Source organism: Oenanthe melanoleuca, chromosome 17, assembly GCF_029582105.1.
Source record: "Oenanthe melanoleuca isolate GR-GAL-2019-014 chromosome 17, OMel1.0, whole genome shotgun sequence".
Classification (NCBI taxonomy): Eukaryota; Metazoa; Chordata; class Aves; order Passeriformes; family Muscicapidae; genus Oenanthe; species Oenanthe melanoleuca.
This window is the reverse complement of record NC_079350.1, coordinates 3,848,124-3,969,455: the sequence shown is the minus strand read 5'-3', so window position 1 is coordinate 3,969,455 and position 121,332 is coordinate 3,848,124. Positions and strand designations below refer to the sequence as shown.

The 121,332-nt window shown below is 49.7% G+C and overlaps 1 protein-coding gene across 2 annotated transcripts; it reads right to left on the bottom strand.

Annotated features, from left to right (window-relative positions):
- Positions 1 to 2,338: 2,338 nt before the first annotated feature.
- On the bottom strand, positions 2,339 to 119,394 carry VAV2 (vav guanine nucleotide exchange factor 2). Of its 2 annotated transcripts, XM_056505496.1 has the most exons (28): positions 118,744 to 119,394; positions 90,704 to 90,820; positions 44,809 to 44,867; positions 34,287 to 34,355; positions 26,613 to 26,715; positions 24,582 to 24,680; positions 23,277 to 23,345; positions 22,563 to 22,663; positions 19,723 to 19,822; positions 18,513 to 18,608; positions 17,935 to 18,003; positions 15,872 to 15,958; positions 14,985 to 15,070; positions 14,628 to 14,760; positions 13,502 to 13,611; positions 12,605 to 12,706; positions 12,389 to 12,477; positions 11,651 to 11,667; positions 11,315 to 11,336; positions 10,238 to 10,365; positions 9,973 to 10,047; positions 9,353 to 9,405; positions 8,586 to 8,702; positions 8,383 to 8,470; positions 8,166 to 8,289; positions 7,245 to 7,331; positions 5,259 to 5,413; positions 2,339 to 4,705 (listed from the first exon to the last, which is right to left on the bottom strand). In XM_056505496.1, exons 1-28 carry the CDS (start codon positions 118,945 to 118,947, stop codon positions 4,658 to 4,660), a joined length of 2,607 nt encoding a protein of 868 aa, XP_056361471.1. In that variant the 5' UTR covers positions 118,948 to 119,394; the 3' UTR covers positions 2,339 to 4,657. The 2 variants fall into 2 exon arrangements, with proteins under 2 accessions (XP_056361471.1, XP_056361470.1); XM_056505495.1 differs by lacking the exon at positions 7,245 to 7,331.
- Between the last annotated feature and the right edge of the window lie 1,938 nt (positions 119,395 to 121,332).

Genomic DNA, 121,332 nt, shown 5'->3' with positions numbered 1-121,332 from the left:
CAGCCCAGGGATGGTTTTGGGGGGGTTTTAAGCATCCAGCTGAAGTGGAAGTGCCCCTTTTCTGCTCCTCAGTACCCCATCCCTCTGCTCTTGCCTGCTGGACACCCAGTGTGCCTCCAAGCTGCCCCATTTTGGGAAGGGTTTGAACAGGAGCCGAGGGGTTCACTTATTCCAGCTTTATCCCCTGTCTCCAGCAGCATTTCCCCTCCTTCCCCCAAAGACAAAACCGGTTTCTCAGTTTTACAGAGAGCCCCAGCTCCTGCAGGCTTCTCCACGGACTAAAGTGCTCAGAATAACCACAGAGCTGCAAACAAGTCTAAACTCCTGTTTGCAGTGGGGTGTTTCTGTTTGACAGGCCAGAACCATTTCATCAGCGTGTCCAAATGATAAATATGACCTTTGGGTTAGACCAGACCTAGAACAGTGCAAGCCCAAGTCCACTTCAGCAGCCTGAGCCCTTCACCAAGCTCAGGATGGACAGTGGGGAAAGTGGCAGCTCTGAGCCCTGGTGTGACTCCAGAGCAGGAGTGAGGGGGGGATTTTTGGGGTGCTCAGTCCAGTGTGGAGGGATCCTACACAGTTCAATCTCTAATTTTGAGGTTCATTCTAACACAGAGCAGCGCAGGGGTGCAGGCGCCAGCTGGGCTTTTCTAGGTCACAGCCAGCCTGGTTAGTGCAGGGCTGAGGCAGCCAGGCATGCTGCAGGCTGCCAGCATTCCTCTGCCACCCCAACCCTCATCCCCATCCTCAGCTCTGCCCCAAACCCTCCCTTGGGCTTGGCAAGCACCAGCAGCAGCTGACCCTGAGCCAAAAGCACCCAGATCCCACAGGGTGCTGCTGTCAGAGCTGTCTGAGCTCTCCCCCTGCCTGGTTCCCCACCCTGATGGCACAGCCTGGTTTTGGGATGCCCTGGGCTGGGTGAGCTCACCCCCAGAGTGGCCAAGGGAGGTGGCCACGCTCTGCTGGTGGCCACAGGGCTCGAGGGGCAGCCCCAGGGCCAGGCAGGTGGCTGTCACACTGTGACAGGAGCTGCTGCTGGCAGAGGGCAGCCAGCAAACACAGCCACCCCCACACTGTGTTAGCTCAGGGCCTGGCTCATGGGGGAATTGTGGCAGCAGCTGCTCTTGCTGGGGAAAAATCAGAGTAATAAATATAACAGCGTGCCTGGTGTGTCCTCCCCACTCCTGGGACAGGCCAGGGGCTGTGCAGGGCTGGAGCCAGCTGTGCTGGGATTTATGCTCCTGTTAATGCCCCTGGAATGCTGCTCCTGCTCTGGTTACTGCACCTGGCTGTGGCTGGGCACGCTGGATCAATGCCCCATTCATTCCTGAGCTGGCAGACCCTGCACTGGAGCAACCCCCAGGAGAAGATTTTGGCAGGAAGCTGAGTGCAGGCACCCACCTGCCAGCTGCAGTGTCCCCACCCTGGGCTGGCAGGGATGTCCCCAGAGGCAGGACAGATCTTTGCACTGCCCAGCTCTTGGTTCCAGGTCCAGTGCTGCACTTGGCAGCCCAGCTGTGCCGTGGCCATTCCACCCACCCAGGGCCAGGCTGAGGCTCAGCACCAGCAGGGGATGGCCCAGGCACCAAAATCTGCTATTTCATACATGGTGAATGCTGGAGAGATTCCTTTAGATCAAACAGCCACGGGGAAGGAGTTTATCCCAAGCAGGGTCAGCACAAAGGTTTAATACCCAGCACCCAAAATTGAGTGCCCAGCTCACATCCTGATTCTCTGAGTAAAACCCCTCTGCTCATTGCTACATCCCCTTCCATGTACCCTGGGAAAAGTCAAGCACTGGGGAACTCCAAGGGTGGAAAAAATTAATGTTCTTAGTGAAATGACACAGCAGCTCACAGGGACATCCCATCCCTGCTCAAGGTGAGCACCTCAGGTTTTTATAACTGTGCAACTTATTTATGGCTCTGGAACACACTGCTGCCTGCAGGGCCAGGTGGGATTCTGGAATGTGACAGTCAGGAGTGACTAAAAGCCATGGAAAATCAGCCTCTATTTCACCCTGCAGGGGTTCAGCTTGGAAAAGGAGTCACAGGAAAGCTCCTGGATGGGACAACTGCAGTGACAGCTGCTCCAGGAATGAGAATGAACCCGACAGGCACCACAGGAGGGATCTGCTCCCAATTTTGGAGGGGTAAAACCACTTACTGTTCATGCCAGGAATCAGGAAGGATCCATCCCTGGGAGCACCCATCTTCCCTGGATGGACCAGGCCACCCCTGAGCCCCAGTGCAGCCAAGGGGGTTTTAGTGACAACAACCCTGACACCATCCTGACCCCCTGGCACATCAAAAACCATGGCTGGGAAAAAAAAAACCTATCAGCAAAATTACACTTTATTTTGTTGGGTTTTTTTCCGTTGGGGAATTTACTTTGATGGATTGTAACTTAAAAAGGCCTGGAAAAACCACATGCAAAAGAGTTTCTAAGTAGCAGCTAAAGTTTCTATTCCAGCATTACAAGCTACTCCAAATGATTTCCAAATTCCCAGCTATAAACTATTCCATTAAACAAACAGTTTGATCTTTAAACCCCCTCCACCCTACCCCAGTTAGTGCAGTGCAAAGGAAAAACCCAAGGAATTTACATATTATTTTCCAACGTATCCCATTGCGATTCCAAATGACCTGGACGAACTAAAATAATACATACAATTTTCTCACCATCATAAAAAAACATTTCCCTTTCTTATTCACAGATATATTTGTGGCAAATGGCTGAATAATTACTTACAAACAGAACAATCTCTCTTTTTTTTTTTTTTTTTTTTTTTTTAACAAGTTTCTTACACCAGTAAACACAAGAGGGAGAGCTCTCTGGGGAGGGGGTTTGGCAGGGCAGGCAGAGGGTGGGGGTCCCTTTGGGGTGTAAGGGACAGAGGTGCCCTGGTCCCTGTGGCAGGGCTGTGCCCTCCCTTGCCACCTTTCCAGATTGGCCACGTTGAACAGGAGGGGCTGTAAGGCTTTAGGATGTGAGGCAGAGCAGGAGCCACCAGGGGTTTGTGTGTCCCACCCACCCAAATTCCCCCTCAGCTCCAGCACGGCCTCTGGAATGGGAATGGCACCCTCTGCTCTGCACAGGAGCAGGGAATCCTCATCTCCCTGCTGGCTGCTCCCCTCAAACTGAGCATGGGAGGGGTTAGCACCAAACAGTACCTTGGGAACGCCCTGAGCCCCCCCGTGTCCCTGTCACCTCCTGCCTGCCCCAGCCAGCTCCTGCTGCACCAGTGGGGCACCCCCAGAGCTCCAGAGGAGCAGGGAGCAAGGCAGGGTGGCTCTGGGCTTGTCACTGAGCAGCAGCATGTAATTCCCAAATTACAGCATCCCCTTGTCCTTGAGAGATCCAAACTCTTCCATTCCTTATCCCTGTTTGCAGACCCCCATGCCAGGGACTGGGGGCATCAGCACTGCTCACCCACCCAGCACTGGCCTTTCCCAGGATCCCACAGCAGGAACACGATGCTGCACAGCAGGACCACCACAAATCCCAGAGGAAAAAAACATCAGGGCATGGAAGCACCAGCTGAAAATGCCACATATTGAGAGAAGCAGCTCCTGGGGCTCAGATAGAGGGAAGTTGTTCCCTGTCACGCTGCCACACGTGTATTTTGTTTGTGTTTGCACTTTGGGAAGGGCAGACTGGGACAGAGGGTGCTCAGGACACAGTGGGAATGTCACAACACAAGGACCTTCACTGGGCAGCAGCAGGAACAGCCTGTGGGAGGAAGAGTGGGGGGCAGCCCCCAAAAGTGCACACAGCTGGGCAGAGGAGGTGCTTTCACAGCTCAGGGACAGCGCTCAGGACTTCATCCCATAGCCCTCATTCAGGTGGGTTTGCCCTGAGCTCATGAGGTGGGATTTGTCACAGCTGCAAGGAAAAATCAGCCTGGCCTGGGGTGGGTCCTGCTGCCAGCAAGGGGAGGGACACATCCTCTGCTTTGGTGGCCTCTGACACCCTTGTGTGGAGCACATCTCCAGCCCTGCAGTGCACAGAGACCTCCTGCTCACCACTGGGACCAGTCTGCTCCCTGGGCACCCCCCTGCCTGCAGCAAGGCTGGTGGGACTGAGGTGACGGAAAGAAAATGGGTCTGGGGGTGCCAAAAAGGCTCTTTCCCCTCCTGAAGGTCCACTTCCAGCTACATCTGAGGCTCAAAACAGTCACAAGCCCTCTCCTCCTCCCAGGCCAGGTGTCCCCAGCCTGCTCCTCGCCCATGGCTGCCAGGGCACTGCCAAAATCCTGGCCTGGGGACCACCTGGGTGCTGTGGCAGGGGGTCTGCACTGCCTCTCTGGGGCTCCCTCCCCTGGAAACCCCCAGACTCTCACCAGGCACAAAACCTTCAGCCTCACCCTCGCACCACCATCCCCAGGGTGGCTTTTAAAGCCCCTTGAGACAGAGGAGGGGTGCAGCACCCACAGCCTGCGGGGCACCCCAGAGTCTCTGAGCTCTGTCCATGCGGGGCTGCACCAACGCCATCCATCCCACAGCCCTTCAATCTTCTGTACACGGAGCAGGGGCAGCCTGGAGGCAGGGGGGGTGGTGAGGGGCAGTCCTGGGAGGTGTCCAGCACGGGGACAGTGTGCTCGGGCTGCAGCTGCCGGCTCCGGGCGCTCGACGACTTCCAGCGGCCACGGCCGCCCTCACTGCACCCCCTCCTCCTCCACGTAGGTCGAGGGGAACCAGCCCACCTGTGGGGGACAGCAGAGGTCAGGAAAGCTCAAGGGGCACAGCACAAAGCCTGCTGGAGTTCAAGGATTTGGACAACTTGAGGGATTGTTGGGGTGTGCTGTGCGTGGACACCACGGTGCTTGTGGCACTGGGATTGTTGCCCTGGCTGTTCCCAGTCCTGGATGTGCCAGATCCAGCTGGTGTGAGCCATCACCCTGATTTGGGATGGAGCTAACTCCAGTACATCACCATGGATGTGCTGCCTGCAAGGGATCAGGGGAGGAACAATCTGTCCCCAGTGCCACAAAATCTGTGGGACACCAGGTCAAGCCACCAGGCTGCTGGTTTTCCAAGGATGCTGAGCCTGACATCCCCCAGGGGCAGGTTTAGGGAAGATCAGACATGCTGCCATCCAGCTGTGTGCACTGCCACTGTCACAAATGGCCACACAGAGGTGACATCCCACCCAGAGCCCAGGAGAATGAGGGACACACACCCTTCCCTCTCCATCCTGACAGCAGGGAGCACCTCCCACGGCAGGAGTGGGGCAGCAGTCTCTCTGGAAGCACTCACCCTTCCGTTGGTTTCCCCTTTCCACCATCCCTGGTCCCCTCCAATCCTGCTGTAGATCTTCACCACGTCCCCCTCCCGCAGCGACAGCTCCCGCATGTCCCGCGCCGCGAAGTTGTACCGAGCCACGGCCGTGCCCACCACCCGGGGGGTGAACACTGCAGGGACAAAGCACAGCCTCAGCACCAGCCCCACGCTGGCTGAAGCCTGGGGAAAGCTTGGACAGGTTCAACCTGGGTTTTTCCAGCACGGCGCTGAGAGCTGGAGCAGCTGGGATGGAGGGGTGGCATCGCCTGAGCTGCGCAGCCCCGCACGGGTCAGGGTTAAACTGGGCTCCTGCTGGGCTTTGAAGGGCTCTGTGGGCTTGGGAAGGCACTTTGCTGGTCAGGGGATCACTGGGGTGAGGTGGTAAAAGAAAGGGTTCCATAGGAATACACAACCATTAGCAAGGAAATGATGGAAAAATCCTGCTCAGCTCTCGGTCTCAGGTCTGGGAGGTTTCCTTGTGGAGCTGCCACCCAGCTCCCAGCACCTGATGGAACCCCCTGCTCAAATGACTTTGTCAATCAGCTTGGATTTAAGCTAGTTCAAAACCAGAGTTGCTGGGAATGGATTCTCCTAGAGGTGTTGAGCAAATCCTGTGTGCTCTGCTCCTAACCTGGGACCTCCCTGCTCCTGTCCCTGCCAGGGAGCAACCTTGGGAACTTGGTCCCATTAGAGACCAAAGGGTGTCAGTCCCTAACCTTGGGATGAGGGGATGACCCCAGGAGCCATCCCAGACCTCCCCCAGCCCCAGGGATCTCCATCACTTCAGGCAGGGGATGCTCAGGGGAAGCACAAGGAGGAGGAAGGCGGGGGCAGCACTCAGCATTCCTGCCCCAAGGTCTGGGCACAGGGAAAAAGGCTGGAGAACAACAGTGGGGGAACAGGATGGGCAGAGGAGGAGAAAAAGTTGGCAAAAAAATAAAAACACTCTGCAGGGATGTTGTGTTTCACTCCCCTCTTTCTCCCAGGATTTCCAAGGGTTAATTTCATCTATAAAAGTGTGCAAACCAAGGTTGAACAAAGTTTGAGGGAAAGCTTTGCCCAGGTTTTCAGCTCTTGGGGTGGGAGGAGATGAGGATGGAGATGGAGATGGTTTGGACACACAGTGTGCAACCACTGGAGGGTTCATCCACCCTGGCCAGGCAGCCAGGCTGGAGAATGCACAGAAATCATGGCAGCTTTGAGCTCTTCCATCAGGAGCTTGCTCAGAGCCCCTTGCTACACACATCACTGCCTGCAATACCTTCTATGCAGTCAGAGAATCTCAAAATCCCAGATTTATGCTTGGAAAGTTAAATGTTCTTCCCAAACATGGCACCAAGGAAGGCACATGTGGCTTTGCTGGGGGTTTTCTCTACCCAGCCTAAAGGAGAGACTGAAAGATATAAACTTCAATGGGAAGAAAATCTGTCAGGATTTTGCTCTGACCCCATCAGGAGAGAGGATGACACCAGCTTGGAAAGGCTGGGGCACCACAGCACTCTGTGCAGGGACAGCCCAGGTGTGTCCCTGTCCCCTCAGCAAGGGGCTCCTGAGCAGCCTCAGACAGCAGAGCTCAAACCCTGCAGGACACTGGGATGTTCTCCTGGAGGACAGGGAGGATCAGACTGGGACAGGAGCAATGCTGGTGACACACATGGGATAAGCAGGTCGAGCTTGAAGTACATCATGAGATCCCAAAGTGCTACATCCACTTTTTTTGTTAATTTTAGCCCCTTTTCTCAAACAGCAACAAGTCCATCTCCTCCCTGCCTTGATTTTGGGGAGAGGGGGGCATTGCATTTTGCTGCCAACCAAGCCATGTTTAATTAACTTAATTATTTCCCAGGGAGCCCCTGAACTGCCTGTGGGATGGAGGGACAGGGGGACCCAGAGGTCCCACTGGTGATGGCTTTCAAGCTGGGGATGGTGGCAGGTCTCTCCAGCAGGGAGAGGCACTGGTACCTGACCAGAAGGGACTGGAGGAGCTCTGAGAAGAAAAGTTGAGGCCCTGAGGACTGAGAAAAGAAAAGTTGTAGGAAGCGCAGGAGGCTGCAAAGAGGTTAGAGAGAAACAGAAAGAGGCAGAACACGCATTAAAAAGGAAATTAAAATAAAATATTATAAGGCACAATGCTTTAAAAGCTGATGGAAGGATACAGGGCAGAGCATGCAGGGGGTCCTGTGCTGGAGCTGGGACAGCTGAGAAAAGGTCTGGCCACAGCCCCACAGTCACTGGGGGCTCAAAATCCATCCTAGGGTTGTATTTAACGCAAAAAGATATTTAACCAACTTTTAAAACCTATCTTCTTTTGGTATTCTTTTCTAAATATACCATGGAGAAAAATATTTAAAGGTGATTTTTCCCCACAAAGCAGTCAGTTCTGCATTCAGGCTTTTGGACAAAACAACATCTTGCATTACTGCACTTTTTTCTTCCCATTTGTTTTGATTTTTTCCTTTCTTTTTCTTCCAGACACACACTTACCCTTTCACCCATCACCTCTACTAAAGGAGCCCCACTGGGATTCAAACACCACAAGTCACACTGGAACCGGATCCATTAAAACACAAAAATCTCACGTGGGTGGGAAGGACAGGATCAATCCCTCAAAGTGAAACATCACATCCCTGCTCCCAGCCAGAGGGTGGGCAAACCACAGGGTGAAAAACCACAGAGGAGGGGAACCAGCCTGTCCCAGCAGAAAGTGTCCCTTCAGAGAGCAGCAGTGATCCCTGACCCCAGCACCCCAGACCCATCCCAAAAAAGCCACCAGCCCATCTGCAGACTGAGCAACTCGAGCCCTGCAGGGGAGCAGTGAATCCCTTCACCCACTGCTCCCCCAGCTGGAAGGGGCAGGTTCCCAGCTCTCCTGGGCTGCTGTACCTGGGGAGCGGGTGAAGCTCCTGGAGGTAGAGCGCTCCCGGGATTTGTAGGGGTATTTCAGGGTTGTGTCCAGCTGCTTGAAGCTCTCCTTCAGAGAGTGGCTCTGGTAGTACTCAACCAGCTCCTGGGAAGGGAAGGAAAGAGAGGCACCTGGCTGTCTCTGCCATGCCCTGCATGACCTGCAGAGACCGTGCTATAAAGGGGAACAAAGTCCCACCAGCAAACTTTCGAACTTCTTGGCTTCCGTGATGTGAATCCAGTTGTCCTTCTCCACCACCTTGATGTGCTTCACCTCCTCGTTGAACCTGCCAACAACAGCAAAGACACTCAGAAAAAAACCACAGCCACCTGCTCCAGCCCTGCCTCCTCCTCTGAGTGAGAAATAGAGAATGGTTGAATCCCTGGGTGGGAATCACTCACTTGATGCTGATGGCGAAGCGCTCGGCCTCGGCCGGCCGCTCCCGGATCAGGTACGTGCCACTCACGTGGGACTTGAGCAGGTTGTCTGTCTGATGCCTCTCCATGTTCCCTGCAAACCTGAGCCCACAGGTTAATTAGCTCATTTAATTTATTAAAATGGGCTTGTATCTTTAAACAGGCACGTTTTGGATAGAAAAGAGACATGCCTTTTTTAAAGGTGTGAAGGTTGGAAGGCAAGTGGAGAAACACCCAAAATATCCTGAGCAGGAAGAAAAGTGCCCTGAGATACACAAGAAGCTGCTGAGCCACTGAACCACACAGAGAGTGGCCTCTTCCCTTTGAAGTACCTGCCACCTGGAAAAACCCACTAATTGGGAATCAGTCTCCAGGTTAATGAGGCCTCAGCAAGAGCTGGAGAGCAGGGATGATTTATATCCATGAATTCATAAACCTGGCTGGAGTTGGAGAGAAGGACCAGCAGGCAAGCAGGAGTTGCCTCCTTCCTCCCACAATCATTTTTTGGGCACAGAAAACAGGAAGAGAAACCAGCATCTCTCTTTTTGCCCCTGACCCTTTCCACCAGTGAAGAAATCCCCAGAGCTGCTGCTTTCAACACCCAACCACCACCGTGGCAGCTGCTCCATGGCCACAGAGAAAGCAGGAGGCAGAGCACTGCTGGTCTGCACTGGGAATTCCCTCCTGGGGTGGATTTCTGAGCAAGTACAGCCATGAGGCAAGGCAGGAGTGTGCTGGTGTGTGGCACTCACCACGGGTACGCCGTGTAGTCGATCTCCCGCGAGGGTGGCCGGCTGTTGGGGGGCTGCAAGGGAGAGTTGCTCATTAGTGAAGAGCCTGCAGCTCCTCAGGCTGTGCCTCACGTCTGGGATGCTCCTCTCCACTGAAAGCTTCCCTCTGCCAAGCCATCCCTGGATTCTGGGCTCGGGCAGAGGAGGGCAGTGTTGTAGCTGAGCATTGCTCCCAGCTGGGATGAGCAGGCTGTGTTTGCTCATTTACCTGAGTGGTTTTTAATTGGGAAGCAGCTGACAACATTACAGCAAGCAGCTAAGAGCAATTAAAACAAACCAAATGCAGTTTTCCTGCACTGGGTCTAATCTCCAGCACTCTGCTCCTGTCTCAGCCCTGCAGAGGGGGAACAGAGCTGGATCTGCTCATGCCAACCCCAGCATGGGGAACAGGGCTGGGACTGCCCTGCCCTCACACCTGCAGCCATGGGATGAGGGATCCACCTTCCCTGGGAGCCAGAGGCTTCACTGAAGGTCCAGGGCAGGACTGAGGTCTCGAGGAGAAGGCTGAGAAAAGTGACAGGGACAAGCCCAGCACCTGCACCCCCTGGCACTCCCAGCTCCATCTCCTGTCTGGCACTTACCCTGGCATCCACAGGGCAGGGTTTCACTGAGGAGCTGGGGAAATAACCCGACTTCTTCGTCTGCAGCAGCCTCCCCTGCAAGGCCAAGCTGGCATCAGGCTGGGGCGGGCACTGGGAGCACTGGGGGCACTGGGCAGGGGGGGGACAGGCCCCAAACTGCCTCCCCACCCCTCACCCCTGCACCAGCACAGCCCACAGGTAAAGGGGACAAGGCAGGGTCACTGGTTTGGAAGCTTGCAGGGCTCCCCAGAGGAATCACTCTCACCTCCCACCAGGGAGAGTCGGGGTCCCCCCTGAGCAGCTCGATCACATCCCCAAGCTGAAAGGTCAGCACTGGCTTCCCAGGAGGGGCTGGGGTTCCATGGTAATTCTGCACTGCCACCATCTTAGGACCTGGCAGAGAAGCAGAACAGTTTCACAACTTTGTCCCTGCTGGAAAAAACCCCAAACAAAACCACCCCTCCTGAAGCCTGCTCCTCCTTATCCCTGACACGGCACAGCAGGCAGGGCTTAGGGGCAGGAAACATGAAAGCAGAAAGGAATGGTGTCCACAGTGAGTGCTCTTGGCTCCTGCACTTACATGCATGACTGAGCTCCCTGAGCAAAAATAAACCCAGGAAGGACCCAAAGCTCCCAGCACCTGGGTTTGACCTCACTGGGGCACAGGAGCAATGCCTGGCCAGCACCAAGCCCTGCCAGGCTCAGAAGTGGCAGCACAATTGCAGAAGGGCCCAGGGGGCACTCAGCTGCACCAAACAGCAGCTGGAGCTGGGACTCCAATGCCCCTGAAGCTCCCAGTCAAAGTCCACTTGTCTGGCCAACAACTGCACATTAAATAAACTTCCCCCAGTGCACCAAACCCACAGTGTTTGTCCTCAGAATGCCTCCCCACCTCGGCCTCTCCCCTCCCAGCAAGAGCACTCTGTGCTTGTTTTGTTGATTTTTGTTTTAGTTTTTTTTTTTAACCACAAATTTGATTCAGGTTTCTTTTTTGCCAGGCTTGGCTTTCCTTCCATCAGAAACAGCACAAAAACAAATTGTTCTTCTGCTTGGAGCCAGAGCAGGGGCAGAGCAGGCCCAGAGCTCTGTCCAGGCAAGATTTAAGCACAGGGAGATAAAAGTGATTGCAGTAACCTTTGGGCAGCCAAAGAAATGATGTGGCAGCAAGGACAGGACAGAGCCCAGGGCCCCATCCCTGGCCAGGAGGGTGCACAGGACCCTTCTGCAGCTGCTAAAGCTCTGTCCTGGTTTTGGGGGAGCCTCCCCCTCCCACACACTCAGTTTTGGGGATTCCTGCAGCCACAGCCCTCCCTGCCCTCCTGTCACACAGCAATGCCCTTACCAGGTCCTGCACCCAGGGAATCCTGCAGAGAAAGAGGAAAAAGGCTCAGTGAGGACACATCAGCCCCAGTTCTCCCTACCAGCCCCATCTGATGCCACTGGGATGAGGAAACCTCTCCCCTGATCTCCCTGGTACCCCCAGCCCACGGAGCTCACCCCAGCTGGGTGCTGGCAGCTCCTGGGGGCTCTGCTGCTGCCTAAACTGGGCCAGTTTTGGGCTGGAGAGGAGGCCACTGGTCCCAGCCCTGCCCCAGAGGCCAGTGCTGGCTCCTGCCATGAGCTGCCCACACCCAGACTGGCAAGGACAGGGGGTGAGGGAAAGGGCCAAACCACGTACCTGCTCTGCTGAAGAACCTGCAAGAGCAAAGGGGGGATAAGGGGTTAATTCAACAGGCAACAAACCCCACTTGCTGCTTCTCTCGATGCTCTGAGTACCAACAAGGCAGCAGCAGGGTGTGGAGCTGATGCAGGAAGCCCAGAGCAGAGCTGGGGTCACTTGGGTCACCCCTCTGCTCCAGGAGGGCAAGACCTGGGCAGGGACTGCAGCCACACAGGGGCATCTCCTCACTGCCACAAAGTTCTGCAATTTTATTTCTTCCCCCCTCCACTCCTCACCCAAAACCTCTCCAAAGCCACCCTGTGTCACCCTGGGCTGAGCATCACCAGGGCTGAGCTCAGCTGAGTCCCAGCTCTGCCCAGCTCAGACCAAGGACACAAATTCTTGCTGTACTTTGGGACATCTGGGGTCCAGAGAGGAGCTCTCTCCTCATCAGAAACGTTCTCCCTGCTGCAGACCATCCTGATTTCACTGGTAAGTGATGAAGAATTGATAATCTCTCTGAAATGCTCACCCACTGCACAGGGCTGCTGTGATTCTCTGCCATCCATGGGATGCAGCTCTTTGTTTTGGGGAATTTTGGCTGCTTTGTTTGTATTTTCAACCACCAGCCAACATGAATTACAGCCCTGGCAGGTGGGTGAGAGCTCACTTGTATTTTTTAATACATTAACAAACATCAGTGCTTTATAGAGTGAATTTCTCAGATCATTCACGTGCATATATATAATAACTCACCCATCTTGCAGGGAGGAATAATCTCCAAGCACTCCTTGTGAGCACCTGCTCCACACTTGGGACAAAGATAGCCCTGGTAGAAGGTTCCTCTGTGCCAAAAATTATTAATTAATTAATTAATTAAATAAATAAATAAATAGGTCAGAAAATCCTAATCCAGCCTCAGCTTTGAGATTTTTTCTTTCCATGTTTTAGTGCAGCTCAGCTGTTGCTCACCTCAGGAACATCCTGCAGGCTTTGCAGTTGGTTGTCTTCTCAAATGTGTACATCTGGAAGTTGTGGTGATTTGCATTGGCTTTCTCTGGCTTTATGTTGGACCTGGGGGAAAGGACCTGGGGGTTATCAGCCTGTCCATGCTGGCATTTCAGTCTGAGCTAGGACAGCACATGAAAGCAGTGTGAAAGGAGATCAGGGCTGGGCTGGGGAGAGGGGATGTTTCCCATTTCTTCCCCTGGGACAAGAGTCATGGATTTGTCCTGAGCCAATCATCAGCCCAAGCCCTGCCCTGCTCAGGGCCAGGTCCTGCAGCACCACCCTCCCTCCTCACCCTCCTGCTCCAGCCTGGTGCTTCCCCATGGGCCAGCACCAGGTGAGGTGTCCCTTCCGAGACTCACAGAAAGGTTTGGGTTGGAAAGGACATTTTAAAATGTCCCATCCCATCCCATCCCATCCCATCCCATCCCATCCCATCCCATCCCTGCCATAAGCAGGGACACCTCCCTCTATCCCAGGCTGCTCCAAGCCCTGTCCAGCCTGGCCTTGGGCACTTCCAGGGATCCAGGAGCAGCCACAGCTTCTCTGGGCAGCCTGTGCCAGGACCTCACCACCCTCCCAGGGAAGAATTCTTTCCAAATATCCCATCTCAGTTTCAGAGACAAAATCCATTTTCAGAGATAAAATCCATTTTCAGAGATAAAATCCATTTTCAGAGATGGGATGTGGGGATGCTCAGAGAACAGTTCCAAGCTCCCTTTGCACAGGGACTCATCCAGCCAGCCACAGGAGCTCCCCCAGCCCAGGTTTTGCCACCAGAGCTGCTCTGCAGTGACCTGCTGGCCCAGGACACTTTTCCCCCCTGCCTGGCAAGTGGCTAGAGCAGCCACTCATGCTCACATGGCCATTTCAAACTGCTCCATCCACTTCCTCTTCATCTCCTCTGTCTTGCAGAAGAACTGGAAGCCCTGCTTGCCCTGCAGGTGGATCAGGTAGAAGCCGTAGGACCACTGCAGGAGAGAAGAGAGCTGGTCTCACAGAGAACACCCACACTGCCACTGCCACACCTCAGCCCCTGCTCTGAGTGCTGTCCCTGCCCCTTCTGCTGGGCCATGGCCAGGGGGAGCAGGGGAGGAGGAAGGGGAGCTCCTGTTTCCCTGGCACCTCCCAGCTAACCCTGCCTGAACCAGCTGGCACTGTGCACTTGGATTTATGGTGGCACATGGGAGAACCCAGATCCTCCTGCTCCACTGGGTGCTCCCCAGCCATGCAGCCTGTGGCTGGCAGCAAGGACAGCCCAGGAGGAGAGTGTGACCTGCCCCCTGCACTCAGCCTGTGTCCCACACACTGCACACACACACCACAGCCAGAGGGAAGCTCTGCTTACCATTTTTCCGTGGGACTAGGAAGCATAGGAGAGCAAAGGGGAAATAGATTTCATTAAAACACAAAGCCAGCAGCATTCCCAAGTGGCAAAATTGGCTGTTCTTACCCCAGTGTCCCTTATCCCATCTGCACATGGGGTGAGTTAAGCTAATGGGGCTCTGCTGAAGCAGGGACTGGGAGGTTTTCCCTCCATGGCTGCAGTCAGCATCAAACCACAGGAAAATGATGTTCCTTCAGTGCTTCCAGTGCCAATTCTGGCAGCCTGGTGTGCAAAGCTGCCTTTCCAGGCTCCTCCACCCCGCAGCTTGTGGGAGAAAGAACATCCTGCACTTCCCTCCCTCCCTGCCCTCCTCTCCTGCCCATCTGATGTTTGCTCCCTGACACTGGGCCAGAAAGCAGAGAGCAGCTTCCTCCCTCCTAACTGCAGCCACCCCAGGCTCCTCAGGGCTGTTCTGCCAGGACACAGGTCAAGGATCCAGCCCAGCCCCACATTAATAAACATTTCCCAATGCTATTTAAGGCTGCCCTGAAAGTTGAGCGTTTATTTTCCAGCTTTTTCCTATTTTAAAAGGCTAATGAGAACATACTACCCTGAAACAACTCCAAAATGCTCTCCAGAGCTAATCCTTGGTCCACCTACCTTCTTAATGTCCTTGTTATTCATGGGGTCATCAGTCATCTTGTGGAAGAGCAGCTCAATAATCTCCTTCAGCTCATAATTGTATCCTTTCCTCTTGCAGACTATCACCACTTTATCAAATAAAAATAAATACCTGCCCAAAGCAAGCAAACAAACAAACAAACAAACACACCATTAAAAACTCCAAGGGGAGGGATTTGGGAAGCTCTGAGGAGCTCCCCAGCCAGCTCTGCTCAGTGCTGGTGCCCTGCTGTGATTTCACACTGGTGCTGGGCTCTGCCAGTGAAGCTGCAGGCAGTAATTAAACAAATGAGCTGCAGGGGGATGGTCAGTGAGCCTGGGGCCCCGTGCACTCACCTGTCCTGCTTGGTGTGGTTCACTATGGAGCGCACCTTGAGCTCCCCGTCGATCTTGGGCCGCCCGAACTCCTCCAGCTTCACCTGCTGCAGGGAGCAGAGCAGGGCTCAGCCCCACAGCCAGCCTGCAGGGCTCTGTGGGCAGCTGGGAGCCCAGAGCCGTGTGGGGTGCACCCCCAGCCCTGCCAAGGCTCCAGGGAGCAGCAGCACCCTCTCCAAGGGGATGGAGGATGCTCCAAGGAAACCCCTGGAGCTCCAGCACTGCCACCCCAGGGCAAGGCTCAGCACTCAAAGCATTTTTGCAAACCCTTCCCCACCTCCAATAAGCTTTTCTTTCAGAGGTATCCACAGTAATTAAGGATTTTGTCTCTGTTGAATAACCATCAATTAGAAGTTCATAATTTCCCAATGAAATCAAGGCTTCAAACCCCCAAACCCTCCAGGGCTGCTGATGCCCAGCAATGGGGCTGAGTGACACCTCTGGAGCTTTCTCCTTAAACACCTGGTTGAAATTTTGGGGATTTGATGCCTTTTTACATGAGCCCTTCTCCTCCTCTTTCAGTTAACCTCTCTACTCTCAACAGCAGAAGAAACTCACTTTTTAAATAAAAGCCAGAAGCTTGGGGAATTTTGGGTTCTCCCTACACTAATAATATGAGAAAAAGCTGAAGAAACGTTTTTAGGATAACACCAACAAGAGAAGCCACCCTCCATCCCAGCCAAAGCAGTTTTGTGATGGAGCATCCACCTCAGGACCATCAGCAAAACACAAGAGTCTGAACAGCTGGGGATCTTTCAGCATGTCAGAATAAGTATTAATCACCCAAAAAAGCAAATGTGTTAATAATAATCAAATTAAACTGGGTTCAAGACGATTTTCCAACTTACCAGGTTTTCTATAGAGCTCTGAAATTCACTTATTTTCTTCAAAGTCTCTTTGTCCCTCTTGACCTCATTGATGTACATGGCCAAGTCCTTAAAAAAAAGAATGAAGAGTGGTTTTTACTTTACAATTACCTCACCCAGGAGGACAAACATGATCCTGGCTCCTGAATCCCTCAGGAATCTGAGCAGGACTCCACAGCCTGGGCCAGGTGAGGCTGGTGGTGCTGCCAGTGCTGAGGGGCTGCAATGTTTTCCATGTCCCAGAAGATGGCAATGCATGAACCCATGGCAATGCATGAATCCAGTGCAGCACAGAGACCCCAAACCCCAAATTTTTATCCATCAAAGAGGAGGATCCATCCCTTCCACTGGAACAACTTCTTGCACCTTTCAGAGAGGATTTGCTGTGCCTGTTTGCTTCTTATCTGCTCCCTCCTTGACCTCAGCAACAGCTCTTGTCAACTTGGATTAAATCTGAGCAGGGGATTTTTTAAGATATCCCGCCCTGGGTCAGATCTTGCTCATCTCCCCAGCACAAGAAGGGTTAATCACAGCCCATGATCACAGATCTATGTGACAATGCTTGTAACGTCACCCAGCCAGGGATGAGAAAAGACACAACCAAAAGCCTTGTGAAGCAGGGACACACAATTCCAAGGAAACACAATTCCAGGGAAACACAGTCCCAGGGAAACACAGTCCCAGGATTTGAAATAACAACGTGCAGATGTTGGCTGTGGAATTTCACTGGGAACTCAGTTCTGCATTCTCAGGCAGAGGGTTGGTACCTGCACCAAAAAAAACCCACCAAATTTTTATTTTTTTCCCCCTGCCCTTGCCTTGCAAAACCAGCTATTAAAACAAAATAAAAGGGAGCTGAATCCCTTTGGGAATGTCACTCCTTCCACCCCCCTGCACAGCAATGTCTGCTGCCTGCCAGCACAGCAGACAGAAAGGCTGGACTTGTGATGAAAGACATCACTTGGAAGTTAAGCCTTGGTTTACAGATCAATTAAAACCATAGTGAATGGCTCCCAAAGCCCCCCGAGCCCAGCGTGGTCAGAACTGCTCCCACACTCTCCTGGTGATGGGGAGGAGCAGAAAGAAACCTCCCTGATGGTTATCAACATCTTCCTGCACCAAATGCTGAGTCTGCAGCACAGGCAGAGCAAATAGACATTTATTTTCCAGCAGTGGTGCTGGTGATGAGGCCACGAGCAGGGTTTAGCTGCTGTCACCAGGTCCAGCGTTCATCTGAGGCCACAGCACAGGGCTGGGAGTGCAGTGTCCTTCAAACACCCCCTCAGAGCCACACAGCTGCCCTGGATGCCTGGGCTGGCAGGGTAATGGCTGGAAAGGTCACCCAGCTTATGTAAGCACCAGGAAATGCAAAACGTTACAAAAGCTGCAGCTCTGAGGTGGAAAACAAAGTGAGCACAGGGATGGATCCTCCAGGAAAAAACCTGGAGTTAATGAGCATCCTCCAGGCAGCCCCTCCTGACAATGGGTGTGCTGTGGATGTGTGTGTGGGGAGACATATCCCAGTCACAAAACATTTGGGTGATTCTACAATTTGGTTTTTTTGCTGCTGGTGGTTTTGCTGAGATTCTGGGGGCTCCAGCTAAAAGCTGACATAAAAATAAACTTCAAGCAAAGCAAACTGTTGATGCCAAAAGTCATCAATTGTTGAAAACACATCTTCCCTTTAACAAAATAAAATAAAAAAGTGTGGATTAAAGGATTTCCACCCAGCACCTGGCTAACAGCAGCCAGGGGAGGCTCCCCACACACATCCCATCACTGCCACACTCCCTGACTTGCTGATACCCCTGGAGCTCCTCCAAATCCCTCCCAGCAAAACCAAAAGCTGGATCTGGCACAGGCTGTGCTCACACAGCAGCAATCAGGGAGAAGCCCTAACCTGTCAGCAGAGCCTCAGAGGGGACAGGGCTCTGCAAATGGCCAAAAGGAGCACACCTTGCTGTTCTTCCACCCAAATTTTGGTCTCACACAGCAGAGGGATCCTGAGCTCTGCTGCACCCCAAACCCAGCCCAGCCCCCTGTACCTGCATTGCCTCCAGAGCCTCCTTCAGCTGCTGCTTCTCTGGCCGCTCTGAGGAATGGCTGAGCAGCTCCTGAGCAAGCAGAAACGGATAAAAACAGTTTGGGTGTGCTGGGGAAGATGCCCAGACCCTGCTTGCACTGGACAGGGTCTGCCTGAGTGCTGGCAGGGGGTGCCAGGGATGGCAGGGAGGTGCCAGGGAGGTGCCAGGGATGCCAGGGAAGTGCCAGGGATACAGGGATGCCCAAGCAGGCAGCTGTGGCTGCAGGACAAACACACCAAGGGCTGGTGCTTGAGAGATCTGTTCCATGAAGTTGGAGGAATTTCACACATAATCAGATTATATGCAAGCTTATTTTATATTCATTAAGTGCCTCTCGTGGCTAGCAAGTGCAGAATTACCCTGTACTTTAGGAGACAGCACAAGTACTATGTTGTGTTAAGCAGCTCTAGTAATTATTTTATTTGAAGAGGAATTAAAAATCCCAACCCTTGCTCTGCATTTGGCAGTGATTCACCCTCCACTGACAGAGGTGAAAGATGCTACAGCAGAGAGGGAAAGGCCAGTGCTGAAAAACTTACTTTTAACAGGAGATGATACTTCAAAACTCTCTGCATTGGAACCACCAGCAGATCTTGCAATTTGAATTTCCCATCCTGGACCTTTAGTGTGCATTCCTAGAAAGGAGGTCAATGAATCAGCAGTGAATAAACAGCAGCTTTCCACCTAACAGAAGTCTCCAAAGTCTTGAGAATGTTTGTTTGGCTTCTGTAAACTCAGTTCTGATGGCCACAGACCAGCCAGGGCTGGGCTCCCACCACAGTTTATCCAGGAATTAATTTCTGAATTACAACCATTGCCAGGCAAGGGAGCTACTCCAGCCTAATGAGATGCTGCTCATCCCCAGACCTGGGAAAATGTCAAATGAAACCCATTTTCCTCAGCCAGCTCCTTGCTGGGCCAGGCTAATGCAGCTGATTTGTGAGGGGCTGGCACTGAGCATGCAGCCTGTGGCTCTGGAGTGGCTGATGAGCAGTAAGTCATTAAGATGAGCTAATTGTGGTCGCAGGAAGTTTTGCCACCTCTCCCAGACTCATTTCTGCTGGCTGAGCCCCTCTGTGTGACCTGGCAGAGCTGCCACCAGGCAGGGAGAGCAACTGGGTGCTCCAGCCTTGATGTGAGACACAGAGAGCACATTTTACACAATCCCTAAATGCAGCTTTATCCCTGAATGGGGCTTACACAGGGAATCAAAGCAATTTGTGGAGGGTGAGGTAACGTGTACAGACAGCCAGGCAAATTCCAATTAGCATCAAGAGCAAAGCAGGAATCAGAGCTGGGTAAAACAGCAGCTCAAACAATGCATCCCTTCTGGGGCTCCTTTGATTCCTAATATCTGCATCAGCCCCTATTCACACTAAAGAGGTTGGGGCAGGAATTCTGGTGTTTGCCTGGGGATTTGGATTTGCCTCTGCTGCTGGTGGCTTTGGAAAACCACGTGGATCCTGGTTTGGGGATGCTCAAGGCCTGCAAAACTCAACTTGTCCCAGCCAGTCCCACTCAAATAAAATCTGGTTTGTTTTAATTTGGATAAACATGGGGAGGAAGGACAGAGGGCGGGTCTGGTGAAGAGATAAGGGGAAAGTGAGGGATCAGGACAGAACCCCCAGATCAGCACAGACACTCTGCCACTCCTCTTGTGGCAAACCCAGCTCTCCCCAGGGCCCACAGAGCTGCACAGAGTCCTGCCCAGGCTGTGGAAGGGGCTGGGGCAGCACCAGCCCTGCTCACCTCCACCTTCTGCCGCACGTCCTCCCGGCTGGCCAGGAGCTGGTTCAGGGTGTTCTGGGCATACTCCATGTGGCTGCAGTACCTGCCATAAATCAGCAGCCTGCAAGGGAAAATCACAGCTGAGACTGGCAATGCTGGCAGCTCTAAGCTGTTATAAAAGAGAGATAAATGTGTGCACAGCCAAAGGATGAGGCAAACAGCTATTCCCCTGTTTAACTGCTTAGCAAAGTATCAACACTCCTTTATTGTGTGGCTTCTTGACATTTAGATCTTCAGCATTTGAACATTTAGAAGTTTCCATGCCCATGGAGGTGATTCAGCTCATGATGAGCAGAAGGGGCTGAGTGGCCAGAGCAGAGGAGCTTGGTTTTGGAAAATTAAATGAGACAGTGGGATGAAATTCTTCCTCATGAGGGTGGTGAGGAACTGTCCAAAGTGGCCCAGAGAATTTGTGGCTGACCCTGGAAGTATCCAAGGCCAGGTTGGATGGGGCTTGGAGCAACCTGGGATAGTGGAAGGTGTCCCTGCCCATAGCAGGGGGTGAAATGAGATAAATTTTAAGGTTCCTTCCAACCCAAACCACTCAGGGATTCTAGGATGATCCTATGTCACATTTTTGAATCATTCCTTCTTGAAAGAGCCACAGGGACCTAGAGATCAAGAGCCTGGGTAATTGGGAAAAGAATGTTGTCACAGCCTTTGGAAACACAGTGAAGCTCTGTATGGACACCCTGGGCTATAAATTTAAACACTGACAAAAGAGCAGTTTTGTCTTGGATTCCCCCTTTTCCCTCACTGCCCTCATTAATCCTGCCTGACAGGTTTGGGTTTTCTCCCCCTTCCTGGCTGTGAGCTGCTCTGCTGCTGCTCAGACACATCTTCCATCACAAACTGCAGCTCATCCATTATTTGGGGGCCTCATCTCTCGATGGAGATGACCTGGGAACCACTGACCCAGTGCTGCTCCATAAACAGGGGACATTCACACCCTGCAGGGAAGTGAATAAAGAGATTTATGGAGCCACAGCCACAGCCAGCAGAGATTATTCTTCTACCTTTTCCCCCTGACAACTTGTGCACAGGCACAATAATATCTACCTTGCCAGCACGGGGAGAGCTTCAAAGAGGCTTCAGGAGCATAAATTCAAACCTCTGGCTTCCAGAGAACGAGATTTACAAACTATTTCCTTAAAAAAGGCCCCTGCAAAGCCAAGGAGCAATGCATCATTTTTCCAGAACGTCTCCAAGGATGTGGAGGGAAGCAGGAGTGATTTGTCATGGATATGGTCTCACATCCAGGGACCAACTGGGGACTCTGGAGCTCTGTGCTCCTTTCTGCTGGGGCAACACTCTCTCCCCAGTGAGTTCACCTTCTCCTCCTCCTGCACTGAAATTCCCTTGCTGTAGAATTTGCAATTCCTGACTTTCCTGATGCAGGAAAGGACTCTGCCTATTTCCATCAGGCTGCTCCAAACCCTTCATCCCCAACAATCTGATTTTAGGGACTTCTCCAAGGCAAAACCCCCCTTGAGCAGCAGTTTCCCACAGCACTGATGTCCCCAAAATCTCCAGGGACTGAAGAGAGCTTCATGCATGGAGCTGAGCCAGAAATTGGGAGATCAAAATCACCTAAGGGAGTTCTACGAGTATTTTGAAATTTTTTGCATTCTTCTTTGGAATGTTTGTAAAATTTAATCCAGAAAGAAATGTCCTTTGTAACAAGGAACCCCATGAATGATGGAAGATGTGACCTCACGGTGTGTTATTAATGCAGATGGTATTTCTGGAGTTATTGACTTCTGAGTGGCATTTCTGTGTCTAGACACTGGTTTAATCACAGTGAAATAACAGCCTGGCACCATTCCACAGTGAATCACCCTTTGATCAGTATTAAGGATATTAAAGGCTTTTATCAACCTTATCTCTGTGTGCTGGGGTGCTCCTGCCTGCAGCTGCCAAAACTCAGGATTGATTCTGTTTGTGAAAGAAACCTTTACATTTATTCATTGTGCAAGAGGAGCAGGATGAGCTCTGTGCCAAAAATGAGATTCTTTGAGAGTGAGGAGCCCCTTTGATGTGAGCAGAGCCTCCCCTGCACAGGATCCACCCCACCACATCCCAGCCCTGTGCTGCAGGGGAGCAACACAAACCCCCTGAAGGCCAGAGAGGTTTTGCTCCATTCCAGCTCACCACAAGCCAAACATTCCCATCTTTATCCCCTCAGATGTGTCCCCACAAACAAATTGGATATTCAGTCTCCTACAGGATGCTGAGGTCAAGAAAAATCCAGGTGCAAAGGATCCAAGGGAGCCACAGGACTGAGAATGGCCAGGGGAGGTGTCCCAGCCTCTGCCCTGGATGTCCTGACAGCTCTGGCTGGGTTTGGCTGCTTTAATGGCAGCACTGGGAGATATTTCAGCATTTCCCTGGGCTGCTGGGAAAGGCATTTCTGGAATCACAGAATCATCTGAGTCCAACCATCACCCCAGCACTGCCACTAAACCACGTCCCTAAGCACCACAGCCACACAATTTTGGGACACTTTCAGGGACTGTGACCCCACCACTTCCCTGGGCAGCCTGTTCCAGTGTTTGACAACCATTCCAGCAAAGAAATTTTCACTAATATCCATTCTAAACCTCCCCTGGTGGAACTTGAGGCTGTTTCCTCCTGTCCTGCTGTTACTGGGGAGAAAAGACAGATCCTCACCTGGCTCCAACCTCCTTTCAGGCAGTAGTAGAGAGTGAGAAGGCAGAGAGCAACAACTCTGTTTAAATCTCAGAAAATATCAACCCAAATCTGTTAAAACTGGAGCTGCCTGAAGCTCTGAATTCCTTTACCTCTCCTTGAATTCCAGGAACACTTTTGCCAGGCTGCTTCCTCCAGACATCATCGAGACATCAATGGCTCTCAGGAAACTGAAGTGCACTTTAATTAGGTCCTAAAAGCAAACAACAGTCAATACTTTAAACACAGTCAAAGCAGGTGGGCAAACAGAGCCTAAAGAAATGCACATTCCCTCCTTCTTCAGGCAGGGTTTCCCCCCTTTCAGGTGTTTGTAAAGAAAGTTGTTTTAGTGGGATGCAGCCCTGGCTGGCCTGGAGGACAGGGTGTAATTCCACAGTGTAATTCCACCTGAGGTTACACACTGAGAGATGCCCCAGGATGGGGAGGGAGGAGGAGATGGGATGGAAGGAGTGGAGGAGATGGCAGGTTCTGACCTAGACCCTGCACAAACCAGAGCAGAAATCAATCCCTTCATCACCCTGTGCCCAAATCACCTAAACCAGCTAAAATCCAGAGCCCCAGCCCTGAAACATCCACTGGATAGAATTGTTTTCCTACCTAGAGTTCATAAATTCCCCACCTCTAAAATGGGAGTGTTAAAGAATGTCTCCTAAACCAATTTAAGCTCCACAGCACACAAAAGGCTGAAGCTCTCCAAGTGAATGCACAAATCTAACAGGAAATCAGAAAACCTCCTCCTAAGCAGGGAGAGGGCTGAGCTGCTGTGAAAAGAACAAAGATTAAAGGCACAATGCCCACAGTGTTACCTCCAAATTGATAAAAATAGCTTCCATGTCTTGGGGAGTCAGTACCAGCCTCAGGGGGTTCATATAGTTCTGCAAGAGGGAAATGGAAAAGGGATTGAGGGACTGAGAGAACGAGGCTGTGCCAAGCATTTCTATTTTCTGCTTCCCCAGCTGAGTTTACCTGGGCAGGTTTCAATGAGTTTAAGCACTTGCAAAGGCAGAGGATGACCAGGGAGAGAAGTGGGAGGCAGGAATCACCCCTGAGCTCCCACTGCTCTCCCAGGGGCGGGGAGGTGCAGGACCCCCACCCATGGGTGCCCCCTAAAGCAGCAGCCCTTGGCTGCACTGGTGCATCTCCCCAGCTCTTTATCTCCCTGGAATTCTGCCCTTGAGAAGGCAGAGATGATGTGATTACATGGGCAATGCCTTCCTGAACAAATACATATTCATAGGAACATCTACGTGACTTGGGACTCCAAAAAACCCCAAATGCAACACAGCCAAGAGGGGAACTTCCACCCCAGGACCTGCAAAGCCCTTGTAAACTTTAATTGATATGAAAGCAATAATTTAACTCTTCCTTCTTACTGAACCAGAGGGCTGTGGCTGTTTCCAAGGAACTGTTCCTTGGAAACATAAATGACAAATATATTGGGACATTTTCCTGGAAAATGGGAAACGTGCTTCCATTTTTCCAGCCTTGCTTCACAGCTTCTTCAGGGAAATTCCAGCAGACAGAGGGAAAGAATGGCAAAAGGGGAGGAAACAAAAGCATCAGGGTGATTAGAAATGGCAGCTTGATTTTCATTATTGCTCTTCCTTCCTGGGAGCAGGAACCACCTCCAGGCTCCATCCACGACTCCACAGCCTGGCTTTTATTTGGTTTTTTTTTTAAAAAGGCACCACAATAATTCATCAGAACCAATTAGAGCCCCACAAATTTAGGCAGCAGCACGTTCCTTTTAATCCAATTAGCTTCAATGGCAAGTCAGCACAGCTTCAGCACTCAGAATAAAGGAATTATTCCGTGGCAATCAGAGTGATAAGAGATATCTGCAAGCAGGGCTCTTATCAGCAAACCCAGCCAGGAGTGGGAGATTCTCACCCCAGGGTAGGGGGGACACAGCAGGAGGGTTTTCAGCCTAATCTGCAGCAATCAGAAAAAAAAAAAAAAAAAAAAGCTGATTTTGGCTCCTGCACATTGGTGCTTGTCAGCCTGGGTTTTGTGGATCCTCTCCCATTTTCCTCCATCCTGCCCCTGCCAGCTCCAGGAGCAAGAGCCAGCCCAGCACAATTCCTGCTGGGAAAAGAGGGCTCAGCTCTCACCTTCTCTATGTCCTCAAGTGTTTTGTAGTATTTGGCCTCAGTTTCTTGGATTTCCAGCAAACAGCAATTCCTTTTGTCATCTTCTGTCATTCCCATTTTCTAGGGAGAGGAAAATAAAGGCAGAGTCAGATGGTCCTAAGGGGATCCAGCAACCTGCTGGGGCTCCAGCTCAGTCTCCAGTTACAGCAACCAAGCACAGGTTTGGGAAGTCAGGAATCACTCCTGGTTTATGCTAAAGGGAACTGCTTTTATCCAAAAAATATAAGGAGAAACAGGGAAAACACTGCATTTTTTCTGTTTATTACAGCCACACCACCAAAGACTATTAGCTAAAGAAGAATAATGAGAGATAAAGGCTGATTTTTCCCTTTTATTTTTTTTTTTTTTTGTTGTTGTTTAAGATGAAACTTGCAACAGATACTAAACGGGTCACAAATAAAATGTTAGTTTTAACTTTAACAGGGTTGCCAGTTCTTATTATTTTAGGTCAAATCTGATGAAATGTGCTTTTCCCCAAGTCCTGCAGTCACTTCTGCTCTGTAAAGTTGGGAGCTGCTGCACTTGGCAGGGCAGAACCTGAATTTGGGAGGGAGCTCAGTGATGGGGTTTGATGGGTCATGCACAGGAACAGAGCCCCTCTGTCCACCCCTCAGAACCCACAGCTGGATGAATCCCCAGATTTTAACCAGTTCATCTTACCTGCATGTATCTAATCTGAAGCATGCAGAAATACAAGAAGCCATTAGCATCACACACTCGCTGGTAACACAACAAATGTTACCCAAAATGTTTCATTTTTTTTTGGCAGATATTTTAAAAATAAACTCTTTTGCTCAGGGAGGGGAAAGGGAGTCACAGCTCTCAACTCCAACACTGCTCAGCAGAAAACATGAAATAATGTGGAGGGGACAGTGAAAAATTGCCAATTCTATTCATTTTAATCCTGTATTACCTGGCTGCTGGAACTTTCACCCATTTTTTCCACTTATGCAAGAAATTCCTCCCAAAACCTTCCCAGGGCAGTTCCCTTTTGCAACTGGTGGCAAAAACCACTGGGGGCCAACGAGCTGTGCTGGCCTCAGATCCAAGCACTGGGGCAGGACCAGGGAATATTTTGGGCTCAACTCCTTGTCCAGAGGGGGTTTTGGTGTGCAGGGAGCTCCTCCAGCTGCAGACCAGGTGTGCAGGGATGGAATTAGGGTGTTGTTATCTTTGTCCCACTCCCAGGTGAGCTGGGAGAGGGGAGGGATCAGAGCACCCATGGATGCAGCCCCTGGGTTCCCTGGGAGGGAACTGATCACTGAACTTGTCCACTGATGCTGCTGTGTTCCAGGGAGGTGTGCACTGTGTGAACCAGGGACAGAAATGATCTGAACAAAGCCTGAGGGTGGCAGATGTTGGAGGGGGGGAGAAAACTGGCAAGGTCACAGTCTGGAGAAGGTCCCTGCAGCAGAGCTGGGGGCACTTTTGGGGGTGCAAGGGCCACCAACACCTCCTTGGCTCATCCATGGAGTGTGAGATTTGCTCCACAGAGATACCACAGGTCCCCCCATGGTGCTGTCCCTGCCTCACACTCAGCAAAAGTGTTTTAGAGGTGACAGCTGCTGGTCCCTAATGCCACACTGAAAACATCTGCCTGCTCTGAGCCATCCAGGTAGGCACATGCAGCTGCTGGATCCCTCACACACAGATCTGTCACCTGGATCTAAAAATACCAAAATTCTGGCAGCACCTCTGGCTGATGGAGCCTGCCTGCAAAGGCTGGAGTGACACAGCCTCAGCAGCCAAGCACTATTTTTAGCTTATCTTTTAGGGCTTATTAGGTCTCCCTTGCCCTTCCTCCTCCCCAAACTCTGCAGATGACAGGCTGGGCTGGCAAACCCCTGGCAGAGGGGGTCGGTGCCATCCCAGCTGTGCTCAGATGTGGGTGATTCCCTTCCCTGCAGCACCACCTGCCAGTGATGGAGTTATTTCCCTGCTGGAGCCCCTCCCTGCCCCCGAGGTGAGGCTGTAAGGCACACTGGGCTTTACCATGGGCTGCTGCACCTCCACCCTGATGATGTCCTCGTAGATGTCGTCGCCCTCATCCTCGCAGGGCACGCAGTCGTAGATGTCCTCCCCCAGGTCGTGCTCGCTGCAGGGAGAAGGGGAAGGAGTCAGGGATAACAACCAGGGCTGCTCACTGAGAGAAGCACAACAAGGAAATCCTGTGAAAACCCACGTGCTGTCTGCTTTCCCCACATCAGTGCCTGCACAGTTCTTCCTGCCCGCCGAGCTGGGACGGGCAGAGCGCTGACACGAGGGGGATCCCAGCCAAGAAACGCTGTGTGCCCTGTGCCAGGCCTGCCCAGGCTGCCAGCTCTGCCCCTGCAGAGCTTTTGCTCAGCACTAATGGGCCCAGCTGAGATGGAGCTGCCAGCCAAGAGCCCAGTGGGACCACCTGGGCCACCAGAGCCACCAGCTCCAGCTGCTCTGCAGGACCAGCTCTGGCACCAGTGACTCCACCATGCTCACACAATTCACTCTAAGGGCTGGATTTTGGTCTGCTTAAGGCTCTGTGTTTGCTCTTGATGTGATTTTGCAGTTCCTCACTGAAAGGTTTCCTTAGTGCCAAAAAAAAAAATCCTCTTACTCCAGCCAGGGCTGCAAACTGCTGCAGGAGTAGATCACTCCAAGCAGGAGCAGAAATTGATGTCTCTGAGCAGGAGAAGCATCCCAGTCCTGATGGACCAAACCCCTGGGCTGTGCAGCACCCAGAGCAAAGCCTGGACCCAGCCCTGGATTCCAGCCAGGTTTAAATTCTCTGTGTGATGCACCAGCTCCCTGCCCTGATGGGCAACTGGGTGATTTTTGATCCAGCATTTCCCAGAGGAAAGTAGGAGCCTCTCCTGGCCACCAAATGGCAAACTCAGCTCGTGGGCAGAGGCCAACAACAATATTTACAGCAGAGAGAAATGAAGCAGCAAAATGTCACATTTTGAGTGAATCCCAGGCATCAAAGGCATCCCAGAGCTGCAGTGCCCAGGCTGTGCTAAAGGTGATGGTGCTCAGTAATTAATTATCATCTGAGCCTTCACACCTCTCCCAGGGGCTCCTCAGCCTTGGAATACTTTTGAAAATTCAGCCCATATTAAATAGCAATTAACAGTAATAATTCCAGTGCTTAGATCTACAGGTGCTGGCTGCTAATGGCTCCCACTGAAGTCAATCCCACAGGACCAGGACAGTGGGAAATGCTGGAATATCAAACAGCACTCACATATTTTACAAGCTGTGTCTTTCAACAGGGGTATTAATTACACACAAATAAATTTAGGTGTAAAGCTGTGCTCCAAGTGTGACACTCAACATCTCCCTGCCACATATCAGGGAGCAGCAGAGCACATCTGCTTGAAAAACCAGCTTTATTTCTCTGCTTAAATACAGCCCTTTCTATTTATACAAACAGATTTATTTAATAAAAGTTGGGGGATTTTAAATAAATACACTGGCATGATGTATCCATCCCATTTTTCCTGGGTGATGCATTGCAGCTGCTGCAATAATGCCCACTAATAGCTGGTGATCCATCTTTTCCCTCCCAGGCATTGCTGTTATTATCTGCACCAATATTTATATTCTCAGCTCTGCTCCTCATCCAGAGCCAGGCACTCCCAGCTCCTGATGGATCTCCCTGCCCACACCTCTCTGCAAACATCATTTCCCTGGCTGGAGGGTTCTTGGGAAGGGTTCTCTTCATTAATGTAGTAGTTTAGATTTCTTGGTTTTAATATATTTATTTTTTTGTTGTTGTTGTGGGATAGAATTAGGAGTAAAAGTAAGGTAGGTTTAAAATTTAAAGGGTGTAAAGGAGAATTTTATTAATAACATAAAGGAATAATACATGTAGAATAATACAACTTTTAGATTTTTTTAAATAATAACATATAGAAATATTTTAGTTAGTCGTTAATTTAAATATTCTTTTTTGGTTCACTTTAGGGAGAGGAGTCTCTTCTTGTTTGGTTATAGGGATTTTTTCTACAAGAGAAAAAAAAACAGTTTTTTGTGGCTTTATTTTCCACTAACTTTTCCCATTTTCACAGCTTTTCTAAACTGTGTTTATGGGCTATGTTAAACTCATGGAGTGTTTACTTTTAAGAATGAACTGTTTAAAAGTAAAAGTTGTTTTTTTTCCTCTCTCTGTGGTTGGGTTAATGCCACAACAGGAGCCCAGCTGGGTGTGACACGATCAGGAGATGGTCCCTCTCTACTCCAATTTCTGCTTTTGGGGGAAAAAAAAAATTTAAAAATAATTTAAAAAAAATAAAATAGGAACTATTCCCACATGCTGGGGACACCCAGACACACACCTCCACTGCAGAGCTTTGGGGGGATGCACCAGAGCTCCTCAAACCCAACAGCCCTGGCAGCATTACAACACCACCACTGTCTGTTATTTATTAAAACTCACCCTCAGTGCATCTCTGAGGAACACCAGGGCTGCCAGTTTTTGTGAGAGCAGTAAAACCTCCAGGCTCAGCCTGTCCTGGAGCAGCCCAGCTCCTGAGGTGCTGTACAGGTGTTGACATCTTTGCTTTGCACTTATTGATCCTCACCTGTCCCCACCTGCTGAAAACTCACTCCTTCCCTGTCCTTAAAACAGGGATTGGGATGATTTTAGCTCAGGCAATAAATTCAGCATCCCAAGCTTGGCAAGGAAAACCAGATCACCTGGTTCCTCACAAAGAAAAGCAATTTACTCCTTCAATGGAAGCAGCAGAGTCTGTGAGCTACCCGTGGGTATCAGAGCCTGTGATCTACTGCCTGGATTAGGAGATTCATTGACAGCTCTGGGCTTAGCAAAGGGATTTCAGCTGCCCCTCAGAGGGAGCACCAGCATCTGCAATTGCTGCTGTTGGGTTGGATGTAACCAGCTTTGGCTGGCAGAGCCAGAAAAGCTGATAATGAATAAAGCTTTTCATATCTAAGGCAATTTCAGGCAAAAAAAACCCCAATGTTTTTGGCTGAGCTCTGGCTCACTGGCAGTGCCTGCTCTGCACTAACACCCACCCAGGCACAAGGAGCAGCTCCCAGAACACAGGGGCCAGGATGGGAGGGAAAAGGAAGGAGAAAATCCACAGAATCACAGAATTATTGGGCTGGAAGGGACCATGAGCACAGACATGACGCCCCAATAAATGACACACAGCATGAAGGAGCCCTGCACCTCATCTTTGCAAGAACATTGGGGAGGCTCTGATGGATTTCAGGGCCACTAAAGAGCCTCCCCACCCATAAAAGCTCCTGTGGGAAGTTGATGAGTTTTGTGCCAGCCTCAAGAATTCAAGGACAAACCCAGCACACCAAAACTCCATCCAAACCATGCTGAGGAAAGAGCCAGAACCACCAAGAACAGCAAAAGAAAGAGCAGAAGGGACAGAAGGAGATAAAATAAGACAACCCCAAATTTCCAGTCCTGGGTTAAGAGCCAGGAGATCTCAGAGCCAGCCCAGGCCCAGGCTGGGAGAGCACTTGCAGGGAGGCTCCATCCACCCAGTAACCCCAGTAACCCCAGTCTGTCATTCTCTGTGAACACACAGCTCCTCCAACCACCCCCTCACTCAGGGGTTCCTCCAACCAACCCCCTCACCCTGCCAGAGGGGACAAGCAGACCCTAAATCTCAGCACATCTGGCAGGCTGAGGTTTCAGGGTGAGCAGCTGCTGGGCTGGAGATCTCACAGGGTTTTAATGGCTCAGGTTGGATTTGGATGGAGACACTTGTCTGGAAATAGCAGAAGACTTTTCCCATCTATTCCCCATCCCAAGTGGAATGCTCTGATCCCAAGAAAAAGCCTCACACAGTTACAGGGACCAGTGTGATCCTAGAAATGCACGAGCAGGACGTGCAAAAATCAATCTGAGTGACACAGAAGGACAGACACGTTCACAAGTGCTCTGGCTCAAGTGTCCTGCACCACAGAACCATTTATCTGAGGGGCTGTTGTGCCTGGCTTGTCCAACACAGCAAAAATAATGAGAAAAGTGGCAGCTAACTTATCATCTCACCTTGGCTCCCGTGCTTGTTACTTCTCTCAATGGGTTTCAGAAATTCTGCTGATCTCAGCAATATTTTGGAAGGTGTGAGGGGGGCAGTGCTGGTGACAGCAAGAAGCTGAGCCCAGAGGAGGCATCACTTGAGGAACTGTGATCCCCCTTCTCTAGGATGGAAAGTTTGGGAATACACTTTAATCCCCATGAATTTGTCAGGGATAAATTCCCAGTGAGCTGCAGCTCAAAACAAGAGCTGGGGACACCAACACCAACCTGTGGGACAAAGCTCTCCAGGAGCGGGCACCTGCTTAGCCTAAAACATTCATTTGGTCCTCTATGCAACACTACAACTCCTCAAAACAAACTGTCTTCAGAAGAGAAAATAAAGATAAAATTATGCAAATTGAATGTTTCATGTCAAACAGAACTTCTGCCTGACCCTGGATTCTTCAAGCAGCCAGCAAATAACCCAAAATCTGCCCTGTGCAATCTACCTGATTGTGCCACTGCAGATGGACAGTGCCATGAAATTGAGAAGGTTCATCATAAAAAAGGCTCTGGGGCTGTACAGAGAGCCAGGATTAATCAGTCTCATAAATTTAATGAGCCAAAGTAACTGGAGAGAGCTCAAGTGGCAGCGGAGGAAATTTAGGTGAAATGTTAAGTACAACTCTGAGGTACCAGGATGGTTTGGGGCAGCTGAAAGGGCCATAAAGGGGATGGAGAAGCAGTTGGCAGGGCAGTAAGGTGGATAATTTGGATAATTGCCTCCTGACAGCAGCTCCCAGCAGCCACAGCCATGTGGGAAGCAGCAGCTCCCATCCCTGGGGACCTGCAGGAGCATCCCTGGGACAAAGGTCACTGCAGCACCCCTGGTGTGGGGCACAGGCTGCAGGGGATGAGCCACACCCTGCTGCTGCAAACCCAGCTCATTCCCTGGACAAACTGCCCCCAGAGCTGCCCCAGGGGCAGGCTGGAATAAATCAGGCAGCAGAGGCCAATTGTCCCTTTCCTGCCCCCAGCATCCATCAGGCACTTGCAGTGCAGGCAGCCCCTGCCATCTGCCCAGGCTGCTGCAAGCTGCCATCTGGCCCAGGGCACAGAAACAGGGAATTTGAGAACCTCCCAGCTCCCCTGATAGCCTTTTAGCTTCCCTTCCCCTCTCCATCACCAATTGTTGGGTTTTTTTTTTAACTAAATAGCTCTTTCCAGGCAATTGTGTGCCTTGATCTGCTGGCTGGGATCTGTCTGGAGCTGGATTAATCCCTGCAACACCCCAGAGGTGAGAACACAATGGGGTTAAACGTCCTTTAAACACACCAATATCCTGTGGCTTGTTCCTGCACCCCCTGGCCAGCCCTGGCACTGGTTTTTGGGTTTGTGTCCCACAGCTCCCTGTGCTGGGAGAGTTGTCAGGATAAAGGTTCTCAACCTTATCATGGGGACAACAGGGACAAAGCCTGGTTCCTTCTGCTGCCCAAATCAGCCCCTCCAGCACAAATATGTTTGTATTTTAAAGGCTCTGCAGCACAGCAATTCAAAATCTCAACCTGGGGACACCAAACTGCTCCATTTCAGTACAGTTGAAACGAAACATTCTGACATTCTCCAAAAAAACCCCCCAAAAAAATCCCAAAAAAACCAAAACTCATTTACCAGCCCACAAAATGTCTAGTTAGAACCAACTCAGTGTTTATCCTGAGTTTTTTGTGCAACAGCACAACACCCTGAGAGCTCCCTTTGGGGGTTCCTCTCTCCCAGGGTGGCACAGAGCCACCAGGGCTGTCCCTCCTCACCCCCCCTTGTCCCTCTGGGGACAGCAGAGTGGCACCTTGAGGTGACAAATCCCTGCAGGTTCCACAGGCAGAGCTCCCTCCACACCTGGGATCATTCCTGCCTGCTGTGGAAATCACTTCCTCACCTCCAAATAAAAAAAGGATTTTGGCTGCAGCCACACCTTCCCAAGGCTGCAGGGATGCTGGAGGGACTGGATCACTGCCAGCAGGGACTGCTGCCCTTGGGGAGCTGTTTGAGCTCAGAGGGGCTTTCCACACCACTGGGACTGGCACATCTCCTGCTCCAAGGGAGAAAGGGCAGCAGGAGCAGCAGCACTCCTGCTAAGGGGCTCTCCAGGGTTTTTTTGGGGGTTTTTGCAGCTATGGGGGAGTTCTGACACTGTTTTGTAGGCTCTGTTTCCATGCACTGGGAGGGCAGACCTTCATGAAGGAATCTGTGCAGTGCCTTTCCCCCAGCAGTGCTAAGTAAGATGTAAAAAAGAGGATTTTGCAGAGAATGGGAAAAGAAAAATGGAATGGGAAAGTTAAAAGTTGGAGATCTGGGACAGAACAGGGAAATCAGCTGAAATAAATTTCCAAGTTATCTGATGGGCATCACAGCCCCTCTGAGCAAGAAACAAGGAACAGTTTGGGAAGATTCCACCTGGACACCTTGTCCTCAGCAGATTTAAATCTGGGAACTCATTTCCAGCACCAAACAACCAAGTGCAGCCTCCCAAACTCACCCTTTCCAGCCCAGCACTGCCATCCCCACCAGCAGTGACAGTCCCCACACAAACCTCTCTCCAATTAAAAGCACATCTGTGTGTGAGAAACAGGAATTTTAAGCCCTGATATTAAAGGGATTTTGAGCACTTTTGGAGAGGGGGCACAAAAAATGCAATTCTTGAAAGGATTCCTTTCTTAGTTAAAATTTTATTAAACTGCAGCTGCTGGGAGCCAACAGCAAGCAGGGAATTCCAGGGTACTCCATTCCCTCTGCTGGTAATTTATGATTTACTTCTGTAATAACTGAAGCCATAAGGAACTCATTGGATTAAGGAGTCTTATTATTTATGCTGTGGAACAATAATATTTAACTGCATAAAGCCACATATCCACCCAGCCCATCCCTCTGTTTGCAGCAGACTGCACTCCATAAGCAAAACCCTGGCTTGATGGGAATGCTGCCATTGAATTCCAATAGTGCCTGCACTTCACTGTGTGTGCTGCAGCTCAAGGTTGAATTTAAAAGCCTGTTACATCATCAGCACAGGCAGAAAAACCAGATAAACACAGACAGGACAGCAGCAGCATCACCCCATGTCCCAGCAAGGACAAGCAGGATGGGTGTCATGCCAAAATCCTGGAAGGGTCCAAAGCCAGCTTGGATGCAATTGGGATAGTGAAGAGTGTCCCTGCCCATTGCAAAGGGTGGAATGAAATTATCTTGAAGGTTCTTTTCAACCCAAATTATTCTCTGATTGCCCCAGGGCCAGCTGGTGTGGTCCAAAATCACACATGGGGGATGCAGCTCCCAAAAAACACCGTGGGGGGAACCAGCACTGTTAACAGTGGGTATCCCACTCCCAGAGCAGGCTTGGATCACCTCAGAGGATGAATTATACCTCAGGGTTTTGGGATTTAGGAGGAGCAGGAGCTCCCCTGGGCTTGGCCCTTTCACCCCCACCAAGCCACTCATCAGCTCAACATGATTAAAAGTGACATCTCCCAGGGCTGTACACGAGAAAAAGATGGACTTTTGTCAGAGCACAAGAATCTCCTGGCAGCAGGATCAAAGCAGCCATCCAGGCTCTCCCAGCCCTGCTGTCAAGCCTTCCCTGCCCCTGCTGGAAGGCCAGAGCTGCCCTCCCAGGAGAAGGTGAGCTCACTCACTCTGCCAGCTCCTCCAGGCTCCGGTACACGTCATCCTCGTTCTCCGTGGTCTCCTCCGAAGGGAAGGGCCTGGGAAGGAAAGGAATGGCAGGGTTATAGCAGAGCCTCAGCCCTCAGAGAGCCCCTGGGCTCAGCCCAGCCCTGAGCACCCTGTGAGCAGCACAGAGCACCCACTGCCAGCCCATCTGTGCCAGAGAGCCACCTCTGTGCTCCCCAGGGCACAGCTGGCAGGGCAGGGTGACAATCCTCCTCCCAGGGCTGAGCACACAGGGCTCCAAAGTGAGGAGCTGCATGGTCTGACAGCCTGGCTGAGCCCTTCCTGCTGAGCTGCTGCTGCACAAACAGCTCAGGAATCTAAATTCCAGCCTTTTGCTGGATTTGTTGGGATGCAGAAGCATCTCCTCCAGCAGTGGAGCTTTTCTGCCCGTGAGCTCCCTCCCTGCTCAGGGCTGGGCACTCTGAGCTGCTTCCCAGTGCCACCTCCCTGCAATCCCACTGGGATGAACCCCAGGCTTCCTCACCTTACCGACTTTGTGACAGCTGAAAAAAGTTAAACCCCTGGAGATGAGGGAAAGGACACAGAAAGGGCAGAAAGAAAGGAGGGGAGAAAAGCAGATTAAAGCAGTGAGGGAGGGAGTGGGGGGAACACAAGAATTCCTTGGCTCATTCTGAAGCAATAACCAAATAATGTATGAGGCAGATGAAAAATGCTGTTTTAATTAAACCCCACGTGTTGTTGGTGGCTCAGGGCCAGGCTGGGCTGGGGCTGGATGCACCTTGTGGCACCCCCACGGGCACAGGGACAGGGAGGGTGGCAGCAGGACAGCTCTGGGCACCTGGATAAGGCAGGGGGGGCTCCTAAATCCTACCTCTAAAAGAAATTAAATATATTAAACTTGGCAAACCCAAATCAAACCAAGACAGCTGGTCACACGCTTTTAAAGCTCAAGACCATGGTGCTTTCCTTTCATTTGCACATCATTTTCTACCAATGAAAAGACAGTAATAACATCAGATTTGTACCTTAAGCACAAATGAACAGCAGAAGATAAATTATCCTGAAATATTTTTGGGAACTCAGGGCTGTGAACCATGGGGATGGGACAGTGGTGCTGTGGAGGAACAAGGCTGGCTCCATGTGAGCCCCCAGCCCCCCTAAGAGACATCTCCTCCTCTTGCCCATGACAGATTGCCTCTCCTGAAAGATTTAATACATGGCCTGGTTAGCCCCTGAATTTGCTATTTTTGGATCTTTTCACTGGCATTAATTTGCTTTCTGTCCCCTGCTACACCTCAGTGAGCAGCCCCAGCACTCTGGAGCAGTGCTGAGACCTGCAGTGAGCTCAGCCTAAACCTGCCCAGGTGGGGATTCCAGCAGGGGAGAGAGCTGCTCCAGCCACTTTTAGCCAAATTCCAGCCACCACTGCTGCCCTGCCTCTGCAGCAAGGAGCACCCAAGGTCCAAGTGCCAACACAGGAGGGAGGAAGGCAAGGGATGCAAAGCTCTGGCAGAACTCAGGGGTGACCTCTGTTCAAACACCTGTAAAAAGAAACCCACCACAAGGAACAACCTCCTTTCTTTTACATGCATCTTCTGCTCTTAATCTCTGACTATTTCCTTGCTTGCCACACCACAGAGAAAGGAATAAAAGAGCCACAAAGAATATTGAAATCAAATGGACACATCTCCAGCCATAAATCTGGGCTCCAGGTGTAATTGGCTCCTGTGATACAACCCCCCCAGTAAGACAAGGAGGCAGAAAAGGGAGAAAAATATTTTCTAATCAGAGTTTCATGGGGCTGCAGCTCCCCTGGCCCTCCCAGCTTCACCTTGACCACCAGTGGAGGCCCAGAGTGAAAGTCAGGGCAGGGGAGGAATTAATAACCTGTGTCCCTGCAGAGGCAGCTAATGGCTAAATAAGGACTCACAGAATGCAATTAGAGAGAAAAGTCACACCAGGGTGAGGATTGCTAAATGGACCATCCAAAACCTGGAGCTGAAGGGCAGATTTTTGGACAAAGCCTTGGGTTATTCCTTTGCTCATCCCTTGCTCTTCCCCAGGAGTTCTAAGAGCAGCAACACAATTTAATTTAGTTCTACTATTTAGCTCCACTATTCGAAATATCTCCCTACTTTTAACTTAAGCTCACTTACACATCCACTTAGGTTATTTTTTTTTTGTCACTGAACACACCTGAGCTGGCTGCAGGAATGGGTTTGATGTGGTGGGGACAGACTGGAGGAGGAGAGCTCTGCTCTCACTCCCACCCACCAGATCCCTACAGCAGCACAAAGAAAATCCACCTGGGAGATCTTTTAACCCAGTAATTCTCACAAGCACAGGGTTTTCACTGAGAACCTTCCCACAGATCCCTTCCCTTGGCCCCAGCCATGCAGGCAGCAGCATTTCCATCCAGGTGCTGCCCCTTCCCCAGCCATGAGCTCCCCAACAGCAAACACCTGGTTTGGGAATAACCTGAGTCATTTTTTTTCTTTGTAAAATGAGTAAAAATGTTGTCAGTCTAAAGATCTAAAAGCTGTGGATCCCCCTGGGAAATTCTCAAAGACCTCCAGGCACATTGCAACTTCTTAGGAGCACACTCTAGTTGGGAATACCCAAAGAAATGAGCATTTAGAGTCCACTGAAACCCAACAGGTCTGCAGAGATCCCAGTTTATTAAAATTCACTTGAAATTGTCTCTTATTTCATATCTTCAGCTTTTTTCACTCCCCCACCATGCAGAACCACCTGCTGAGCCATTCATCCTCCCAGCCCGTGCTGCAAACCCCTCCCTGCTCAGAGGAAAAGCAGAAGCCCCCAGTGCCATCAAACAGGATCTTCAGAGATAATAAAGCTCCATCCCAGCCCAACCCCCCAGCACCACTGCCAGGGATCAAAGCAGGGAAGTGGGATCGATCTGGTGGGTTTGTTTTAGAGCTGAAAAGAAAAGACCAAGAGATTTGTTCTGGAGTTCAGAGTGAGTTCTTGACGTGTGATGCAAAGCACCCCCTTGATCTTACAAAACATTTTGGCCACTTTCTGTTTCTCACAGAGCTCCCTGCAAGTGGAACACAGAGCCACAGCCACAGCACATCACCCACAGGGACAATCAATTCATAGTTCACCAGGCACCTCCTGCAAAAAAACAAACCCTCCCTTGCTCAGAGGTTGCCCCATGATCCCCCCACCCCACATCCTCCCCATCCATCCCTGCACAGGGAATCTCTCAGCACTGCCTGGCTGCTCCTGCCTCTGAATTATTTAATGGGAAGAGCCAGGTAGGCTGCAATTCTAACAGCAATAAACAGGGAGGTTTCTTTATTTATTTATGAGCATATTTCAGCCTTGTCCTAGCAGCTGAGGGCAGCTCTTCACCTCTGCAGAGAGCAGAGGGTCAGGCATGAGGCAGCTTCAGGCTGATCCTTTTCTGCAGTGGCACAGAGCAAGGAGGACCCAGCATGGTTTATTTACCAATTTTTCCAGTCTCCACTCTGATTTCTTGGGGTCAAACACCAGCCCTGGGAGCAGAGAGTGGGAAATGTCCCACTCAGGACACTCCATCCCAAGGAGCTGCTCCCACTCCAGCTGCTCTCAGTGGAGATGGTTTCTCAGGCAGATCTGCCAGGAAGTTTTCCTGCCTTGTGCAAACACCCTCAGGAGTCTAAAGGAGGTGATTTATCCCTTTCTGCTGGGATTCCACCCTCCCAGCACCAGCAGGACAATCTCCCCCTGTTTTCCTAAGTCCAGGGATAACACTTGAGTGTTTTAAAAAGCAGGTGGAGTGTGTGACACCAGGGAACCTGAGCTGCTCCATCTGCTGCCCCTTCTGTGAGGGATTTCTCCAGCAATGGGAAGGAGCAGAGCCTCAAGCTGGGGCAAAGGAGCTTCTGCTGGGATGGATGGGGCTGTGCTGAATCCCCCTGGCACAAAAACATTCCTGCACATCATTTTGGTATCTCCAACCTTCCCCTTTTCTTTTTTCCTCCCTTTTTCCTCCAGGAGGGTGAGTCCTTTGGGATCACCCCATTCCTGACTGTCAGCCATCAGCTCTGGAACCCTGAGCCCACCACCCTGAGCACCCCTGGAGCTGCCCAAAGAAAATCACCAACATTTCCAAAACTTTTACACACCACTGGAAATGCTTCCCTCACTGGCTTTGTGGAATGAGGCAGATTAAAGCAGCATTAATTTATCAAGCTGTGAGCTGACCAGGGACCAGCAAAAAGGGGACCTGGAGCTGCTTTTCCAGCCCTGCCCTCGACCCAGGCAGCACCTCCAAAATTTGATTTCCACCTGTGAAACAGCAGCAGCACCAGGCAATGATCTTGGTTTATCTGTGAGATAAACCCACACTATTAATGCCCCCAAAATCCATTTATATGAAGCAGAATAGAATCAATTCTCCTTGTGCAGAACAAGACACATCAGAGCATAGCAAAAGCTGCTGAATTTAATTAGAATCACACTTTTCTGTTGCATTACTCATCTCTGGAAAGAAGCACCTCATGAGGCGCCAAATTTCAGACACCTCCTCTGAAAAATTACAGTTTGCTCTTATTTGTGGTCTGGAACTTGCAGAAATTCTCACAAGATTAATTCTGGTGGCAATTCAGCAGGGAGAGAGCGAGTTACATCAGCAGCAGCACAAAGATGATGATGATGATGATGATGATTTTGCAGAAGAGCACTCAGTGCACTGTCAGCACCCAAGGGTCTGCAGGCCCTGCTTTATCCTCAGCTCCAACCTGAACTGAGCATTTCTGGAGAGGAGAAGACAAGGAAATAACAGCTTGTACAATTTCATGTTTCAGTGCATTGTTGGGTTTTTAGAAACCCCTCGTGTAGCAGCTCGAGCAGGAGGGATGATTTTCCCCTCCCTTCAGCTCCACATTGATGAGAACAGATGGATAAAATCAAAAGGGGAATCCAGAAATGTCTTTCTTGAAAAGAAAGGGGAAAAAACCCTGTGTGGCAACAGCACAGCCAAGCACTAGGGAATGACTGCCCCAGCAAAGAGGGGATGTGTCCCATCCAACACCCAGGTTGGGAAACACCTGCTGAGGACACAAATCCTGAAATGCCCAGTTCTAACTGCAAAGCAGCACGAGGAGATCTTTCAGCACTCAGAGTGTTTCTGCTGCCATCCTATGAAACACGTGCCAGTACAAATGAATAATCACCAAAATGGATCTTTCTGTGCTGCTGTCTCAGGGAGAGCATCACCAGCACATCCCAGCCAAGAGGGGCCCAACTGTGCAGCATAAACCAGCTGCAAACAGCACATTGGGCCAAAAAGAATCCCTCCCTCAGTGGGTGCAGAGAGACTGGGCTGTCCCAGAGCATCCAGCACAGCCCATGGCACTGCCCATCCCCAGATCCCCTGTTTTGGACCAGCTGAGCCTGGAGCTCTTCTCCATCCTTGGAGCATCCTTGTGGCAAGAGCTGCATTTTGGGAAGGCAAGCAGAGGTGCTGGAAAGGTCCCACAGGAGGAGCCTGAGGGGAGCACCAGGTGGGCAAAGCTGATGGACAGGTGAGCCCAAAGCCCCCCTGAGCCCAGCCCAGCAGAGCCCAGCCCAGCAGAGCCCAGCCCAGCAGAGCCCAGCCCAGCTGGGGAGGGGGACAGGGAACTGCCTGTGCTTGGTGAGCAGATGCTCACAGGGTGACCTCAGCATCCCCCCAGCCTGCAGAGCAGCCTGCAGCAAAACACGTCAGGGATATTTTTCAGGATGCAAACTTGCCAACATAAATGTGTTAAGAACGTTTTTGCTGGCTTTTTTTTTTTTTTTTTTTTTTTAAGTGGGAAAAGAGATGCTTTTCAGCTTATCAACAAATGAGGAGTTTTATGGTGACTCCTGAAGGTTTGGTGGTGTCACAAGAAACAATCTCCACCCAACCTCCTGCTTGCTGAGCTCCTCTGAGTTTGTGCTGGTGGCCCAGGCTGGTCCCAGCTCCAGGAGAGCTCAGCACAGCAGCTGTACCTATTTCCAGACACAGATCCTCCCACTGCCTTCTCCATCCATTTTATAGCAACACTTGAAGTGTGTACAAGGAAAACACAACGGCAGTAAAGGAATAATGGGCAGAGTGCAATTGCAGAGAGCCCTTGGCAGGGAATAAAACAGTGCTTGTAAAACCAGCCTTCAGGAGAAGAGCTGCCCTAACAACCTCCCCACCAGAAGACACCCGAGGATTTAATTGTTAGCACCTTTAATTGCTTGCTATTTTCACACCCAGATCTGCCTCCCATCCCCAGGGGTGGGGGGAGCAGAGACAAACCTGATCTGCAGGAAGCTTCCAGCACTGGAGAATCCTTGTAAAGGCCATAAAAGATCTTCCCCCATCTCCCTTCTGTCCTTCAGGAACACCCTGGTCAGCTCCAGCTTGTGCCACCACATCTTCTGCAAGAAGTGGGGTTTGCTGGTGGGGTCAAAGCTCTTTTTACAGGGTCACCACAGTGGGGCTCAGTCACATGGGGAAATTAATTAAAGTCGTGAAACCTGCACAAAACTCCAAGGTTAACTCCAAACTGGAGGTGAACCACTGAGGAGTTTCCTGGTCAGCCAGTGGCACTGGAGTTTTGCAGGGCAGGGGCTGCAGCTCCAGCTCCCTGAGCCCCCTGCCCCTATCCTGGGGGCAGCTCCTGCCAGGAATGCTGCTCTGCCTCCCCTTCCATCCTCCTCCCTCTCCCCACACACATCCTGACATTCCTGGCACGCTGCTGAGTACAGGAGCTGCAGGGCTGGCAGTGCTGCAATCCTCACTGTGAGCCCTTCCAAGCTTTACCTGGGCACAGGGAGCAGGGGTGAGCCCTGAGGGATCTGCCCTGCACCCATCCCTGCAGGCAGGATGCTGCCACTCACCTGCCTGAGCTGGGCTAATCCCAGTATTGAGCTTTTCTCCCATCCCTGTCTGCACTGTGGAGATGGGAAAAAAAAAAAAAAATCACACAATCCTGGAATGGTTTGGAAGGGACCATCAGGATCATTTAATTCCGATTTTTTTAATCCAGCTTCCACTAAACCAGGGTGCTCAGAGCCCCAGCCAGGGTTGGAGCATCCACAGCTTCTCTGGGGAACCTGTTCCAAATTAACACAATGGCTTTTCCACAGGGTGTGGGCAGCCCTCAGCCACTCCCACTGGTCACTTTTCCTTCCAACTGACCCAAAGGGCTCCTGCCTTGGCCCCAAAAGGGGCAAAACTCATCCCTGTGCCCCTCCCTCCATGGCCCAGGCACAGCATCACCAGGATTCACCCTCCTGCCCATCTGCAAACGTTTGTAACTCTCCTTCATTAACTGTGGTGCCTTCTGAGCAGAGGTTCAGTTCACACAGGAAGGATTTACTCAGATTTAGGGCCTCCATAAAGGCCTCTGAACATGCAAACCCCCTTCTCAGCTGTGCACACATTAAAAATGCATGCAGGCAGCACGAGCCAATATTCCTGAACCTCCTGCTCTGCTTGCAGAACTCTGCTTCCAGGAAAAACACAGATCTCAGGGAGATGAATAAACACATGCCCCCTCCTCTGCTCAGAGCTCACTTTCAGCCCCCAGAGCACAAGGTGGGTGATGGAGCCCAGCAGGGAAAAGTCATGGCTGTGGCAGGAAAATCTTCAGGGAAAACAGAAAAAAAAACCCCTTTAATAAAATAATTATAATCCTGGTTTATTGGGACCTGCAACAAGAAGCCTTGCTGTCCTCCAGAGAGCTGAGTTTGCTCATGAAAACTTGGAATGAAAACTGGGAAAGGGAATGAAAATTCTTGCTCCAGAGCACAGGAGAAGCTTTGCAGGACATTCCTGAGCAAAGACCACGCTGCTGCAGATCCCCCAGGCTGTGCCAGCCTGGGAATGGGGTAATGGAATCAGGGCTGCAGTGGAAAATCCTGCCTGGGTAATAAAGGCTCGTTGTTCAGGGATGGAGCACACTGGAACTTCTCCCTGGAAGTGCTGAGAGCCCTCCAAAGAGATGGAGGGAAGGATGAGAACCAGGAACAACTCAACAAAACTCTCCTGAGCAATGAGGATCTGCTCCTTGTCCCTGTGTGGAACCCTTTGGGATCAAAATCCCAGCAAAAAGCTCCCATCCCATCAGCACAGAGCCCGATTCCTGCAGGATTTGTGGAACAGCCCTGGGATGGGGACAGGCAGAGGATGGTCACAGCAGGGCTGTAGCTACAGCTGCTGCACATTAGGCACATTGCAAATGAAACACTGCATTCAGGATGGAGTTTTTGCCCTGTTTTTGCTGCTTGTTTCTTGGAAGAAACACTCTGTCATCTCCACAGAGCTCTCCTGATAGCTATCTGCACTCTGGGAAACAGGGCTCCTCTGCCAAGCCTCCTGTAGCCAGAAATTATTAAGACAGAAAGACTGATTTTATTTTTTTTTTTCCTCACTGAACAGCACACAAGATTGATTTTTATTCTTCTCCACGCCATGAAACTTATTTAAGGACAAGTAACAGGCTTTGGGATTTATTTCACTCTTAATTTGCGTGGTCCTGATCCTCAGACCCTAAAACAGGGATTGGAGCAGAGCCACATTCATGCTGTGGGGCTGAAGACCAAACAATCCACCCAGCATCTGAATTTCCCTGTGTTTACCATGGTTTTAAGCACTGTGCCTAAGCCAACAAGATTTTTCCCACTTCCAATGGAAGCATCTTCACTGGGAGAGGGAAGAGGATGGATCCCAACGAGCTGAGGGGCAGGGGTGGCTGATGTGAGCAGTCCCAGAGCTGCTGCTGGCTCCCACAAGATCAGATTAGTTCAGTTTAATTCGCTTGAGATTAGTTTCTGTCGTTGAGGGGTTTGTGATGGTGCAGCAAGAAATCACCTAATTTAAAGGAAAGAAGATGCAGCCATGGACAAAACCTCTGTGGCTGCAGGGGACAGCAAGGTGGGAGGGAACACTCCCAGGGGGAAATTTCCCTGGAATTATAGAATTCATTTCTAGTCTGTTCTATTTTCCAGCTGAAGCAGTGACAGCATTTTCTGTGCCTGAAGAGCTGGAGGAGAAACAGGGTTAAAACACAGGAAAACAGGGTTAGAAGCAAAGGCTCACTAAGCTCTCTGCTATTCTTGTGTAATTATGGTGCCAAAGGCTTCCAAGATAAAGGATTTTAGTGGGAACTGTAAATGCCAGCTGTAAAATGAATGAGAAAAAGCCACATACCCACAAGAATAGCAAAGCTCCCTTGTCTCTGGATCCCAGCTCAACAGGGGCTCAGCCAAACCTTCCCAGGGGATGCAGCTCCTTCATCCTCTGAGCTGGACCCAGGACCTCCCTCCCTGCTTTGGGAAGGGCTTTGCCAGAGCTGACCCCTGCAACCTGCCCAGTGATGCCCCAAAATTTAAACCCAGCCCTTGCTGAGGCACTGCAGTGAATCCCCCACTGCTCTCCCAACTCCTTGGAGGTTCTTTTCCTTTGAAACAGAAATCACTGCAGGCTCCTGCTATCAGTCCTTAACTTCCAGCACATCTCCCCTCCTCAATTCTTCGCCCCCTGCATCCCCCCAGCCCTGCTGGATCTGTGGGGTCTGTGTTTAACAGATGGGAAGGCTCCAAGCTGCTTTTACACGTGGAAAGCTCTTCCCCTCCAGCAATCTCAGGGCAGACAAGGCAGGGAAAATATGTCCCAGCAGTGGGAATTGTGGCAGGGGGTGCTGGGGTGGGTGGCAGGGCTGGGAGAGGGGCAGGGACCCCACCCAGCCTGAATCCCTTCATCCTGGCTCGGGATGCACCACAGATCCCCACCCAAAACAGCAGCAGGACACGTGCTGTGGAGAAAATCAAATGTATTCTGTAGCTCATGGGTGAAAACACACACACACTCCCCCAAAAAAAGCCCAAGGAAAGGTAATTTAGGCTGCAAACTCATCCCTGTTATAGCCATGGTCCTAATGAGATGTTCCCAGATTAATAATACAAATGCACTCTAACAAGGAAAGCAATTGCAAAGCAATTTTGCAGGGAGCTGAACAAAGAGCAGGATAACAGCTCTGCTTAATAGGAGCTGTCTGCTGCTTTTAATTCCTTCTGCACTGCTCCCTCAGCAGGCAGCACACCCTGGCTGCCAGGGCACCCCTGCACCCCACCAAGGACGTGGATTTGACAAAGCCAGGGGGCAATTATTGAATTTATTGGAGCTGTTAAGGGCAGAAAGGTCCCTGGGCTCTGCTGCACAGGGACAGTGGGGACAGTGGGGGTGATGCCACAGCTCCTGGGCACTGCTGGCTCTCCTGGGATCCCTTTTGAAGCTGAGCAAAACCTCCAGCTAGAGACACCAAAACTCACCCTGCAGGAGCAGTGCACACAATTCCTCCTATTTTCACTTATTTCACCTAAAACTACTCCCAAGCAGCTCTAAGGATCCTACCTACATCCCAGAGGCACCCTTGGTGTGTTTAACTCCATTATGTGCAGCTTCTAAAGAGTCTGATGTGATTAAATGCAAGAAATATGGAAAAGGAGAGAGAGAGAGAGATGTTATTCCAAAGCATCACATTGAAAGGATCTTACCTAATTCCTTTGGTTTGAGCAATACTGTGGAAGGAGAGCCTGGATACTGCAGAGATCACCTGGAAATGAGAGAAAAAGATGCTGCTGTGCTTACTGAGGACACAGGAAGGTTTGGTGGGAGCCCAAGGACCCCTTGGTGCTTGGAGCTAAAGCCCCACTGGAACGGATGTGCCCCAGTCCCCCCTTGGTGTCACAGTGTCACCACCAGGGCTGGCAGGGCAAACCCTGCTTGAGGTTCCACCACTGAGCACTAAAGACATTTAAAAACATTATTGAACAGCTTCATCCAAGGAACCTCCATCCCCACACTCCTTCAATGAGCCCAGACCTGCCCTGACAGGTTTTATGCAACACTAAGAAGCATTGAGAAAACCCTCTCACTTTGTGTTTCATTACAAAAGGATCACAGCTCCTTTCCTGCCTCTCCTCACACAAAATGATCTTATTGAGGCAAACTTGCCAAGGCTGAGCAGCTCCTTGCAATTCAATAGAGATGCATCATCAGTTTGTCAGAGGTGAGTGCAGACCATCGCCCTTTTCTGGCAGAAAACAGCCAGGAATGAGTCAACACCAAACTATTCTCATCAGCACTGCAATCAGAAGCAATAAAACCACCAGGATTTCCAGAAAAACTCCCATTTTTGATGGAAGTTTTAATTGCCATGGGGAATTTTCAGTGATGAGGAACAAAGAATGGGTTTGAGTTCCTTGTAGATTTAAACTGTGTTTTACTCTTGTTCACATTCACCATTTCAGAGCTGGAGTGATAAAGACAAATCTTGTTTTTTTGGACTGGTTTCCATTCTGCTGGGATGGGACATGGATAAAGGGCAACTTGAGTGGGCTCCAGGTGTACAAACCCAACCCTGGGGGCTGCTGCTGCTGCCCTGAATCCAACCCAGCCACAGGGACCCCTCAGGTCCCTTTATTTAGGAATTTTACTTTGGGATGCTCCCCTGAGCCACCTCCACACCACCCACCCAGGGACCACATCCCTGGATTTTCTGCTGGGATGAACTCAGAGCCTCTCTGCCTCCCACATTTTTATCCCAGGACATCCCAGCAAGCAAAGAACTGCCACAGTTTGGTGTTTAGTGGGTGATTTCCACATGGAAAACAGGGAACAGAGCATCCCTGAAAGGCTCCAGGGCTCATCAGGGCTCAAAACACCACGAGTGTGGTGGAACATCAATCCCAGACAGAGCAGAGAGACTGGAGACTCCACTGGCACCCCCAGCCCTGCTCCAGGGGGCTTAAAATAGTGCCAGGGAAGTCCTAGACTGACTGAATGAGTCTCTTCTGTGCTCTATTTTTAGCCTTCTGAAGTAAAAAATCCAGTTTATGAATCAGACAGTTCCACCGCGGGGTTTGACTTCCAGGGACGTTTAAGAGAAAAGCTCCCTGTTCTCCTCACCAACAAATTTCCCTTTGTTCTCTGCTGAACAGCCCCAAGCTCTGCACATCCTGGCACATCAAAAGCTGGGCACTGCTTCCAGGGAGAGCCAGCACAGCCCAGATCAGCAAAGATCCCAAATCCACACTCAGGTAAAAAAGTGAGGAACCAGCACAGCCCAGATCAGCAAAGATCCCAAATCCACACTCAGGGGAGAAAGTGAGGAACCAGCACAACCCAGATCAGCAAAGATCCCAAATCCACACTCAGGTAAAAAAGTGAGGAACCAGCACAGCCCAGATCAGCAAAGATCCCAAATCCAGGTAGAAAGGTGAGGATTTAGTACAGCCCAGTGAGGATCCCAAATCCACACTCAGGTAAAAAAAGTGAGGATTTAGCACAGCCCAGATCAGCAAAGAACCCAAATCCACATTCAGGGGAGAAAGTGAGGAACCAGCACAACCCAGATCAGCAAAGATCCCAAATCCACACTCAGGTAGAAAAGTGAGGATCCCAAATCCACACTCAGATAAAAAATTGATGATCCAGCACAGCCCAGATCAGCAAAGATCCCAAATCCACACTCAGGTAAAAAAAGTGAGGATTTAGCACTGTCCAGTGAGGATCCCAAATCCACACTCAGGTAATAAAGAGAGGAGCCCGAACAGCCCAAATCAGCAAAGATCCCAAATCCACACCCAGGGGAGAAAGTGAGGATTTAGCACTGTTCAGTGGGGATTCCAAATCCACACTCAGGTAACAAAGTGAGGATTTAGCACAGCCCAGTGAGGATCCCAAATCCACACTCAGGTGGGAAAGTGAGGAGCCAGAACAGCCCAAATCAGCAAAGATCCCAAATCCATGCTCAGGGGATAAAGTGAGGATCCAGCACAGCCCAGCAAAGATCCAAAATCCACACCCAGGTAAAAAAATTGATGATCCAGCACAGCCCAGATCAGCAAAGAATGAAATCCACACTCAGGTGACAAAGAGAGGAGCCAGACCAACCCAAGCAGAATCCCAAATCCACACTCAGGTAAAAAAATTGATGATCCAGCCCAGCCCAGGTCAGCAAAGATCCCAAATCCAAACTCAGGAAACAAAGTGAGGAGCCAGCCCAGCCCAAGGAGAATCCCAAATCCACACTCAGGTGATAAAGCCAAGCCACCCAGTGTGAGGGATCAGGCACAAAAAATCCCTTTAAAGCATCTCCAGAGGGCTGAACAGTGACTGCCCCAATATCTGGGAATATTTTCCCAAACAACAACTCCTGCTAAGAGCAAGACAAAACAAGTGCAAGGCCAGCTCCTCACAGGCCCCAGCCAGGGAATGCTCAAGCATGCATTTAAGGAGAAGTAATCCTCTCAATTTCAACATGATTAAACAACATTCTTAAGGGTAAGTCAGCCCTTAAGTGTTTGCTAAACTGTGTCTCATCTTCCCCTGTAAAGCTGCTTCTTCTTTGCAGGTCTGACTTGTGGCTCTGTGTGTGCCCAGGATCTGTTCCACCTCCAGGGTCCTTGATCCCAGCTGAGGCTTTTCCTGCTTCTGGAATATCAGCACAGACCAAAAAAACAAAACCAGATATTCCAACCTGCCCCTGAACACTTCAGGGATGGGGCAGCCACAGCTTCTCTGGGCACCCTGTGCCAGGGTCTCCCCACCCTCCCAGACAAAAATTCCTTCCCAAAATCCACCTAACCCAAATCTCTGTCAGTTTAAAGCCATTTCTCCTTGTCCAGCCACTCCATCCCTTACCAAAAGTCACCCTCTAAGTCATCAGAAAATGTTGTTTGGAAAACTCTTCTCTTATCTATGCATTTTTCTTCCAGGAGATGTAGGGCTGTGGGTTTTACCAACGGGGGCTTATGCAGATTATTGCTATTATTATTACTTCTTCACCCATTTCTCAGTGCAATTTCTTCCCTGGAAACTGCATTCAGCACACAAAATTACCATAAAAGCTATATATAACATCCCACTGACAATAAGATGGCAGGAATATAAATAGGAATATAAAGATACCAAACGCAGGTGATGCACAGACACTTTCCTTGAAAAGGGTTTGTGGGGAAATTTCTGGTGGTTCTGCCATGACAAGTGAGGGATGCCCTTCACATTCCTGAAATTCCAGTGTGTGAATACAATAATTCTTGTATTTATGGGCATGAGTTAAATCCACCCACCCAGCTGATCATTTACTGGCCAGAGAGATCATTACTGCAAAACAAAGAAGGCCCTGCATAGGATTTGAGGTTTAAAAAGGCACTTCATGGGAAAAAGGAATAAAATAAAATAAAATAAAATAAAATAAAATAAAATAAAATAAAATAAAATAAAATAAAATAAAATAAAATAAAATAAAATAAAATAAAATAAAATAAAATAAAATAAAATAAAATAAAATAAAATAAAATAAAATAAAATAATCAAGGCTCAAAGTGGGTTCCTCACACTCACTGGTCACTTTGGAAAAAAAACCAAAGTGAATAAAGAAATGGGATTTTTGAAAAGAATAAGCCACATCACTTCAATAAAAAATTCACCACTTTTCTTCCTTGCTTCCAACACTTTCTTTTAGGAATTATGGATTTTTTAAAATAAACCAAAGCCTGATAGAAAATAAATTATTGTGTTCTCTGCTCTTCTACTTCCTACAGCATTGTTTATGGCTGATGGTATCTGTGAGCATCTAGAAAACTCTAAAATAAACTTTTATTTATTTGAAAAAACAAACTGACCCAGCTGGGCTGGAGAACTCTTTGCACAGGAGGAACTTTCCAGCTCTGGGCACTGCAGGAGTGACCCTGGGGGTGGGAATGAGCTGAGGGCTCACAGCCAGCACTGAGCATTTCAGAATAAACAGATTTGCTTCTCAGCAAATCAGGAGCTCTGCCCAGCACTGATAACTCTGGCAGAGACCTCTCTGTGCCACCTCTGCCCAGGGAGAGGGAGTTTCACAGCCTGGAATTACAGGGAGGCATTTTCTGCTTTGTCCCTAAACTTATAAAGGACAAAACAAATCCTCAGGCCAAGCATCCCCAGCCTCAGGCAGAAACTTGACCCAAAATCAGAGACCAACTGATGGTATCTCTGAGCAACCAGGAAAAAAAAACCAAAAAAAAAAATAAAAAAAAACCTCTCAAATAAACTCAGGTTTGAAAAAACAAACCAGCTGGGCTGGGGAGCACTGGGAGGAAGGCAGAGATCCATTTCTGAGCATCCCACAATCAAACACTGATGGGAGCAGTCCAGGGCAGGAATGCTGGAGGAGAAGCGATGCCCAGAGCAAGCAGGATTTGATCCAGCTGCCTCCTGCCTGTCCTGGCACTGCTCAGCTCCTGTGTGCTCTGCTCCTGCACCCCTGGGCACTTCCCAGCCCCTCCAGGCACTGCACCCCCCTGGGCTGGGCACACAAAGTCTCAGCAGCAGCTCCCAGGCTCCCATCTCTCTGTTTGCAAATCCCTGGAAAAGCAGAAGAGCCCAGAGTGGGAGGGGAGCACAAACCCCACCCTGCCTGCTCTGGGTCACTCACTGTGCTCTTGCCTGGGCCATAAACCTGCAAGGACCCCATGCCAGCCCTTTCCCTGGACACAGAGCAGCCAGGACTGCTGCTGCTGCTTCAGCATCCCAGGAATTCACTGAGGAATTCCTTAAACCACCATCTCTGGTACAGCTGAGAGGAGCCCTGTTGGGCAGGAGGAAACCAGCCATGGTGAGATGTTTTCCTGGGATCCAACCAGGTGGGTTTTCCTCCACCCATCCTCTCAAGCTGCACCACATCCCCCAGCTGCCTGCTGGGGCTGAGGCTGTTCAACAATAACTGCTTTGGACAACTGGTTTGAGCCTTTCCAGCTCCTGCCTGGATGATTTCCTTCCCCTTCCAGGGATGCCAAGGTTCTCCTCCCATTCCCAGCCACTCCAGGCGTGGTGTTTGCTGCATCCAGCTTCTGCAGAGCTGCAGATTTGGGCTGATACACATTTGATAAGGATTTCAAATCAAAGTTTTCCTGTGATGGTGTGTCCAGCCTCTGTCCCTGTGTTTCACTGCAAGGCCCATGCAAGTCTGGGCATGGTGAAACCTCTTCCCTCCTCCAACAAATCCCAGGAATCCTTCACTTGCATTTGCTTTATTGCTGGTCCCAGAGCTCTGGCAGCCCCACAGGGTGGTGAAGCCCATTTGCTGTAAAGTCCTGATTGAAGCCACACTGTGTGTTTGAATGGGTTTTTTAAAACAATGTTATTAAATGTCACTATTTTACATTAAACTCATTGTTTGGTCACTTTACGTGCTGGGGACACAAATATTAAATCACTGGGCAAAGCCATTGCTGATTTCCAGTGGGAACAGGACTCTTGTAGGATATAACATGTTTATTTTGGGCTCTTTGGGGCTGGCATCATGTCTGAAATCATGAAGCCTTTCAAGAGTGAGCAGTCACTGCAAAACCCACACTGCTCCCTTAGAAGGAGGACACAAGAACAATTCAGGTGGATTTATGGCTGCTGCTAGAACACCTCTGCACTCTGTCACACCACCATAAGTCACCCAGATGCACACACCTCATCTCCCTTATTTAAGACACCAATTTGTCTTTCCCCATCACAGAATAGCTGAGGGAGGAAGGGAGGAACACTGTCACACATTTTTGGGGTCCCTAAACCCTGATGTGTGTCACAGCAGCACCCCTGGCCAGGGGCAGGGCAGGGCAGGGCAGGGCAGGTCCCTCACTCCCCCAGGACACAGAGAAGATCCAAAAGCAAGGAAAGAAGAGGCAAAGCAGCCCAGCTCCCTGTGCCTCCCCCAGCTCCCAAACACAGGAATTAACACCCTGGAACTCCAGTGCCTGCTCCATGCTGCCCAGTTCCTCTAATACAGCAGCAATAAAGAGTTCTTCTGCTCCTTAATGGGCTCTCTCCTCTGCTGAGCACTGCCTCTCTGAGTATTTTATTATCTCTATGTGATAGCAGCAGGAGCTGCCTTTGATGGGACTTTAAAAGCCTCAGGGGGGGAAACCCAAGCAGTGTCTCAACACCACGAGCTGGGAAAGAGCCTGCAGCTGTGCAGGGCACACAGATTGATCTGATGGCCCTGGAACCAGCCCTTGGGGGCAGCTCACAGCACCCATGGGTGCTGGAAGGGCTCAGGGCGCTGGGTGAGTGTTGAACCGTGAATTCAGGTTCCTGCAGGTGACAGGGACACGCCACGAGTCTGGAACAAGCTCAGCAGGCTGGCACAGGCACCCTGAGCTCAGGGGATGTGCAGAAACCAAGGCAAGGGCACGGCCTGGAAAAGACTCTGGGTGCCATAAAACCACAATTGTCCTGTAAACTGGGAATTCTCATGGGCTGTGCCTGCTGTGAGCCACCACCTGCTCCCCCTGTGCCCAGGACAGGCATCTCCTGCTCTGGGGCAAGGACAAGCCCACCCCACAGGAGGTTTTGGGGAGATGCTGCCTCTGCAGACATCTCTGCCAGAGAGGAGAATCAAACAGGAGAGACAGGGAAATTGCATCTTTGTGCACCCAGCATGGGACTGAGCAAGGGAGAGCTGGTGCCTGGGTGGCACCATCAGGAGGTGACAAGAGGGTCCCCAGGATCTGCTCCTGAACAGGAAAAAAACCCCAAGAACTCAGCTAAAGGTGCAGGGGTGAGTGGCCATGTCCTCCTCCTCCCTTCCCACATCTCCACTCCCCCTGGCTCAGCTTGGCCCCATCAATTTGCCCAGAACTTGCCAATGGCAGAAAGGCAAGAAAGGAAGGAAAATCAAAAGCTTTGCTGTCCAAAACCCGTTTCTGGGACAAGCTTTGGCAGCACCTCTGAAGGCTGATTTGGGAATGAGTCACTGGGCTGTGCCACCAAGCTGGGGTTTAAGGTGACCCCAGCCCATCTCACATTTCTGCATGACAGAACAGCATTAATTCAATATTAAACAAAACTAATTCAATATTAAACGAAACTAATTCAATATTAAACAAAACTACTGGGGGCAGCAACACATGGAACTGAAAGCAGGGGTCAGAGGGGTGTGGGATTTATCCTCCATGAAAGAAAGGAGAAAGCAGCTTGGTCTTGTCAGAGATTCCTACAGGACAGAGCCCAGGAGATCCAGCCCAGACTGACTCCAACAGAGGAATTCTCCAGGTTTGTGAAGGTGGAGGAGAAGGGTGCAATCTTCAGCACATGTTGATCTTGAGGGCTTGAATTTTTTTGCACATTCCCTGTGACTCCCAAGGCCTTTTGGAGAGCTGTCCTTGTATTTCTGTCCCTCTGGAAATACCTCCCTGTGTCACTGCAAGGTGCCACCACTGCCCAGGAGTGCTGTGCCACCTCCCCAGCTCTGCCCAGCACGCTGATCCCTCACTTTTCACACAATCCAGAGCACCCCAGCACAGGCTGGGATTTGCTGACCTGTGAAGCACAAATCAGATGAATTTTGCCTTTGCTCAGAGCAATAATGAAATGTATTTGGGCAGAGGGAGCCAGCAGGGAGAAGCTAATAAGAGCTTCACTTTTATTGCAGCTGGGATTTCAGCACCCTCCCAGAGGATTCCCAGAGACAAGGAGGATTCCCAGAAAGGCCTGAGCACTGCAAGGCTGGGCTGAGGGCTGGCTGCTTCCCTCCAGATTAAAGATATTGCAAAATTGCCTCTTAAATAAAAGAAAAACAAAGAAAGTAACTGGAGAGGGCTTTGTGATGGGCACAAAAGGAGTGTGTCCTTTGGGAAAGGAGGGTAATGAGGCAGGGGAACTGGGCTTCTTCCTGCAAATTAAAGGGGGAAAACCACAAATAAAGTGGCTCCAGCAGGAGCTTGGCTCAGGTGAGCACAATGCCAGCCCCATCAGCAGCAGAACTTCTCACTCCTCACCCAAACCTTGCCCCTCTGCCCCTAATTAGCTGTTTGCTAATGAAGCTGGCAGGGTGCAGCAGCAGGGGAGGGTCTGGGGGGTGGGAAGGTGTGGAGCTGGTGGGTGCTGAACCTGCTGAAAGCCACCAAGCTGTGCTGGGCACCTGGCCTGGAAAGAGGGGCAGGAAGGGAGGGGAAAAGGGAAAAAAAAAAATTCCCTAAAAGCACTAATTAGCTGCAAATAGTCTGTCTGCAAAGCCACCTGGTGTGTGGAACACCAGCAGGACGACTGCAGCTGCTCAGAGCAGAATTCTTTGTGCCTCTGTGCTGCCAGTGCTCCAAATCCATGGTGCCCTGGATGGATCTCTGCAGGTTTGGAGAGCCCAGGAAAGGCTCAGAGCTCACCCTGTGCTAAGCAGGGTGGGTGTGATTATCATGGATTTCCATGGATGTAACCACCAGCAGTATTCAGTACAACTCCTGACCCCACAGCACTGATGTAAAAGGATGGGAAGGCCACACAACCCCAAAAATGGCTCCAATATTTGTCTTAAGCCATAGGCAACACCAGGACAGGCTAAGCTTTGTCCAGAAATCCTGCTGCTCCTGAATTCAGACCGATTTAATTAAGTTTACTCCCCAAATGTGGGTCAGCTGCTCCACAGCCTCATCCCCTGCTCGTGCTGAAGGGCTCCAGCTCCTTCTCTGACCCCAGCCCACAACTCAGGGTGCCCAAAGTCAGCACTTACGCAAAATCCTCATCTTGTGACTCAAAAAGAGCCACCCCAAAAACTTTTACAAGCAAAAGCCTCTGTTCCTCAGGGATTATCTGCACCCTAATAAAAATCTGCTCAGGCAGAGCATGGAAAAGGAGCAGCTCCCATTAATCCCTGGTGGGAGAAGGTGAGACAGGGAGTGGCTGTGCTCACAGCTGTCACCTGGGCTGCCCTGGAATTCTGGCACAGGACACCCAGAAAAGCTGGAATTGTTGAAGGAGCCTTGGGGCAGCCTGGGCTAGTGGAAGGTGTCCCTGCTGATGGGACAAGATGGGTTTTAATGCCCCTCCCAAACCATTCTGTGCTTTTATCACTCCATGACCAGGCTCTAAATTAAACAGCTCCCAGCCCTTCCATCAGCTCCACCCTGAGCTATTCCAAGTGAATTCCAGCCAAGGGCTCCTTGCACAAGGAGAGGCTCTCCTGAAAAACACCCCCTCCTCCCCCAGTATTGACTGGATTTGTGGAAACAGATGGAAAAAGCAGCTAGTCAGATGTAAAACATGGATATCCAAACCTGCTTCCAAGAAAATGGCTTCAATCTGTATTAAAAGTTTAATCCCTTTCGATCAAGGCCTGGGATGTAAGCAGAAAATATCCCAGATTTTCACATACCTGTGGGTTCCCATTTCCCTCTGGCTCCAAAAGGGAGCTGGGAGGTCACAGAAATACATATGGAGCACCAAAAAAAAAAAAAAAAAAAAGAAAAAGAGGTTTGGGAACATTTTGCATGTGCAGGAGAAAATGGAAGCATCCATATGAAACCAATCCACTTGCACAAAGAGTAATTTGCCTATTGGGGAGAGAGAGAGAGAGAGAGAGCTTAAAATTCTCCTTGCTTGATTTCCTTCATTATTCCAGGTGCTGAAGGGGGAAAAAAAAAAAAAAAAAAAAAAAAAAAGTGTATAAAAACATCACAAAGGAAAATGTTTAAAAGCTTTTTTTTTTTTTTTTCCTTTTTCTTTTTTTTTGCATTTTGCACAGTCCCCAGTTGTTGGCAGGGTCTCTCCAGAGAAATAGGAAGCTTTTCCATTGATTCCTCAGGCTCTGAGCCCTGGGTTCAGCTCTACCTGCAAAGCATCAGCTCTGCCCCAGGGAGCCTCAGGGAAGCCAAGTCCCTCCTAAAACCCTCCTGCAGCAGCAGCTTAACCATCACAAGCTCTTTGAGACCAGCTGTGTTTTACAAATCAGGAGAAAAACTCCTTTAAGCTCAAAGAGATTCCTGTAATTCCAAGGTACACAAAAGAGGCAGGAAGCAAACAGGAGTTTTTCAAGTGCACTGTAAAATGCAGCTTTTAGAATTTGCCTGGGATTTGCTGCTTTGATTTGCTCAGAACCTGGAGCTGCTGTGTTTGCAGGGATGGGAGACCTCTGGCCCTGAAGTTTCTTTCCCTGCAGCTACAGGAATCTGGGCTTGGAGCAGGAATCCCACCTGGATGAAACATCTTCACTTCCACAGCTTAAAAAAATTAAAAAAAAAAAAAAAAAAAAAAAAAAGTGGGGTTGTTGTTGTTGTTGTTATTTTTTTATTGTTGGGGTTTTTTGTTTTTTTTTTTTTTTAAGCAGGGAAAAAAGGCCCAGATGAGAAGGAAGGTGCTAAAGAGCTCGATGTGCCCATGAGCTCTGGGAACACAAAACCAGGACAGGGCTGAGCTCTCCTCTGCCTGCACCCCCTTCCCAAGCAGCTGAAAACAGAGTGACACTGAGCAGAAACACTCAGGGAGAAGAACAGTAGGAGGAGAAGCACAGCAAAGTTCATTTCCTCAGCCCTAATCCTCTCCCAGACTCCAGGAGGAGAAGCACCTGGTAAACCCCTGGGGTTTATTATCATTATTATCAAAGCTCCCCCAAAGCCAGCCAGGTGTGAGCTGCCTCCTTGCCCCAGGTCAGCACTGACTGTCAAATATCCATTCTTCAGGCACTGGGGGCACTTGGACACACGAGCAAAGCCCATCACAGCACCAGGGCTGCTCCAGGACCCCCAAAACTGCTTTTCAAACTGAGATTAGCTCCAGCTTCACCCTGCACTGTCTGCAAGGACAAGGTCCTGGTTTCATGACTTAAAACCTTTGATAAGATCACCTAGAGCATCCTACATCCTTCAGGTGTGGGGCACAAGGAAGCAAATTTCTCCTTTCTAAACCCAGGAAACTTTAATTCAAATTATGAATTAAGCTCTCAGCCCTTCCTCCCGAGCTGGAAGAGGCTCCCAGATCCCACAAAGCCACGTTCAGGCAGGGAATCAATCAGGGAATCACTTCCCCATCTCCTGCACACTCTGTGAATGTCTGCAAGCATCCAGCAGGTCTGACATGAACTGCAGCCCTCCAATATTGCCAATTTAGCTGCTGTTATTGTCCTAGAGTTCCTCTAAGGAAGGAGGGGGCGATGCAGGCTGCCACTCATGGAGACAGGCAGGATATTCCCACTGCTCCCTCCTCCTGTCCAGAGATTCCACAGAGAAACAAATGTCCAATTTGCCCAGGTTATTGAGAGCCAGCACAGGAATTCACTGCTCTTGACACAGAAAATAAAAAAAACAAACATCCAAAGGTGTAGAATGCTCTGGTTGAACCTTTAAGGAGAAATTCCTCATATATTTTCCACCAGATTGTTTCTATCCACTCATCTTGCCTGCCTTGAGCACCTAAACCAGAGGGATGTGCCAGGATTGTGCTGTTCCTCCCATCAGTGTCACCCACTTGGGCACCTCAGTCACTCCCTGTCAGCCTCAAAAGTGTCACCTCTGGGTTTCCTGGAAAACAACTGTGTTAAATTCCCAGTTCCTAGAATTTAGCAGGAGCTAAACCAGGATGTTCAGAAGACTGAGGGTAGGAAGGAGCAGCTCAGAGCAGAGAGGAGAAATTCCCAGCTCCTGACCCAAGGTCAGATCACCTTTTTCTGTGAGTTTATATTATTTTTTTGGGGAAAAAATATAAATATTAAAATCCTTATTCTGTAAGAAGAGCCACAATCAGTGTTGAATATCAGAGCTCCTGATTTGTGTGTTTTCTTCTTCCCCACTGCACAATTCCTGCCCAGCTTTCCAAGAACTGCTTCAAAAGGAAGAGAACCTGGGAAAGCACAGCTCCACCACCAGCTTTTCTCTTTGCAATTATTCCATGTCTGACACAAGTGAAGCCTCTCAAGGCTGAGAGGCAGCAGCAGAGCCAAGACATCCCTGTGCAGCAGGGATGCTGCTCCTCCTCTTCCCTCCCTGAAGGAGATAAAGGATTGGGTTTTATTGTATTACAGATTCTGCTTTGCTGGTGAAATACCTTCCAGAAATTAAAAAAAAAAGAGTTTTCCATCAATCACATCCCAAGACACTCTCTTCCTCTCTGATTCAGCTCTCAAAATAGCAAGCCCTGAATTTCCCAAATCCACGATTAACTGGAAGCATCAAGAGGTTTCCAGACAAAACTCTGCTGTCTGGAGCAGTCTCCTGCCCCTGGGCAGGTAAATTCCTGCTCTGGGTTTTCCAAAGAGAATGGCACATGGGACAGAGACCTCTGACAGTGCCACATTTATTCCATTCATTAATCCAGTGACATCAATTAAAGCATTTCCACCTGCAGGAAGGCAGACAGAGCAGCAACCCACAAAACATTTCCAGAGATGCTCAGAAACCACCTCCCTTCCTCTCATCCTGTAGCAGAGGATAAATATACCCACAGAGTGCTTTGATTTGACTGAGGATGTTAAATTTAGTCACTGCTCTGCCTCTGCAGACAGCACATTTACTGCTCTGGGGGTGGCTCCCAGCACACTGCAAAGGGCCCAGAAAAGAAAAATCATCCAGAATATTGGCTCCCCTCAAAGCTCACAAATGACAGGGTGGAAGGGGAAGCTGGATGGATTTCTGCTGCACAGAGGGTGAGACAAGATGATCTAAGGGTCCCTTCAGGCCTAACAAATCCATACAGCTAAAAAAAAAAAAAATAAATCATAGATTAGATCTTGTCTGTCTCCAAGAAAAAAAAAAAAAAAAAGAAGGAGTCAGGCATGATGTTTTCAGTCAGTGGTTTAAGGGATGTAAATAGCTTTGTCAAGGATGCTCAGGCAGATTCCCCAGCTGGATGCTGCAGTGTGAGCTCTGCTCACATGGATCTCAGGATGGGTGAGAGCAGCAGGAAAAGCAAAGTGGCAGCTGGGGAGGGGAGGGAACAGCACAGGGCTGTTTGCATCCCAGGGGAACTGGCACATCCCTGCACCCCCCAGCTCGCTGTGCAGCCTCACTGCAGCTCCCAAAGTGTCACCAGCTGTTTATCAGCTGCTAAAAACGCTTTAAAAATTAATAGGAACAGATTGAGCAAGTGTGGAACACGCAGCCAGCACAGGCTTTGAGGGATTTCCACACGCCACGCTCAAGTGGAGAGGGCTGGGAAGAGCCAGCCTTGGTACAGGAGAGAAAAGGCCAAAAATACAAAAAATACAAAAAATACAAAAAATACACTCCACACAGAGGGAGGGAAATGTGGCTTGAAGCAGCATGTGCTCCTTCTCCCAGCCCTTTAATCTGAATTTAGAGGCAAAGAGCAGCTGGGCTGTGCACTGTGGTCAGCCTGGGGTTGTAGGAGGAGGGGAAAAATGGGATTTATCCATGGACATGGATACATGGACGGCCCCCTGATGGTTCCAAGGGCCCAGGTTTGAACACACACTGCTGATAAAGGTCATCAAGATGGATGAGAGTCCTTGACACTGCCCTGTGCAGGAGGGAATGAGGGTCCCAGCAGCCACAGAGGGGAAAACAGTCAAAAAAGGAACAGGAATTGCTGGTGCCAGCAGGGCAGAGTTATCAATAAATGTCAACACCCAAAACTGCATCCCAAATGCAAATGTGAGGGTGGGATCAGAGAAATAACTGCTGTCAGCTCAGGTTTGAGCAGGGCAGCCCCAAGGGTCAGGGAAAACTCCTCCCTGGAGCTCCTGTCCAGAACAAAGAGGTTTTGTAATCCAGCAGGTAAAACTGGTTTAATGGAGCTCCTGGAAATGCCTGACAAGTATTTACCTGTGGGAAGGGAAAAGGAAAATGGGATTTGTTGGTAGCCGGCTCTCTTGGCATTTTCACACTGCTAGAAGAGAACGTTAAAATCTTACTGAGTTCATGACCAGCACAGGGCATTTTACAAAGCACAAAATCCCAAAAAATCCCAGGTCAGGGTGAGCCCTTGCTCAGGTGCCTCATGAAAATCCACACTGCAGATAACCACGTGTTTAATGTCAGCAATGTCAGGAATTCCCAGAGGAAAAGCTCAGCCTGGTGTAAAATTCAAAAGTGAGGAGTGGGACAGAGGAAAGAGAAAGGGCTTTGTGTTCTGATCAATACTGAGGAGCACTTTGGTTTTGTCCACTGAAAAATGGCAATGATTGTTTCCTGTATGTCCACAAACAAACAACATATTTTCCAATTTTGGATTTTAAAAAAAAAGCCAAACAAAAAAATCCCTGAAAATTGAGTTTTAATGTCTTCCCCCCCCCCATCTGCTGTTTTTTGTTCAAAACATTTTTATTTTTTTTTATGCCATATTTTGGCCAGATGTGCTTGGACTGCAGAAAAGAGCATTTGATAGCATTACCAAGAGATAACCAGCTCAGCCCAAGCCTTGCAAAAAAGAAAAACCTTTTATTTCACACCAGGCCCTCAGCTCCTCATCAGCCCAACCCGTCCATGGGGATGGATCTGAAAGGTTTGAATAATTCCCCATCAAAATCAACTCTCTGCTCGGATGAGACTTCCACCAAAGCATCAAGACAGGCTGTGAAAGAGGGGAAATATATTCTTGTCAAAATGACATCCCCCTGAGGAGCACAGTCCCCACCAAAGCACTCCCTGTGTTTCAGATCCTGCACTGCAATAATCATGTTTGACTTATTTAACAATTTAACGTCCACACGCTCGCCTTTACAGCTGGAGAAATAAAAACCACGTGCTTGAGGGGCTAAAGGGGAGGGGAAAAAAGAAGAAAGAGATGGTTTGATGATGGATTTTTATGAGGAAATTATATCAGCCTTCAGCTGAGCAAACTCCCTCCCCCCTCCTTGCTGGATGGAAATGGGATTTGGAGGGTGGGGCTGGAGTTGGGGAATTGGAGAACACCCAAAAGCAAAGCACCTAACTGGGTACAAACACACCAAAGCTGCTCCAGCTGGGAATTCTGTGCTCCCACCAGCCACAACCCCCAGGAAATCCCCCCAGGTGTGATGAGTGCTGAGCTGTGAAGTGAACAGGGATCTGGGCTCTCCTTGGGGTGCTCACAGGCACCCTGAGAGTCACACCAGAGCCAAGTTTCCTCTCCCAGCAGCTGCATCCTGGGGGATGAAAAAAGCCCTTCTGAAATGGCCAGTCAGCACAGCAGCAGTGGATTTGCCACCCCAGAACTTGCTGGGCCCCCTCCCATGCTCTGCTCCTTTCCCTCCATTACCCAGGGCATGGAGCCCTTCCTGCCCAGCCCTGTGCCCCAGATCCCACTGGGATCCAGCAGCAGCCCAGGATGAGAGGGGGGAGCTGAGGGGAAGAGAGAGCTGTCATCAGGGAGAGCCAGGGGATGGATGGGATGGATGGGATGGATGGGATGGATGGGGTGTAGGGGATGGATGGGATGGATGGGATGTAGGGGATGGATGGGATGTAGGGGATGGATGGGATGGATGGGATGTAGGGGATGGATGGGATGGATGGGATGGATGGGGTGTAGGGGATGGATGGGATGGATGGGATGGATGGGATGTAGGGGATGGATGGGATGTAGGGGATGGATGGGGTGTAGGGGATGGATGGGATGGATGGGATGTAGGGGATGGATGGGATGGATGGGATGGATGGGATGGATGGGATTATGGGATGTAATGTGATATATGGTTAGCACAGCAGCAACGCCCAGGCAGCCCCTGCCAACAACGGCCCCACTGCTGTGGGATCTGCTTTCCATAAAGGGCTTCCTTCTGCTGCAGACAGGGATCCCAGTGATCCCAGTGATCCCAGTGCTGATCCCAGTGATCCCAGTGCTGTTCCCAGTGATCCCAGTGATCCCCGTGATCCCAGTGATCCCAGTGCTGATCCCCGTGATCCCAGTGCTGATCCCCGTGATCCCAGTGATCCCAGTGCTGTTCCCAGTGATCCCAGTGATCCCCGTGATCCCAGTGATCCCAGTGCTGTTCCCAGTGATCCCAGTGCTGATCCCCGTGATCCCAGTGCTGATCCCCGTGATCCCAGTGATCCCAGTGATCCCAGTGCTGATCCCCGTGATCCCAGTGCTGATCCCAGTGATCCCAGTGATCCCAGTGCTGATCCCAGTGATCCCAGTGCTGTTCCCAGTGATCCCAGTGATCCCAGTGCTGTTCCCAGTGATCCCGCTGATCCCAGTGATCCCAGTGCTGTTCCCAGTGATCCCAGTGATCCCAGTGCTGATCCCAGTGATCCCGCTGATCCCAGTGCTGATCTCAGTGCTGATCCCAGTGATCCCAGTGCTGTTCCCAGTGATCCCAGTGCTGATCCCAGTGATCCCAGTGATCCCAGTGCTGATCCCAGTGATCCCAGTGCTGATCCCAGTGATCCCAGGGCAGATCCCAGTGATCCCAGTGCTGATCCCAGTGATCCCAGTGCTCCCAGGGCAGATCCCAGTGCTCCCAGTGATCCCAGTGCTGATCCCAGTGATCCCAGTGCTGTTCCCAGTGATTCCAGTGCTGATCCCAGTGCAGATCCCAGTGCTGATCCCAGTGATCCCAGTGATCCCAGTGCAGATCCCAGTGATCCCAGTGCAGATCCCAGCTCTGAGCAGGGCCAGCCCTGTGGAAATGCCCCTCTCTCCTCTCTGGCTGCTGGCCCTCCCAGCACATCCGTGCTGTGCCTTTGTTTGCCTGGGGCCACATCTGTCCCTGGAGCTGCTCCTGCCTGCACGGTGCCATCAGGAAAAACTCCAGATAAATACAATTACAAACACAGAAATAACACACTGCAACCTGTTAGGTGAGCAGCTGGGGTGCTGCACGCCTGTTGTCACTGGGATTTTAACTTCAGAGCATTTCCCCAGCCTGACACAGATGAGTCACTGGTGAATCTGCATTTGGGATGGAAAATACGGAGATCCCCCCTTCCCAAAGCCCCTCTAAAGCTGCATGACACTCAGACAACAGAGTGGAAACGATAAGCTTTGATGGGGAAAAACTATGCAGAAAAAGGGCCAGAGCTGAATTAAACTATATTAAAAAGCCAGCAAGGAAAGCAGTTCAAACAGCTCCCTGTAAAGCAGCTCAGCCCTCTGGGGCTCTGTTTAACAGACATCCTTTTATTAGAAAAAGTCGCTGAAGATGGCTGTTTAGCACTTCCAATAAAGGGTAGTTGGATGGGGATGGAGGTTGGTTTTTTTTCATGATGATTACAGAAAGGTCTGGGGCTGGAAGAAAGGGAAAAACCTCCAGATTCAGGATTTTGTTTCTGCCCCGTTCATGAACACACCAAGATCTGAACTAATCACAGGCTGGGGGGGTTTCTCTGGTTTGGAGGGTCCACCAGACATCCAGGAAGCTGAGAAATGGGTGATGGAAATGAAGAAGGAAATGCCAAAAAAAAAAAAAATAATAGAGTGATGAAAAGAGAGGCTCTGCAGCCAGCCCTGCCCTACACCCCCCTCTGACACAGCTGGACACACATGGGGTGAAGAACACGACATTTTTCATCCCAAAAACCCTCCAACTGGAATGCAAGAGCTTGGCAGAAGCCTCCAGCCACACCATTTTGCAGGAAAAAAAAAAAAAAAAATCTACTTTATGAGCTCCACAGCCAGTCAAGGGCAGGAATTGCAGCAAGCAAGGAAGGAACAGAGAGAAAGGCAGAGCAGGGGGGTCCTGCACTCTCTGCAAGTCAGAGCTGATGCTCCTCAGCACCCAAGAGCTGCCAGTAAAAATCCTTCCCTGGTCCTGCCTGCTAAACCTTGGGTCTGCTCCAATTTCCTCACTGTGGCGTGTTATTAACGCTCATCATCATCAAAATCTTGGAGTGCAAATAAAATTGGGTTTGTTTTCCACCCAGGCTTGTGCTTCCCACGTGTCAAATCCCAGCACAGCAAAGAGAGGAAAGCAGGGAGAAAAATATCTAAAGGATTAGGGAATAATCTTGGAAAGACCACGGCATGTCCAGCCCTGGGTGAGGCAGCACCAACCTCCCACCCCAGCTTTTCATCAGAACATTAAAAAATGATGCAAAATTGATTCTGATATCAGAGATGACCAGGGAGGCCATCTGGCTTTAACCAGCTGATGTTTTCTCCACACACCCCTGTCTCCAGGGCAGACCTCAGATTTCTTGCATTATCTAAGCTCCAACAAGGCAAAAAACAGGAGATTTTAATATCAATCCCACTGCCTGGTTTTCATGCTTTGAATATGAAGAGAATGGGAGCTGAGACAGGAAAAAATAGCACTGTTAAAAATAACATTAAAAATGCTCCTGTTTGGGCCCTCAGGCCTGCAGAGAAAGATGTTTCATTATCCAAGTCCAAGAAATTAATTATGCTTTAATCATTTTTTCACTAAAAAAAAGGCAAGTCTATTTGGCTTGCTTTGCTCTTGAAAGGGAACCGTGAACCAAGCTCCACTCCTGCTGGTTCATCTCAGCCAGGATCCAGCCCAGGGCTCATTGGGGAATTTGGGATCATCCGCTGGACCAGCCCCCCCAGCTCTGCACCCCTCCATGGAGCACATGGTGCCACTTAATAAATAACCTTATATAAGGTTATTATATATATATTATAATATTAAAATATTAACATATTAACATATTATATATAGTATGATATATAATATAATATAATATAATATAATATAATATAATATAATATAATATAATATAATATAATATAATATAATATAATATAATATAATATAATATAATATAATATAATAATAAGATATAATATATAATAATATATAATATAATAATGTAATAATATATAATAATATATGTAATATATAATATATAATATTTTATCTATTTTATATATTTATATCTCCTCTCCCCTCCAAAACAGGCAAGATCCTCGTTTCAGACAAAATAAAATAAAATAAATAAATATATATATGTGTATATATATATATATATATATAAATATGATCAGTTTGAAGGGGATCAGACAAGTTCAGCATCACCCCAGGCAGCTGCAGCTCATTTCTGGTGCCAGGAGAGCCCCCCAGGTTTTGGGGTTTATAGAGCCCCCCCAGGTTTTGGGGTTTTAGAGCCCCCCCCAGGTTTTGGGGTTTATAGAGCCCCCCCCAGGTTTTGGGGTTTCCAGAGCCCCCCCAGGTTTTGGGGTTTATAGAGCCCCCCCAGGTTTTGGAGGTTCCAGAGCCCCCCCCAAGTTTTGGGGGTTCCAGAGGCCCCCCAGGTTTTGGGGTTTCCAGAGTCCTTCCAGGTTTTGGGGTTTATAGAGCCCCCCCATGTTTTGGGGTTTATAGAGCCCCCCCCAGGTTTTGGGGTTTCCAGAGCCCCCCCAGGTTTTGGGGTTTATAGAGCCCCCCCAGGTTTTGGAGGTTCCAGAGCCCCCCAAGTTTTGGGGGTTCCAGAGGCCCCCCAGGTTTTGGGGTTTCCAGAGTCCTTCCAGGTTTTGGGGTTTATAGAGCCCCCCCATGTTTTGGGGTTTATAGAGCCCCCCCAGGTTTTGGGGGTTCCAGAGCCCCCCAGGTTTTGGGGTTTATAGAGCCCCCCCAGGTTTTGGGGTTTCCAAAGTCCCCCCAGGTTTTGGGGGTTCCAGAGCCCCCCCAGGTTTTGGTCAGTGCTGAATCCACTCGCCTGGAACTCCAATCTGGTTTCCATAGAAACACTCAGGAGCTAAATCTTATTTACTGAGTTAAAGAAAAGGGCTGCACCAGCTGTAATTTAGTCCTGGGGGTAAATAGGACGTTATGAGAAATACAAAAATTTCCAGGATGGCAAAGCAGGTGGATTTTCACTGCTGGCTTTTCCTTTAGCATCAGTTATTGGACTAGGATTAGGATAATCAATGCACACCTCCTTTAAAAAGCTCCACTGCCCCAAATTTCCTATGAGATACTTACAGATAATTTTTTTATTAAATGCTAGTGGATTTGGGAAGATTATTTCTTATTCCTCATCCAGAAATAATCCCACTAAAAAATGAGGAAATCTACATTTAGTAACAGGCTCTGCCTTGGCCTTTACCATCATTTAAAGCAAGTCCAACAAGATTCTCTCAAACTGCAAGCTCTCACTTTTTTCCAACAGATTTATTTAGACCAGACCAGAATTTCAGTAACAAACCACTTATGGACACCTGAGGGAAATGTTGTTTGTAAAACATTTAATTTTGGTGCATCCCTTGCTCTCTGCTAAGAAGGAAGGTTCCTTGTGTGCTCCACAGAAACACAAACACAAAATCTGTCAGTGCTTTGAATATTAAGATTTACAGGTTGGAGATATCCCTCAAATCACTCTGCCTTGCCCTGCACAATGGCAGGGTTGGAATATGTATTATTTGGGATGAATAATACATGATGGCACTGTAAATCCAGTCCCAGCTGAGCCTGAGCTCTGCAGCAAGGAAGGTTTGTGGGACCACACTGAGCTGGCTGCAGGGAGCATTTATCTCCTTGCTAATGAAGGGAGCTGCTGCTCCAGCCTGGAAAAGGGGCTGGGAAATCCTAATTAATGAGTGGAATTCAAACCCCAGCACGTCACTGTCTGTGACATCCCCAGTCTCATCCCATCAGAGACCCTGGGCTCACTCCAGCCCTGGCTGCTGGGAAAAGCTCAGCTTAAAATAAATGAAGCACTGGCAAATATTTCCTTAAGGGGGGTACAGGAGGGTGAAGTGCATAAGGAGACATCAGTGAATAAAGGAGACATCAGCTGCAAAATTTGGGGAAGGATCGTGTTTAATCCCCTTGAACTGGGCTCAGCCATGCTGCAGAAGGCACCAATTTTGGAGGACAGCCCAGCCCTGTCCCCAGGATGTGCCACATTCTCTGTGCCACATCACCCATCTCATCACACCAGGAATCTGAGCAGCCCCTTCCCAGCCCAGCATTTCCCTGTGCTGGACCAGCCTCACAGCCCAGGCTGGACATTCCCACTGGTTCTTTCTAAAATGACATGGCAGTGACTTTTCCTGACAGCAGCATCTGATGTTTTCTCATCAGCTGAGCTGGGATGACATTGCTCATGGCTCTGCCAGGGTAATAAAGGCACCAGCCAGCAAACAAAGCAAAAATCAATATGGATGAGTGTAATATTTTTCATAATGTCTTTATGAAAAAGCATTCCTCATGTAGCTATTCATAGACACAATTTTCCCTCTTTTTTTTTTTTTTTTTTTTTTTTTTCCAGGGAATGAAGCGATGGGAAATGTTCTTATTCCACACCAGAAAACCCAACACTGATTGATCACCCCTGAAGAGTTCATAGATTAAACCCAAATATGAGCAGACAAAACCAAACACCCAGCTGAACTGGTGGAGCTGATTTTTCAGACCCATCCTGAAGCCCCAGCTCCTGCTGGTGGCACTGGGGACACCCACATGGCACTGTGTCCCCCCAGGGCTGGGAGCAGGAAACTGGGCTGAGCCCCTGGCTGCTCGTGGGAGCAGCAGAGGAAGAGGAAGGACACTCCAACAGGAAACTTTGCAAGCAAACACAGCAGAGCCACATCCTCTCCATGGCAGCTGTGACCCCAAATGACCAGTGCTGAAGGGAGGGGGGACTGGGAGCTCTGGGGGTGAAGCTCCAGGCTGGAAGCACAAGGGAATTGCAGCATAAACTGGGACCTCCAGCAAGGATCATCCTAAAAAAGCACCAGGCAGTGAATCCACTGCCAGAGCAGTGCCCCCATTCCTGCCAGGGAGTGCCACCATGCCAAGCAGGATAAAGTCTCCTGATATCAATTAATGCAGCAAAAATGACCTTAATTACCCACCCTGGGCAAACACCTGGCCAGCTCTGGGCCAGCTCTGCTTCCAGGCTTGGTGTGCAAAACCTCCTGGACACAAAGGTGAAGCCAGACAGCAAAAGATTTGGTGCAAAGCTTTTTTCTGGTGCCAAGTTACCTGCCACCCTCTTCTGTCTCTGTGTCACCTCCTGACAACCCCACTCCAGCTGCTTTGATATTGAGTAAGACCAAATCTTTGGCAAAGTCCTTCAATCCACAAGGTAAATCCCACCATCCACAGACACCTCAGAGCACCTGGCTGGATGCAGAAAAGGCTCTTTTTATCTTAAAATATCCAGTTCTGCTGCTGCAAGGCTGAGCTTGCCTGCAAAGGAACCCAGAGGCTGCAATGTCCAGCACCAACAACCAGACACACTTTGCTGCTGTTATTTGATTTTATTTGGTCCCAATCATGGTCTCCAAAGCATCCATGCAGGAAAATCGTGGCTTTTTTTCCAAGCAACTGGTTGAGTTTTGGTACCTCCACCAGGGGTTTTGAGTTTAATAAAGGAGCAAAGGAAAAGAAATGATTCCCCTGTGGCTTTGCTGGTGGTGAGTAAGCAAAAAGCAGAGATTAAAAATGAGCAATGAGAAGAGGAAGTGCCTCTGTGCTCCACAAACAGCTCGGGACACAATGGTTTATACTGTAGATAAATGTAAAACAGGGAAATAAATGAGCTCTTCTTGGGCACTGATGGCAGGATGGAAGCAGCACTGCAGGAAGGGACCCTCTGAGCTAACCAGGAATGAGGAGATAACCACAAAAAGGGTGGAAAAGAAGGTTTTACCTGGCTCAGAAGGAGTCAGGCTCTGCTGGAGATTCCCAGCCTGGCTCCCAGAGCTTCTGGCTCCAGCTGTGAGAAATTCCACCCTGGAGGGTGGGGAAGCTGTGGCTGCCCCTGGAGCCCTGGCAGTGCCCAAGCCAGGCTGGATGGAGCTTGGAGCAGCCTGGGACAGTGGAGGATGTGCAGGAGGGGCTGGGATGGAGCTCTGAGATCCTCTCCAGCCCAAACTGTGTGACCCTGCACACCTTTAGCACTGACACCCCCCCAGTCCTCACAGCCATTAAAAACCCCGCAGAACCCCTGCAAACAATTCTCCAAAAGGAAAAGCCAAGGGGCAGAAACCTCCAGAGCAATCTGCCCAGGAGGAAAAGCAGCAGGGTGATGCCTGGGCTGTGCTCTGCACGTGTCCTGCCACAAGCCCAGAGCAGGGAGGAAGCCAAGCCAGGACTGCAGCAGCCAAGACAAACTGAGCTGTATTTATATCCAAAGCATGGAACAGCAGGTAGGAAAGCAGAGATCCAACACAGCTCTGTGCAAAGGGGAAATGAGGGGTTATCCAGGGCCATGTTTTTAAGGAATATTTGGTATATTCAGAGCTTTGCATGGCTTCAGAGCAGGCAGCTCTGTGCACTCATGCCAGGCAAAAAGGGAAATAAAAGTTGAAAATCGCACACAGCCTGTTAAAGATATTTTCCCCTGTGCCCTCACCCAGATTCCCATTGGAAAACACAACTGTGTTCATTTATTGCATCAGCAGGTCTGGGGGGAGTGAGTCACAGAGGTTGGGGAGCATTTTCTTTGGGTGACTGAGCCTTCAGCATCACCCCAAGCCCAGCAGCACAGCCAGGATCCCAGGGGTTCTATTGCTGGAGAAATCTCCAAGGGAAAGGGGGAGTGGAAAGAGTTTTTAACTCCCTGAAAAGGGAAACAGAAATGCAGAATAAAATAGAGTTAAAGCCACAGAGCACAGCTCAGCTCCCTCCCCTCACCCTGTGCACAAACACATCCTGTGGCCAGGGCTTTTCATCTGCTGCCAGGGAGATAAAGGGAATTCCTGCTGGCTGGGGGGGAGCAGTGCTGGCACCAGCACAGCAGGAAAGGGTCACAGCAGCCACTCTGCTGCCACCAGCCCTGGGGGACACAGCTTGGGGACAGCCCCAAACCACCCATCCAATAGAGGGGGAAAAGCCACGGAGATCTGGAATTCCTGTCAGAAGGAAAATCCAGAGAGAGTCAGGGCTGGAGGCAGGGGATGCACCCAAGGGGCACAGCAGGACAGCACCTTGCTGTGGATACCCCAAAATTTGGGATGGATCCATGGCCAAAGCACCAGGAATCACAAACCTGCCCAGGGATGGAGGGTGGGGAGGTTTGGGAAGGGTCTGGCAGAGCTCAGGCTCAGCTCCTGCAGGGCTCATCCCAAGGAAGCATCACCCCACAGAGCTCCTGCTCATCCCTGCATTGGAACAGCTGGAAAATGATGGGGCTGTGTGTGGAAACAGCATCTGAGGGATGGGGAGGGAAGGGGGCACAGAGAGCAGCCAGACAGGGATGGGAAAGGGCTGGAGAGACTGGGGGTGTTTAAGGCTAGAAAGGTTCTCTCCAGGATTTACCTCAAAGTAGCTAATCTGCACTAACAGGAGTAAAACAAAGAGTGATGGCACCAGCTCCATCTGCTCCAAATTTGCTCTAAGCTTTAACTCTCCCTAATTAATTTTTTTTTTATAAAGAGAGAGAAAAAGAAAAACACCAACATTTGCTAAATGAACCCAAAGCGAAGCAAACATCCCCACCCCACACACACACAAAATGCTTTTCTTTCATCCCAAAATACTGGCAGTGGGAGGCTCAAAGGAGCTGTAAAAGGTTCTAAAATGCAGCAGGGTGGGATGGCAGGGGAAGGGGCAGGTCTGGGAGGTGACCTGGGTGCCAGAGCAGGGACCAGGCACTGCTGCTCTCTGTGCAAATGGAAAACCCAAAGAGGCTGACATCACATAGACCTATACAATTTTTATAGATTTATTAAGGATGCACCTGTATTTCAGCAGCTGGTTCATAGAGATCTGCTAGCTCAGAGCTGCTGGAGCACCAATAATCTCCAAAAAACTCAGTGTGGGGCTTGTTTCCTTAAATCACAAATTTTCCCAAAACTCCAGGCCCTTAGCTTCCTAAAAATGTAGACCTATACAATTGATAAATTGATTTATTAAGGATACACCTGTATTTCAGCAGGTGGTTCTTCTCCCCAGATCAAAACCCCTTTCCCAAGCTGATCCCACAAAACCTCTGGGCATCAGCAATATTGGGATACAGGGCTGCTGTGTAACTCACACAGCTCCTTGGGATCTGATTTATAACTATAGCAGAAAACCTTACTGGAATCAAAACTAATTTATAGACTCAGGAGGGGAAGAAAAAAAAAAAAAATTGACGTCTTCTAGATCACACACATTGCTGTGAATCAATTTCCATTTTGTGCCCCTGGTGCAAGCTGGGTGAATAAATGCCAGGAGTAATGAGTTTGGAAACAAGCAGTAACAAAGAAATGACAGTCACTAAAAAATCCTTCTCCTGCCAGGAAACCCCCAAGTGCAGATTAAAGCAATTACCAAAACCCAGGCAGAGGAGATGGGGAATTTGAGCAAGGAGATGAATTTCTGTCTTTTTTTTTTTTTTTTTTTTTTTTTTTGGTCTATTTTACTTTCCTCCTCCAAACACAGCCAGGGAAGATGCTCAGTGCTCTCCTCCTCAGGAGCTCATCATTTTTGGAGGGGGATGAAGTGAGCAGCAATTTTGGGAGTGGGGGATGAGTGTCCCAGTGGTTTGGGAAAGCAAAAGGAGGGCAGGAGAGGGTGGAAAGGAACTGGAGCTGCAAAGAGCCACCACTCACAAACACACCATGGGCTCACCCAGCAGTTCCCTGCAAGATATCTCTTCCCTCTGCCCTGTGAAACTGCATTTTGAAGATTTCCCTCATCAAAGGTGCCTCATCTCCCTCAAGGTTTGGGCTCTGGGGGTGGCAAATGTCACTTCACAGCCCAGTCCAGCTGGAGGGACACCACAGCCACCTCCTCACACAGCAGCACTGGGAATGCCACAGAGAATCTCCTTTTTCACCACAAAAAGGGATGAACACTGGACAAGAAGTTTGGTAGTGCCCTGTATCAACAGCAGAAGCACAACCTGCCCAAAAACCTGAAAATCATCCAAGTGTGGCCTCCTGCAGAAGGCCTGGCTGTCACCAAGAAGATGCTCTCAATGCCATCTGCTCTCCTTTGGAAGCCTCAGCTCCACGGGCAGGGATAAAACTCTTTGTTTATCAAACCTGTGCTCCTCAAGGCATCTCCTGGAGCTTGGGTTGTGCCTCCTTCACAGAGATCTCCACTCACAAAGAGCTTTGGGATACTCGAGGATGAAAAGCAAGGGGATGTAAAATCATTTATTTCTACTGTTACCAAAGATTAAAAGCCAACCACAAAGTCAGGCTGACAGCAATGCTCTCAGGAATCACCAGACATTGCTTCACTCAGAGAAAACAGATTAATAACTGAATAAACTCACAAGAAGGTGAGACCCAGGTGAGATTTCACACACATCCCCTCAACCCACAGCATCATCAAAGCCCTCCCTGGTGGGGGCACAGAGCACACATCCCACGTGGGGATTATTTGGGGTTATTCCTCTCAAGTTTCCAAAGAATGAGGCTCAGCAGCCAAGGATCCCAACAGCCCCTGATAAGGAGTGATCCTCTGACCACTGGAAGCGCTGGATGTATGGAACTAATTTGAATTTCTGCATCAGAAATGCAAATTCAGCCCTGGGGCCATTCTCCTGGATGTGGCTGCTGGCACACACGTGCTCCAGAGGTGAGTTCTATGGAAAACAAGAGCGAAACTAATTACTGGTCCCAGGCACTGAAGCTTTTGTTACAGTTCAGAAGGGAAAGAAACAAAAGGCTGGTATGAAAAACCACCAGGGTGACTCGTATTTGTCTTCCATTGAGAAAAGCCTGGCTAAGACAGATCTGCTGCATTCAGGGAGTGAAAGGCAGTGCCAGGTCCCATCTGTCCTTGTCTGGCACAATGGCCAGGGGGGGATGTGGATGGGAGGAGGTGGGTGCCAGGCAGGGCTCTCCAAACCACCCAGTGCTTCCTTTCTCCAGGGCTGGGTGCCTGGGCTTTATAAAATACTGATGTGTAAAGAATTTGGAGAATTTCTGGGAATGAGCCAGGTTTTTTAAAAGGAAGTGGTGAGTTATCACCAGCACTGGTCTCTGCTCTGTGCTCCAGCACACCCAGGAGCCACCCCTGGTTACTCCCTGCTCTGAAAATCAACATTTTTAGCAGCAGAAGAAGGGTAAAACACCCAGGGCTGATGTAAAACCCCAGAGAGCCTCCCAGCAGAGAAAACAAATGGAGCAGAGTGTGAGCATGGCCTGAGGATGCAGAGCCACACCTGCATGCTGTGTTTTCCCAAAGGATGGGGATGGAGCACCCTGAGCTCGCCCTCCCCACTGAGCCACTCCTGGAAAAGAACCACCAGCAGCTCCAGCATCCAAAGTCTGAGCTGTGGGAGCAAAGCTGAGTGCAAAAAGAACAAAGTTTGCAGGTGGATGCTCAAGAGGAGTGGTTCAGCTCCCCTGCTACTGAGAGATGTCCCTATCAGCCAAGAATTTCAGCCTGGCTTCAAAGGGACCATCAAAAGGCACCAGAGCATGTCACCTCCCATCAAAGCCCTGGCACAGCAATATTTGGGTGTCCTGCTGGCAGAGGGACCAAGGGAATGGAAACTCCACACTTTGCTTTACAAACAGAAGCTTTTACCTTCAGCTGGCTGCAAGGGGAAGCTGGAGAACAATGATTCCAGTTCCTGACACGGTTCTTTTCTGCAGGAAAAAGCCTTTGCCAGGCTGGGAGGAAGGGAGCAGATGGCCCCGAGCCCTGGGCAGGCACCCACACACCCCCAGACACGTGGCTGTGATCAACAGCAGCCCCAGCTCTGGCACAGCCCTCTCAGCACTGGTTAGAGCTGCTGAGACCCTGGCAGCAGTGGGGAGAGGCTGAGCACAGCCCCAGGGCCAGGCACAGTCAGGGATCCTGCCCTGCTCTGGAGCTTCCCATCCTGGGGGTTCTGTGAGGTGCTGGGGGCTCCAGCTCGGTGTGAGCTCAGCTCCTGGGGCTGAGCTGATCTCCAGCTCCAGCAGGAACGTTCCTGTGGCAGGATGGCTTGGGTTCAACACAGGATGTGACCAGAAATGTGAATTCTGTCCCATCTGTTAACCCAGCTGGGCAGTGACCCTGATCTCCTGGCACACATTCTCTGCTCATGGGCCATCTTTAAACCAGCTGGGCAATCATCTTTATCTTCCCACAGCCCATCCTCCCCCCAGGAGATATCTCCTGTTCATGGCCAGTGAGTCCCAGGGCATGACTGATAAAATTCCATCATCCCATGGGAGATGCTCCAGCCAGGGGAGGAGCCAAGCCTTTCCTACCCAGATAAAAACTGAGATTTGGGACACCAAGGAACCTTCTTTCCACTGGATTCCAGAGGAAAACCAGACCTTTGCACATCATCCCTGGAGCTTCAGAGGAAACTGCACCTTCTCCAGGAGCACTGCTCCAGCTGAACCACATCTGCCCCTGCAGGAGGATGCAGCCACCATTGAATGGGACTGTGCCAACACCCTGACTGACTGATGGGTGTCAGCTTGGATTCTGACTCTGGCAGGGCTGGGATTGTTCTGTGTAATACTGCATTGCTATTTTAATTTTCCTAGTAAAGAACTGTTATTCCTAATTCCCATATCTTTGCCTGAGAGCCCCTTAATTTCAAAATGATAATAATTTGTAGGGAGGGGGTTTGCATTCTCCATCTCAAAGAGAATCTCCTGCCTTTATTGGCAGAAACCTGTCCTCCAAACCAGGACACAGGAGAAGAGGCAGCAGCCCTGCAGCATCTCTGTGAGCCCCAAACAAAGCAGGAGAGGTGTTTGGTACCCAGCTCCCATCCCACACCTGGGCTGTGCACTGATGGATGCACAGACAGCTCTGGAAGGGCTTTTATTCCCAGAAAAACACCCATGGAAAGCCCATCTGTGGAGGAAAACCACTGTGCAAAAGGGAAAGGAAGTGGAAAGGGAAAGGAAAACATCTTTCACTCTTGTGAACAAAACAAAAGCCTGAAATGATTCAAAACAAGCCACAGAGCCCAGCCTGGGACCAGGGTCAGGGTGAGTCTTGCTCAAGTGACAGGAGCAGCTTGATCTGGGCTCTGCCAGCACCCTGGGGTGCTCCTGTGGGCTCCTCATGGCACCAAACTGCAGCCTTGCCTCAGGAAACAGCCCCAGATCTGCCCTCTGACTTGCATCACCCCTTCTCTCAAGCCTAAACACTCATTAATTTATTTTTTTATGTCATTTATATATTTTTTACTAAAAGCTGCTGTGCCCAGCACGTGCTTGTTTGACTGAAGGAGAAAGCAAAGCCTGGCAGAATGCAAGGGAAGCATTTTCCGTGATTGACAAGATAAAGCCTCCCCATGATTGACAGGACAAAAGACTTTTGTTTTCAGCTGATAGGCAATGCAGTAATTTGCTTTAAACGGCTCTTTTCTCCTGAAGTCCTTCTGGAAAAAGCACAAACCAGAGGCTGAACCCCATATTGAGCTGTATTGATCCCCTGCCCTGGGGAGGAGCTGAAAGCCAATCACTACCATGTTTTGCATTGTCCAGAGCCTGAAAAACCCCAGAAAATCAAATATTTGAGAGCCAACCCCGCTCCTGTAACAGACACAATCCCTGTGCAAACAGAACATCTCACCCTGTGGCTGAGGAGAGCCTTCCCTGACAGCAAATCCTGTTTTCCTCTTTTCCTTCCCTCATCAGCTTCCCTTGTCCACCAAAATCAAAAATCAGCTCATGTCATGCGTGCCAGGGTGACAAATCCATGGTGGAGGATGTGCTGCACACCCCAAACTCCACAAATTCCCAGCACTTGCATGTGGAGCAAGAAACTCATCCCAAGGTTTAACTCTTCCCCTCCACAGCTGTGCCCTCAATGGGGTTGTTAAAAAGTGGGTGTCACCCCCTCCATGTCACCTTCAGGGCTGGTAAAAAATGGGTGTCACCTCATTGACATTAACTCACCAGATTGAATATCATTTTAAATGGAGACAAAACAAGCTGTGCAAAAATAATTTTACAAATTAATCTCAAATAATTTGCTTTTTAAGCAAAACTATCAGCTGTATTTCAGCCAAAATTAGGAGTTTGTTTTTTTTTTAATTTAGAGTTTATCTGGAGAATTAAATAAGGTGAGAAATCCCCTTGCCCTGCTGTAACCATTGCTGTGATAATAAGATGGGTTGTGAGTGCATAAGAGATCCTGGCACAGCTAATCCATGGATTATATCAGTATTTAGGAATATCATTTACCCCAGAGAAACCCCACCACGTTCACCTGGAGGGATAAATCTGAGTGAGAGCACAAAACAACCCCAATAAACCAAACCTGAGCAGCACAACAAATAAAAACACGCAGGTTCATCACCAAAACCACAAGATTAAAACTCATTTTCCTGAGTCACCACCCAGCCTGACCCTGGCAAGCAGCAGAAATCAGCTTTGCTTGCCAGCAGAAAAAACCAGAGGTGGGAACTTCTGAAAAATAACAATAATCCCCAAGCAAGGAACAGAAATATTGTGTTTTGCCTGTGAATAATGGCTGGGGAGCAGAGACAGCCAGCCCTGCTTAGTGACACTGCTGCTCTTCCCAAGAAGTTCATCCATATTTAAAAAGGCCAAGAGCTCCATTACTCCTCATCACATCAGGGAGAGAAAGGCAAAGAAAGCATCACAGAGGGGAGAATTCACTCTGGGATTGAATCCTGGTCCCTCTGCAGGAGGGATGGGATCTCCAGCTGGAGGAAAATTTGGGATTTGGGGCTCAGGCTCTCTGGGAGGGCAGCAGGGATCATTGTTCTCCCTGCAGAATCAGCCTGGAAAATTGCTAATTACGAACCAGAGCTCCCCCAAAAGTGAGGAAAAGCCACCCCAACTCATTCTGCTGGTTTGGGCCAGGGGGGGTTTGGGTTTTTTTTTTCTTTTTTGCTTTTGCTGACAACCAAATTCTTTGAGCAACTTTGTCTTTTTTGTTGTTGTTTTCTTCCTTCCCTTCCTTCCTGAGCAACAGGGGAAAAAATTGCATTTTGATCCCACCAGGGACCTGCTGGGCACTGGGACTGCAAAACCAGCAGTGCCAATTTACACAATTAAAAATATTTTGTAAAAATATTTTACGAATTTAAAAAAAAATAATAAAAAATGTAGAAGTACTAAAATAAAAAAAAAAATTTCACATTTTCAAAATACAGAATTACTGAAATGCCCCACAGGTTACCAACCCAGCCAAGGTGGGAGCACAGAACCCCAGAACCTCATGATTTACATCTAATGAGAAATTTTTGAAGGAAAATTCTGCTGCTGCAGCCCTGGCTCCATCCAACCCACTGCAAACCACCAGCTCCAAGTTTTCCCCCCTCATCCCTCCCCAGCCCTCAGCTCCATATCCTTGATTACCAACCCATTTATGCAGGAACCAAAAAAACTTCACAGCACAGAGACTGAAGCATTAAAGCAATAAATATCTGGGTGTTTATATAAATCATCACATAAATATTTTGCCCACAAATTGAATTGATTTTTTCCCCCTGCTTTGTGCTCACTCAGGCAATATTGATGGGGTGATGGTTTTGTGCATTACAGGGATATTTTTTTTTCCCTCTGACAAGGAATGAAGAAAGTCAGCCCCAGCCACACCATGAATACAGAGTTTTCCAAATGCTGGAAGTAATTTCACCATAAAATCATGGAATGGTTTGGGTTGGAAGGGATCTTAAATCCCATCCCATTCCAATCCCCTGGGCAGGGACATTTTCATATTCCAGATTCTGGAATTCCAGGTATCTCAGGGCTCAGGTGATGCAAAGGACTCACAGATAACCAAAGTCATCACCACAGTTTGTGCTGGAAATTTTGTGTACAATCCTTGGTTTTGGGGATTTCTGCCAGATGGGTGAGCAAAACCACAAGGTGTAAGGACAGTTTGAGGCTTGTGGTGCTGAAAACCAGGAAAATTAATGGTTGGGGAAACCCTCCCTGGAGCTTCATCCTTGCAGGCGGACACAGGGTGACAAAAGCAGCACTGCCAAGGAGTTCACCACACCCAAATTCACACCAAAAATAAGAATTAAGCAAAGCACAACCCATCTCCAGAGAGGCAAACCCAGCATCCCCATCCCACGGGGACACTGAATTTCTCCCTGTCAGCTCTTTTTTTTTTTTTTTTTAACCAGGGAAAAGCCAGCTGGAGCAGGAGGGGACAAAAAAAACCACTGTTTTTCCATTAATTTGAAAAGTTATTGCTGCACACTGGTGCAGCCCCACCAGCATGTGCAGCTCTTTTCTCTCTGCCACGCTCCAGCACCTCCTGTGTCTTTAGGGGTCCCACCACTGCTAACAGGCCTTTAATTCACTCTCACTAATATTTTATCCATGGTATTAGGTCATGTTTCCCTTTCCACTTGAAAGGCACCTCCAGCTTATTGGCAGCAGTGGAATTAATAGAGAAATGATGAGGAAGCACAAGGCTGTGCAGATCACACCAGATTATTTCCAAACAATAAAATTAATTGGTGTCATCACCACGAGCAGAGAGCTGGCATTAAAAAACATGGAGGATTATTGGCAGCCCCCGTGCCTCCTCATACATAAAACATCATTTTATTTGGTTTTTTCCTATGCATGAAGGCTCCCCCTGCACGGGGGGGGTGGAGCAGGCACAGCTGGGACGGAGATCCCGCAGCCAGGAATTGTCTGGGACCTCAGGAATTGGTCCTGAGGCTTGAGATGAATTAAGCAGGCTGGTTGTCAGTGGAACTGGTTTGTTTTGGACACCTGGGATTGCAGGGATTTGCCTGTTGCAAACTTTTAGGGAGTAAATCCTACTCAGTACAGGCACGACTCATGCTCAGCTGAACCCAGAAACAAATACCCTCCAAATTTCAGGTTTCCATTTCCTTGGGCTCTCCCATCCCACACAAACAGGAGCAGAGGATTTTGAGCTAAAACTGGAAGATTTTGGCCCTGGCTAGACTATTTTCCCCTCAATATTCAAAAATAGCTGAAATTTTTGTAAAGCCCACCCACCTGAGAGAGGCAGACGAGGTGTGATCATCTGAGCAGAGCAGAGTGAGCTCAGAGTTGTAAAAAAAAATAAAAAATAAAAACAATCCCAAGTCTTGAGAAGGCATGTGTGAATGTGTTTTGCTTTGGAAGAAAAAAAAGAATAAATAGTAGCCTCAAGTCAGTATAATATTTATCCACATGCTTCACTTTGAAGCTGAGCCCTTGCTGGCTTCACGTGGTGTGTGCACTCACTCAGGATTTTCTGAAAGCCCAGCCTTGAGCAAGGAGAAGAAAGGGAACTCTTCAAAACCAGGTACTCATGGAGAAAAATAAACCTCATCACCAGGGGAATAAGCACTGTCCCTCCCAAATCCAGTAGGGGATTCAAGCAGCTTTATCACTGCACCTTCTGCATCCAAATTTCAGGATCCAAACTCCACCTTTCACACATTTCAGCACATACCAAGGGCAGGAAACCAAACAGCCCAGCCTTCCCCAAACAGAAGCACCACGAGGACCAGACACATTTCCTTCCCGCCCTCAAATGTTTTTTTTTGCCCCCCAAAATTCCAAGTTAATCACACATCACAGATTATCATCAGTATCAAAAACCCTCTTTCACTTCACCCTCTGCAAACAACGGGAAGGAAAAAAAGTTTTCCTCTCCATATCTTGCATCTCTTATCTCTCTCCATGGGTCCCCCAACTGGTTTCCTAATCCTGAAGCAGGATTCTAAATTCCAGCCTGGCACCCTTAATGACCACAGCTGGGAAATGTCTCTGATCTGACCTCCCTTTCAGCTGGGGCACTCCTATTTACAGTCATGCTTCGTTTTTCCTTAAGTGTGCCCTTGTTACCTCATTTACTCATTTATGTTTCAGAGGAGAACAGGGTAAAACGTGGATTTAATGGACCTAGAAAGAGAACAGAGGAAAACCACACGAATCTAAAGATCTGCTTGTTCTCCAGAGCTCCCAGCAGCAGAGCTTGCTGCTGTTCATTCTCATCCACTCTTGCTCCTTCACACGCCTTCCTGTGGCAAGGCAGAGCTGGAAAAGCATCTGGGGAGAGTGAAATGCCTGAAGCCAAACGGGTTTTGGGCCATTTTAGACCTTTCAGGAGTGTCTGCTGCAGCTGGTGCTGAGATTTTACAGAATGAAATTTCACAGCTCCCAAAAAACTTTCTCCAGCATCACCTGCCAGCCCAAGTGGCTCCATCCCATTTCAGCTGCTTCCAGGTTTTCCAGCACTGCACTTTGTGTGAAAACACAAATCCCATCCCTGGCCACATCCCTGCCCTGCTCAGTCTGCCCAGGGCTCGTGCTCTGAACCTTCCCTTGATTTTAAACTCTCCCCTGCTCAAGGTGAGGACTGAAGAGCTGCCAGGGTGAGGTGTGAAGGTTCTGCTGCTCCTCTGAAGGGTAACTGCTCTTCTGAGGGCCACTGAGGGAGGAGAGGCACATTAAAATCACACATCCATGGCATCACTGAGCTTGGAAAAGACCTCCAGGACCACCCAGTCCCACCACTAACCCAGCACTGCCAAGCCCAACACTGAAAGAAGAAGGCAGGGGCTGTGCCCAGGGACAGTGAGAGCCCTTTGTGTCCCCAAACCAGCTGGGGAGGTGGCAGAGGTGCCCCCAGCACATCCCCAGGGGCAGATTGGGGTGGGACACCCCTCAGTGAGGGGCACAGAGCCACCACTGTCCCCTCCCCTGGCCACCTGTCCCACGCAGAGCAGAGCCATGGGGGGAATTTGGGCTCCCTGTCACAGCAGCTGGTCCAAAAATCAGCTGGGATCCAGCCAAAAGCCTCTGCAGTCCATAATCCACCCCTGGAGGAGGATTCCTGCTGGGGTCCATCCTAAAGGAGGAGATTTCATGGTCTCCAAAGCCCACAGAGAGGGGAAACCCCCTCTCCATCCCATCCCTGCTCCCTTCTCAGCTGCCAGGCTGAAAACTCAGGGGAGGGGAAGCCAGACAGGAATAATCTGTAATTTTCCTCCAGGACCAGCTCCAAAGCTGCCCAGTCTCCAAAATTATGAACAAAACCTCCACCCTGCCATTTTTCTTACAGCCTCAGTCCTGCAAACCTTGCAATTACTCATTAACTGAGTTTTCAGCATCAATTTTCAGGTTTTTATGCCCTTGGAAATGCAGAAAAAGCCTGAAGCATTGCACAAGTGCTCCTTTCTCACTTGAAAAAAAAACAATCAAAACCTCCAGGAACAGTTTTACAGTAGTGCTGGTTTGAAAATAATTCACTTTTGAATTCTCTAAACCACAGCTCCTCAATTCTCTGCAGGTCCAGGCTCCAGGCAGGGAGAGAAGGTCCAGAATAGCTCAGGTCCCTTCCCTAAGGGACAGCCATGGTGAGAACACAAAGGATGGGACCACAAAGAGCCTCCCCAAAAACCCCTGCTCACTGCAGGCTTCAGGGCTGGCCATCCCCAAAATCCTCAGCCCCATCATTTCCTGCAAACCCCTTTCCTGAGCTGCTTCTCCAAGCTCTGCACCCACAGCTGTCCCCCAAAAAATCCCATCTGGCAGAGAAACAGCCCTGTGGAAACACAGCCCAGCAGGGTGCCAGCAAACAAGAGTTAACCCTTTTTCCTCCTTTTCTCTTCCCTTTTCCATCTCCTGCTGGATTTTGGGATCAAGCACCACGTCCCAGTTTGGATGGGATGGACAGAGATCCCAGCAAGGGCTGGACTTGTCATCAGTGCACAAATGGAATTTGCCAAGAGGCATTTTAAGAGTCAATTCTTCACACTCCAGTAATTAGAACAATATTATTTAAAAAAAAAAAAAAAAAAAAAAAAAGGGAAGGGTGAGGGGGAGGGCAGGGAGCAGAGCTCCCACAGGGACTTGGCTGGGGGAGGAAAAGGGGCTGAGCAAACAGCCAGAGTCAAGTGAGGCCCCAGGGCAAGAGTCCTTCACAGGATCCCTGCAGGCTGGACTTCAACCAAAACCTTCTCCACTCCCCAGCTCTCCATTTTTCTCTGCTGGAGTGTTTTTACAAGAAATTTCTTATTTCCAGATCAAATATGGGGCTGGTGAGCCAGGCCCAGCTGCCTCATGAAGGTCAGTGGGGTTTTTCTGTTTCCAGGCAAGAACTTCCAACCCAAGGTCCTGCTTCAGACACTCCCAGTGAGTAATAAATCTCTATTCTTTCATGAAGAATAAATCTCTATTCTTTTAATGAAGAAACAGGCATTGAAGTCTAATCCCACTCAGTCCCAAAAACTCAGATTCTCACAGAAGAGATGTCATCTACATCCACAAAAATCAGAATGCCCCAAACTGTTGCATCACCTGAATATACATAAATGTGTATATTCATATATAAATGTGAATATACATAAAACCATCTCCATTGTAACAGGATGGAACATCCCAGCTGAAAAAGGAAACAAAACCAGAGAAACCCAGATGCTGTGGATCCATCTCTGACATCTCCCTGCCCCTCCAGCATCCCACACTGGAATTTCCAGTGCACAGCCCACACAGCCAGCTTCACTGAGGCATTTCCAGGGCCCAAAAATTTCATTTTTTAAAAATAAAAACTCATTTGCTGTGCAAGTGTGGCTGTGTGAGGCCAGCCTGGCAGCAGTGCTGGTGTGTGGGGCACAATGGTTGCTCAGAGCTGCTGAAAGTGGGACTCAGTCAGCTCCACTCACATCTGCAGGGAGCTGTGAGCTCAGCCCTGCTGCTGGAGCACAGAGGTCCCTTTGATAAATCTCTCTGTGCAGGGACTGCAGCACTATTTCCACATGAGAGAAATATATTCCATTTTTTTTCCAATAATCTTTGCAGTGCACTGGCTTGGAAGAGCGAGTTTCCCTCTCCTGCTGCAGAGCTGCTGTGCTCCATCAGGCTCAGGTACAGGCAGGCAGCTCTGCCTCTCCCAGCACTTATTTTAGCCAAAAAACCTCCAGTTGTTCTGTCTCTGAGCAGAGTTTGTCACAGGGACATCACAGCAGAGCCTGCTCTCAAAAATCCTCCTTTTATTCTCAGTGCACTCTGAAAGATCTGTGTAAAGGGAAGAATCTTTCCTATTTTTTTTTTTTTTTTAATTTTTCCTTGAGAAAACTCCACAAAGCTCCACTCTTGCATCCCTTCTCTGCAGAGATGTGCAGATTTTATCAAATGGACAAATGGATAATAAAATGGATATCAGATGGACAAAATCAGGAGAATTCATCTCCAGGAATGCACCAGCATTCACAGCTGGAGCTGTGTCCCAGATGTGGGACAGCAAACTCGGGGCACAGCTTTGCCACTGCTCCTCATCACTGCCTGGCACCCAAATTCTGCCAAAAAATGAAGCCTTGCCCCAGGATTGGGATGGGAAACCCCAGGATTAGGGTGGGAAACTCCAGGATTAGGATGGGAAACTCCAGGATTAGGGTGGGAAACCCCAGGATTAGGATGGGAAAATCCAGGATTAGGATGGGAAGCTCCAGGATTGGGTGGGAAATCCCAGGATTAGAATGGGAAACCCCAGGATTAGAATGGGAAACCCCAGGATTAGGATGGGAAACCCCACCTCACTTCCAGCCTGTTTGCACATCGCTCCTCCCCAGGTGTTCTGAGCCACTTTTTCCCAAAATCTTCAGTCCCAGGCTGTGAAATCCCCACCACCTGTCAGGCAGGGAGGTGAAATCCCTCAGCCCTGCCCACACAAGCCTCACTCACTACAAGGACTGACTGCAAACATCAGGAATTCCTAAAATTGCAACCAAGAGAGGCCTGGAAGAAGAAATGAGAATCCCTGACAAATGCCACAAAGTGCAATGCCCACATCATCACCCCACCCAGGCTGCATTATGGCCTGTCCTGCTGCATTAATTAGGCTCTGACCCCTAATTAGCAGGAAGGGAATGATGTGGAAGAGGAGGATTCTGGCTCACACACCATTAACACTGAGGGTACAAATGAATTTTCTGCAGCATCACCACCTGAGGCTCATTAAGTGGAGCAGCCAAGCACTGAGAGTGAGCCAGGAAAGGATGTCCAGCATCACCTCCCAGGTTTGGAAAAGCTGGGAAACAAGGGGAAATTGATATTTAAGATACCCCTGCTGGTGATCTTGCTCATTTCCAGCTTCCCTTGGGATGTTTAGAGAGAAGCTTTTCAAAACCTGCTCCCAGCAAATTGCTCCTGACCAGCTCTGGGATTTCACCTGGCTCCTCCCAGCACAGAATGGCCACCCCAATACCCTGCAGCTCCAGGATATTCCTGGGATTTTCCACCTTTTTTACCCTCACCATCCTCTCCACCTCCACACCCATCCTGCAGCAGGCAGGTGGGAGGAATCACAAAACCTACAGGGAGTTCTTGAAGAAATATTTAATTTCTGAAGGAAAAAGAGGGAGAGGAAAAATAAAAAAAAAAATCCCATATCTGGAAACCCTCCAAGAACAAACAAGCAGCCCATTCTGACAGCCAGTGGAACAAAACAGTGCAAGATGTTTTTCTCTTTCCCCTTTAGCTTTCCCCCATGAAGAAGTGTGGGAGGGAGTGAGGAGCCTCCCCACCATCCCTGGTTTCTAAAGCTGTCCCTGCCTGGCACAGCCTCAACACCCTGAAATGTCTCCAGCAGGAGACACAGAGGAGAAAAAACTCAGGGTGCAAAAGCAAACCTCAGCAAAACCCACGCTGCTGACACAGGCTCCAACACATTTGTGTCTGCACTGTTTATTTACTACAGAACAGGAACATTTCCCTTCCTGGGAGTGACTTGGCAATGTAAAATAAGGATGTGGCAGGAGCAGGGCAGGGCCCAGCCTCACCAGCACAGCACCCAAATCCTGGGGACAGGGCATGGGACACCCAGGATCCTCCAGGTTCAGGATCTTTGTGTGATACTTCAATGTATTAGCTTGTACCAACTCACCTCTGCCCCAAGAAAATTCACAATTTCCTACAGAAGCTTCTTCTCCCTCTTTTTTTTTACTCTTTTTCACAGGTAAGATGCTGTGCTCTGAGCACTGGAGTTCAGAACCTTCAGCCTGGCAGTTTCACTTTTTACTAAACCACCTTTACACCCACGTGTTAATCTGTCTCTAGAAATGTTAATTATTATTTGTGTTATTTGGCCTTGGGACAGGCTCATCATCAGATGCTGAGGGTTTTAATGAAGAAACAGAAGAGCTCGTTACAGAATAAAAAATTCCTTTTATCCCAAGAGTCCCTGAAGTGATATCAGCCAGGATGGATTTCCTTCCTTTCCCAGAGCACATGATGCTGAAAGTTGAGCTCAAGTGGTGAGAGATCCACCCCCAGCACCAAGGCACACAAAGCCTGGCTTTGCCTGTTGGCATCTTGCACCCACAATGATCTTCACTGTAAGCCTCAAAAATCCCATGACATAATCAAGGAAGCTCAAATGAAACCACACAATAGCCAAAAATTGTTGGATCACCCAAAATAAAATAAAATTTTAAAAAAGCCTGGCATCTCCCCACTTTTTGGGGAGGTGTTTGAACACCCACAGTTGTTTTTTTTCCAAAGTGCAAAAAGATCCTTCTCTCCCTGATCTAGTGTCAAATAACAAAAGGAGAACTGAGACAAATCAAGAAGCTACAAGGAAATCAATTTCATACACATTAAGGATATGCATTTATCCATGTCCTGATCAATACTTTGGATTCCAAAGCACTTCCATCACTGCTCGAGGCACAACTGCAAAATTCTCCCATCAGCACTGTGAGAGTTACAAAAGATCCTGCCCACACTTGTTTGATCTGAAACACAACACCCCTTAGTGTGACCCCTTGGAAAAATACTGGGGAAAGCAGCCAAGAAGGGGAAAAAAAAAAAAAAAAAAAAAAAAAAGGCAAAACTTCCCAGAATGAACATTTCTGGCTCTTTCAGTAAGCTGCACATCCATAAACAGTCTGGAGTTTTAAGTAGGGGAGACAGGAAGGGGGAAAAGCAGAGAATTTGCCACAGCTGAAAGCTGCTCCTGCAGGGAATGCCAGAGGGCCACCAGCTGCTGATTGTGGCATCTCCTGGGGTGACACCAGGGCCACTCAGGAGTGTCCCAGAGGTTCTGCCCTCAGGGTGTAGTGAAAGATTAACTGGCTTTTCTGTTGCCTAAGCAGGATTTGAGGTTGTGGTGCTGTTTTTGAAGCCCTGAACACCCAAAATACCCCAGAAGAGAACTAATGCCCCAAGCAGCTGGAAGATCCAGGTTATCAGGGCCAAACTCAGAGCAGGGAGAAATTATCAGGATTTGGAGCCTAAAAATGTCCATGTGGCTGCACCACCACATCCCTCAGGGCAAACTTCACCCTGGGAATGGTCCTGGTACTGTCTGGCCCAAAAAAAATCTGCAATTCTGTGTTTTAGGGATGTTCAGCATGACTTGCTGGGCACACTGCACCTCCAGCACAGCCCCACCAAAGTCCCCAGGGTGACCCCAGAGCACCCCAATTCCAAACATGAGCTCCCAAACCCAAATGAACCCTCAAGCTGCAAAAGGGAAGGAAGAACAACCCAACCCGTGCTGCTCCAGTCTGCTTTTGCCATTTGGAGCTTTCACCCCAATGTCCAAATCCCCAGAACAAATCCAGCAAGGTCATTAAAACATCACCAAAGCTCCTGCAGTGGGGAGTTAATCATCAACTCATGCAGTCACAGCCCTGCACAGGCATCCAGGGCTGCCTTCCCCATGTTCTCCAACACTTGCCAGAGTTGGGAATTCTCCTGCAGTCCCAAAAAAAAAACCCTGGAGTGGGCACAGAGTGAACGTGCAGCTCCTTCTCCAGGGGGGACAAATCATCAACAACCCCCCAGCAGGCAAGGGGTTAAGTGGGGTTTCTTCCATGCAATGACACAAAAATCTCGTGGCAGGTCAGTTCCTCTACTGCTCCCTTGGGAATTTAAAAAAAAATAAAATATATATATAAAGCACACCCTTCTTTTGGAGAATTCTCCTCCCTTCCCTCCCCACCTGCCGTGGTGACCCTGTGTGTTGGTTTGCAATATGGAATGTAACCAGCAATGTGAATTCTGTCCCATCTGTTAACCCAGCTGGGGCAGTGACCCTGATCTCCTGGCACACATTCTCTGCTCATGGGCCATCTTTAAACCAGCTGGGCAATCATCTTTATCTTCCCACAGCCCATCCTCCCTCCAGGAGATATCTCCTGTTCATGGCCACTGAGTCCCAGGGCATGACTGATAAAATTCCATCATCCCATGGGAGATGCTCCAGCCAGGGGAGGAGCCAAGCCTTTCCTACCCAGATAAAAACTGACATTTGGGACACCAAGGAACCTTCTTTCCACTGGATTCCAGAGGAAAACCAGACCTTTGCACATCATCCCTGGAGCTTCAGAGGAAACTGCACCTTCTCCAGGAGCACTGCTCCAGCTGAACCACATCTGCCCCTGCAGGAGGATGCAGCCACCATTGAATGGGACTGTGCCAACACCCTGACTGACTGACGGGTGTCAGCTTGGATTCTGACTCTGGCAGGGTTGGGATTGTTCTGTGTAATACTGCATTGCTAGTTTAATTTTCCTAGTAAAGAACTGTTATTCCTAATTCCCATATCTTTGCCTGAGAGCCCCTTAATTCCAAAATTACAATAATAATTTGGAAGAAGGGTGTTTCCATTCTCCATTTAAAGAGAAGCTCCTGCCTTTATTGACAGACACCTGTCTTCCAAACCAGGACACACAGAGATCTGAGATGCTGCCACAGGATGCCCCTGGGCACTCAGCCAATGCCACAGAGCAGCTGCCACAGTGAGCCACAACATGGGAAGCCCCATCCAGTTGTCCAGGGATTTGTAAAAACAAGAGGCAGGGCTGGGATGGGACACCCAGCTTGGCTGCCAAGTGCTGCTCCCTGCTCCCAGACATTATTGCTTCATGCACTCCACGGTGCAGGCAGAAAACACACTGCTTTTAATATGTTCTTGGCTCCAGGAGGTCAGAAAAAAACCCCTGAAAGTCAAAATGAGAGAAGAGGAGCTGCTCCCAGCAGCAGCAGGTCACAGCTGGCACTGGGTTTGCTGCTGTATATCCAGAATCTCTGCAGTTTGCACCTTTCTATATTAATTCCTATAAATCCCTCCCTTTCTCTGCCCAAACTGTGCTAAAAAGGCACTCTTAAAAATACTGCTGCAGGGCTGGAGGTTCCTACAGAGTGTTAGAGATGCTGGAGGGAGGGGAATTCTCAGCAGAGAAACTGAAACCACCAACTCTCAGTTATGAATCCCTTAAATAATTCTGACAATGCTCCCCACCCTGCTGTCTGAAAGCAAGCAGAAAATTGAGTTTTCTCCCTCTCTGGCAGCAGGGTGGGGTGTGGCAGAAAGGGATGGGGGCAGCTGAGCCCCTCCAGGGCTGCCCCAACCCATCCAAATGGATGGAAAGTGGGAATCCCTCCCGAGAGAACAGCCTGGATCCCTGCAGAGCTTTCCAGGCCATCAGCAGGAGGAAGGGACACCTTAACATTATAAAATATTGGAGCAATTAGTCCAGATTGATGAAGGACACCCTTTGCTTGTGCTCTGGTTTCACTCCCACCTTGGCACAGCCCCCTGGAGCGTGCCAGGCTTGGCACCACCCACATCCTCTCCCTGGCACTTCAGCCACACAAGAAATTCTCATTTGAGCCCTGCCCCAGCCACACACCAGCAAAAAAAAAATCTCAGTGGGTTGAGCTGAGAGGAAGAATTGATCCAGATCCTGCCCCAAACCCTGCAAGGTGGGTGCAGATCTCTCTCCCCAGCCTCTGGACCAGAAGCAGAGTGGAAAACACGAGTTTAATTTTAATCTCAGCATCTCCTCCTCTTTCAGCTGGCCTGTGAATCGCTTCCCTTTTTCATTTTTAGAACAGCAATGTTTCAGATCTGTGGGGCAGGGGAGAGAAGACCCTTATCTTGAAAAAAAAAAAAAAAAAAAAAAAAAAGAAGCAAGAACTTCAGAAGGAATTCAGGATAATTAAATCCACGTCAGGAGAGGAGCAGGAGGCTAATAAATGGCACGCTCCACAGGTTTATGAATATTTGAACTATATTTCTTAAAAAAAATCGTACATTACTGCAAGTTATTTAAAATGAGTAACTCCTTTTAATGAACCTGGCTACCATCATGCTGACTAATAGAGTAATAAAGAGTTTAATCCATATTTATGTACATTTTATGTCATTACAGTTGGTGCCAATAAATTAGCAAGTCCAATAAGAGTTTGATTTTATACCATCACTGCTGCTAAATGTGTAACAACACACACTACATGAGCACCAGCTTTTTATTTTATTTCTTTTTTAAGAGCCAGGCTGTACTAACAGAGGCTGGGCACAGAATCAGACCCGAGTTAGGGATGAGGCAATATCAACTGGGGTTTTACTGCTGCAGCCATGGAGAAAACACTTCTGCAGATGCCACTGGTGATTTATAGACAGATCTGAGCCACTTGAAAGGGATCAAATATTAAAAAATAATTCATCTAACTACATTTTTTGAAGGGGAATGGGTAGAGACACAGGCACCAAACCTCTGTCATGAATCACAGCAGGATTGCTTAGTGACTGCACATGGGGAGAGGAGTTTGCTGGGAGAAATTTCAACTGGCCATGAGCAGTTGGAAGTGGCCTTGGGGCTCCCCTGGGAGCTGGGACACCCTGCAGGTCACAGGGAATGTGATGCATCCATCTGGCAGGAGCCTGAGCATTCCCTCCCCTGACATCCCATGGAGAGGGAGCTCCCAGCTCCTGTGGGATTTGGGCTGGAGATAACCACACAGTTCACAATCACCCTGCTGACAGCAAAAAGCACCTTCCCAAGCTTGCAACTCAAGGAAGAAGCAGAACCAGGAGTAAAGCTGGACCTGAGGAGCCCCCAGGCAGAGCTGGAATTGGGTCCATCACCCCCATGGCAGCTCCTCTGTGCAGAAGCCTTGGCTCAGGAGCTAAAAGGAGGGCTGGGAACATGGAAACCACTCAGAATAACAGCTGGGCAAGGCAAGACTGAGAGATCTGATTTTTCTTTTTTGCTCCAAATTTTTTTAATTTTTTTTTTTTTTTTTAAAGCACCAGTGGTTTTCTAACTCTAAAAAACCCCGAAGGTTCAAACCCTTTATGCAGAGGTTGGCACCAAGTCCCTGCCCTTCCCCTGGGTAATTACACTCCAGCAATCCCAAAAGCTGCTGGTAATTGCTGTCCCAGTAGCTTTTTGAGGAATAACTCTCCCAGTAGCATCCAGAAAAGAAAACACCCAACACCACTGCACCAAAGCCCCTCTGCAATTAAATGTTAGCTGTGTTCCATCAGAAACTCCTCCTGTACGTGTAAGTGTCCTGTAACCAAAAAATACCATTGAGCTGAGGAGTGAATAGCTCCAGGAAGAATTTTTGGTGTGTTTGGCCAGTGGGGACGTGGATTAAAGATTCCTTTTGCTCTCACAGTGACTCAAAACGGAAAAGGAGCTCTGGTCAGCAGCAGATTTTTCCCTGTTTATTTGCTTTGCCACTGTTGAACACAGATCTGAGGATAATGTGGGAATGAAAGGTGGTGGAGACAATGGGAATGTTTTGACAGGCTTCCAGAGGGATTTAGGGTGGTGCAGGGCTGCACAGCTGATACCTCCACCAAGCTGATAAAAAAAAAAAAAATAGGTTTTTGTACAGAGAGTCTGTGCTTCCCACATTTTCTATGGTTGGCTGAGGATGACGACAACATGAAAAGCACCACGCAGGCAATAAAATACATTTGTATCTCTTGGAAGTTTATGCCACAGTTCTTTCCCAAGTCTCCTAAAAAAAATCAGATTGTCCTGAGGAAAGAGGGAGTGGCAAATCCCCTCCCCGAGTCACAAAGCTGAATGCACCCCCAAAAAGTGAATGGGGGAGGGAAGAGCTGATCCCTCAGCAGAGCAGGGGGGAAAGCAAACTGTGCTCATCAGCTGATGTGTTCCAGCAGTGTTTAACACCAGGCCCTATTAACAGGCATCAGAGGCAATCTGAAACTGCACAAAGCAAGAGACAATGTGAGGATAAAGCAGCATTTTAATTAGCAGCAGTTCCTTCCCCAGCCCAAAAGGTTCCTTCTGTGCATTCATATTCCCAGAACAACAACTGCCTTCTTGTATTCCATAAATCAAAAAAAAACTCATAAAACAAGGCACTGCAATTGCACATTCCACATAATGGTCCAGAAATAAATTAGGCAATAAATATCAAATAATATATCCCCATCAGCAGTGAAAATCTACTCCTTGGATAATCAGAAGATGCCTTCCAGCAGCTTGTGCCTGTCAGCTCGAAACAGGTAAAACAATACAGAGCTTGAATAAATCTTTTATCACCTTTTCTGCAGAAGAATGTAGCAATTGTCCTGGGTAATGGCTTCCCTGAGCCCTGTATCCATCAGCCCTGATGCAGTTGGTGTCAAAGCCAGGGGATCAGAACAAGAGACACTTGTCAAAACCAGGCACAGTTTTCCCTGTTTTCAGTTTTTGGTGCCAACCATCACTTAGAGCAACACATTTCTGAGGAGCTCAGGGCACTCATTTCAGCCTGCCATGAAACACTCATGACAAAAATCAGAGGTGATTTCAGCAAAGCTATTTTGCTCTGCAGAGGTGGCAGCAGATGGGGAAGGGCTGAGCGAGGTGAGGACCCAAAAACAAACAGGTCACATCCTTTAGAGATCCCAGAGAGGTTTTAACCTAAAGCAGAAAACTTGAAGGCTTGGTCTCCCTTCAACAGAATCAGAATCAAACCCCAAATATACTAAAATATACTAAAATATACTAAAATGTACTAAACCAACCCCTGAATGCACTGAGGATGCAGCAGAACCCTAAGTCCACACAGCACAGGGAAGCAGCACAGCTCTCAGAGGCTGCTCAGAAAACCACAAAACTTGGCATTTTCACCCAAAACCTGCAGCACAAAGTCAGGGAACAGCCCCAGCCACACCCAGCCCTTCCCAATAACTCTTACCTTGCCAAAATCCCGCACATCAAAGAGGTCAAAGGGGTCAAAGAGGTCGCTGTTCCTTAACCCAAATTTGTCGTGGCACACTTTCAGGAAGGTCCTGATGTTCTTCAGACACAGAAACTGGGGGAGAAAAAGGAGAAAAGGAGAGGAGAAGTGAGTGAGACAGAAATTCCAGCTGAGATTTACTGAGTTAAACACAAGACAAGTGGGCAGGGAATGAGAAACTCTCACTGCAAAGCCAGGCAGGAGTTTATTTGTTGTTTCTGGGGATGTCAGACTCAGGGTGCCCTGAGAGGGCTCCTGTGTTCTCAGCTGCACACCAGCAACACAACATCCCTCTGAAAAACAAGTTTCTCCCAAGGTGAAGTCGAGAAAGTCTGCAAAACTCAAGCCAGGACGTTTTCCTTTCAAGGTCAAAGGCAAATATGAATTACAGCTGATGTTCCACAGAAGTGTTGAGCTTTTAACCATTTGCAGCATGATCCCATTTGGGTCCCTGCAGAAGGGACACTTGTTACAGCAACAGGATAAGGGGGGATGGCTTTAAACTGGCAGAGGGCATGGGATGGGATTTGGGAAGGAATTCTGCCCTGGGAGGGTGGGAAGGCCTCTGTGGCTGCCCCTGGATCCCTGAAATGCCCAAGGCCAGGCTGGACAGGGTTTGGAACAAGCTGGGATAGTGAAAGGTGTCCCTGCCCAGGGGGCAGACTGGCTGATCTACAATATCCCTTCAACCCAAACCTCTGGTTATCCAGCAAGGCTGACTGGCAGAGCAACAGCAAGTTTCTCTTTAAAAAATAAACCCCTGTCTTTGGCTATAGCAATAAAATGTTGTTTATCCACAATCATCATGGATCCAATGCCTGAGGACTGCAGAGGGTCTTGCTCCTGGCAGCACAAGGGATGAAGAAGAGAAAAAAATAAAAATCTGTTTTATTTTGGGAGCTGCATCACCTACACCCTTCATCTGCTGAGGCAGCCAATGAACTTCCCTTCTCTCTGCATCCTCACTGCAAAATACCTTCAATTTATCACTGTGTCTTTAGGCAACTCTTCACTTTCTTCAGCTAATTCCTACCAAGCACATTAGACTCCTAAGGAAATCAATCCATTGAGGGGGTGAATCACCCCCCTGTGATCAGCAGAGGAGCCAAGCTGCCTTTGGGGGGATTCCCTCAGCCTGGTTTTGTCACATGGCACCACCTCAGCTGTCATCAAACACACACCACCTAAAGACACCACTTGCAAACCTCACCCAGGGTTCAAAGCAAAAGAAAATAGCTTAATTTTCTTTTAATTAAAAGAATCAAAGCAGAGTCTTTGGGGCTGTGGTATCTCCACAGATGCTGCTTTGGGGATTAGACAGGAGGTTTTGCAGCCTGGATTAGCAAAACCCCCTCATTAGCAGCAGGCTGATTCAGCCACAAAAAGCAAGAAATAACCTCTTACCCTTCTCCCCCCCGTGGCAGCACAGGGAGGTGGCACAGGACAGTCCCATCCCATCAGAGCACGTGCCAGAGGCAGAAATTCAAAACAAATCTGGATTTCTAGGGCATTCCTCTACCTCACATAAACACTGCAGTAAATAGGAGTGTCTAGACCGGGAGGTTTTTGGTTGGTTGTTTTTTTTGGGATTGCTCTACAGGCTCTCTTGCTGACACAGGTTATTTCATCACTTCATCTCCTGGGTCTGTGCAAGAATTGACACCCTGGGCTGTGTGTGCTGCTGCACTGCAGTCCCATGGATTCCAAAGTTCCAGCGTGTGCTTATTTTAAACCCTTTTAAGCCTCCAATTTTCAGAGTTAATTGGCACAGGGTCCAGCCACAATTGCAGACAGCAAGATGCAAACTGCCTCTGCAGAGCTGCCCTGCCCTGCTCAGCACTCCCTCCCCAGCTCCTGCTCATCCCACCTGGGCACCACCAAATCAGAGCACAGAATGCTTTGGGTTGGAAGGGATATTTAGGATTATCCACCATCCCAGTTTGCTCCCAGCCCTGTCCAGCCTGGCCCTGGACACTTCCAGGGATGGGGCAGCCACAGCTCCTCTGGGAATCCTGTGCCAGTGAAGGAACCAAAGGCCAAAAGTGATATTGCTCCTTAATTGAGATGTGGAAACCACCTCAGCACAGTGCAGGGCCCTCCTGCAGCTCTGGGTGCCACCAGCAGAGCCACCAGCCAGGCCCTGAGTGCCAGCAGGTGACAAATTGAGGGAAAAGCCCCTCATCTACCTAAAGAGCTGCTGGAAAAGGCCTGGTTAAAACACAACAACCACAATTAACCTGCTGGCAGCAGAGCTGGCCACAGGAAGAGCCACCCTGGGGTGATGAGTGGGTTCCACCCTCACCCTTCCAGCACCACAGGCCCAGTGGGGACACCCAGCGTGGGTGTTGGTGGCACAATTCACTCCTGGCACCTTTTCCGTGGCCAACCTGCAAAGTGTCATCTCTGCTTTTTATTGTTTTGGCATTTCGAGGTGGCTGCTGGTGGCAGATGATGAATTCTGGGCTCGGGACTGTTAAAATTAGCTCCAATTTAACATGAGGCCATTCTCTTCACCAGTCAGTCACACCTTTGGACAAGCAAATATTTCACAGGGGAAAAAAAAGAGAGAAATCAATGTTCTCCAAGGGTTCATTCAGCACTGTCAGGCCCAAAATCAGTGGTGTCATTTATCTGCTTCCAGCAGAGCCCTGGGATCTCCTCTGGACACCAATAACACAAACTCCCAGTCCTGCACCATCCTCCTGGGCAAAAAAACAACCTTGGGCACAGACACCAATAACACAGAGAATTCCATGGCCACCAACGTTCCCAGGCTCTGGAACAGCCACAGAACAAACCCTGGGTGGGGAGAACATCCTGGGCACTGCAAAACCCTCCAGAGAGGGGAGTTAAAGGCAGAGGGAAGAGGTGGCTGGAGCTGGGAGGGGACTGTGCCAAACAGAGCGAGAAACTCACAAAACAAAACACCTGAAACTTGATAATAGATAAGAAAAGTGTGCTCAGCTCTGCCCCAGCCCTTGGAGGCTGGAAAGGGGCAGCAGAAGGGCCCCATCACCTGCACTCGGTTTCACAAGAGCTCTGCTTATTTTTAACCACTCTGCAGAGTCAGAAAGTGAAGAAACTGCTCTGAGCTCCTGCTGGGAGCCCTTGGCCACCCTCCTGCACACGGTGGCCACCAGCCCCAGTGCCTGGGAGCTCCTCAGCAGCTGCTGGGATGCTCTGTCTCAAACAAAGTTTTCCTGGTTTTCTCTCTTTTACCGGATTCAGTGAGTTTGGAGAGCCCTGGGATGATCACAGCATGCACAGAGGGTTGTGCTGCTGAGTTTTTGTGCAGCTCAGACCCAGAAATGCACTGGAGGTGCCTTCAGGGGAGGGCACAGGAGGGGAGATTTGGCACTTGGGCTGAGTGCACTTTGCAAAGGGACACTGGGAGCTCAGTGGGGACACTGGGAGCTCAGCGGGGACACTGGGAGCTCAGTGGGGACACTGGGAGCTCACTGGGGACACTGGGAGCTCAGTGGGGACACTGGGAGCTCACTGGGGACACTGGGAGCTCAGCGGGGACACTGGGAGCTCAGTGGGGACACTGGGAGCTCAGAGGGGACACTGGGAGCTCAGAGGGGACACTGGGAGCTCAGTGGGGACACTGGGAGCTCACTGGGGACACTGGGAGCTCAGCAGAGACACTGGGAGCTCAGCAGGGACACTGGGAGCTCACTGGGGACACTGGGAGCTCAGTGGGGACACTGGGAGCTCAGAGGGGACACTGGGAGCTCAGCAGAGACACTGGGAGCTCACTGGGGACACTGGGAGCTCAGAGGGGACACTGGGAGCTCAGAGGGGACACTGGGAGCTCAGAGGGGACACTGGGAGCTCAGCAGGGACACTGGGAGCTCAGCAGGGACACTGGGAGCTCACTGGGGACACTGGGAGCTCAGCAGAGACACTGGGAGCTCAGAGGGGACACTGGGAGCTCAGCAGGGACACTGGGAGCTCAGCAGAGACACTGGGAGCTCAGCAGGGACACTGGGAGCTCAGCAGGGACACTGGGAGCTCACTGGGGACACTGGGAGCTCAGTGGGGACACTGGGAGCTCAGAGGGGACACTGGGAGCTCAGCAGAGACACTGGGAGCTCACTGGGGACACTGGGAGCTCAGAGGGGACACTGGGAGCTCAGAGGGGACACTGGGAGCTCAGAGGGGACACTGGGAGCTCAGCAGGGACACTGGGAGCTCAGCAGAGACACTGGGAGCTCAGCAGGGACACTGGGAGCTCACTGGGGACACTGGGAGCTCAGAGGGGACACTGGGAGCTCACTGGGGACACTGGGAGCTCAGCAGAGACACTGGGAGCTCAGCAGAGACACTGGGAGCTCAGAGGGGACACTGGGAGCTCACTGGGGACACTGGGAGCTCAGCAGAGACACTGGGAGCTCACTGGGGACACTGGGAGCTCAGCGGGGACACTGGGAGCTCAGAGGGGACACTGGGAGCTCAGAGGGGACACTGGGAGCTCAGTGGAGACACTGGGAGAATCAAAGCAGCCCCTGCTCCTTCCACTGGGGATTCTCTGAGAGACTTGTAAAAATGCCATAAAACACAAAAAAAAGGAAGAGATGAGGAGGATGATTTTGCCTGGAAGGGCAGGAAGATCCAGCAGCTCACAGCATTTTGGAAAGAACCTTCAGAGAGGGGTTGGGGCTGTGGGGAGAGCACACAATGGCACAGGGTGCCCAGCATGGCCAAAGCCCTGGGCTTGAAATGTGTCCTGCAGCATGCAAGGGATGCTGGAGCTGTGCTGGGGGAGATAATCCCACTGATGAATGACCAAAGGGACTTTCTTTAGCACTTCCTGGCCCTGATGCCAGATTTCCTCTTACTCTCACTGCCAGCACCTCTGGAAAGTGCTGGGTGAGGAGTGAGTCACCTGCTTATCACAGGCTGTGCAAATGCTCCTCTCCTGCAGAAAACTCATCATTGACAAGGGGAAAACAGGAGTGCCATGGCACGAGCCTCTGCAGAGCCAAGGGATGCGTCCCTGAGTCCTCCTGTGCTATCTGATATTGCAAAGGGCATCACAGCTCCCTTGGATCAGGAATGGAGGGAAAGCCCAAGGGAATCCAGTGGGAGCTGCAGGGCAGGCTCATGGCAGGGGGTGGGATTTTAGGTGGTCTTGAAGGTCCCTTCAACCCCAAACCTTTCTCTGATCTGAAAGTGAAGATCACAGCCTGGTCTGATCTGTCCAAATGGCTCTGCCCCATCCAGCTCCCCTCCACACCAAGGGCTCCCCAGTTTTGGGACCAAAAATGAGTCAAAAGCACCGGTGGGGCTCACATTCCCCCCCCAGCATCACCAAATCTCCCGTGGCTTTGTTCCTCCCGGCTTTGTTCCTCCCCATTGTCTCTGGTGCAGAGGCAGCACAAAACCTCTCTGCAGAGAATTCCCCTCTGCATTTGGATTCAACTCGCAGCTCATCAATTACTCCAGATGGACAGATTAAATTTCAGGTTGTTGGACAGCAGATTTATCTATTGAGAAGTGGAGAATGAAATTATTTCTCAAACAGTTTAGCACTATTATTTCCCCCCCCCAGCCCTTTCAAAGCCATTCCCATTGCTGAGCGCTCCAGGGCTGGGCAAATTCCACTTAAGGGAGGATGATTAATGAGCCTGAAACACTGATGAGGGCTGACCTCTCCACAGCTTCTCCTTCTCACATCCACTCACGAGCTCCATTTATCCCTAGGAAAGCACCTGAGGGAAAGCAGCCACGGATTTTAGGACATAGCAGGGCACTGGGAGGACTGGGGGAAAGCAAACCTACAGCAAGAAAAACTCCTTCCCAGGGAGGAAAATCAGCCAGAGCTCAGAGGGGATGAAAAATTCCTGCCCAAACTCACCAGGAGCTTCCACCTTGCCCAAGAGAAGCACACCAGGGGTCCAGCAGGTCCTGCTCATCCTCACACCTTCACTCAAAGGGACAAAGATCCCCCAGTTACCCCACAGGAACTTCCCATCATGGTCTGTGGGCTCCCAAAGGGAAGAGGTCTCTCAGTTAACAAAATGAAACTCATGAACTGGAAACCAGGATATACATGGAATTGTGAAAAAATAATTCAAAACTATAAAGTAAAAGTAAAATAGAGACTCTGGAGTAACACCCAGAGGCAGAGGACACTCAGAGGGGGCTGCTGTCACCCTGCCAAGCCCAGGGCTCCAAGAGCTCATCCTATTTTATCCAAGGGAAGTTTTCCTGCACCTGAACTCCTCGTGCAGACTGCCAGGTTCATTCCATCATTACAAACAACACAGAAAAAAATGAAAGAGCAAAAGGAAGGCTGTAAGTGTGGCTAAACCCCCCCATCCATCAGGCAGCTGAGATCCAAGATAAGCCAGGCTGGAGGAGGGGACCAGGATCCGGTGACATCCCTGAGTCCAGGGGAGGGAAAGGACGTCACACACAAGTTTGTGACCTCCCCAAACCCAAAACCTCTCCCTGGTGGCTCTGAGAGTCCCTGCCAGGAGCCAGCAGGTCCCACACGCCCGGGGAACGCTGGGCTCTGTCCGTCTGTCCATCCGAGGGTCACCACGGCGCTCAGGGGCTCTACATGACAGGAAGGAAGCTGCAACTTCCCGAAGAAAAGGCTGGAGCTGCCACTGCTGACAGTACTTCCCTCCTTTGTGGAGCCCTCCCGGGCCTGGGGAAGCCACAACCATTAAGGTTTGATTTAATTGCAGTGCCCGGGAGGGTTTCACCCATGGTGCTTACAGGGGCTGAAATCACCCCAAATCCAGCGGGTCCAACAGGTTCAGCTCTGCTCCAACCCCCCAGCCACAGGTCTGAGGTTTGTGCATCCCAAACCCTTCCCACTGAGGTTCTGGAAATCCCTGTGTTGCTGATTGTGTTCTAGAAATGGATCTTTTAGGATATCTCTGAGAGCCAAGCCCAGGTGGGCACAGCCCCTCTCTGCCAGCCCTGGTGCCCAGCAGCTCTGGGGGATGGATGGCAAGGCAGGGAGCAGAGCCTTGCACCCCTGAGTGTGGGAAAACCACCAAGGATCATCACCCTGCTCCCCCAGACACTTCCAAGGTTCATCAGTGGCACAGCAAATCCCTCCAAGGTGGCTCTTTGGGGCTTTCTCACAGAATGGAGCAATCTCAGACTCCTGCATCCCAGATCTGGGTGTCTCCAGAGCAGGCTGGCAAACCCAGGCTGGGCTTTCCTGAGCAATTAAACCTGAGGTGCAGCAAGCCTGGGAGAGCTTGGATTGGAGGCATTGCTCAATCTGCCCAATTTGGCATCCTGGATGAAGAGTTCCCTTCCACACTCCTCAAACCCAGCCTTTTCCTCTTCTTGCAGCTCCATCAGGGGAACTCAGCTTAAAAAAGGGGGAGGAAAGGAAAAAAGAAAAAGGAAAATAGTGACAAAAGAGATGTCTGAGCTCATGCTATTGCTGTGAAGTCCTAACCTCGTGTTTGCCTCACCCAGGATCACACTTCACTCCAAAAACACAACCACAGATAAGAGATGGGACATGTGAAAAATAAATCCTGGTGAGAGCAGATGAAGGGATGAGATAACTGTGCGTGGGAAGGCTCCTGCAGAGAAAACTCAAAACATTTGGGCCAGCCCAAAGCTCTGAGAGAGGACCTGACCTGAACCATGGCAATTAAATTACAGCAGAGCACTCAGCTGCTCTTGAGGAAAAGGAGGGATTGTGTGAGCCCAGCTGGGGTTTCCCTGCAGTGCTGCCCTTCCAGGGAGCTGCCCAGGCAGGCACTGTCCTGCTGCTCCTCAGGCTGGCCAGGAATGGAGCCCTGATGGACTCTGGACAGCCCAGTGATGAGAAAAGCTCTCAGCTGGGTCAGCAGCAGCCAAGTCAGCAAATCCAGCCTCTGCAGGCAGCAGGCTGCAAGCCTGGGCTCAGTCAAGACATTCCCACAACTCATTTTTGTCTCCTTAAAACCAAGCTGCCCTGAAAAAATGGTGAGGAGCCAAGCTCTGAATGTTTTTGTGAACAGGGTGGGATTGGAGGGTGTCTGCAACAAGGGACTCCAGTGGCATTCATGCAAAGCTGTCTAAATAATAATCTAATGTGGGAGCTGAGCTAAAAATTTTTGTATTTCAGTTATAGAAGAGTCCCATAGAGTAGATTTTAAATATTTATTGATATCTGGATGTGTTCAACACCAGGTTGGGCAGGGCTTGGAGCAACCTGGTCTAGAGGAAGGTGTCCCTGCCCAAGGCTCCAATGAGCTTTATGGTCCCTCCCATAAAAATCTGTGATTCTATGATCCAAAACCACCCCTGAGCTGATGTTAGACAGAGGAACATCCTCATTTCAGGGCACACAGCAGCCTCACTGCAGACTCTGCCTTCTTAAAACATCCCAAGAAATCTGATTTTAGAAATTCTGCCATCACACCAACAGCATGCAATCTTCCATCATCCAACAGACTTTTCTGGGAAGAGCTTGTGTGGCTGCCATGGCATTATTCATCCATCGTGGGTAAAATGCAATTTTTCTGCACACAGTCACAGGGGTGGGGTGACTCCTTCCCAATTAGCCTCACTTCACTTTCACAAAACCTCCAAAATTACAACTGAATGTGTTGTTTTCCTCGGTGCAAGGAGTGCCAGGGTACCTGCCAGAAGGCAGAGCAAACAAATTCCTGGAACATCCATCCCAGGGCATCACCCACAGGGAAATCACCAAAGCAAAATCTCAGCCAAGAAAAACACTGACAGTGCCAAGTTTGTCCCAGCTTTTACCTCTGAAATGGGTGGAAATGGAGGAAATAAAAGCCTGGAAAAACTGCAAATATCGTGGTGCAGTGAGATTTGCAGAGCCTTGTCCAGCAGGCAAGACCTGGAGGGGATGGTTCAGCTCCCAGATCCCTGGAGCAGCAGAGTTCTGCATCCCAGGATGGAAATAACCCACTCCTGGTGACACCAGGGCTGGTGACACCTGCTGGGTGCTGCCCTGGTGCCAGCCACCCCCAGAGCTCTGCTGAAAACTAAACCAGTGGGTTTGGAGAGAAACAGCCCCGAAATGTCCCCCCAGGGGGAAGGGATGGCATTTTGAGAAGCAAACAGCATTTCTCTTAATCTCAGTCTCAGAAAAAGTCTCAGAACATTTCTCTTAATGGCACCAGGTAATGATGCTGAAAGACATCCCCAGCTCGTGCCTGGAGAAGGAATTAACACCACAACACTTCTCACATTCTGGAGAACTGCTGCACACGAAATCAAGCTGTGTTTTCACAAGACTGAGCCCAAAATGTGCTGTTTGACAGGTCCCTGGGGCTCTGTGCTGCCATCAACTCCTGGGGCAGAGGTGATGAGCAGCTCAGCCCCTTCTGCACCCCAGAAAGCAGCAGAAATGGGGTGGTGGGGTGCCCCTGGGCCAACCCACCTGTGCATTGCTCCTCCAAGGTGAAAACTCTGCTGTGCCACAGGACCTACAAGGCAGAGCTGGCCTGGGGAGGGAGCAGCCCCTGGCCAGCAGCTCCCCTGGGGGGTGGGAAGGGCTGGGCACCAATGTCCAGCTGTGGGTACTGAGGGAGAGCTGGGGAGAGCAGCCTGGGGGGCTGTGCCCAGGGACTGAGGATGGACAGCATTTCATTGAAATAATGAATGGTTTTGTTGTGTGTACTGGGGAGAAGAAGCAGTGCTGGGAGCAGGAAGGGATTTTGGTAATGCCCATGGCTGGGTGAACCCCCTGCACTGCACCTTCCCCCAGGAATAGCAGAATGACAGAGTTTCCAGTGATAAACCCACAGCTGGGTGCTCAGAACTCCTCTGGCATCAGGAGAAGCCCCCATGGGTCCCTACCAGACTCCAGAAAGCTTCAGAGCACATCCCCAGATTCTACTTGCCCAAATATATCAACCCCAAACCCATCCCTGTGTCCAGGAGAGGAAAACCCACCCACAACCACAGGCACAAACCCATTTTTCTTTCCACCTAAAGCACTTGTGCTGCCCTGGGCAATTTGCATTCAGGGTATCAGTTCCTCTCCCTTTCAGCACTGCAAGGAAATTAATTAACTGAAGAGTAACTGTAAGTATCACAAAGCTTGGGAGGCTGAGACAGGAAATGTGAAGGTTAACCATCATATTTAATGTAGCACAAGATAAAAATCAGAGTGAACTTTGATCAGGGGGAGGATGAAGAGGCCACTGGCATTGCTGTGATGTTGGTTGGTTGGGTTGCTTTTTGGTTTTTTGTTGTTTTTTTTTTTTTTAAGATTAGAGGCTGTATTTTAACTGCAAGATTTCAATTAAGCATTTTCACCCCTCGTGGAGGAAAGGGAGAGGTTTAATTCCTGACTGGAGAGTATCAAGCCAGGTGAAAAGCACAAGAGCCATCACTCCTTGATCCTGGCACAGGATTTGAGAGGAAACCCAAACTGTGGGAAGGATGCTCTGAGCCCAGCAGAGGCAGGGCTGTCCTAAAGGCAGCAAAAAGGAAATCACTTCCCTTTTTGAGTTAATTTTTTTTTTGCAAGGGTGGAATTTCATGAGAGACTCCAGCCAGAACTGAGTCTGGTTCTGGGAAGTTCCCTAGAGCATCAGGAGATTTGTTACCACCCTGAATTAAAGATCCTTCTGCAGTGAGCAGTGCTGAAATTTTGGCCACAGACTCCAAACCTCCCTGGATTTGGGCACAACCCTGTCCCTGACCTCCCCTGGATTAAAACAAGGGGAGCTTCATTTCTGACCCAATTTATTTCAATCTCTCCTTGAGGATGTGATTATTTTACCTTATCTGGAAGATTTTTTTTCCCCCCCCTCCCTTCCCAAGCTCCAGAGGTAAAATTTACTGCCACAGCAATGCAGAACAGTTCCTGCTCTGCATGATAAAAACAGGCTACAGAAAATTAATCTACTGGCTACTTAATTTGTAAAGCTGCTTAAAAAGGTCAGGTCCCCAGCTCATAAAAACCACCACTGAGAACAGATCCCAGCCATTACTGGAAACAAGGCTCTGGATATTTCTATAAATTAATGCTTGGGGAGGATAACAAGATAACAGGACCCTCTAATTTAACACCCACATCCCATTCCTGGCAGCTCCCAGCTCTCATTTATTGCAGTAACACATCAGGGGTGCACCCAAAGCTGGCACCTGGGGCTAGAGGGGGTTTGAAATCCTCCCAAAATCTCCTGAACACTTTCCAGATTTGTATTTATATTTCTGTAAAACAAGTCCTCCTTTCTGAGCCAGGCTAACAGGGGCTAAACACACACAAGCAGAGAAATATTTTTATTTTTTTATCCCTTTTTTGTTTCTCTGTCTGAAATAAGGAAGAACATTATTTTGTATTTTGTGAGGGAGGTTTTATCTTTTCAAACTAAGCTTTGGTAAATTGTTTAATGGGAAGTTGCATGTGGGGATTAATCACAAGCACCAACACTTGTGTAATTCTGCACTGATTTTCACTCAGTGAAGAAGGAAAACCTCCCTGTGAGACCATGGGGAAATCCAGGTTGGCTCTCTGAGGTATTTACCAGCCAGACAGGAGCAGCTCCACCAGCCAGTGCACAAGCAAAGCTGACTGTTAATTGGAATATCTCAAATAAACTCTGGGACCAGGGTAATTGCATTGCAGAGTGTTAGGCAAGGTTGGGTTGCTTGTGCTGTGCTGGGCTAATTAATTTGGTACAATTTGAGGATGCAGATAAGGCCCCAGGGACGTGTTGGGCTGGACCATTGATGCTGTATTTCAGCCAGAGGGGTGAAGAGGGGAGCTGGCAGCAGCATCTGATTCCTTCTCAGCTGCTCCACTCCATCTCCTTCCAAAGCCACCCACTCTGCTGGAGAGGGCTGAGAATTGTCTGGACAGGAAAGGACAATATTTGGAGCTTAATGGGACAGGATCAATAAGTCTAAACAGGCAGCAGCCCTGAAAAAGCTCACTGACCCACGAACCAAAGTGACTTTATTGACACAGTTAAGACAGTATCAACACCCAGTCAAACACAGACTCTTCATTTCCCCTTTTTTTTTTGGCAGCATCCCTGCTTTAATTTCCTAAGTACCACCCAACTGAAGTTAATTTTTAGTACAGCTGCATGTATGACTTCCTTCTGCTTTAAATTATCCTTTCTCTTAGCAACTGCCTCCACCAACACACACACACAGAGTGTAGAACTCAGGGAGGGATTTTTTTAGGCACAGAATTAAGGTGTGAGAACAAGCACGAAGGTTTTTATCATGTAAACTCAGCTCTGAGCAGGAGTTATTAAAAAGCCTGGCTTAGGAGCCAGCACAATGCATTTAAAAATCCATCCAGCAAACATTAAGGCAGGCCTGGCTCCTGTGGAAATGGCTGTGGCACACATTAGGCTGAGCTGTTAGGAATAAATTGTTCCTCTGCATAATGCAATGGAGACCAGGCAAAGAGGGAAAATGAAGGCTCCACAGTATTTTACAGGGCTATAAACAGCCAGGGAAATAAAACATCTCTCCCAAGGTGTAGCTCCCAATGCAGAAAGCTCTTATTGAAAGCAGCTCCGTGGGGGAAAGGCTCTCCAGCTGCTGAGTGCCTCGGGGAGGGCAGCAGAAATAACATGTCATGTAAAGTCATCGTGACCTGTCACTTCTGCTCACACTCACAGGGCAGATGGAGGCTTCTCCTGGAGCTCTCTGCAGCAGGAGCAGCATTGCCTGGCAGGGCTGGAGCAGGGACCAACATCTGTCTGGTGCAGCTCGGGCAGAGGCTCCCAGCCCAGCACTGCACAGCTTCCCTTGCTGGGGATGTTCTTGGAGCCTTTCCACCTCTGTGGTTGGAGCCTGAGGGCACAGGCAGAGCACCCCAGGTGCCCCTCCCAGACCCCAAATCCCTGAGGGGCACAAAGAGGAGCAAGGACAGCTGCCCCCTGTGAGAGCCTGGGCGTGCTCACACTTCTGATCCATCACTCCCCAGCTTGGCACAGGCACCAAATGGAGGTTTTAGTCCCCCTCCAATCCCAAATACCTCCTTCTATCCCAGGTGTGTTGGGTTGATGTGGCCAGCAATGTGAATTCTGTCCCATCTGTTAACCCAGCTGGGGCAGTGACCCTGATCTCCTGGCACACATTCTCTGCTCATGGGCCATCTTTAAACCAGCTGGGCAATCATCTTTATCTTCCCACAGCCCATCCTCCCTCCAGGAGATATCTCCTGTTCATGGCCACTGAGTCCCAGGGCATGGCTGATAAAATTCCATCATCCCATGGGAGATGCTCCAGCCAGGGGAGGAGCCAAGCCTTTCCTACCCAGATAAAAACTGAGATTTGGGACACCAAGGAACCTTCTTTCCACTGGATTCCAGAGGAAAACCAGACCTTTGCACATCATCCCTGGAGCTTCAGAGGAAACTGCACCTTCTCCAGGAGCACTGCTCCAGCTGAACCACATCTGCCCCTGCAGGAGGATGCAGCCACCATTGAATGGGACTGTGCCAACACCCTGACTGACTGACGGGTGTCAGCTTGGATTCTGACTCTGGCAGGGCTGGGATTGTTCTGTGTAATACTGCATTGCTATTTTAATTTTCCCAGTAAAGAACTGTTATTGCTAATTCCCATAGCTTTGCCTGAGAGCCCCTTAATTTCAAAATTACAATAATTTGGAGGAAGGGTGTTTCCATTCTCCATTTAAAGAGAAGCTCCTGCCTTTATTGGAGACACCTGTCCTCCAAACCAGGACACAGGAAACTTTCTTCACATTGCTCTGAGTTTCAAGGAACATCCAGTAAAAGCCATGCAAGGATCTGAACTCAGCTCCACTTTTGATTTCCAGCTGTGTCAGCTCTTCCCTGGCACTGAGCTGCTGGTCTCAACTTTTGAACTTTTGTCCCTCCTCCAGCACATGGGATGAGCTGCTCCATGCCCAGCCAGAGTTTGGTGAAGCACAGCTCTGAATCCTCAGGGAAGGACTGCACAGTTATTTAGTAATACATAATCATAAAATAATTTTGAGCAACAGTGATATGTCTGAACAAATCCAAGCCATGTTCTGTATCATATGCACCAGCCAAAATATATTTAACTGTTTTTCTCTGTATTTTACTACCTAATTGTTTTTATGCATATTTTGCTGTTTCTTCCCACACTTAACTGTTTTTCTGTGTATTTGTTATTTTAGACCAATGTTTATAACAAATGCACAAAATGAGCCATTTTTAAGTGTTTTTCTGCAACTTGTTGAAACTCTTCAAAGCCACTAAAGCAGAAAAAAAAGCTAAAAAACAAGATGCCAAAATTAAAAAACCCAAAAGAAAAGTGAGCAATAAAGTTCTAGACAACCACCAAAAATCTTATGCAAAAAACATAAACAACATAAAAGCACCAATCCAAAAATGTATAATCACATGAACAGTAGTCTTAAAATGTATAATTAAAGCTAAAAAGTAAACAATAAATCAACTTCTGCATAATCATGTTAATTTGCTGTCCAAAAGATCCCGTTTCTCCTGCACAGTTACACAATCCCCAAAAAAAAATCCTCCTTCTCCACCTCCCCAGCCCACAGCAGGCAGATCCCACAGTCTGAGAGCAGCCCCACTCCCACTCAGCCCAAATTCCAGGAAAACAGCAGAGCTCCCCTGGGCCAGCATCCAGGACAGTCACACAGCTCCTGCACATTTCTGCCTTTACCTTGGACCTCTCCATTCCTGACCAAAACAGCCCCAAATCTGCTCCCAAACCCTCTGGAGGGCTGGGAAATCCAGCTGAGCTCCCTTCCAGCAGCCAGAACCTCCTCCCCAGGCTCTGGGAGGTTTTGGGGTGCCCACTGGGAAGCCTGGAGAAGGGACAGCATCCATGGAATGCTGTGGAGGACACACAGTGGGACTGTGCCACAGCTCTCCCAAACTTTCTGCAGCTGGAAAAGAATCCATCCCTGAGCCTGGGACTCAGCATCACTCCAAGAGGATGAGGAGAAGGATCCATCCCTGAGCCTGGGACTCAGCATCATCCCAGGAGGATGAGGAGAAGGATCCACCCCTAAACCTGGGATTCAGCATCATCCCAGGAGGATGAGGAGAAGGATCCATCCCTAAACCTGGGACTCAGCACCATCCCAGGAGGATGAGGAGAAGGATCCATCCCTAAGCCTGGGATTCAGCACCATCCCAGGAGGATGAGGAGAAGGATCCATCCCTAAACCTGGGATTCAGCATCACTCCAAGAGGATGAGGATGAGGAAAAGGATCCACCCCTGAGCCTGGGATTCAGCATCATCCCAGGAGGATGAGGATGAGGAGAAGGATCCATCCCTAAACCTGGGACTCAGCACCACCCCAGGAGGATGAGGATGAGGAGAAGGATCCATCCCTAAACCTGGGACTCAGCATCATCCCAGGAGGATGAGGAAAAGGATCCATCCCTAAACCTGGGATTCAGCACCACCCCAGGAGGATGAGGATGAGGAGAAGGATCCATCCCTGAGCCTGGGACTCAGCATCATCCCAGGAGGATGAGGATGAGGAGAAGGATCCATCCCTAAACCTGGGATTCAGCATCATCCCAGGAGGATGAGGAGAAGGATCCATCCCTAAACCTGGGACTCAGCATCACCCCAGGAGGATGAGGAAGAGGAGAAGGATCCATCCCTAAACCTGGGATTCAGCATCATCCCAGGAGGATGAGGAGAAGGATCCATCCCTAAACCTGGGATTCAGCATCATCCCAGGAGGATGAGGAGAAGGATCCATCCCTAAACCTGGGATTCAGCATCACCCCAGGAGGATGAGGAGAAGGATCCATCCCTAAACCTGGGACTCAGCATCATCCCAGGAGGATGAGGAGAAGGATCCACCCCTGAGCCTGGGACTCAGCACCACCCCAGGAGGATGAGGATGAGGAAAAGGATCCACCCCTGAGCCTGGGATTCAGCACCACTCCAAGAGGATGAGGAGGAGGAAGAGGATCCATCCCTAAACCTGGGACTCAGCATCACTCCAAGAGGATGAGGAGAAGGATCCATCCCTAAACCTGGGACTCAGCATCACCCCAGGAGGATGAGGATGAGGATGAGGAGAGGAAGAACTGACACTTCTGTCCCCTTCCCTTGCTGCAGCCACACACAAACAGGGACAGCAATAACCCAGCTATAACCCAGCAGCTGAGCCCTTTCTGACAAAAACAAACACTTGGTTACAAAATCCAGCCCCAGGAAGGCAGAGGGACAACAAATCACCTGCCCAGTGCTTCTCCCCAGGCAGAGTGAGATCCAGGTGCTCTGCATTCCCAGATTATCTGGATAACCTTTGCCCAGGATCAGGGCCTCTGTTTGCAAAGGGCCTGGTACCAAGTGGAGCTTGGACCTGGGAATCCATGAGCAACACAAAAATAATCCAAAAAGTAATGCAAATAACCAAAGTGGTTTTTGTAAGTGGCTTTTTTGAGCACTCCTCCCCTGCTCAGAGAGATTCCTAAAGAACCAGGGAGCAGCCCACAGCTGCCTTGAACCCACAGACCTGTAAAAATCCAACTGGTTTTGGGTTCTTTTTTTCCCAGAATTTTTTTTTTTTTTTTTTTTCCCAAAGACAGCAGGAACAATGATGCCAGAACACCCAAGGACAGCACGTGGATCCTGGGATTCCAGGGAGCACAACTTGAGCTGTCAGAGCAGGGTGGGAGGCTGAAGATCCATTTCAGATGAGCAGACACTGGAAATGTCAAACCCCAAAAACCTGGGCCAGCTGTGGGTGGGATGAGCAGCCAGCACCAGGAGGATTTTTGCTCAAAAAAATGCTCTGAATCAGAGAGAAAAAAAAAATAAATAAAAAAAAAATTTGAGCAGTTCTGTGTCTGCTCAGAAAAACAGATTTCCTGTGAAGAGAGACTGCAAAACCTGGTGGCTGCAGGGGGCTATTCCTTCCCTCTGCCCCAGCTCAGGGGTGCAACATCCATGCACACACTCAGCCCATCTTTGGCAAGTTCCCCTCTGCCCCTCTGGATTTATGAGGCTGCTTTCCAGCCCTGAAGTTTTTTTCATTCACATCCAGTTAAATCAGGTGTTTAGGATGGTTTTTTTACCCATATAAAACAGGTAATTCTATTCACTCAGCTCTTGCTGGTGGAACCCAAAGCTGAACGTGGGCTGGCTTCAGTTTAATTTTTTAATTATTTTACAAGGAGGGGAATCCAGAATCTCACCAATCATCACTCTGGGTTTATAAATTTTACAACCTGGGCATTTTAAATTCGCTTTCAAGTCTGCAAGGCTTCAGAGAACACTTCAATCACGTTCCTCTGCATTTCCCCAAAGCAAGGAAAGCAATGCCTGTTTGTCTGCCTTCCCCCAAGGAAAATTTAACTGTCACATCACAGGACTCCACAAAAACACCAGGGGAGGAAGAGCCAAAGAAATATTGAACCTCAGAGCTGTGGGTCAGACAGAGGGAGAGCAGCATCCTGATCCCTGAGGAGGACGAAGGATGGAGAGGAAGCAGCACAGGGAACAAATCCTGGAAGTGCCAACACAAACCTGCAGCTCCTGGTGAGCAGAGCAAGAGCCAAAGTGCAAGGAAAAGAGAATTTCATGAGCACAACGTGCAGGGATGCCACCCACTGGATCAGGTCACTGAGACAGCAGAGTTATTCCCAGAGATATTAAATATTCCCCTACACACAGCCAGCCCAGCTCATCTGGCAGATTGAGCCTTCAAAAAGAGCCTAAAGCCAGCAAAAAATACTCTTGGCTTTGGGTAAAATGACAAAACAAAGACACTCAAGCCTCAAATCACATCAGAGTCCCACATCCCTTTCTCCCTGCAAAGGAACAGATTCTGCCCACGCTGCCAAAATCACCAGGAACGATGAAAACGCAATGAGGCTTCATCTCCCATCAATAAATTCATTTATTTTTCTATAGAGGCTCCCCCCCACCCCAGCAGCTGTATGCTAATTCCCCCTCAGCACTGCATTATTATCAATTGGAACAGATGTTGCAGCCACTCCAAAATCTGGAGGTTACAAAAACTATTAACCTAAGCTGGGCTGAGGAGGAGGGAACAGCTCAGCCACTGGTCCCAGCCAGGCTTTGCTGCCCCTGCTCCAGCTCAGCATCCACAGCAATAATGGGATCCCAAACTAATCCACAAAAATGCCCCCAAATCTCAGAAAATCAATTTAAAGAGATGAAGGGAGATGCTGTGAGTTACAAACTTGCTCCAAAAACTCGGGGAAATTAGCTCCAAGATCCCCATGGGTTTGTAGCTGGGCACAAACGTGGATGCAATCAGCTATTTGGGGTTTTTTTGGTGTTTTTGATGGGGGTGTGTGCAAACAAAGTCATTTCAACCCCAGATAAATCCAACTGCAAAAGGTTTAGCATTCCCCACGGAGTTGCTTTCTCCAGAGCAGCCCAGTGTGGCTCTGGAGTAATTAATGCCAGAATCTATTTATGACCTTTGAATAAATTGTTCTTTTCTGAAGGGAAAGCTGTTAAACACGTTAACAAATATAATTAAGAGGGAAGGGGGGGGATGACAAAAATCTGGAATTAAATCTCTGCTAATTAGAAATGCTTCTTGCAACAACCTGGCTAAAACCCACTCAGGCAGATACTGTGGCTTCATTACCCTTCCTGAGATAACCCAGCTGTCAATACAAGCAAAATTAACTTCTAACCTGTGTCACCTCTAAGGAAATAAAATAAATTCAGGTGTGGGGAGAGCTTGGTGAGGTGCACCTGAACATGCTGAGGGTGGAAAATGCAGCAAGGGAGAAGCAAAAGGTTTGTCTGGCCTCTCACCCAAGGAACAGGTTTGGCTGCTCAGGGTATCTGACCACGTTTTCTGCATCTCACAGAAGTTCTCAGCAGTGAGACTCTGATTGCATCACTCCCCAAGTGGCCAAAGCAATAAAAGGTGGGGAACCCCTTGGAAGTGTCCTTGCTCCATCAGGGTGAACATCCCAAACCCAAAAGTGATGGCTGAGGAAGAGTTAAAACGAGGTAACAAATCTGTGATGCCACCTGGAAACCCACCCAGGGATGATTCACATCTGCCAAGATCCCAGATGGAACTTTTAATGATTTCAGCTTTAATGATTTCAGAAAGCCCTTCAAAAACTCCACTTTGCTGCAGAAATATTTCTGCTGGAGCAACAGCCACTCCTAAATCCCCAGGGGTTGCCCAGACACAAAGCTGGGGGATGCTCAGTGGATCAGCCATGTGGAGGGATGCACAAGGGAACTTTCCTGGGAATACCCAGCTCAGCAAACCTCACACTCACCCCAAAAATTCACCTTTTTAGAGGCAGCCCCACACCCCCAGCCTTCCTGCTGAGCTGTCTCCATGCCCCCAACCCCTTGACAACACCAAGCTTTTAATTTGGCAGCTTGAAAACTTAAAAAAATTCTCCAAACCCAGAGCTCTGCCATCACCTGGGCTCTGCCCCAAGGCATTTACACCCTGCAATGGAGCATCTGCTGCCCCAGGGCCACCAAGGGAGCCCCAGGGCCACTCTGGGCTGAGCAGCTGCTGCTCCAGCAGCAATTCCCACAGAACAGCCCCAAACCCTGCAGCAGCAGCAGGAAAATAAAGATACAGAAGCTGATCTATAAAGGGAAAAGAAAAAAAAAAAAATCATAAAACTCTTCTGCTGGGTTTACTAGGAAATTTTCTGTTTTATTTTCTGTTTAAAGCCACAATTCTCCCATAGCTGTGGGAGGAAAAGTCTTGTCTCTTTTTTTTTTTTTTCTTTTTTTTTTTTTTTTGTCTCCTCCCCTCTCCAAGGCTCACCAGTGATTTTCTTGGAAGATCACTCACATGAGAAAGTGCTTCCCATAAACACAAAGGGTCTGGATGTGCACACAAGCCTGTCCCAGTGCTGTGCACATTTCCTGTCCTGGGGCCATGCCACTCAGCCTGGGATTTCCAGGCTTTAACACACACCAGCTCTTAAAGAAATACAGTTTTATTTACATACAAATATATTTATATGTTTTACACATTGATCTCTATCCTATATTTTATATAAAAATAAATAATTATATATTTATTCCATCACAGACCTATCTCTCACTCTCATTCCTCAGGAGCAAGGCTCTGCTTTAGGAAAAAACCTAAATCCTGCATGAACCTGAGTGCTCTGAGAGCATCCCAAATTCTGACAAACCCAGAGGAGCCACACAACTCATCCTGGAAAGCAAAACCAGCCAAACCATCTCCCTGGGCAGGGACACAGACCCTGCCATGGGTTTTCCTGCCTCAGCCTTGTCCCAGAGCACAGACACTCCCTGCTCCCAGCCTGGCTGATATTTGTTTTCCAGGCTCTGAGTGCCCTGAGCTCTGTGGATTTCACAGATAATTCTGTGTTTGCAGCACTGAGCACAAATCACTCCTCCTGCTCCTCCCCTTCCCCAGCCACAAACCTCCTCTGTTCCCTCCTCAGCCCCCTTCAAATACCAGATGTTCCATTTAGCTGTAAACCACCATAAAACACAACAAAAAGATATGAATGCTACAAAAGGGCCAATTTACTCCCCCCTCCATTCAGTGTTAAAGCAAATGCTGCAAGAGAAAAAGCAAATTTCCTCTATGGGAACCTTTTAACCTTCCCCCTCTCCTCATTTACCAAATCCTGGTGGTTTGGGGGTCAAAGCAAGGCCCCAGTGGGGGGCTCATGGTCCCTGCTGGAGCAGCAAGCACAGCCCAGAGGGGCACAAACCCTTCCCAAACTCCACTGCCAGCACATCCAAAGGGAGCTGGCAGCATCCCCTGTGCCAAAGCAGCTCCAGCACCTGCACGGCTGGGAGAGATGGTCCAGCAAGCCTGGAAAATGCAATCCAGCATGTGAGGAGCCCAGAGGCATCAGGGGGAGTAAAATGTGATTTACTGGTGGCTCTGCAGTGCATGGACTGCAGGGATGCAGGATGTGAGTCAGGCTGGTGCCTTTCCAAGGAGGCAGAGGAGGATCTCCCAGCTGAGTCCTGGCTGTCCAGACAGAGCAGGATTGCAAAACAGGAACTGACTGCACATCACCTCTCTGGGCAGAGCAGGGGCAGGGGCAGCACACCCTCTGTCCTGGGCAGGAAGGGCTGGCAGCTCGGACACCAGGGTGGAACAACTGCCTGGGGACTCCTGAAAAGGGATCCAAAGATGTCCAAACAGATCCAAGGAGTGTCCAAGAATTTATTCTGCAGGACTTGTTATGCAAGGCTGGGAAATGTGATGGCCAAGCTCCTGCTCTGCAAGGACCTTCCTGAAGATAACTGGTTTTGTTTCAGAGCCTCCACAGACCAGCAAACTGATCCACCTGCACCTGTTATTTTTATAATTCCTTCTACAGTGGAGCCCTTGTGGTTTTAGGTAGAGCATAAACATCCTCTGACACAGGAGATACAAACCCTAAAAATCCCTTTCAGGTTTGGGCATCTTAGCTAAACCTTGCTGTTCACACAGACTAGACTCCAGGGCTGGGCTAGTCCAGGGTGCCAGACAAACACTCCCAGAAGCACAAAATGTGCAGGGAAAAATCAAATCACAGCCACAGGGCTCAGCAAAGTCACAAAGCCCAGGAATGAGACACCTGCAGAGCAGCACAGGTTTGTTCTGTACAAAGTTCTGGCTGTGTTTGTCACCTCCCCCTGCACCAGCAGCAGCAGGAAGGAGAGCCCAGCCCTGCCTGTCCATCCCCTGCACATCTGGGAGGCTCCAGAGGGTGGAGGGCAGGGAATGGCTGCACCAGAGTTGTATCATGGGGTGAAGCACAGCCAAAGAAAATGCAAAGCAAGGAGGAAAAGTCACTGGTGGGAGAAACAGATTTTCTCCAGGTGTGTTTTTGAACAAAAATACAAAAGTAATTTCATCAGTGCTGAGCCTGCAGTTGTCAGAGGAATGGTGATGAAGGAAGGTCCCTCCCCTCCTGTAAGAGCACTGAGGTTTGGAACCAGCAGGTGAGGCTGGGCACTGCTGAGACACAAACTGCATCCCTGGGGCTCCTGCTGACAGCAGAGCTGGGGTGACACTGCAGGGACAGGGACAGGAGCCCAGGGCTGGAGGATGCTGCAGGGACAGCTGGGCAGACAGATGGACTCAGCATTAACAGGACAGGGTCACCCTGAGGGGCACTGAGCCCCCCTTGAGCTCTGAGGAGCTCTGCTGCTGCTGCAGGAGCAGCCACGAGATTGTTTCAGGATCTCTGGGACTCCCAAGGAACAAACTGATGCTGAGAGTGGTGTGAGGAAACAAAAATTTATTTTAAAAATGCTGCACAGCTCAAAGGGGGATCCATGGTTTAAAAATCAGCAGAGAGAGGCTTCAGTTCCTAGAGGTGTGGCCAAACTCACTGTATTTTCCAAATTAACTTCATTTTCCAAACTAACTGCATTTTCCAAGCTCCATCACCCCTGCATCCTCTCCAACCCAACGCAGGCACCTCACAGCCCTGCAGCCACTCATTCACCCAAATCAATGGGATCCTGACCCTCCCCAGCCCAGCTCTGTCCCAAAAATCCCCATTTGGGGTGCTGGGATTTTTGGGATGAGCACATTTGATCCATTTCCCAACACAGTGGAGAAGGGAAACAGCTCCAACGCTGGGGAAAAGCTTTGTCTCTTTAAGGAAAGACAAAGAAACAGATCAAAAATTTGCCCCCGGGTCAGTCTGGAACAACATTTCTGTCCCTGCCAAAACTCAGGCTCCAGCTGAGCTGAAGGAGAAGGGTTTGGGGTGGTGGGTGCCATCCCACCAGGCTGAGCTGGGGATGCTCAGCCCTCCCAGAACCCAGCCCAAATTCCCTCATTTCCCTCATTCCTCACCCAATTCCCTGCTCAGACCTGCCAAAAATCCTCCTGCTGTGCCCCGAGGCACCCCTGCTCCTGGAGATCACCCCATCCCCACCGAGCATTTTTTACACCTCATCAAGGATGCAGCTTCCCAACCTGACCAAGCTTGAAAAAAAAAAAAAATAAAAAATAAAAAAAAATCGCCTTTTCTTTTCTTTAAATTAATTTTTTTTCTTTAATTTGTGTTTTCAAAGGCATCTATTCATTCAAGAGCCTGTTGCTGGTAGGTGTTTAATTCAGGTATTTAGCTCTCATCCATCATTTAAGAGAGTGGGAAAAAAAAAATAAAATAAAAAAGTTTTCACTGCTTTTCAGGCTGCTTGGCACAACCCTCAGCATCCATCCACCACTCTCCACCTTCTGCTGCCCCTCCAGAATATTGATGAGCCTTCAGCTGCAGGTTCCTCGGGTCCTTCAGCCTCAGAGAGGCTCCTGCCCGTGCTGAGAGCAGTTTTGGGGTCTGGGCAGCAGAGTGGGAGCAGCTCCTGCTCTGCAGGGAGCTCACGAGCCTGGCTGGACACACAGAGCACCTTTTTTCCCTCTGTGAGGCTCAGCACATCCAAACGGGAAGTCAGTGAGACACAGTAAACAGGGAGATGTAAGGAGGACGTTTTTCACAGCTTTTTTTTTTTTTTTTTTTTGGAACAGAGCTCACTTTCAAAAAGCAGAGAGTAAATAAAGCCAGAGGAGCTGAGCAGGGTAAATCAGACTTTACTCAAAGAGCCCACCCAACCAGCTCTGATAGTACAGAATTTATTTAACTTGATAATACTGAATTTATTTAACTACTATCATGGCATATGGAAGCAATTACAAGCACTGGAGCTATAAACCCTTCAAGTGGCACGTTAAAACCCCCAAAGCCTGCTGAGTAATTACCTGCACCAAACCCTCCAGCCTGCCCCCATCACCCTGGACCTGGGGAGAGGCTCCAAGCCACCTGCTCCACAGCAAACCAGCACCCACCTCACCAATAAACAGGGTTTTGATGGTAAATGAAATAAAAACAACAGGGCAGGAGGCATCTGAGAGCTGGGGGAGGTGTGGGGCTTGCAGCCATCTATCCTGGTGTCATTTGTCTGCCTGGCTCCTTCATAAGAGCAGAGCAGAGCTCTGGGCAGCCCAGCCTTGCTCCAATTATGTTTTCTGCCTCTCATCAGCCCCCAGGGCCCCAGTCAAACCTCCAGGCGCTGCAGGGAGGGGTGGATTCCCTCTGGAGAGATGTCAATGTGCTTCAAAACAAGAATCCTTAATGAGCTGGCCATTAGTGCTGTGCATTCATCCTTCCCTGCTTCATCTGGAGGAAATAAAGATATTTAGCAGTGTCCAGAGCAGCTTTGAGCAGAGGTGATGTCTGGGGGAGTCTTGATGTTAAATCACATCACACCAGCTTCGTGCAGGCACCAATTTCCAGCTCTCAACACACAGAGATTGCTCAGCCAGCAATCAGGACAGGCAGTGGGGCAGGATTTGGGGGTTATTGTTCTTTCTCAGCTGTTCTCCACTGAATTAACCCATTTTCCTTCAGCTACAGAGACTGGGAGCAGAAATTCCCTCCACAGCATCCCCAGGAGGCTGAACCACCAGAGGAGGGACAGGGATCTGGAGCTCTGCAAGAAATTCCCAGTTTTCCTGGATAATTCCTGATCAACTCCCACTCTTGCAAAGGTGTCTGGCACAGCTGATGCTGCCTGAGAGGGAGCAGCCTGCAGCAGGCTTCCCAACCAGCCTCCAAACACATCCAAGGCCCTGTCAGCAAGGATTAATTTTATCTAAGACAAATGCCAAATAAAAAAAGGAAAACCTCACAAAACTCACAGCACCAAATATCAACCTCACCCAAGCATGCAGGTGTTTTATTGCACATATTTTCTATGCTGAAACACGAGTGTAAAGTCATTTAATTTGTATTTGACCAGAGATTGAATGAAATTAAGATTCAAATATAATTATTGATGAAAATGCAAAGCTTAAAGATCTCCATCTCACTCCCAAGAGCAGCTGTAGCACACAGTGACAGAGAATTGGAATTAGGAGGGGAATGGGGAGAGGTTTGGGGTTCTGGGATGGTTCTGGGGCAGGGAATGCAAACTGAGAGCTACCTGCAAATTCAGATGTGCTTTGCATCACACTCTCCCAGCTGGCTGGAAAATCACCCTGAGTGACACCCCAGAGATGCAATCACAGGAATCAATAAGCAAGGAGGGCAATCACCCCCAAGCCACTTCCCAGCTCTCTGAAACAGCCTCAGCAGCAAAAGCAAGCAGCAGAAATGAAGTTTTGCTCCAGGCTCATCACAGCTGCCCCAGCGTCCAGCAACTCTCAGCACAGAGCTGGGATTCAAGATTGTTTTTCCTGTTTATTTTCTTGGCCACTCTGGAAGTTCTTTGGGTCATCCCATCCTCCCAGGCACCCACAAACAGCAGATTTGGGTCTCTGGAGCTGAACATGAAAATAAAGCAGATTTCAGATTGCAACCTATCGGGGTGATTTGCTTCTTTTATATTTAATTAAGCATCATGTATTAAACTGCTGTGTGGTCTGGCCTCTCTGTGCACAAGTTCAGGGAGGTTTTATGAGGCTGGGGAGACTTTTGGAGGGCAGGGACACCAAGTCCTCTCCCCACAGCAGGAGCACCAGTCCCTGCACCCTCCCTGTGCTGCCAACCTCGCCTCGCAGCACACGTCAAGGAAAAACAAATCAGTGGGGAAAGGGATTAAAAAAAACCCACACAAGTGCCTGGATCTTAAAGTGTTTCTCTGCAGAGATGTGATTTCACCTGTGGCCTTTGAAACGCTGCTCACCTCAGGCAAAAAATCTGTTTTTCATCACACACCTGCACAGCCCCACTTAATTCAGCAGGAAAGGTGGGTGACAGAATATTCTGAGTATTACTGGGTGTTTCAAGTCTAGCACAAGTGTCTTGTCCCCTGGCATTTTACCTGATTAATAACAAAAGGAGCTCTCTAGTGAGGCAGACAGCTGGTTAGCCAGTCCAGCCAGGCAGGCAAAATGTGCATCTATCATTAAAAACCACCTCTGAAGTTCCTTAGTTCACACATCCCTACCTCCTGTCTGAGCACATCACAGCTGGCTCACAAGAGCTGGATTCCTGCAATTGAAATTTGGTCCAGAGATGCTGAACTGCTCCCCCAGAGCCACAGCAGGGCTGGGCCATCCCAGGGGTGTTTGTCCCCTCTGTGGCAGGGCTCAGCTCCTTCCTCCCCATCACCTCCCTGGGCTGCCAGTGCAGTAAAAGGTGCCTTTAACCACCCAGGGCAGAAGGCAAATTCCCAAACCCAGGGGTTACCAAAAGAGCACCAAACATACCAAATATAAAGGCTGACCCCAGAGTGGTTTGGGTCCCATCCTGGCTGAGGCACCAGCTGAGTCTCACCAGAGCATCCACTCCCATAGCAGGTGATGCTCTGCAGGTCCTGTGGGCTCAGCTCTGTGCTGCTCCCCTTTAAGGATCTGATTTTCAGAGAAAGGGCCACCAAACCCATCCCAGTCAATCCCCTGAAGCTGTGAAAGCAGCCAGGTGGGATAAGCAGAAAGCAATTTTATTAAAGACAGCAGGGCTGTGAACTCTCCTCTCCAACCAGCAAACACCTGCCTTGGCAAGGGCAGCAAGAGCCTCCTCTCCAAACCACCCCAGATCCTCCCTGGATCACAGAAAAACTGAGTTTAAGTTAGAAAAACCCTCTAAGGTCGAGTCCAACCAATAACCCAGCACTGCCAAATCTGCCACTAAACCACGTCCCCAAGTGCCACATTTTAAACCCATTCTGAACTCCCCACACGGGCAACTAGCACACCAAAATGAGCTTTGCAGGATTACAGATTCCCTTCAGAAAACCCCAAACACAGTGTGCCATTCTCAGCACGTTCTAGGAAAGCTCCAGCCCTCCCCATCCCCAGCTCCTGCATGGCAGTTTATATTTGGAAACATCAGCCCGAGCGGAATCAGTTCATAGCCTGGAGAGCCAAGAGGAAATCTCCCAGCATTGTTCCACCCTGGGAAGAGGCATCGGGACGTGTTGTTATTTACTCAGGGCTGGGGATTCCCATCCCGGTGCTTCAAGGACATCCTCACAGCACCCTCTGCTCCCCAAAGAAGGGCTCCAGATCTGGGAGCTCACCCAGCAGCCACCCCAGCACACGAGGTTGAGCCTTGCTGGGTGAAGGGGACGAACAGCTGGGAAAAAAACCATTGTCCTGAAAGGGAATTCCAGTGGAAAAAGGGAGAGGGATTTGCTCTGACAGCACAGAACACAGCTCCTGTGGCCACTGGAGGTTATTTATCCTAGAAGGTTTCAGCGAAGTTAAACACATGAAGTTTCCCTTCAATTTCACCACTAGAACCTGCTGTTCGAAAATAAAAGCCAACACTCTGCAATTGACTCCTCAACACAGGGGCTGCCGGCGGGCAGGGCACAAAGCCCCGTTTCGTTTGTTTCTAAATGATTTCACTTCCCCATTCCCATGCAAATACCTGCAGCTCAGCTTGCAAAAACACCAGCGGAGCACTCAGACCCAAAACAACCTGAGCTGATTTTACTTCTTTATTTTATTTTTTTTCCCGTTTGTTTAAGCCTCCTTCCACCAAACCAGCCAGGAATTGGAAACACTTCCAAGGATAGATGGGAGGGACACGATGAGAGCGGGGCAGAGGGCAGGGCAAGGGGTGCGATTGGGGTCCCTGACCTGAGCCCCCATCACCTGGAGCAGAGCGGGGATGCAGCACCGGGGCTCGGGCACTGCACCGGCCTCGCTCCCTGCCCGGCCAGCACCAGAGGTTCGTGTGTTTTCATGAGTTTATTCATTTATTTTGCTTTGAGTCTTCCCAGCCAAAGTTTCGTCCCGGCGCCCGCTCCTCCCGCACATCTCAGACGAAGCAGCGCCTCCATGAAAACCCCGAATAATCCCATCTCCTCCTCTTAGCCCTGTTATTTGCTTTTGTTTCGCCATGACTGTAAACACAAGGGGGATGTTTCCCTCCTTCCCGAGGTGTTCTCTCCTGTCCCGTGCGGCCGCGGCTCCCCCGGCGCTGAACCAGGGAGAAACCGGTGGGGGGATAAAGGCTGGGAGGGGCTGCCGGGTATCCAGGGGGTGAAACAGACGGTATCACATCGCATCCCATCCCATCCCACCAAGTTGTGCGACAGCAGCCGCCGCATCCATGGATCCAGGCGCTCCTGGGGGTTCCCCACGTAGCCACCCCCTCCATCATCGCTCCCGTCCTACCTGGGACATCTGCGGCCTGAAGTTGATGTCCTTGAGGTCGATGGAGCCGGGGGAGAGGTTGTGCAGCAGCTGGCACAGCAGCACCCCGTCCCGCAGCGCCTGCGCCAGGTCGAAGACCACGGCCGAGGGCCAGACCACCCGGTGGTTCGGGGGCAAAACTTTGCAGTCGATCAGCCAGCGGCCGCACTGCCGCCACTCCTCCATGGCCGCGCTCTGCTCTCTCTCTCCCCTTCCTCTTCCTCCTCCTCCTCCTCCTGCTGCGCTCAGGGGCCGCGGGCAGCTGCCCGAGGGGCCGCTGTGCTGGGCGGCTCCGCGCTAGCGCCGCGCTCCATCGCCGCCCGAGAGCATCGCTCCGCGCCGGGGCTCCGGCCGGCAGCAGGAGGAGGAGGAGGAAGAGGAGGAGGAGGAGGAGGAAGGAGGGCGGCGCGGAGTTTTCCGGCGGAGGGCTGCCCCTGCCCCCGCTGCGGCCCCACCGCCTCGGTCGGGGCTAGGCGCGCCGCATCCTCCGCGAACAAAGCGGCGGACGGACGGACGGACAGACGGACGGACACGGCGGGGCCGCCCCCTCCCCGCACACAACTCCGTGGCGGTGCCCTGTGGAAACTTGCCCGGCTGGGGGACCCCACCTGCCCGGGAGCCGGGGAGCAGCCGCGGGTGCGAGTTTTGTCGCCGCCCGGGCAGGAGCAGCCCCCGTTCCGCCCCCGCTCCGCCCCGCCGCCCCTTTGTCTGCGGAGCCGGGGCTGCCGGCGGGGGCGGGGGGCGCTTCGCCTCGCTTTGCCTCGCAGCTCGCTTTTTCCCCCTGTATTTTTTCCTTCCCCCCGTCTCCTTTTTTTATTTTTCCTGATTTTCTTCTTTTTTTCTTTTTTTTTTTTTTTCCTTTTCTCCTGTTTTTTTTTTTTTTTTTTTTTTTTTTTGATCCTTTCCTCCCCCCCACTCCGTTGTCCCTCCCAGCGCTGCCGCTCCTCTCCCTGTTCCGGGAAAGCCGCCGGAGCCCCGGTGCTGCTTCGCTGTCCCCGCTGGCAGAGCCCCCACCGCATTTTTTGGGGGTCCCCCCTCCCCAGGGCTGTGGCAGGAGCGGTCCCGGGGCCGCACACACACACACAGACCCCGCTTTGTCTGAGCTCCCACTCGTCATCATCCCGTGTTTGGGCTGCAAATACTGCAGGGGAGATGTTTAACCCAAACAAGCGATCGCGTTCCTTGACTTTCAAACGGGAGGACAACTCCTATAATTAATTACCAGTGTATTTATTAAAAACCTCGACTCTCAGGCATTAACTCCTTGGCAGCAAACTCTTGAAAAATCTCTAATTTTCACCGGTGGCTTCCTTCCAAATCAGCGCGGCTTAGAACAGCCTCTTTTCAAATCTGGTCTGAGTTTTCTTGCGAGATCCTCTCCCCAGAGTTTGCCGATTAATTTCCAGCCCGGCTTTCCAGATAGCCAAAACCGGAAGCCGGGACTGGGACGAAGGGAAGCTATTAACCTGGATGTCAAACAAATGCAACACTAATCTCTTCCAAATGGAGCCAAGCGGAGATAAAGGAGAAAAAGCAACTCTAGCGCCATGATCCTTCATTTTCAATCTAGGAAGGAGGATCTCTCCGAAGAACAGAAAACAATTGTTTCATATTCCAAGGAAAGTTTGGGTTGTTTTTGGTTTTTTTTTCAAGAAGAAATCCTTTCATGGCGAGGCGCTGGCTGTGCCCCTGGGCCAGGGCAGGGTGTGAACAGTGCGATCCGAGAGCGAGCAGCATCCACACGCTCCAGCCTCACCATCGGAGCTGCGCCCTGCCCTGGGAGAATCCAGATCTCAGCCCACGCTCCCCGTACCCTGAGGAGCTGCTTTCTCAGAATGATTTTCTTGATCTTTTAGCTCTTCACGAAGCGTTTCTGCCCTCCACCAGCACCCATGGGCAGGAATCACGAGGCTGCCGAAGGCAGTGAAGTCGTGCCAGGGATAATTTTGGTCGGCTCAGTACCAGCCTGCCGCGTGAGGTCAGGTCTGTAGGTAGATGACAACAGAGGAGTTTATTATATGTGCATAATTAAAGCTGCGAGCCGCAGCCTGGCGTTTTTACTGAGTAATAAAAAGCGTTCTTGGCCCTTGGACACTTGGGAACAATCCCTGCAGCTGCAGAGCCAGGCTCTGCGTGGGAGGTGTTGGAGCAAGTCCGCTCCTCGCCTACCTCTGCAGCAAGCCAAAGCGCTGATGGCAGAGGTACTTCTGAGAGCAGGAAAAACAAAAACAACCGAAACCTGCGCAGCCAGGCTCAGGAAGAGCTCGGATCCAGCACACGCCGCTGAGCTGTGAGCTCCACATTGTTCAAACTGTCCTGCAAGGGGATGGCGGCTGTGGAGAGGAACCAGATGCTGTTTTCAAGGTGGACCTAAAGCTGTAAAACGGAGCTTGAATAAATTAAAGAGGCCGGATTTTGTGCTGGAGCTGCTGCTTTTGGCACTGCTGGGAATGACAGCCAGGGAATGCCAGGCACCCAGGGAATGCCAGCCGGGCAGGACAGAGCTGACACCACCCTCTGCTGGGCACCAGCGTGCAGCTTCTCTCCGCTCCCGGACTTTGCTCCTTGTTC

Coding starts and splice junctions, on each gene's coding strand:
- VAV2 (XM_056505496.1), bottom strand. CDS start 118,947: ATGGAGGAGTGGCGGCAGTGCGGCCGCTGGCTGATCGACTGCAAAGTT. Junction 34,356..44,808: donor GCTCAAACCAAAGGAATTAG/GTAAGATCCTTT, acceptor TTTCCTTCCCAG/GCCCTTCCCTTCGGAGGAGA. Junction 12,478..12,604: donor GCCTGCAGGATGTTCCTGAG/GTGAGCAACAGC, acceptor TTTTTGGCACAG/AGGAACCTTCTACCAGGGCT.